Source organism: Peromyscus californicus, unplaced genomic scaffold, assembly GCF_007827085.1.
Source record: "Peromyscus californicus insignis strain IS unplaced genomic scaffold, ASM782708v3 Scaffold_17__1_contigs__length_78620276, whole genome shotgun sequence".
NCBI classification, from domain to species: Eukaryota; Metazoa; Chordata; class Mammalia; order Rodentia; family Cricetidae; genus Peromyscus; species Peromyscus californicus.
Window position 1 is genome coordinate 49,152,197 of NW_026294469.1, and position 137,872 is coordinate 49,290,068.

General features: G+C 50.4%; 2 protein-coding genes and 1 long non-coding RNA gene across 3 annotated transcripts; 2 read left to right on the forward strand and 1 right to left on the reverse strand.

The window, feature by feature from the left end:
* Positions 1 to 22,277: 22,277 nt before the first annotated feature.
* On the reverse strand, positions 22,278 to 86,842 carry Ndst1 (N-deacetylase and N-sulfotransferase 1). The gene is given in 16 exon segments (XM_052742246.1): positions 22,278 to 27,141; positions 27,795 to 27,897; positions 28,979 to 29,088; positions 29,561 to 29,731; positions 32,613 to 32,787; positions 34,724 to 34,847; positions 36,118 to 36,214; positions 37,458 to 37,640; positions 38,314 to 38,442; positions 40,483 to 40,668; positions 41,431 to 41,585; positions 42,503 to 42,590; positions 45,635 to 46,129; positions 52,298 to 52,621; positions 52,623 to 53,198; positions 86,748 to 86,842. Coding segments are annotated over 15 exon segments (2,649 nt in total). The 5' UTR covers positions 52,812 to 53,198; positions 86,748 to 86,842; the 3' UTR covers positions 22,278 to 27,021.
* A 13-nt stretch (positions 86,843 to 86,855) lies between these two features.
* On the forward strand, positions 86,856 to 90,271 carry LOC128112863 (uncharacterized). Its single transcript, XR_008219213.1, has 2 exons — positions 86,856 to 86,962; positions 88,190 to 90,271. It is a non-coding gene; the product is annotated as an uncharacterized LOC128112863 (long non-coding RNA).
* A 29,816-nt stretch (positions 90,272 to 120,087) lies between these two features.
* On the forward strand, positions 120,088 to 124,743 carry Rps14 (ribosomal protein S14). The gene is made up of 5 exons (XM_052742247.1): positions 120,088 to 120,217; positions 121,819 to 121,969; positions 122,505 to 122,666; positions 123,980 to 124,056; positions 124,626 to 124,743. The coding sequence occupies exons 2-5, from the start codon at positions 121,821 to 121,823 to the stop codon at positions 124,691 to 124,693; spliced, it is 456 nt and encodes a 151-aa protein (XP_052598207.1). The 5' UTR covers positions 120,088 to 120,217; positions 121,819 to 121,820; the 3' UTR covers positions 124,694 to 124,743.
* The last annotated feature ends 13,129 nt before the right edge of the window (positions 124,744 to 137,872 follow it).

Sequence of the window (137,872 nt, forward strand, 5' to 3'; positions counted from 1 at the left end):
CCTAGGCTAAGCTAGGTTGCACTTACCTTGGCCAAGGCTTCCTGGGTCTATGGCAGAAAGCTGGCCTGCCCCTGCATAAGCCTGGGCCTAGGGTAAGGTATTCGTGATATGAACATTTTTGCCTTGTGCCTGCCGCAATCCCTAAGTGCTTGCAGAGTCCCTGCAGACCAGGCCAGACTGTCAAGGAACCCCTGTCATTCAGGCTGTGTGAACAGAACAGTGACCCGGGCTCCCCAGCTCCCCAAAGGGAAAACATAAACCAAAATGACTCATAGTATCTCCAGTCCTCAGGACTTCCCCACCCTGTGGGCTCCTCTAGAACCGTGGGAGGCATGTGTTTCTGGGCCCCCAGGTGGGGTTTTGACACCTCAGCCACCAGCCACCCTCCTCCAGAGGTGGGGCTGGGACATGGTGGGCATTGAATGAAGCAGCCGCTGAGCCGAGGACGGAGGTCTGCACACATGAGCTCGGCTGGTTTGGTTTGGCAGCTTTGCTTTGTGGGATCTGTCATACGGAAGCAATGCAGGTATGTGCAAAGGCGCATGCTCAGGATCAGGGCCGCCCATCTACATCGGCATGGTTTCGAAGGCACCCACGCCCATGCACACAAGGAAAGCCCTGAACCAGGAGGTGCAGATTTGCATCTCTTTACACCAACAGACGTTCACAGCATACTGCGGAGTAGACAGGAAGTTCACAAGGATAGGCAGCAAAGATGAACCTATTTTTTATGCACACCTAAACATTTACATGTATAGGACTGAATATAAGAATTTGTGGCCCGGCGGTGGTGGCGCATGCCTTTAATCCCAGCACTCGGGAGGCAGAGCCAGGTGGATCTCTGTGAGTTCGAGGCCAGCCTGGTCTACAAAGTGAGATCCAGGACAGGCACCAAAACACAGAGAAATCCTGTCTCGAAAAAAAAAAAAAGAAAAAAAAGGAAAAGAATTTGTACTGGCCTGCTGGCAGTAAATTATGCTATGCCAGGGATTTTTGTTATTGTTTTGGTTTTGCTTTTGCTTTTGGTTTTTTTGTTTGTTTGTTTTGAGACAGAGTCTCCTATAGTGCAGTTGACCTTGAACTTACTAGGTAGCCAAGGATGACCTTGAACTCCTGATTTTCCTGTCTCTCAAATGCTGGGGTTACAGATATGAGGCATTACATCTGGCTTCTGTGGTGCTGAGGACTCTGAAAATTCTAGACCGTCACTCTATCTGCTAAGTCACAACCCCAGCCCTGAATTCTGCTCTTAGTTGGGTTTACTGGAAGTTGAACCTAAGCCCTCAAAAATGCTAGGCACATTACTATTGAGCTACCTCCTTAGTCATATGTGATAACTCCAGGTGATGCTTAGTTCTTTTGTTCTCTGTCTCTCTCTCTCTCTCTCTGTCTCTCTCTGTCTGTCTGTCTCTCTGTCTCTCTCCATGTCTATCTGTCTGTCTCTGTCTCTCTCTCCATGTCTACCTGTCTCTATGTCTATCCGTCAGTCTGTCTCTCTCTGTGTGTCTCTGTGTGTGTGTCTCTGTGTGTCTGTGTATATACACATATGCTTTCTTCTAGTTATTGTTTGTTCAACACTAAAACCACAGCAAAGACCAGAGATGGATCTTGGTGCTTAAGACGAGATTATGGAGCCATACACTCTGGTCTCCCATGGTACCGCTGAACATTCTGGAATCTGCCTTTAGATTTATACTCCAACTAACAAATCCAGGGGCCTCAGCTGGGTCAGCCCATTCCCAAAAGTCTCAGGCCCTGATCACAGTTTCCCTTGTGGCTCCGGCCAGAACAACTCAAGAATTTGGGGCAGTCAGATTCTCCCTGGTGCGGAGAGCTCTTTCCTGAGCAGCTATGCGCCTTGACCAGGACAGGGTGAGTAAGGACTACCCTCCCCAGGGTGACGCGGCCACTGACCGAAACCAGCCACAGAACCAAAGCTCCCTCAGCCCAGAAGAGACAGAGAAGCCCAACATCTGGGCAGCTGCCCTTCGGCTCACTGTTGGCCTGCCCTGCCCCCACCTTAGTTCCCCAAAGGCTGGGAACATCTGGCTGCTGGCCTTGCTCCAGGAGGGGTGAGCAAGGGGCTTCCTTCCACCAGGCCCGGAGGCTGCCGTGGTGTAAGACACATCAATCAAAGGCTACAGCGCTAGCTGGTGCTGGAAGAGAAGCCGACTCCTTTCCCACCCCCTCCCTAGACATTCCTGTGTAATGGACTCTCCTTTCCTGTTCATTTATTATCAGCCCACAGAGCTCTGCCAAGCCCAGTCTGCAGACTCAAACTCTATCAGGCCTGCCTTCCCCCTGGGGAGCTGGAAGAGCATCGCTAATGCTCACTTGTGTGTCCTGACCAGGCTTCCCTACCCTACCCACAGATCTGCCCCAGGGGCCAGCTCTGTTAAACTGTTTACATAGGCATCTTGCAGGTCGCTGCTCATGAACTGAGTGTCCTCTCACTGCCTGTGTGTTAACAGATGAGAAACTCAGCTTGGAGGCACTAGGTCACTGGTTTGGGAAGTACTGTCATTTTAACTGGGGTAATGTGTCTTCCAGCCCATGCACAGATGGTATTTTCCACCTACATATAGGTATTTCTTTCCAAAGCTTTATAGCTTTATAAGTTTTGAGCTTCTTCTGTTAAGTTATGTCTATGTATTTTGTTCTTCTTTAATTTCACTGTGACTAATTGTTTTCTTAATCTTGGATTGTTCTTTGTGACCATGCAGAAAATACAACTCATTTTCTATGTTCATCTTGTACCAGATTAAACTTATTCTTTTTTGTTTGTTTTTGGTTTTTCAAGGCAGAGTTACTCTGAGTAGCCCTGGCTGTCCTGGACCTCGATTTGTAGACCAGGCTGGCCTTAAACTCAGAGATCCACATGCCTCTGCCTCCCAAATGCTGGGATTAAAGGTGTGCGCCACTACTGTTCAGCTTAAAACTTATTCTTTATAAGATTTATTTGTTTATGAGAGGGACAGACAGACAGACTGGGTACATGGGTGCCATGACGTGTATACAGGGATCAGAGGACAACTTTTGAGGCGTGGGTTCTCTCTTCCCACCTTGTTTTTGACGTAGGGTCTTCGGCTTCCACCACCACACTGTGCATTTGCACTTTGGTCCATTTCCTGTATCTGTCACCCACTCACCATGGGAAGGCTGTGATTTCGGACTCAAGCCTCAGCATCCAGCCTTTTCATGTGGGTTCCAGGGATCCACCTCAGGTCATCGGGTTGGCTTGCTCATCTCTCACCGGCTGAGCCCTCTTGTTGAACTCAACTATTCCAGTCGCTGTTTAGCGGCTGCCTTGGGACTTTCTGCAGATAAGATCAGGTCAGACTAGGGATGCAGCTCAGTGGTTGAGCACTTGCTTAGCATGTACAAAATCTTGGGTTCAATCCTCAGCACTTCATAAAAAGTCTAAAGCACACACTTTTTATATAAAGGTAGAGCCTCGAGCCAGGCGATGGCGGCGCACGCCTTTAATCCCAGCACTCGGGAGGCAGAGCCAGGTGGATCTCTGTGAGTTTGAGGCCAGCCTGGTCTACAGAGCGAGATCCAGGACCAAAAAAAAAAAAAAATGTAGAACCTTTCCATCTGTGGAAAGGCTTTTTTTCCCCCTCCTTGCTTAGTTGCCCTGAGTAGAATCACCTCTGGAATGTGATGGGTAGAAGGGTTAAGAGTAGACATCTTTGTCCCCGCCCTTTGCTTCCTGTCCTACATCTTTCCACTCGCTTTCTTATGCTTCCGATCTTTCTCCCCTGACCCTGCCCACCCAGGACAGGGGAAGGTGTTAGAAGAGAGGAGTGAATTTTCACAGTGGGTGACAAAGAAAAGAAGAAATGCTGAATGCTGATGCATGCCTGTAATCCAAACACTTAGGAGGCAGAGGCAGGAGGATTCCCACATGTTTTAAGCCAGCCAGATCTCCACAGGGAATTCCAAGCCAACCGGGGCTACATAGTAAGACTTTCAAACAACCACCAGGACTAGCGAGATGTTCCAGTCAGGGAAGTGCTGGCCTTATAACCACAAAGACGTGAGTTGGATCCCCAGAGCCCATGGAAGAGCCAGGTGTGGTGGCATCTGGATCCCCAGAGCCCATGGAAGAGCCAGGTGTGGTGGCATCTGGATCCCCAGAGCCCATGGAAGAGCCAGGTGTGGTGGCATCTGGATCCCCAGAGCCCATGGAAGAGCCAGGTGTGGTGGCATCTGGATCCCCAGAGCCCATGGAAGAGCCAGGTGTGGTGGCATCTGGATCCCCAGAGCCCATGGAAGAGCCAGGTGTGGTGGCACCCACTTGTTATTCCAGCAGTGGAGAGATGGGAGGTGGAGACAGGCAGCTCCTCAGAGTCCACGGGTCAGATCCTTTCACTGGCTGCTCTTGGAGAGTTCCCAGCACCCACATGGTGGCTCACAGCCATCTGTAATTCCAGTTCCAGATGCCCTCTTCTGGCCCCTGGGAGCACCAGGCACGCATACACTACATATTTACACATGCAGGCAAACACTCACACATACAGAATAAAAACAAAGAATTTTTTTGAAACATTAAAAATTAGTTTTAAGACGCTCATAACATAGAAAGTGGAGGCCAAGGAAGAAAACCACAATGATTGATATCTGTCACGTACCTACTCCCATGTACTGAGAATACAAAGATGACCAGATATGCAATAGTCAAAGCTGTGGGCTGGAGAGATGGCTCAGCAGTTAAAAGTGCAGAGGACCCACGTTCAATTCAGTTCAGTTCCCAGCGCCTACATCAGGTGGCTCACGACTGTGACTCCTCCATCTCAGTTTTCTCTGGTCTGCTTGGCTGCTCACACTAATGGGCAGGTACCCAAACACAGATGGATCACATACATACATGTAATTAAAATAAAATAAAAACCAAGGGCTGGAAAGATGGCTCAGGGGTTAAGAGCACCAGAGGACCCAGGTTCAATTCCCAGCACCCACATGGTAGCTCACAACTATCTGTAATTCCAGTGCCAGGGGACGCAACACCCATGGCAAAACACCAATGTGCATAAAATAAAAATAGATTTTAAAAAAATAGAAAAAATAAAAATAAAAATAAAAAAATAAAAACCAAATCTTTCTAAAAGAGTCAAAGCTGGAATTCACACTGAGATCAAAGCTCAAGCAGACCCACATTCAATCTTTCCTTTTTTTATTACCACTACCAGGGCTTAAACCTAGGATCCTGTGCACACTGGTCAAGCGCTCTACCACTGAGTTACATCCCTCCATGGCCCAAACTTCATCTGGTAAAGAGGGAAAATCTAGACTGAACCCATCATGCCGCTCAAAACCCTCCTCCATTGTCTACAAGCAGCTGACCCACAGTTGTGCAACCTGGTTCCGATGGAGGTTGCAGCACTCCAATTCCTAGTTGTGGGCTTCTGAGTTTCCCTGCTAACTCTGTCCTTCTTTGAAATGAGGAAAAACGGTAGCAACCTCAGAGGGCTATTGTGAGGACCAAGTTAGTTCATTGGTAGAAGGCTTGCATGCAATGGAGCTTTGTGAGTGGTTCCTCTTCTGCACATGTGGTACCCAGAGAAAAAAGCCTACCTGCCAGAAGTACATCTGGTTGTAGCATCTCAGAGGGGGCTAGCTGCCTGGACCCTTTTGGAGTTGTGGAAAACTTGCCATGACTTATATTCCTTATAAGACAGGTCTCTTTGGTGTTTGTCAATGGTGGGCTGTGTGCAGACCCATGGCTGGAAATTCACAACGATAATAATCTAAGTGATGGTCAATCTGCCTACAGCTTACTATGTGCCAGTCAGAGCTCAGCCAGAGAAACCCAACCAAGAAGGGGCATCTTCTAGGCTACTTAATGCTAGGACGTGACCTTCACAGTTGTAGGGACTAGATGGGTGTCTTAGGGTCTCTATTGCTGTGATAAACCATCATGACCAAAAGCAACTCAGGGAGGGAAGGGTGTATTTTGCTTACACTTCCAAAGCACAGCCCATCATCAGAGGAAGTCAGGATAGGATCCTGGAGGCCATGGAGGAATGCTGCTTACTGGCTCGCTCACCCTTACTTTCTGATACCATCCAGGACCACCTGCCCAGGGACGGCACAGCCCGCAGTGGGTAAAGCTCGTCCACATCAATCATTAATAAAAAAAAAAATGACTTACACACTTGCCTATGGCCAATCTTATGGAGGCATTTTCTCAGTTATGACTTCCTCTTTCCAGGTATATCTAAGTTCACAACAAGTTGACAAAACCAACCATCACATAGGCAAATCCGAAATCCACAAGTGGGATGGTTAATGTCACCACACGTCAAAAGAGTGATGCATGGTGAACAGTGCCTTGGGGAACTGTGAGAGCGGCTCCAGGAAAAAAAAGGCAGAGGGCCTTTGACCTCAGGTGCGTTTAGTTTCCTGGGTTGCTCTTGGATGTGATTTTGTGACAAACATTTACATTCAATTTATAAGACGTTTATTCTTGTTGGATGTCAGAACATAGCTATAGAACCTAATCAGATCAGTATACCCTGAACCTGGGGTGTGATCTTCTGCCCTTGATTTCATGGCAGATATAATCTATATACATGTCAGGCAATGGTGTTTGTAAATTGGTCTGACCTGAGAAAGTTCTGGGAAAGGGCTGCTCTGTTAGTATTTATTATGTGCTTACTGACCTTTATTTACATGTTTTTCTGATCATATTTTTCCGACCATGTTCTTCTGAACTCAAACAACCTTCCTTGGATCATTGTTTTCTTTGTTACATTTATGTATAAAAGTACACCAAAAAGAAAGTAAGACCGTCTACAGCATTAGACTGTAGTCCGCCCTGTTCTTTCAGGTCCTCAGTTCCCAGGTCCAGCAGGCAAGATCCACACAGGTCAGCTAAAAAATCCAGAGTTATTTTATAGGCCAACTTGACCGGGCTAAGGAGCGCCTGGATGTTTTGGTAAATAATATTCTTCTACAGGAGGCTGTTGTTGGATGGGATTGAATTCGAATCAATGAGATGACTAAAGCCTCACCACCGGGGGTGGGGGGCTTCATCTAACCAGTCAGATACAGAAAGAGGAAAAAGACTCCCTCCCAGGAGTAAGGGAGCATTCTTCCTGCCCAGCTGCCTTGGAATTGTGTTATCTGCTTTTTCAGATTTGAGCCAAAATATTGTCTATCTAGGTCTCCAGCTTGCTGATCTGGGGGAATGGTCAGTCTCCATAAGCCCAAGAGGCGGTTTCTTGTAAGAAATCCTTTCCTATGTATACAAATACACAAACATACACACACAGACACACTCACATGTGCACACATGGACACACTCACATGTGTGCAGAAATGCTCATACATAGCCTGCTGGTTCTGTCTCTGGGAAAGTCCACCGAACAGAGGAACAGGCCCTGAGGAAGGGCAGACTGGGACTGCTGGGAACACCACAGGCTGAAGCTGGCACATACAAGTCAACTGTCTTCTTGAAGGAAACCTCAGCTTTGCAGATAGATGAAGACAGCCCTGTGCCTATCATCTGGAATCACCTCTCTTACCTAGCGCAAATACAACATTCTGGATTTTAATCACATCCATGAAGTATCCTCACAGATCATCTGTATCCCTGTCTGACCCAACACCTGGGTCCACAACCTGGCCAGAAACATACCATCATAACACATAACATATGTGTGAGCACGGTGCCAAGCCCAGAGCAACTGCTCTGTTTTTCCCAACAACCCCACAAGGAAGGTTTATCCGGCTCTTTGTTCTGGAAGACTCTGACTCATCCAGGGTCACACAGCTATTGTGGAGAAGAGCTAGATAAGAACCCAGGTCCTCCAGGGCACCCTCTTAAACCACAGCTGGCTCTGTGCCACTGACTCATTTTCCCATCACACCACCCTCTGTGGCAGGATGCTCTCGCTGGCTTTAGAGGATATGGAGTCTTGGAGAGGGTAGGTGGTCACCCCGGTTATTCAGCAGGGAGGAGTCCAGTCCACCCCTGTTCCTGCCTCCCCAGAGCCCTCTGCCTTCTACCTCACCTCAGCAGTTCATCACACCGGAAAACACCACACAAGCTCTCTCCCCTGCATGGCACAGCGCTGCCTTTCCTCCAGACTCAGCCTTGCCCTGTGTAAAGAAGGGCACCTCTCTGCTGGGTTTAACATTGAAGGGCCTGTCTGGCTTGGGAACACAGTATAGCATGAGAGATCCCTTGTCCCAGAGAGCTCCTGTTGTGGACCTAGTCCCACCCACAGAAGGTGCTGATCCTGCTTGGTCTGGATCCAAAATCACTGTGTGTGCCTAGCCTCAGGCTGCAAGATCACTTAGAACAGGATCTGCATGCCTGAGACACCAGGGCAATTTCTGGGGCTAAGCTCTCAACTGGAAGGGTCTAGGTGCGGCCAGGCCTGTGGTCAGGGCAGGCTGTGGTCTGGCTTAACCACCCACCCCTTCCGGTGGGAGCCTCAGCACCAGGGGAGGCCGCCCCGTGAACAAATGTCTCACTGTGTTCTTGGCTAATTCAGCTACACCTTACACCACTCCCTACTCACCCCCACAAATCACATGGGCTCCCAAGCAACCTCTGAGCTCCCTGCCACAACACAGAGGTCAGGACAGGGGTCCTGAGTCTGGAGATGAGGGCTGGCGTGTCAGCAGAGCTGGCTGCAAGCATCCATCTAACCTTCTCCTCATCCACCTTGGTTCAGCCACTTCGAACAGGTCCCAGTCATGGTGTGGGGAATGATGAGAGAGGGCTGGGAGAAGATGAGCAGCTTGCCTTTTGTCAAACAGCCTGGGAGCAACCCAAGCAGAAACAAGGCCAGGTCCGTGTGTACCCAAAGCCCACGGCATTATCCACTGCACCCGAACGCCGTTTAAAGTCCTGAAGAAATCATAAAGTCAAGGGCTCCTGGGGTGCTGTGTGGCGATCTCAACATACACATACACACCCATTCCTGGGAACCAGAGCTTGCCCACAGTCTGCCTTTTCCAGACAGCTTTGGAGAGGCCCCTGCAAGGTCCTGAGGTATTCTAAACCCAGGGCTCCACCTTCACCTGGAGAGCGCCCCTGTCTCCCACAACCCAGCCTGACCCCAAGAGCCCAGCTCAGGGTCCCATTGGTATGCATCAGGGGGTAGGAGTTCCAGTCCTGTACCAGTGCATTCTCAGCCTGATAGGACCGTGGGTCACCAGCCCCTTCCCCCAGCCCTCAGAGCCCCAGGCCCCAGGCCAGGCCTGGTTTCCGGAGCTGCCGCCAGCAGGGCCAGCCATACCACACATGGTTTCAATCAGTAGCCTGCCTGAATGAATAGTGCCTTGTGCAAACGCCACGGGGCTCACCTCCAGGGCAGGGCAGGCCAGGTAGGCAGCCTCGGGGAGGAGGGTGGAGTGCGAGGAGACCTCAGCTGAGGAAGGGAGGGAGGGTGGCATTGGAGGCAAAGTTACTGTGCGGCACAAGAGTTACGCGCCAGAGCCTGTGTTCAGACAGAGGGGTGAAGTTCCGGCCCTGCCACCCACAGTCTGGGTCTAGGCAGCTCAGGAAACCTCTGAGCCTCGGCCCCACCCTGGTACCCAGGACTGAAGAGAGCGCCTGGCAGGGCTGTAAGAACTGTGAGAAGTGACTCATGGCACAGAGCAAGCACTTCACACCTGGAGTCCAGGCCAACATGTTGGGGGACAGGGGTCGGGGACTCACAGGCTTGCTTTACTATGGGAAGTGCTGCTTAGAGCAAGGTCAGGGAGGTAGAGCAGCATTTGTGAGCAGAGGGGCTCCAGCTACCTCTACGGTTCCACTGCCCCCCCACCCCCCCCACCCCTCCACCCCCGTCCCTGAAGCTCCCTGCTCACTTCCAAAGCCTGGTGAAAAGTGACCTCAGTCAGTGACAGGCCAGCTACCCTTCTCTGCTGCAGCCAGAGCTTAAGTGACAGGAGCTAATGTCTGTGACTGCTTCCTGGGTGCAGTATTTTCACTCATGCTATCCTGCTGGTTAGTCTTTTGTCAGCTTGACGTGGCTGAAGTTACCTAAGAAGAGAAACTTCAATTAAGAAAACACTTCCGTCAGACTGGCCTATAAGCAAGCCTGTGCAGCATTTTCTTGATTAATGATTGATGTGCCAGGGCCCCGCCCACCATGGGCGGTGCCACCCCTAGGCAGGTGGTCCTAGGTTATATTAAAAAAAAAAAAAAAAAAAAAAGCAAACGGAGCAAACCATGGGGACTAAGGTGGTAATATTCCTTTGATCCTCCTATGTGGCATCTGTTTCGGTTCCTGCCTCCAGGTCCTTGCCTTGAGTTCCTGCCTTGGCATCCCTCAGTGGACTGCAACCTGGGATATCTAAATGAAATAAACCCTTTCTTCCCGGTGTCACATTTGGTCATGACATTTTATCGCACTAGAAAGTGAACTAAGACCCACGTTAGGCCCTTGTCTCGGGTCACCTTACATCTTTGACCATCGGCTCTTCTTGCATATGATAAAGCAGAAAAAGGTAAGCAACTTGGTCACAGCCTGGATGATAGCTCCAGAGCACCACCCACCCGTCAGGGAGCATCAAATCTGCACCTCCACCCCCACACACAGGGATAGTATAGAATGCCTTTTCTGTGGACCTCCAATGGCAGACTGTTTACTCACTGAGACCCCTGCCTAACCCCCTTTCTGTGCACAGGGCTTCCCATGGAAAGGCCAAGGGCCGTGGATTTGTACCTTTCTTCCCATCTCACCCTAGCACCCCACAGCCTGGTAGAGAAGGGAGTCCTGGGCATTTAAAAAGGGAGTAGGGGAGTGGGAAGGGAAAGGCTCTGGAAGATTCAAACCTCACGGCATCACTCCTTACTGGGCCAGGGTTGGAAGAGGACGTACAGGCTCTGTGCCCCCCACACCCCACAGGCTCAGCAAGTCCCCAGCTCCTCGTGTCCCTCTCTGCCTTCCCATAGTTACCACTGTGTGGCTAAGCCGTGATGCTGAGCTCACACCTCCAGCTTGGCTCAGTGGGCCCCACTAGCTCCCCCTCCGCCCTTGCTAACTGTCCTTTGAGGCCCAGCCAAGCACCTCATGCAATGTGATTCCTGATGGTCAAGGTTGTGGAATACTGCTGTAGGACATGCTACATTTGTTTACGTTGTGGAACATGTGCTTTAATGATGCAAAGATGTGTTGCGTTCTTTTATGTTGCAGTTGTTTAACTCTGTGAAGCTGTGTTACTTTGCCTGTCTAAAACACCTGATTGGTCTAATGAAGAGCTGAATGGCCAATAGCAAGGCAGGAGAAAGGATAGGCGGGGCTGGCAGGCGAAGAGAATAAATAGGAGAAAAAGGAGGTTTGAGGAGCAAGAGCGAGAGAAGGAAAGAGGGCATCAGGGGCCAGCCACCCAGCTACACAGCAAGCCATGGGGTAAGAAGTAAAGAAAAGATATACAGAAATAGAGAAAGTTAACAGCCCAGAGGTAAAAGGTAGATGGGATAATTTAAGAAAAGCTGGCTAGAAATAAGCCAAGCTAAGGCGGGGCATTCATAAGAATAAGCCTCCATGTGTTTATTTGAGAGCTGGGTGGCAGGCCCCCCAAAGAGTAAAGAGCAAAGAGTAAAATAAACAACCAACTACACTGTTCTGACCGGGTGAAGCCCCTCTGTGTTCCATAGGTTTCTCTTTCTGGTAGCAGAGCCTGAGGCTCCTCGGAGCTCCCCGAATTCAGAATCCATTTCTGCACAAGCAGGAACTGTTCTTCCATCCAGTAGTGAAGAGATGCCACCTTTACAGAGTGGCCGCTCTTGTACCTGTTCTGACCCAGCAGCAGCCAAGCTGGGGGTGACATGGCCATGTCCCTTGAGTGTCAGCTAGGTCTTAGGCTCTCAGGGGTCTCCAAGCTCAGTGAGAAACTAAAGAATAAAGTGTGGCACTCTCTTCTACATGATTTGGACATCCCTCTGGTCATAGTGGCCCTGTACGAAATGGGCACATACAGCTCTTCTGGGGCCCCAGAGTCACCCCCAAGTTGCCTGGCTCTTGATGCGATGGGTCAGTGAAAGCCAGGGAAGAAAGCATCTCTGGAAATAGCTGCAGACACACACACTCAAGGGCTTGACCACAAGAATGTTCAACATGCCTTTGTTTACAATCCAGAAAAATCTAAATTCACCCACACAGTCAATGGTTAAAGTCTGGTGCCTTCACAAAACCTAATCCCACAAAAAGGGTGTTACATGACACCAAGAGATGGTCGCAATGTGTCTCCAAGTGTGTGTGTGTGGGGGGGAGGGTTTAAGAATATAAAGTTCATGGGAAAAGCTGACTCCAGGCGATTCTGTAAAGGAAGCAAAGGGTGAAGAGAGGGGTGAGAGGGGGTTGGGGGGGCGGAATGGAGGCCACAGGCAGATCCCCCACCTCACGGCCAGGGACTCTGGGAGATCTACCAGAGGCAAAAGTCCAGGGACTGCCTGCACCATGGGGAGAGAGCAAATGCCTGGTTGGTGCGTGCACACCAGCCACAATGAGCAGTGTGGGAGGCATGAACTAACCCAATTTGCACACCAGTGTGAGCAGCTCTGATCCCACACGGTGGGTCATTTTTGTCTCCTTGTGTTTGTGTCCTTGGACTTCCAGAATTATCTGCAGTGAAGGTGGAGCACTTTTATATAAACTGTGTTTATGTATGTGCACCTTTTGTGACTACATGTGAACATGTGTGTACAGACTACAGGTTGACAACAGGTGTCCCCCTCAATCACTCTCCACCTTTTGTTTTTGTTTGATTTTTTTTTTTAAACATTGTCTCTAACTGATACTGGGATTCACCAGTTCCAGCAAGCCCCGGGGGGATCCGGGGGATCCGTCTGTTTTCTCTGGGATTCCGGGTGCATACAGCCATGCCTAGCTCTTACCTCAGCGGTCATGGGTGGTGGGGATCCAAGCGAGCCTTCATGCTATGCAGCAAGCGAGACATCTCTCCAGCCCTCTTATACTTGAGATTTAGAACTGACGTAGTTCTTTTACAAGCTTGTATTACAATGAGATGGGAATAATATCATTTGATGAGGTAGAAAAAAATATTTAATGCTATGTAAAGATTTAGACAAGTATTCTGATTAAAGGGAAGCTTGCAAAACACAATGGGTGGGCCAGTGAGAAGAAGGCTCGGCAGGTAAGTAAAGGCACCTGAGTTTCGTCCCTGGCACCAACATGATGGAAGGTAGAACCAGCTCCTGCAAGCTGTCCTGTTACCTCCACGTGCACACGACAGCACACTCATTCACACACATAACATAAACAAATGAATAAACGTGTTATCTTAAAAAAGCTTTATTTAGGAGCGAGAGAGACGGCTCAGTGGTTAAGAGCACATCCTGCTCTTGCAGAAGACCCGAGTTTAAGTTCCCAGTACCCATGTCAGATGGCTTACAACCAACCACCTGTAACTCCAGCTCCAGAGGATCCAATCCCCTTTTCTGGCCTCCTCAGGCACCAGCACACACGTGGGCATATGCACACACAGAGAAATAAATAATGATAAGCAATGTTTTTAAAAGTTTTATTTAAAAAAAAAATACAGTGTATGTTCTCTTACAGAAACAACTCTCTGCCCCCGAGCAAAAGGCAGAGAACAGCGGTCATCTCAGGGCAGGAGGATCTGGACATTAACGTGGTCTTATTTGTCTGTATGTTTTACGTTTTCTACAACGGATATTTATAACTTTGGGGATTAACATGTACATATGTGAGCATGTATATTCTTAAAAGGAAGGAGTTGGCTCAAGTTTTTGCCTGGGCTAAAAGCGCCTCAGTTATGGCAGACTGCATTTCCAGGTTCCTCCTTGCCTCCATGCTCTCGCTCACATATGTTCACACCTGCTTTCAATTTACGCCATCTTGCTGCCCTTCCCAAGTCCTTATAAAAGATCTGAAGTCCGTGTTGGAACCAGACAAACAGGCCTTGAGCCCAATCCACCGTTCCTATCCAGTGGGCGCCCACCACCCCACATGGCCTCCTGGGATACTGTTCCAATTACTGGAGACTCAAAGCAGATCCAAAGACAGAACTATAAACACACAGGCAGAGGCCCATAAACATCTGGGTAAGTAACTCCAGCTGTGCAGATGGGCCCTGGCCCTCATTCACACTGGGACCAGAGGGAATTGGCTGGTCATGACAAATGCCCTTTGCCTCCCTCTTAGACCATGAACTACCAAGAGTCACAGACTTGGAGGGCTAAACTAGGTGAAATCACATCCAAGAGAGAAGTATGGAGACCATAATTTGAGCTGCATTACCTATGTACTGGGGCCACAATTTACCTGTCTATAAAATGGGGAAGCAAGGACGTAACAGACTAGACGATCATGAGCTCTAGTACATTATGAATAATTCATAAGTCAATGACCTAGGCATAAATGCTCACAATTTCTTTGTCCATACTATACTAAGTATATATAAAAATTTGGCAACATAAACACATGCTATCTGTTTAAAATAAATTATTTAAAAAAATTTTTGAGACAGCATCTCTACCTCCCAAGTGCTGCAGTTATGGGCATGCAGCATCACAGCCCGGCTTACTCTTATTATTTTTCTATGTTGATATAATAAGCATCTCCACGTATGTGATGGAAGGGTATGTACAGACAAGCCAGGAGGACTTCCTGTAGGAAGGGAGATATAAGGCCTATGAGTGACAGGCAGATAAAACCTTCAAGAGCTCCTAGTGTCAGGTAACAGAGATCTAAGGGTTAGAGTTTTCCTAGGACTCTTTGGGAGAGATTCATCAAGCGCCCTGGACTAAAATGACCTTGACTCACCAGCCCTGGGAACTCCTAATCTTGCCTACACAACAGAACCCTTGGGGAGTGAGGTAAAAACCTAACTCACTGCATGCAACCTGGAACATCTGAGCCCAGCCAGCAGGACCTGAATTTCTGACTGTGTAGCAGTCGCCTGCTGGGTTCTGAGGAGAGATGTCTGGCATGGTGGGCATTTGGGAACCTCTGATCTGTGGATGGCTTGTGGAGTAGAGGGCTACCCATGATTCCTGCCCAAGTCAGATCCTCTGACCTCAGGGAACAGCGAATGCCAGGCAGCTGGAAACTGTCCCATGTTTGGGGCCTGAGGGAGCTGGGAGCCCCTGGGAAGCTCACTAGGTAACCAGGGTTCCAGGACAGCCTTCTGAGTTCAGTGCTAGAGGCTGGAAGTTTCTCAGCAGTGCAGCCCAAGAGTGGGTACAGAGCAATGAAATGGCAGCTGGGGGCCCAGGCAGAGCTCACAGATTCAGTGTTTGCCTAGAAGCACAAGGCCCTGCATTCCATCCTCAGCCGTAAAATCAAATAGCACCAGCCAGGCAGTGGTGGTGCACACCAGCACTCGGGAGGCAGAAGCAAAAGGATTTCTGTGAGTTTGAGGCCAGCCTCGTCTACAGAGTGAGTTCCAGGACAGGCTCTAGAGCTACACAGAGAAATTCTGTTTCGAAAAACCAAAAACAAACAAAACCAAAACAAACAAACAAACAAACAAAAAAAGAGGGGGGGTTTCTACTGTCTCTGGCTTCCAAGCACTGTGATTAAAGATATGTGCGACCATGTCTGGCAAAAAAACAAAACGAAACAAAACTTTATTTTAAAAACTATATTAAGGCCGGGCGGTGGTGGCGCACGTCTTTAATCCCAGCACTCGGGAGGCAGAGCCAGGCGGATCTCTGTGAGTTCGAGGCCAGCCTGGGCTACCAAGTGAGTCCCAGGAAAGGCGCAAAGCTACACAGAGAAACCCTGTCTCGAAAAACCAAAAAAAAAAAAAAAAAAAAAAAAAACTATATTAAAATGAGATTTTGGTAGATGCTACAAAATAAATGAACTTTAAAAACACCATGGGTGTTTGCCATGCAAGCCTGATGACTTCAGTTCGATCCGTGGAACCTAAGGAAGGAGAGGACCAACTTCACAAAGTTGTACCGTGATCGCCACATACATGTGGTGGCATGCCTGTGCCTGCACTTAAACATACATCATGCACACACAAAGTAAGTTTAAAAACTAAAAACTTAAAAAAAAAAAAAAAAAAAAAAAACTTAAAAAAAATATGCTAAGTGAAAGAAACCAGACAGGCACAAAAGCCACATCAGATAGAATTCCACTCAAGTGAAAGGTCCAGTGTCAACAACCCCCACACACACAGCAAGTGCTGGCCATGGTGGTACACTCCTGTCTCAGTTCTCTGGAGGCAGAAGAATCCCAAGTTCAAAGTCCACCTGGGCTCCATGGACAGACCCTGTCTCCAGAAGGAAGAAAACGAGGAAGGAAAGAGGAAGGAGGGGTGTGTGGGGGAGTGTGGAAGGGAGGGCGGAGGGAAGGAATAATTTCATGTTGGGAGGAGAGAACAGACATGGAATTAGAGATGATGGGACGCGCGTGCGCGCGGCTCTTAGCACATGCTGGAGAAGCACTCTAATAACTGCGCTCCATTCCCAGCCCCACGAGTTTCTGTCTGGCCTTACTATTAAACGGTGCTGACCTCGGGGCATGAGTCCGTTCCTGTTCCTACCGCTTCCATCTTTTTCTAAGTGTTTGGCAGGGATCGGTACTGCTGCCTCCTCGGACGCTGGGGAGAATCCGAGGTGACTGTCACCTTAGCATCAGTGTCTCTTTGCTGGGAGGCTTTAGGATGTTTTGATTTGCTGGGTTTGAGGGTGAACTGGGGATGGAACTCCGCTGGTAGAGCCCTCTGGAGCATGAAGCCCTGGGTTCAATTCCTTAGCACGGCAAAGTCCAAGTGAGATGGGGCACACCGGCAATCGCAGAACTTGAGAGGTGGAGGTAGGTAGATCAGAGGGACGAGGTCATCCTAAGATAGACGGCTTAAGGACAGCGAGAATCGTGAGACTCTATCTAAAAGAAACAATCTCTTCTCCGCCTTCTGGCCAAGACCAAGTGTTTGTCTGGTTGGTTGGTCAGCTGGCCAGCTGGATGGATAACAGATTTAGGGGGAGAGGGACAAGGTCTTGCTATCTAGCCCAAGTGGGCCTCAAACTCATGGGAATTTTCCTGCCTCTGTTTCCGGGGTATATGCCAGCGTGCCTGGCTCCGGCTGGGAGTATTTTGATCTCTGGTTCTCTTTCCTGGCTCCGTCTACTGGTTGACCCACTGCTTCTGGGCATCTCTAGGAATCTGTCCCCTTCACCTGAGTCCTCCAGTGCGTTGGTGAGCAGCTGTCGTGTTCGTGCAGACTCCCAAGTTCCTTTTCGATGTCTGTGCTGGTCAGCAGCTGCATCTGTATCTTAAGGATTATTCTCAGAGGCCCAGATCACCAAACCCTTCCATTCCAAGGGCCTTTGGGGAAAGCAGTCAAATGTGGTGTTCCTGTGCAGGATGGGCTCTCGGGACAAAAGTGGCAGTCTGCTTCAGGCTCAGACATGGGGCTGTGTGGACTGGACACCAAGAACTAGAAAAGGCTCGCTGGCACACTTCCTACACGGCAGGCTTCTACAATGAGTTCTTCAGGTTCAGAAGCCTCACCCCTCCCAGAAGGCTATTTCAGCTTCTCTTACCCAAGACACATTTTACAAATGGGGAGGACCAAGTCACCTGCCCTAAGCCACGTGGCCAACATCTGCCCAGATTTGAGATCAGATCTACCCTCCTGGAATGTTTTGATGGCTACGCTAGAAGCTTACCCTCCACAGGATTGAGTAGCATCCCCTAAACGGGGCAAAGGCTCGGGAGGGCAGGTTCCAGCTTCTCCATGCTCCTAAAGGTGGAGAGAGCAGGGCCTTCCTGGGTACCTTCAGTACAGGAGCCCCTCCACCTGCCTCCATGCCGGGCAGCAGACTGCCCTGCACTCGTGCCCAGGGGCTCCGTGAAAAAGAATGGAAAAATAGCACCAAGAACACAAACCAGTGGGGGATGTCTGTTTACTTCGCTCTTCCCACGTGCCAAATAATTCTGGAAAGATCTACAAAAGCCAGGAGTGGTGGGCTTGCACTGAAGCAGGGGTCTGGGGGTGAGGATTAGTACATCCTGCTAAGCTTTTGGTGGTTTTATTTTAGGCTCCAGAATGTATATACTTTTAAGGACCCGAGGTGGCCAGCCCATCCCAGGACTGTCTGGCCAGCCCTGGGAGGAACAGAGCCAAGCACAGGGAATTGTTCCACTCTGTCCCAAGGACACTGCACAGCACTGTTTCCCAGCCTCAGCCCCAGGAGGCAGGACCAGAGGGGACTCCGTCCTGTTAGCCATCCTCAGATTTTGGATCTGCCATAGAAAGGTGAGAACATCCTCCCCAAGGCCTCGTTACTGAGAGGATAGCTCCCAGGAGCAGAGTGCCTGGCCAGCAATCGGGAAGCATCTTTTCTTATTTTCCTACTTGCTTAATGTCATGTCGGCCTTAGTGTCATGCTGCTTCGACTCACCTTAACCACAAGCCCCGTCTGGTGAGGAGCGCAAAACAGTCTTCAAGAAACTGAGCTGAGAGTGCCCCCTGGTGGGTATATTATAGACTGCACCCTACATGTATCAAAATTCAGCCTGCTTTCTTCCTGTTACTCCTAAATGCGAAATATTTCAGTGTGTACTTACTATGTAGCCCAGGCCGGCCTCAAACTCACGACAATCCTCCTGCCTCAGCTCCCAGGTGCAGGTGTGACAGATACGAATCACCACGCCCAGCTTCAGTGTGTACTCTTAACAATGACCAACTCCTGAATACCAGTATAAGAGCCAAACTCAAGAGAGCTTAACTTAACTTTGAGAGACCACTGTTCCCTTGAGTGCACAGTCCAGACTCACAAATTCTCCTTCATAGCTAATTATCTAATGGTCCCGGTTCATTTCTGGGGTCGTCTGTGGCATCTGAACGCCAGGTCAGTTTCCCTGAGTCCCCGAGCCATTACTCAGCCTTGCCATGATTAGAGTTTCAGATAGTTACTTGGCAAAATGTCTTGATAAGGACCTATCTCTGGTTTCCTCTTGGAATCCACAACGCTGACTTCACAGGTGGATAGGCAGGTCCCCAGGGCAGCTCACCAGGAAACCACACAATGTCAGCCTTTTCAGTGTTGGTGACTCTAACGCCCCTGTGAGAGTGGGGCCAACGCCAAGGGGAGCTGGCTTGCCTGCACTCAGTCAGGCTCTTAGCCTAGGGGGTCTCGGCGAGTGTTCAGGACCAATGATTGAAGTCCTCCACCAGCACTCTGGGCCTGCTCAGAACCTTCCTAGAAGGAGCCTGAGGGCCAGCGCACCATCCCCAGTCAAGCTGTCTCAAGCCCCTTTTCCTGCTTCTGCTGGGGTTTTGATTCTGCAAGTGACATCTCGTCAGAAGCTAAAGTCCCCTTAGAAAATGCTCCTCTCCCAAGTTTACTCTCCCTCTTCCAGAAGCAGCCACTGTGGTTGTCTCGGTAGGGGACACATTTAATATTCCCAGGAAAAACACTCTTGACACTCGTGTCACATCAACGGTCACGAAGAAATTGCCCAAGACTTGGGGCTGAGGCAGCTCGTGTGCACGTGTGCCAATGCGTATGCAGATGCGTGTGTATGGTGACCAGACACACTACCGGTGTTCTCCAGCTGCGTGCCACCCTGTCTTTGGGGGAGTCTCTCATTAGTCTCATGGCCAAATAGGCGAGAACAGCTGGTCTGCAAGCCCCTGGGACCCGCCTGTCTGTGTCCCCATCACTGGGACCGCAAGCATATGCCACCATGAGCAGGTGGTCTTCTTGTTGTTTTGTTCGCTTTAAATCGTGGGTTCTGAGGATCAATCTCGGGTCCCAGCGCTTGCCTGTCACATCATACGGATCCTCTATCAAGGACTGTTCCTCATATGCTCTTATGAAACACACTACCTGTGCTGTTAGCTTTTTGTCAATTTGACACAAGCTAGAGTTATCTAAGGACAAGAACCTCTTTTTTTTTTTTTTTTTTTTTTTGAGAGAGACTTTGGGTCTTTTAAAGAGACTGAACTTTTTTTTTTTTTTTGGTTTTTCGAGACAGGGTTTCTCTGTGTAGCTTTGTGCCTTTCCTGGAACTCACTTGGTAGTCCAGGCTGGCCTCGAACTCACAGAGATCCGCCTGGCTCTGCCTCCCGAGTGCTGGGATTAAAGGCGTGCGCCACCACCGCCCGGCCGAGACTGAACTTTTAAAGACTCTGGGACTTTTAAACGTTGAAACGTTTTTATACTGTGGTATGAATATTAACATGACATCTTCGGGACAAGAAAGGAAAGGCTATGACTGAACAGGGATGTGTCTGTGTGTCAAGTTTTCAAGGGGTCAGCTGTGTTGGTTGGCTAGCTCTTTTGCCAACTTGACACAAACCAGAATCATCTGGGAAAAGGGAACCGCAACTGAGAAAGTGCCCCTCTGTGGGACGTTTTCTTCATTGACGTTCGATGTGGAAGGGCCTCGCCTGCTGTGGGTACTGCCCCTAGGCCAGTGGTCCTGGGCGTGTACGTAGATCGAGCAAGCCCAGAAGACCACTCCTCTATCATCTCCACTTTACTTCTTGCCCTGCTTCCCTCAGCCTTCGACTATAAGGTGTGCTGACACGAACCCTTCCCTTCAAAGTTGCTTTTGGTCACAGGGTTTATCAAAGCAAAGAAACCAAACTAGAAGGCTTTTCTTTTTTTGGTTTTTCAAGACAGGGTTTCTCTGTGTAGCTTCGCGCCTTTCCTGGAACTCGCTCTGGAGACCAGGCTGGCCTCGAACTCACAGAGATCCGCCTGCCTCTGCCTCCCGAGTGCTGGGATTAAAGGCGTGCGCCACCACCGCCTGGCCCCAAAGGCTTTTCTAAGGACTTGTGTCCTGTAGAAGCTTGGGGCACCTGGTTAACTGGTATCCCGAATGGATGCCTCACAGTCAAGGGTAGAGGATCTGAGGGACTTCCACTCACTGGGCTGTTGGTATTGTACAACTCTTGGTTACTCTGCCAACAGCTGGGCAAGGTTTTTCTATTTCAAGGGATCTTAGAATTCCAGAATAACATGAGGAGGAGCCGAGCTGCTCAGAATCAACCTCACCCTTGCTCCCAGCAGGGCACACCTGCCTTCAGCCGCCTCCATCTGCACCATCCCTTCTGGGTGTGCTCCTGGTAGCACAGACTCCAGCAGTTCCGGACCGTGGTGTCTCATGGCCCAGGCTACGCTTGCTGCTGGCCAACCCAAGGAGTTTCTACAGGTTGGAGCTTGATGTGCTCACCTGGGACCTGGGCTCCCTTCTCCCCACAAGTGTGCCCAGAACATCTGTCCTCTTTTCAAGGTGTGTGGGGGGGACAGGGAGGCCTCTGGCATACACTTGAGAGCTTGAATTAATGTTCCCAAAGCTTTCTGAGCATCAGAGAGTTTCTTTTTTTTTTTTTTTTTTTAATTTTCCGAGACAGGGTTTCTCTGTGTAGTTTTGGTGCCTTTCCTGGAACTCACTTTGTAGACCAGGCTGGCCTCGAACTCACAGAGATCCGCCTGCCTCTGCCTCCCAAGTGCTGGGATTAAAGGTGTGCGCCACCACCACCCCCCGGCCCCAGAGAGTTTCTTGAATACACACTGCTTGATCTTACTCCTGGAACTTCTGGGTGCGTGGTTTGGACAAGGTACCTGGAATGCCCACTTCCCAAAAGGATTCTGAGATTGGGTCTAGACTTCTGCCTTGCAGACATCAAGACAAAATCTCTCTGCTAGTTAGACTTTGGTCCTCACTAGGATGTTCTCAAGGCATGTTCTTAGTAAGCTGGTAGGGGTTACGTGGTGGTGGGGGGGGGGGGGCTTGACAGTTTGACAATAAGTCACTCATTTTACCTAGGGTTTTCTTGGATAGTGAGAAACTTATGAAACCTGTCTGAGCCTGAATCCCTAGAAGAGTTTGCTCAAAATGCCCTGTCCATACCTGTTGGAGGTCAATCTCTAAAGCCAGGGCCTGGGAATCTGCATTCCAAACACATTCTCTAGGTAAGGCCACTAAGTCCAACTCATTTCACATCCTAAAAGACAAGGGAACTGCCAATCAAAAAGTCAGAGTGGCGTGTCCCCAGTCATGAAAGCAATGAATGGCAGAAACATCTCTAGCCTCGGAGGGTCCTTTGGGGACAGTGCCACACCTAGCACTCTGACAACCCTGTGCCCAAAGGCTCTTGGTCATCTGAGACAGCCCAGGGCTGCCCTGGGGCAGGCCTCCACAGCACTGAAAAGACTTCACTCTAGAATGCCGGGGAAATGGTCTGTCTTGACCAGACCAGGATGCAAACTGAGCAAATCTGGGCCATGATGAAAGCCTCCCTATCTCCACCTTCCCTAGCAGGCAAAGGTGAGACACAAACACAGCACCAATACGTACAAACAGAACCCCATTTTATTAGCAGTTAGTTCGAGATTGTACATTAATGGAGGAAAGTTCCCACATTTAACACAACCCAAAACGGCTGGTTCAAGAGCCCTCTTCAGGTGGGCTGGGTAGCATGCCCTCTGCAACCCCTTCCCACCCCCGCAGGGAAGGAAACCTCTGCCTGCTTCCCAAACGTGCCCCCCACCCCACTCAGTCGGCCCTCTTCTCTCCCCGGGAAAGAACATGAATTTCATGCACAAATTATAAAAGAGCCCTCTCGCCCATAAGAAAAGCTAGCTCAGTCATAGAAAACCCCTTCCTCTGGTGGCCTCCTCCGGGCCAGGGAGAGAAGAGGGAGGAGAAGTGAACTTCTTACGCAGAAACACTGTGGGGAGTCTCCCCTGGCCTTCACACTGGCCCTCAGCAGAGTCGACACACACAGTCAGTACCCAGCCTGCTCAGCGCTGGCAAAGGGCAAGCCCAGAGCCAGACAACCTTGACCCCAGCACTGCATGGAAGGCCTGGGGGTGAGGGACAAACTCCTAACCTCATTTCGCACAGAGTACAGTTGATTCTTGCATGGACATGCGGAAACCCCTGCTGGAGCCTCCATCTCCCCGTGCTATGGAAGAGGAAGCTGAGGCCTGGGGAGGAAGACGGTCACATGACCACCCGCTGTACCCCGTGCTCCTCACCCCGCAGCCTAGAGGAGGCACTTCTCCGTCTTCCCGTCATAGCCTGAGGTCTTATTTCTGCTCCAGTGCACACGGACCATCTGAAAAGTGAAGACCCCAGAACCACAGAACAGAAGCAGGGAAGCCAGAACGAAGACAGAAGGAAAGAGGTGGAGAAACATGGATGCTGTGTTTGGCACGGGGCAGCCTAGCTCCTCGAAGCTGTATACACTCATTCTGACAACTCCATGGCCAGCCTGGCCTCCCTGGGGCAGTTCAACGGTCCACTCCACCCCGTAGTACCCTCAGATCCTCCCAATGGGATGCTGCCTCTTCAGGGAGCCCTCTCCCTTCCTCCAGGCTGGTCTGGCCCTTGCTTCAGGTGGTAGTGGAAGGAGCCACACCTTAGGCAGAGGGAAATGCCACATGAGCACAAAAAGCACAATCAGCCTTGAGGAAACAACTGGATCTGGAATGTGGGACTTCTATATGACAACAGACCCTCTGGCCTTAAAAATAATACCTTTTGGGGGCTGGGAGTGGTGGCGCACACCTCCAATCCCAGCACTTGGGAGGCAGAGCCAGGTGGATCTCTGAGTTCAAAGCCAGGCTGGTTCATACAGCAATTTCCAGAACAGCCAGAGTTACATGGTGAGACTCTGTCTCAATAAAACAAACAAAATACTATTTTGGACTGGACCTGGTAAGTGCACACATTTAATCTCAGCTCTTGAGAGTCAAGTGGATCTCTATGAGTTCCAGGGCTAGCCTGGTCTACACAGAAAATTCCAGGCTAGCCGAGACTACATAATGAGACCTTGTCTCAAACAAACAAAAACCAAACATTAAAAAAAAAAAAATCAAATGGGCAAAGGGAAACCTTTTTAGCATTCAAAGGAACTTTGTAATAAAATACAATGTTCTTGCCCTGACTGGGTCCAATACTAAAAGCAGGTATAATTGCCAGGAGGTTGGGGGTGGGGGGTGGGAACCTTTGGGTACAGACTAGACAGCAGCTGTTAGTGGCTGTGTCGGCTGTGGCACTGGCTGGTCTGGCAGAAGGCCTTTACCTTTCAGTGCAACAGTAGGGATCAACAGTCCCATGATACCTGCCACTTACAGGTTTTACAACACGTCCACGCACAGAGAACGAAGACAAGCTGGCAAATGCTGACCTCCTTCAGTCCTGATGGAGGGCGGCTGGCACTCACAGGCCAACGCTGGGTGAGACGGTTCTGAACCCGCTCTTCCCACTGACATATCCCTGGGGCTCCAGGGTGGGACAGGCCAGCAGTTTTCCTCCGCTGGCCATCAGCAGACTCAGAAGCATTCACTGCTCATCCATCAGGCTGTGAAAAGGTCCATTTTAACCTCATGCTCTTGGAGGTGCCTGCCCCATAGAAAGCTCTAGAACCAGGAATGACTGAGGCAGTTGTAGATGATCTGCACCCATAAGGCAAAGGCTTCTGGTAGAGACTGCAGAACGGACAGGGGAGTGGCCTAAACAATTGAAGCGAATTCCCTCAACCTTCTTTTGATTTTCCAAATGCTTCCAGTCATTCTAGTTGAGAGATCCTAGGACAAACAGCTACTTTCCAAGACCCAGGATCTGCAAGCTAGGCCAGAGTCTGGGTCCAGTAACAAGAAGGGACAGAGTAGCAGCAATAACCTACAGGCTTAGAACAGATGGCAGCCCCCAGGGTCTTAGAAGGAAACAGACCCCAGAGTATCTCCTGTCTGCTAGGGTCTCCAACCTGCCTGCTTCCACCGGAGGCCAGAGGCAGAGGCTAACGGAGTTGCATGCTGTACCACTCCAACCACCCTAACTCAGCTCTCACAGGGTCTCATATAGGAAGCAACTTTCAGAATACAAGAGCCACCCTCATGACAGGTGGGAAGTGAGGCTAAGGACACACACTCGGACCAACTCTGAGTCTGGTTACAGCTTGCTGGCAAGACGTTTGAGCATACCCAACCCTGTCCTCAGGTACTCCACAGGCTCCAAGACCCCAATGAGAAACATGACATGACATGGCTTTGCGCACCGAAACCACGCATGCAGGCTCCCCTGAGCACTCAACACTCTCCACAACAGTGGAGAACTCAAGGAGAGGCCAGCTCAGAATGAAGACAGCCCTAGCCACCAGGATGAATGAAGCAAGAGAACACAGCAGGAAAAGCGGCGTGCAGGTCTCGGAAGGGGGGGAAGGCTCAAAGGCACCTGGCTGGGAAAGAGTGGTTTGTCCCCATGTCCTGGAATGACCACAGCTGTGACTGAGGGAAAGACAGGAACCTGAGCCACTGGAGGGTCCTGAGGACGGGCTCCGAGGCAGTGTGGTATTGGAAGAGCACAGGGCTCGGAATCAGGGGCCTGAACTTAGCTCTCGGTACTGTTTCCAATGGCTCGGTGACATTGACCAAGGCCATCTCCCATTCCTGGACCCACTTTGTGCCCATCTTGGGACCCTTCCAAGCCCAGAATGCCAGAATGTCCTGGACGCCTGGTGGACACTGAATTGGCAGTTGGGGGGCGGGGCAGAGAAAGGCAACCCAACCTCAGTCACTTCACATTGTTAAAAGGGGGGCAGGAACAGAAACCAAGCAGAAAACAGCCAGAGACCCTGTGTCTGCAAGGACTGGAGACAATTCTGTGGGTCCCTGTGGGCGTCCCACTCCAAGGCAGCTCCCAACCTAGCACCATGTGACGGGGGGAGGGCAGCCCAGGGGTCTCCCACCCTAGCCCAGCTTTTCCCTGTGGCCCAAACACCCCAGGGCCACTAGGCTTGTAAACCCAGACTTCCTGGAGAGAGTCGCTCTTCCTTCTCATCTTACCGTCTCTGTTCCCTCTGTGGGACAAGCCATCTCCCTGAGGCCTAGACTCTTACCGGAAACACTTGCCTTCCCTCCCAACTCCTTCTCTAGCATTAAGATATGACACCCTTTGAGGTTAGGGCTTGCCACCATTGTGTATGACTGAATTAAAAACAAACCCAACCAAAAAAAATATAATATATATATACACATTATATATATATATATAAAACACAGTGCGACCCCAGCACCCAGGGTATAAACTCTGGCACCAAGAAAAAAAACACAAAATATTAAAATACTTTAGCTTCTTAGTATTTGGGAGGTTAAGGGGTCTCTGGGGACCCTCGGCCACAGGTTGCTGGGCAAAGCAGTGGACAGCAGTCTTGCTAACTCTGCCATGTCTGCTGGGCCGAGGCAGTGGCTGTAAAACGATGTATGTACATGGGAGCATGGACACTGGCAGACTCCTGACTCGCCTCAGCCGTTACCACAGGAAACACCACAGTCACATCCAGGTGAATAGGACAGGGCTAAGGCCCATATCTCTAGGCCCAGTGGCATGGCAGTGGCCCAGGGCCTACAAGAGACCATGAGCACTAGGTGGATACTATAGGGACCAGAGAGTCTCTCCCCCAAAGGAGAGATGAGATGTGATAATATTAACCCAAATACAGAGGTCATAAGTTCTCTCAAGATGGCCACCCTCACCTCCAACCCAATGAGTGCATCCGAGTGCCCAGCTAAACCCTGGCAGAGCCTGGCTCAAAACCCTCACGGACATGCCCAGTCTTTCTCCCTAGTTGGGCGAAAGGCCCAGCTGCACTCTTCTCCCTTACTGTCTGGAGGACAGGGAAATATGGCAGCTAATACTGAGGGGACGCCCTGTTGGAGCAGGGGGCAGCGGTGTGACAGAGGGAAGGGCAGGAGTGGGCAGAACACAGTGAGGGACAGGAGAGAGTCTCCAGGACTCCTCCCACCAGGGAATGACCTTCCACCAACAGGAAGTGGTCTCCCCAGGCAGGGAAGCTGCGAACGGAATGGACCTCCGGTATCAGAGAGGTCCCATAGGCCACACATCCAGCGGCGGATGCTCTGAGGCGCTTGCAGACCTGCCTGGGCTTCCGGCCCCACGGGCCTTCGCAGAGTATTGCTCGTTGCTTTTGGCTGGCCGGGCCCAGCACCCTTCTAGGCAGGTCAGTCTGGCTCAGTGTGAGGCAGGACATCCCTGCTAACACAAGCGTTCTGTCTGGCTGTGGTAGCCGCGGCTACCTGGTGTTCTGGAGGTCCTCCCGCAGCCAGGTGGGCAGTGTCTGGCCCATCTTATACAGCAGCTTAGAGAGCTCGATGTTGTGGTCCCGGTAGTAATCCTTTAGGAAGGCTCGGGACTGCAACAGCAAGAAAGCTCAGGTCAGGGGTGACGTGCCAGCATGAGCGTGACCCCCTCCATAACACCAGACTCTTTCTTATCCCAATGATCTTCTAAAAAGAAGCCTCCAGAGAAAATGCTCCCGGAGGAGGAGCACCAAAACACAGTACCCAAGGTCAAAATCCATGAGAGAGAAGAGAGCATTTGTCAAAACTAAAGGCAAAAAGGAAGAGGAGAACAAGGACATGGCAGCTGTGGCCGTCCCGAACGTGCGTTCGTACAGGGTTCTCCCTGCAGGGTGGTCTACTTCTCCCTTTCACAGGTTTGGATCCTGGGGCATGGCCCCCAACTCTACGCCCTCTATCCCACAACCACACCCCTTGTGTCAGCACCCCTACCTTGGACTCTGCTTCCTGTGTGTGGAGGCCATGCACAGCATCTGCTTTACCCATGGAACCCATAGTGCGCCCCTTGCGAAAAGGTGATAAACACTTACTTGACTAAAGCGATGCTGACCTCCAGGCCCAACCTCTATTTTCCTCTCTAGAGAACGACTACTGTGCAAGAGGTCCCAAAACCAGTGCCATCGTCAAGAGGAAAGGTTTGAAGGCCTCCCCTGAGAGGGACCCCTCCCACTTGGCCCACTGTCATGGGAATAGATGCCCCACTTACATCCAAGTCCATCTCTGGGTATTTCCGTCCCTTGCTTTTGCCCAGACACTTGGTTTTTCCGCCTTCAAGCAGTTGGCACCAAAATCCTTTCTTTGGGTCAAACCTGAAGAGGTTGGAAGGCCGCGGGTGAGTGGTCTGGCCTCCTTCCTCAAGGTCATGTCCTTGTCCTAGCGTGCAGGGAGTCTCCTCCACTCACACAGTGGGAATATGCAAGCTGACACTTGCCATCTGTAGCTCAAGTGTTGCCTTGAGTACACTGCCTTTCTCCCAGAAAAGGCACCTCCATGTTCTAAGTTCCTGGTCCAGGCTGAGCAGTTCCAGTTCCTCCCAAAATCCCTGTGGACTCTTTCCAGTCCCACATAATCCTGCAAGACATTTTCTGAGCAATCCCTAATGATGTAGAATAGGGTTTTCTGTTTTGTTTTGTGTTGAACCCAAGATTTCTTTAACCCCCAAATTTCAAGATGGTAGCAGCCACACAGAAAACACATGCTCCACCCCAAGAACGAAGCCCAGAGCATCACACAGTTTCTCGTTCAATCCATCAATCTTAGGAGGCAGGAGTAATCCTCTCTATCTCCACCCTAGAATTACAAGTGGAGGCTCCAAGACCCAGAGGACTTATCAAGTCACAGAACTCAGAGATGAAGAAAACAAAACAAGATGGTCCTACTTGGTCCTAAGCAAACACCAGTGATCAAGCAGCCTATGCTCAGGAGTGTTGTGTTCTCTGCTCCATCTCCAATATCCTTGACAGTAAGGAGGGAATACTCCCAAGAAAACAGCCAGTGAGGACACGTTTATTCCTCCTACTCTCGGGACGCTGGGACTGAACCCGCCACCTGTGTGTGTCCCAGCGCTGGAAGGCAGCCTCTGCAGTCCCAAGTCCCCGCAACCCAGGCTGGCGCTTACTGTGGGAGCTCCCTCATGTAGACAAGAGCCAAGACTGCACTGAGGAGACCCCTCCAAGGCGGGCTGCGCAGAGGAGATCCATCACTCCCTTTTCCTAAGGCCGAAGCGTCTGATAGGACTGAAACCTTTAACCTTAGCTTTCTGCCAGAGTCACCGTCAGGGAAGAGCTGCATGCTTTCTGACTGACTTGAATCAACCCTACGTCTGTCCGAGTCATTCAAGCCTTTGTTTCCCTGGCCCAGAATCTGGCCAAAAACCTAGACAACACTTACGCCAAGGTTTTGTGGTAGTCAACAGTGCTGGTCACCCCGAGGAATTTCTGCACCGTGTCCATCACTTTGGCAGGTTCTGTTCGCAGCAGTTTGCCATCCAAGACCAGGATCTGAAGACAAGAAAGGAAAACAAGGCTGTCTGGACTTGCTTTCATCCCAGTGGCGAACTGTCCATGCCCACTGCAGCAGGAATGGCCTGGCTGTAAGCACAGGGCCCTGAGCACCCAGAGTTCACCCCCTACTCCTCTACCAAAGGTATCCCTGCTCAATCCCTGCTCGCGGCCTGCTCCCCATCTTATGCTCTCCCAGAGTTTAAGCTATCAGAAAGATGACATCCCTGCTCCTCACATCCCTACAGCGTACCTACTGCAGCCTCCTGTAAAGCCTCCAGCCCACACTGTTGTGCTCCAGTCAAGGCTTCTCTAAAAGACACCCTGTGATCTAACCCTGCTGACCCTCCATGCAGGCTTCCTCTCCACCACCACACCCTGGCTCCCCCTCCTTCCTCGTCCCTCACATGACCTTCCAGGTCCCCTTAAACTACAGCCACTCCTTTCTCCGAGAGGCAGGGCGGATAGCTACCTGGTTGGCATGGAAGGCGCTGAGCCAGCGTTCAATGTGAGTGGCATACCAGCCAGGGACCAGGCAACGGTTCTGGAGGGCACGCAGCTTTGAGGACGCATCAGGGCCGGCTGTGATCACCTCATGGAAGGTGTACTTTAGGGCCACTGGGTCATCATGGGCTCGCTGGTGCTGTGGCGAGGGAAGAGGATGGGTACATCACGGGGGGAAGAGAAGCGAGTGGGGGGCCTAGGCTGATGTCCTGCTTCTGCCTCATCGCTTTAGCCTCAAAGAGGCATCAACTCCAGAGCCCTAGGTTCCACATCTCTGGAAGGTAGGGTACACTACACCAGCTTTTCAAATGCTCTTCATTGGCACAGTCTCTGAGACTCCTGACACTCCAGGGACCTGCTAGCCAGCAAGTGCCAACATCAATGTGGCTTTCTTCACACTGACTGCCATTTCCTGAGACACAGTCTCATATAATCCAGGCTGGCCTCAAATTCACTATGTACAGTGGAGGATGGCCTTGTGACCTTGAACTTGTGATTCTCCTATCTCTACATTCTAAGCACTAAGATTACAGGCATGTGTCACCACATCTAGATTTGTGCAGTGCAGAGATCAAACCCAGAGCCTTGTGCATGCTAGCCAAGCATTCTACAACTGAGCTCGACCCCAGCCCTCATTTTTCCCTTTTTACAACAATTTCCTAAAACTCAAACAACAAGAAAACCGATTATATCACCTTTATAAAATGGAAAACCTGAATCGGCTACTACATAGAGATAATGACTGTTGATAAATAAAATAAAAATGCCAGCTAGATGGAAATACCTGCTCTAAGCCCTGCATTCAAAGCCCTGTCCTTGCTGAAAGAGTGTTACCTACTAGAAAGGACATGAGCATCTCTTCTACCAAAAGCAACACTGTCCTTGATAGACACTGGATGGACTGACAGAAATCACAGAGGAGGAAATGTCAGGTTGACCAACCTGTAATGCCATAAGCCACCAGCAGATCTCAGAGGTCAGAGGCCAGGGACGTGCCCATGCTAACTGACCCTGCTCATCACTGAGGATCATGCATCGCTCAGGCCAGGGCAGGCAGGGCAGTAATGTATATAAATGTATAGGACAATCTCTGCTCCTCCTGACTTTTTGAAGACAGCCCAGCTCCCTTCTTCTCTTCCCAGTACCTTCTTAAATCCTCCTGAAATAAAGCAGCCTTTCTCCTTATGGCACCGACTCCCCTGACCATGGACAGGACAAAGAATAAGGCCTTGGGTTTGTAAGACCTGAATTCAAAATGCCACGTGTGATGGTGAGCCTTAGCTGTCAACTTGACTGTAATCTGTAATCAACTAACAGGCAAGGCGCAAGGAATACCCAAGAGGGATCTCCTTGATCAGGTTATCTGAAGTGGGGAGACCCACCCTAAATGTGGACAGCACCCCCCAGCGGCAGCCGTGATAAAGAGAGGTGGAAGAACCAAGCTTGGCTTTTGCCTGTTTTTCACTCTCATTGCCAAGTTCATCTACGCTGCTGCTGCTGCTGCTGCTGCTGCTGCTGCTGCTGCTGCTGCTGCTGCTGCTTTCCTTCCCTTAGATCAGAATTAACTTCTTCTGGCTTCCAAATGGGAACTGAAGACTAGCAGCTCTCCAGGAACCCGCAGGCCTTCAGGGACAGACTGGGACTGCAAGAGCTCTCAGCCTCTCCAGTGTGCAACCGTCATTATTAGACGACTCAGACTCTACTGTGTAGCCAATCCAATAAACCCTGTATATGCATATTCATTCTATAGGTTCTGTCCCTTTAGAGAACTCCATTACACCACATGAAACCTGTGTAAAGGAGACACACACAGACACACACACACCCTTGTCTGCTTTCTAGAAAACTGTTGTGCAGTTCAAGAGATGACTACCAGACAGGACTGACTCAACTCCCAAGAGCATCCTCAGCCCCTGCATGTCCCCACATGAGAGCAGTCCTCTGGCCATCCATGCTTTGCTGGAGCAGGTGTACCCAGAGGAGAGAGACACTGCCTGCTGCACTCTGGGCTTCCCATAAAGATGGAGCCCCTGGGACGGCAGGACAAGGTATAAACCAGCATCCTACAGAACAAGAGAAAGGGCTCCTTCCACTGCAGGCTCAAGGTGAGAGTCCTAAGGGAGCAGAGAAAGGAGGAACCCTGCACATTACACAAGACTCAGCGAGGCCCCAGGAAGCAGCCACAGCACCATTAGGTGAGGAGGTTCAGAAGGTGGCAAAGAGCCACGCAAAGTGGCTAGTCCTCCCAGGCTGGGACAGTATGTACTTCTCAGGTAACCTAAGGCTGAGGACTAGCTGTCCCACAGCATGAAGGTCAGACCCAGTCTGATGGCTTGATGCAGGCAGCCAGAAAAGTAGCCTCATGCACCAAGACCACTCAGACACAGTGCTTGCAGCATGGCATACTCCCAAGAAGGACCAGAAGACAGGAGAGGAAAGCCCTCCTAGCCCAGGCCAGGGTGAGAAGCACTCCCACGAGCACAGACACGCAGAAGTCAAGTCAGGCCCAGAAAACCAGGAAGCCCTGGAGCACTGCACAACTGCAACAGCAACAGGAAGGTCTCTATCTGCAGCTCATGCTGCAGTCGGGTGGGAGCTGCAACAGCAACAGGAAGGTCTCTACCTGCAGCTCTTGCTGCAGTCAGGTGGGAGCCGCCTTCTTAGATCCTTGCAGGAGGGTCTCCTCCTGCCTGAGTCCCTGCTGCCAGCTACCTCTCACGGGAAGGAGACCATAGCAAGATAACCCAGATGGCTGCTTTGGGAATCTAGGCTCTCTCTAAGTCCACTCCGAGTCTGCCTCTTATGGCTATCAGAGTCCAAGGCAGGACCCATGTGAAGCCTCGAGTGGGCAGGTACATAGAAGATGACATTCTGCCTGTCACCACCACCATGCCAGAAGTGCCACAGAGCCAAGACTACTCTCAGCCATCACACACCAGGCGACGAGCCCAGGGGCAAACACAGTGGTGCTTGGTCAGTGCTGGTTGAGTAAATGTCATACAGATCCACACCCTACTCACCTGGTACCAGGAGTAAGCTCGGTCGGCTGGATTGATGAGGATGGTGAGGATCTTGGCCTTGGGCAACAGGGTAGCTGCCCGCCTTGGTGCCACTTCTGAATCAAAGTAGTTGGCACTTTTCTCAAAGTAGAAGTCAGAGGTGGTGTTGGAGGGAATAGGGAAGAACTCCATGTACCTGTAGGAAGCCCAAAGGCAGGGCTCAAGGCCAAATCTCATAAGCCAGAGGCCCCAGGAATGCAGTGTGACAGGCTGGGGGTCCCTGGAGGTGTACTGCCCCAACCAGCAAGGACTCGCCTCCGATGGGGATTCGGGGAGGAACTGCCACCTGGCAGACTCCTACTCCAAAGTCCTCCTTCCTGGTGGGCATGATAGAATCAAAAACCTGGAGAGTCTTAGGAGTGTGCTGTGGGTTGTGGGGCCTGGGGAGGGGACTGTGTGGCTCCACAGATAACCTGCTGGCCCTGACCTCTGTCTCTGGGGACAAGCCAAGCTCAGAGTGACTCCCATTCAAAAAGGACAAGTCCAAGGAGATGGATGTCCACACCTCTGGACCTGGGGTAGTGTTCTCCAGTCACCTTCTGCCACTCAGACCCCCTCCCTAGACTGCTGTGGGTGAGCCCTGCCCCACCTCCCACCCAACAGAGCAGATCCCCTTAGAGACAGTGAAAGGAAACAAAGTACACCCTAACTCAAAGTTTCTTCAGTGGTCCCAATGACCTTTAAACAGAATCCCCTAGGACCTATCAAACCTTCACACCCCACCTCAGACCTACATAAAACCAAAGTCACGCCAGGCAGTGGTGGTGCACGCCTTTAATTCCAGCACTCGGGAGGCAGAGGCAGGCGGATCTCTGTGAGTTCGAGGCCAGCCTGGTCTACAAAGCGAGTTCCAGGAAAGGCGCAAAGCTACACAGAGAAACTCTATCTCAAAAAACCGAAAAAGGGCTGGAGAGATGGCTGAGAGGTTAAGAGCACTGGCTGTTCTTCCAGAGGACCTGAGTTCAATTCCCAGCACCCACATGGCAGCCCTCAACCACCTAATGAAATCTGGCTCCCTCTTCTGGTGTGTAGGCAGAACAAGGTATATATAATAAATGAATAAAAAATAAAATAAAAGAGTGTTTGTTACTTTAAAAAAAACCAAAAACCCAAAGTCTTGGGAATGGTGCCAAGAAATCAGCCTCTCTCACTTGAGACCGACTTTCTCCATCTGTAATACCTGAGCTGAGGAAGCTCAGAAAACTTGTTTCCTAAGCTTGGAGTGTCCAGCAACCAACTCCTTAACCTTCCTGGCAAAAGTATCCCCACAGCTGCCCGCTACCCACATGTGCAGCGGGGCACCCTGAAACCCTGGCAGAAGGGGGTGTACTGCTACAGGGACAGCTCATCCACATGTCCTTTCTAAAATCCCAAACACACTGGCTTGCACTAAGACATCTGGCCACAAGGGGTGTTAGGTAAGAGGATATAGACTGAACGATGGAGAGACATGGACAGATGATATACGGCAAGTGAAAGAAAACAATGTGAAGACACAGCAATCGGCAAACACAGAGGCCCATAACCTCTGTACCCGGGGAATCCACTAATGAATAATGCATAATGGTAGAACATGCTCACACAGGTTTATAAAGGTAGGAAAGATACAAATGGAAAAACTGAGGGTAACAGCAGCCCAGGCTAGCCCCCTATACGGTGCCCTCTTGGGAAAATTCTGGTGGGAAGTATGATTCTACCGCCCCCCAGAGAGCTCTCCCTGCAGATGGCCATGGACCGAGGAAAAGCCAGTCAGAGCATGCTGCTGTCACTGGCGATTGTCACGGGGTGCAACCCTCGCTCCTTGAGGACTCTATGAGTCTGTGGAGTCAGGGAGGGGCTGGATGCCCACTCCAGCTAGCTCTGACCCTGGGCAAAGGGCTTCCTCATCCAGTGTCCTGTTTGTCACAACACTGTTACGACATGACTCAACAGTCACTGCGCCTTGTCCCTGTTTACAGGAATTTCAGCTGCGGTTGAGCAAGCACCAGCTGCTTCCTGCTGCGGCCACAATGGCCACCCCAGCCGGCTCCACACTGGCCTTCCTGCCCTCCTGGAGACAGAAGGCTACTTACCAGTCGATGCCTTTGTGATAGTTGTGACCATTAAAAAACTGGATCTCCTCAAAAGTCTCGGAGCTGGGGTAGTTGCTGCTGAGGTCCGGGTGCATGCCCAGGAACAGGTAGAGGGCCGTGGTACCTACGAGAGTGGGAGCAGCTGAGACCTCAGCCCAGCCCCCAACAACAAGACAAGAATACATTCTGAGCCTGTCTTCCCTAGTCATTGGGAGGGGCTGGGAAAAATCTCTTCCCTTCTGGAGTCTTAGTTCCCTCACGAGTATATTAAAGATGCACTAAATGCAGACCATAAGGTCTACACACGACCATTGGTTCCTGTAACCCTTCCAGATACCATGTATCTTATCACAGCCTTCTTCGTGATTAGACAAGGACTGGACCTCAGAGGCTTTCTTGCCACCACACTACCAGCCCAGTTACCTGCTGTCTCCTCAGAGTCTCAGAACTAGGCGCTTCCTGCCCCTCTTTTCTAGCTCTGGGCCTCTGTCCAAATGGGAACCTGGGAACAGCCCAGGGATAAGGGAGCGCGGACCCTCCAGGTCCGTTCACGGGAAAGGGAAATTCTCGTTCTCTTCGCTTCTTTTTACTGCTGTCCTGTGTTGGATTGCTCTGCTTTTTGACAGTGTCCTGACATGTAGCGCAGGCTACTTCAAACTCTTCCTGAGTGCTGGGATTTACAGGCGTGTAACACGTGCAGCCCGTATGAAACTCTCCAGGAGCCAGGAAGCCCAGGCCCACCAGCTCTCCTTGCTGGTGCCTCCCTGTCGTGGTCCTTCCTCCTCTTTGAGGGGATCTTTTGCTCATTCTCGAGTGCTCTCTGTACAACAGCACACCCAGGGAGACTGTAACATTCGGTGACTGTGAGGCTTCAGGGTCGCAGGTCAGGTCTCCAGACCTGGAACTATCACTTCCCAACTATGTTGCCGAAAGTCACTTAACTTCCCTGACCCTCTGTTCTTGGCTATAAAAAGGAACACCTACCGATCCTTATAGAACTGAGTGGATGGCAAATGTTTAGCAATCCCGCCCGTGCATCTTCCTGACAGACATGACTAATTGATCACAGACCTCTTTGTGCTGATCCAGTTTTGCCTGGCTCTGCTCAAATTTGCCAAGTAAGTGATCTAGACATCCTTCCTGCCTTGTCTCGGAGACTCCCAGGAGGGTGTCGGGGTGTTCTCTGAGGCTATGGTTCAAAATAAATGCCACTTCTCCCTCTGCTTTCCACCCCCACAGTGACAGGCAATTCCTATTGGTTCCTATGTCGCTCCCACTTCTGGTAAAAGGAGATAGAATATTTAAGACTGAGACCTGATCAAGATGGTCCCCAGAATTCTGTGGCTGAGATAACAGGCAGTGGGGGAAGCTGGGTCAAGGGTCAAGAGACCTGCCTGTTTTCTGGGGGCCAATGATGAGAAGCTTTGGAAAGCGGTCACATGTCTTCTCCTTAGACCAGATGTCTTTGTGGCGTTTGTCCTCACAAGGATCCTAAAACAGCAATGGAAAGGATGTGAGGGAGGCCTAAGATGCATGAGTGAACTCCCTCCATATGTGGCTATGTCTGTTTGTTAGTTCGTTTGTTTTAAACCAGGGTCTCACTGGCTGGCCTGAAAGTCACTATGTAAACTGGGCTGGTGTCGAACTCACAGAGATCTACCTGACTCTGCTCCCAGGTGTTGAGCTAAAGGCACGCGCCACCACGCCCATCAGTTACCTGGCTCTTAACCACTGTGCTCTTGCTGCATCCTCACCTCCCAACACCACTCTGTGACAGATAGGGACCATTTCCGGTTAGTGTTATAATCCCATCGAGCCTGGCAAACGGCCAGCTCTGTGCTCATCACTAATAGGAACTCACAAGGACTTGTTGACTTTAACTGCACAAGCTACGCCTGAATCCAGAGTTCAGCAAACTTCCCCCGTGGCGCAAGAGAACCCTCTTGGGAAATGTTAGTAAACACTGGAGGCTTACAGTACTCTCTGGTCTCTGCTGCAGTCATACCAACGTGGCCCAGACAGATACACAAGAAGCGTGACTGGGTGCCAACAAAACTCTCTTTACAAAGACGGACCACATGCCAGACTTGGCCCAGGAGTAAGTGTGTGGATCTCTGGCCTGAGTCTAGCTTCTACCTCCGGTTTTTAGTAGTCCCGGTATAGATTTTCCCAAAGACTGCCCTAAACCTTCCCTCAGCCCCTTTACCAGTAGCTCAGAGCCTGCTGCAGGTGAAGGGAATGGCATGAGCAGCCACTAGGCAGGGCAGACACTCTCTATACTTTGCCTCCACTAGTCTTACCCCAAGTTTTTTGTTTGGTGTTTTTTTTTTTTTTAATTTGTATTGGTGTTTTGCCAGTATATATATATATCTGTATGAGGGTGCCAGGTTCTCTGGAACTGGAGTCACAGACAGTTGTGAGCTGCCATGTGGATACTGAGAATTGAACCTGGGTCCTCTGGAAGAGTAGCCAGTGCTCTTAACCACTGAGCCATCTCTCCAGCCTTACCCACAGTTTCTAAAGCTCTTTTCCAAGGCTGTGTATGAGTGTGCATGCACACAAGTTTATGGGTAGGGGTAGGGACATATACAGCGTATACATATACTGCACCTATGCATGCCCAGGAGTGTCCCCACACTGGCGAGGGAATGTGACGTGTAACGGCTGAGCCTGGAGCCCATGCCTGAGAAGAGAAAGCACATTGCTGTAGCAAGGCACATGCCACTCTGCCCACCTGCCAAAGTGGGTCCTTCTCCTCAGAGAAGATCTGGAAGTACTTCTGGGCCAGCTGCACAGGGGGCAGTGTCTGCAGCCTCAGGTTGGTCCAAGAGTGCAGAAAGCGCACCAGGTGCTTGAAGGTGTACAGCCCCAGGCGGTCATTTCCATAGTTGGACAAGTGCGTCATGAAGATGCTGATCTGTTCCAGGGAAGGGAGAGGGAGGTGAGGCTGGGTCAGCTTCTGGGTCACCTGATCCCCACCTGTTACTGGCCACTGACACCCAGGGCAAGGTACACTGGGACTATCAACAAACTGGGTGACCTTGGGCTGTGTTCAGCCAAGGAAAACCCAGGTCTAACTGACTGCTAACATTACAGGCCTAGAGTAGGAAGCTGGCCTGAGCAGAAGCTATTTGCATTGTTTATAAATTAGGGCAGGGAGTGTACACAGAATATGAGGAGTATGCAGTTCACAAGGCTGAGAATAACATGCATGCTGCTCATTTTATAATGTTAGAATAGCTGGTTCCACCTTACAAACAAGAAAAGAGAGACCCAGAAAGGTTCAAGTGAAATGTGTGTGGTGCACACGTGAATGTGCACGTATACACACACGAAGACTAGAAAGAGAACATAAACAAGAAGTGCTAACATGTCTATACAGAAGTGCACAATTAGAAAGAGAAAATACCACTGCTTTTGTCCGGGTCACACAGTCGAGGAGGCCAGTGCCACAAGTGGACAGTTGACCTCCCAGTTTCCAGGCCCCCATGCCAACCTGTCCACTCTTCCCCAGCTCAGGAAGCCTCCTCGGTTACGGACAGGCTGTCAGCACCCCTCCTCATACCAGCCCTGGGATGCAGAGCACTCACAGGATTGAGGAGCACGGTGAGGAAGAGCTCTCCCCCATTGATGATCTTGTCCAGCTCACTGGAGCCTCCAGGGTATTCGTTGTAGAAGATGGTGTGTGTGAAGAGGCCACAGGTCTGCCGAGGGAGGACCTGGGAGGGAGCAGGAGAGGGGCCATGGCATCTCCAGCCGTGGTCCAGAAAGGAAGGCCACTTCCTCAGGAGAAGGGCTGGGACCTCCTCGGAAAGACGCTCCCCTAGGAGGTCCCACAGCCCCCACTCCCGGGAGTCCTTCCCAAGGGCTCTGCAGCCACAGTGCTCCCCAGGGGAATCACTGCCCTCGTCCTGCACTTCACTGCTCTTCCCTACACAAAATAAACAGGTCCAAGAGTAGCACGGGAGTTTCTAGCCACGTGTGCCATTTGCAGTGAGCGTCCCTGACCCTCTAACACAGCACTGCAATGTCAGAGCCTCAGCTCGTCGTACCCGTAGTCATGAACTCATGGAACCGCGTGTTGTCTGTCTTCCTTCTGGAAACCAGGCTCTAGGAACGGGGAATGGGCATGTCTCATGACTACCTCATGCCCAGAGTTAACATGAATCCCAGGGCCAGCCTGGGCTATGAGACCCTGTCTCAAAATAAATAAATAAATAAAAGGAGGGAGAGAGGGGAAGGAGGGGAGGGAGGGAGGGAGGGAGGGAGGGAGGGAGGGAGGGAGGGAGGGAGGGAGGGAGGGAGGGAGAGGCAGCAAGAAGCCTCAGCAGGTAAGTTACTGGTCACCAACCTGACGACCTCAGTCAGTCCTCCTGGTGGAGGGAGAGAAGTGACTCTTACAAGTTGTCCTCTGATCTACACACACACACACACACACACACACACACACACACACACACACACACACACAAATAAAAATAAACAAATGTAAAAAAACATAATAAAAAAGAGTCCCAGGTACTAAAGAGGCGGGTAGGGAAGCGTGTGGGTAGGCAAATGGCTGGGCGGAAGGACAGACAGCAAAGTGCAAACCTTGCCTGTACCATCACAGCTGGTGACAATACATCCTTCTAGTGCCTCAAGCCATGAAGCCGCATCACCCCCAGCCTCTCTCCTCTCTCCTAGACACTGTATCTAGTTCAGCTCGACCTTCCAAGTCCAGCATGTGACCATGTGCTAACCTTGTGCTGTGCCCAAGGTGCCCCCACTCTCACGTGGAGACGTGCCATCCGTCCCTTGCTGGTCTGCCTGCTGCCACTTTTGGACCCTACACTCTGCTCCGCACCACAGGCAGATTGAACGGACCAGACCGTGCTCCACCCAACGCCTTTCCATCTCGGCTTAAAGCTCCAGTCCGTCACGGCCAGCCTCCCACCTGGCCGTGACCTCTCTGACAACCACTGCCATCTGCCCTGCTTGGTCCTCAGTCACACCCTACCCTCGGGCCTCCGCACCCACTGCTTTCCCAGCCTCAAGTCCTGCAAGTTCAACCTCGGAAGATTATTGCTAACTGCACCCCTTTCCTGCTGGGTTCTCTCCAGGGTGCTCTCACCAGTTTCCACTGTAAGCTTCACATACTCGTGACCACCTTGTCCGTCTCTCCTACAGAATGTCAGGTCCACAAGGTCAGGGACCTGTCTGGGTTTTTCACTTCTGTGTCTCCTAGCCCCCACAGCAGAGATTCAAACATGCAAACGAGTGGGATAGAGCCCTGTCCCGTATCTTCATCTAACTCTCTAAATAATACTCTCCATGGCTGGAAGGAGGATGGCTCAGTGGTGAGGAGCATTTACTGCTCTGCCAGAGGACCTGCACTTGATTCCCAGCACCCACATCAGATACCTCACAACAACCTGTAACTCCAGCACCAGGAGGATCTGATACCTTGGACCTCTGCAGGTACCTGCACCCTTGGGGGGAGGAGGGCGCACTCACTCACAAATGCGCGCGCACACACACACACACACACACACACATACACACACAGTGAAAATACATTTTAAAAAAGAAAGAAAGCTTTCCTGATCCTGTCACCAAAGCTAAGAAGGACGGCCAATCTGCCCTCCCTATGATGGAGTCTCAGAGGCAGAACAGCAGCAGAAAGTGGCCAACCCCTCAGTCGGCCGCCTGCAGTCACGCCTCCTAGCAGCGTGTGCAGCCCCATGACAACGCCCACCATGCCCCTCGCAGCCACTTGCCATGATGCCATTGTGGATGAAGCCACGGCGGTAGCGGGCAGGCTTCAGATGGGGGTACTCCTCTGTGCTGGTCACACGGATGTTCCACACCTGCTTCCAGGCCTCGTACAGCTGCACATGCACAGGGTACACACCGGAGTGGTGGGGCGCCACTGCGTACCCCATGTCTGTGGGAATGCCGTGCTCCTGGAGAGAGGATGACCCAGGCAGGATGAGAACGGGGTCTTTCCCTTTGGACCCTGTTTCTCTTTTTTAGAACACAAGACAAAAAACAAAGGCTAGAATGGTAGGGCATGTGGTCTAAGCCCATAGGTGCAGATGGGGAAACTGAGGCCTGGAACAGAAAGGGAGGAGGGACTCAGAATCTCAAAGCAAGTGACTAGTAGAAACGAGTAGAACTAGTCTCCCAACTCTCCTTCAGTCCACATGCCTGGCACCAAGCTCAGAGGACTCACATCCCTGCTCTCTCCTGCTTGGCTAGTGTGTCCACACTGGGCTTTTGTGTATCTCTCTCTTAAGTACCTCTGCCAGCTCTCCAGAGGTTCTACCCTGCCTGAAGGTAAGAGTTTGGGCCCAGGAAATGAACAGGCCTCAGCATGAGTCCTTAGGTGACCTCCTGAGTCTCAGTGTCTTTAATTTGGGGTTTTGGTTTTTGTCGTTTTGAGACAGGGTCTCATGTAGCCCAGGCTGGCTGCAACTTATCCTCCAGCCTTTGCCCCCCAAAGGCTGGAACTCCAGGCATGTACCACCAGGCCCAGTGAGCTTTCGTTTTTGTCTGTACAGAGGGACAGCCCTCTTGAGGAGACAGTGGCTATCAAGGCAGCTCACCCCAGGCCCTAGCCCAGAAACAGATCTATCAGATGAAGCCCATCTATCAGTGAAGCCCAGCCCAGCCCCTGACACCCCCCCAACCCCGCCCAGTTCTGTCCCATGGGGAATCTTACTCACGACAGCGAACTTCTTGTTCAGGGCCATCTGCTCAGCCAGCACAGACTGGTTGTGGAATAGGTGGGGCTGCATGTGGCTCCACATGTGGGGGAACCACCAGAACTCTTTCACGTAGGACAGCAACAGATCATCCCCAGCATCCTCAGCGTCGGTACCTACGGCAGCGGCAGAGAGTTCGGCACAGCTGGCTGGCCACGCAGCCCTCCTTCCAGCCTGGCCTGACTACAGATGGAATATTCAGCCACGGGCCACCTAGCTGCGTGGAAGAGTCAACCGAACTTTGGCCCAGAGAGACCCAAGTCTAGTCTGGACTGCCCTTGCCTCAATAAGTGGCTTGGCCACACCATCTCCTCTGCGGGCTCTTGGTGTTTGAAGTCAACAACCCCAAGTGTTCTGCCACCTCTCACATGCTTACTCTTGTCCAATTCCACTGATCCAAACTGGGTCATATGCCCTTTTGCCCACTAGCCTGCAGAAGTTCTGGGTGGATTCAGGGCACTCAAACCTCTGTCTCAGAGGTACGACTACAGCCACCTCCAGATCTGCTAAGGGCTAAGGACACAAAATGCAGACACCATCACCAGCACTCTCGGGTACCTTTGGGCCATCTTGCACATTCTCAACCTCAACCTATTGCTGACACGGTGGCCCTGCCTAGAACTCCAGAAGCCATCCTCACCAAGGACTGCGGCCCCCAATTCAGGGCTGGTTCCCTTTCACTTGCCCAGCATGTGAGGAACGTGGAAGAACCCTCAACCTCATCCCTGCTACTGCAGACAAAACACAGGACAGTGGTGGCCGTGGTGGGGAGGGACGGTCATTTGTGCTGTCACTTTCTATGCTGTGTGCTTCTATAACAGTCTTAAAACTCAGCCCATTTCTGAAATAGCTCAGCAACAAAATGGCCAAGCCTGAGAACCTGAGTTCAATCCCCGGGACCCACACAGGGGAAGCAGAAAACCACCCCCAAGTTGTCCTCTGGCCTCCACACACACATTATGGCATATGAACACAAGCATGTATACACACAGTAATAAAAACCTTTTTTTTTTTTGGTTTTACCACCACCTACCTGTGTGGAAGAATTTCCCTGAGTAGCCCAGGTTGAAGGTGAAGTTTGGGATGTGTGTGCGAAGCTCATTCTGTGTATCAAACAGGGCCTAGGGCAGGCAGAGGAGAGGCAGCAGTGAGGGGAGGTCAGGTCAGACTCCTCCCACTGAGCATCTGAGGGGGTGTCCTGCTATAACAAGACCAGCTACAAAACTCTCAGGGCCTGATACAAGGCTGGCAGTGTGGGTCTAGGATGAAGCATCTGCCGCACACCTGAGGCCCGGTTCCATCTCCAGCACAGCGCCCCAAGATGCAAATGTTGGGCCCTTACTCCAATGCTAGCAACATCAAGCAGATGCCAGCAGGGCTCGGCCACATAGAGACTATCTCAGCATAAGGTCTGGGAGGCAGCCCAGGCTGCACCTAAGAAGCCAGCCCCCTGCCACCTCCTACACCAGATTCTCTCTGGCTTGAAAAGCCCTGAGTTCCAGCTCAGCTCAGCAAGGCATGCCTGAGAAGCTTCCGAATTTCTCTAGGCCTTAACTGCAAAAGGGGACCAGAAGATCTCTGTCCTCGTGGAGCTCTTCAGACAAGTGAGACTCAGTCTAAAACTACCTGACTGTGGTAGAAGAGTGACGAAGAATGGGACCTATAGTCACGTCCGCAGTCACTGACACCACAAGCACCAATGTCTTCCCGTGGAGGATTTTTCCTCCTGGGGGAATGCAAGATTAGATCAAAGGATCCTGGCCCTGCCAAGGATGTCCTCTGTGCCCTGTGTGCCAGTGTTGCTGTGTGAACACATCTAGCACCCATGGAAGTCCAGGGAAGGGGCTAGCCCCTGGGTTAGGACTGCACTGCTCACAAGGCTTTGAGGAAAGATCCAGAAGGCCCCCTTTCAGGCAGTACGTCACCTCGGGCAGCTAAGCAAGTCTAATCAATGCCTGACAGACACATGATCCAGCCATGTGGCCTCAGGCAAGCTGTTCCATCTCTCCGGGCCACAGTGGCCTCCTCTGTAGAAGAGGACTCCTACCTCTTCACCAGCTGCTCTGAAGACCAGTGAGATAACACACAGAGACTGCTGAGCACAGAGCTAGCACTCACCAACCCAGATGTGCAGACTCTGTTGGACTACGGGAAGTGTACTGCATGGCCAGAATGACACATGCCAACGAGGTGACAGTCACGGCTCTGAAGGACAGTCAGTTGACAGCCATGCTTCGTACTAAAGCGGACACTGCTTCCCTTTTCCCCGGCTCAGGGCAAGGAAGGAGGACTGCCAAAGAAGCACCCGCACTCTGCCCCGAGCTGATGCATGGAAGACAGGGGGGGCCTTGATTTGTTTCCCACAGGCAGGGCTCTTTGCGGCTGCACTGCCTCTTCTTCAGAAACAGGGAAGAGGAGTCAGGCCTGGTAACACATGTCTATAACCCCAGCATTCAGGAAGGGATGGAGGATCAAGAGTTCAAGGCCAACCTGGGCTACATGAGACTATACCCAAAAGAAAACAAAAAGGGGGGATGGTAAAAGCTAGGCACAGTATTCAGGAGGCTGAGGATAATGAAGCTCGGACTAGCCTGGGCTACAGGATGCAACCCCAGATCAATGGCTCACAAAGGGTATGGTGAGCCTGGGTAGCTAGAGGCCTCGCCTTGGACCACAGTCTCTCAGGCATTCCCTTGCTCATGCAGTGAGGACCTAGACTACGAAGGACAGAAGCTTGGGCCACTGGAAGAGTGACCAAGCAAGCAACAGGGTCATCTGTTTTGCTGGGGTGGGTCACAGCACTGCATGAAGATGTTGGCGGGAAGGCTCAACTTGGAGTGGGCTTAAAATCTTCAACAGAGGGCCGGGCGGTGGTGGCGCACGCCTTTAATCCCAGCACTCGGGAGGCAGAGCCAGGCGGATCTCTGTGAGTTCGAGGCCAGCCTGGGCTACCAAGTGAGTTCCAGGAAAGGCGCAAAGCTACACAGAGAAACCCTGTCTCGAAAAACCAAAAAAAAAAAAAAAAAAAAAAATCTTCAACAGAGGAACGTTTGAAAACGCAAGTGTCAGGAGTAGCATTGTACATAAAAGCGGATCAACACTGCCTAGGTCTGCTATGGCAAGCAGGGAGGGAGGAGCCTGACCACGTGGACATGCGCTTCCCACCCCAGGCAGGCACCACTGTGTATGCCTAGCAAACAGCCGAGTCCCTCCCTGGCACTCCCCCTTCCTTCGGGCTCAGGGATGGGATGAGACTTCCCCAAATCACCTAGTCAGAGTCACCATTCCCTGTGCTCCTCTCTGCAGAGTTCACTTCTGAGCAGGACAAGGCCACAACCCCGTGGAGCCTTCCTTCTAGACCTTGGGCCAGTCCTGCCAGAGGTTTCAAGTTCAGGAAGACAACGCCAATGTGTCTGCACCGCTCAGGGAAGAGTGCCTGCCACAGTCTAAAGCCTCCTGCAGCATCAAAGAGGTCTGTGTCTGGTGCTAATACATCTCTAGCCCTGTTAATCTCCAGAGAGAGGATACCCAGTCAGCAGGCAGCAGCTCTGGGGACTTAATCCCCTGTTTTGTCTCCATCTGCCTTATTGTTGTGTTGGCCCTCTGTGGTGGCAACCCACACTGATGCCCTCGTTCCAGCACGCTGGCTCCTCTGCAGAGGCTCCAGTGACCGATGACTAATGGACAACTGCATCGTAAGGCTGTCCTCTGGCAGGCTTCTTTCTTGACAGCTCACGTGTGGATGCAACCCCGTGTTTGCAAGGAGCTTCCACAAACAATTCGGTAAATGGTTTCAGAATTCAACGTAAGCATCCTACTATCCATACACAGCTGTTAAAGCATGCTGTGTATGTGACTTGGGATCTTATTCTGAAGAATCTTTGGGAGCTCTGATAATGACAAACATTTTCAAAGAGTTAAAATCACATCTAGGTTAAGAGGCAGATTACAACCCTGGCCAGATCCTTTTTATTTCTGCCTGGGTCTCTTCCTTCTGAGCTCCAGAACACACATGCAAAATCTCTCCATATTTAACACTTCATAGATGCCTCTTGCACACAGCAAGACAGCAAATGGCTGAAGGGGGGTCAATGGGTCTGCAGATACCAGCGCAGGAGACACAGATGGGGTGTGGCCTGATGAGGAATTCCGAGACTCTCCTTACCTTCACATCCTCCACCTTCATGCGTGTGCCCTCCTTGCCCACAAAAATGTCATCGATATCCACCAGGATGTATCGGTCCAAAGGCAGTGAGAGGCGCTTCCCTGTGAGGAAGGACACAGCATCCACGAAGACCAGCTTATGCAGCCAAAAGTTGAGGTTGTTGCCAAACAGCACACGCTGGATGCCGTCGTGGAGGCCCAGGTCCTGCACCACAGTAGCATGCAGTGCGGCATGCAGGCCTGCATCCGCACCCAGGTGTGGGATGGACTCGGAGGAGCGTGTCTTGGCCAGCAGTACTGGTTCATAGGTAGAGTGGTTGGACTGGAAGACAGTCCAATCCTCGCCGGGCAGCACGCCCTTCTCCACCTCACTGGGCCGTGTCACATAGAGCAGTGGGGACTTGGGGTTGATGCTGCAGTCCTTCAGGCCCAGGTTCGAATGCAGGAAAAGAGGGAAGCCTTTGAGCTGAGCACTCAGCAGGCTGTTCTCATTGGCCTACAGCAGTGTGGGGTAGGAGAACAGCTGTCAGGTACAGTCGAGAACAGTAACGTCAACAACATTTACAGCTTCACAAGAGCTGCCGCATCCCTCACTGAATACACACACACACACACACACACACACACATACACACACACAACACGTGTGTACACATGCAACTATACACAGGCACAGATCCACATAGACACAAACACATGTTCACAAACATGCACATACAGACAGACATATACAGACAGTCGCACACATACAGACAGACACACGTACATACACACAGAGACAGACAGACACACACACACACACACACACATACACACACACCACCCTCCTACACAGAAAGGCAGCTCTCTTGCCCACTAGCCACCACTGACAGGGATACAATCTTTACCTCCCCCCCCCACTTGCTGCTGCCCCCATTCCCTGTACTCATCTCCTCCTCCCTGGTCTCCCCACTCTGCCATGCTCTCCCTCCTCCCTGGTCTCCCCACTCTGCCATGCTCCCTCCTCCCTGGTCTCCCCACTCTGCCATGCTCTCCCTCCTCCCTGGTCTCCCCACTCTGCCATGCTCTCCCTCCTCCCTGGTCTCCCCACTCTGTCATGCTCCCTCCTCCCTGGTCTCTCCACTCTGCCATGCTCTCCCTCCTCCCTGGTCTCTCCACTCTGCCATGCTCTCCCTCCTCCCTGGTCTCTCCACTCTGCCATGACCCCCTCCTCCCTGGTCTCCCCACTCTGCCATGCTCTCCCTCCTCCCTGGTCTCCCCACTCTGCCATGCTCTCCCTCCTCCCTGGTCTCCCCACTCTGCCATGCTCTCCCTCCTCCCTGGTCTCCCCACTCTGCCATGACCCCCTCCTCCCTGGTCTCCCCACTCTGCCATGCTCTCCCTCCTCCCTGGTCTCTCCACTCTGCCATGACCCCCTCCTCCCTGGTCTCCCCACTCTGCCATGCTCTCCCTCCTCCCTGGTCTCCCCACTCTGCCATGCTCTCCCTCCTCCCTGGTCTCCCCACTCTGCCATGCTCTCCCTCCTCCCTGGTCTCCCCACTCTGCCATGCTCTCCCTCCTCCCTGGTCTCCCCACTCTGCCATGCTCTCCCTCCTCCCTGGTCTCCCCACTCTGCCATGCTCTCCCTCCTCCCTGGTCTCTCCACTCTGCCATGACCCCCTCCTCCCTGGTCTCCCCACTCTGCCATGCTCTCCCTCCTCCCTGGTCTCTCCACTCTGCCATGCTCTCCCTCCTCCCTGGTCTCCCCACTCTGCCATGCTCTCCCTCCTCCCTGGTCTCTCCACTCTGCCATGCTCTCCCTCCTCCCTGGTCTCCCCACTCTGCCATGACCCCCTCCTCCCTGGTCTCCCCACTCTGTCATGTTCTCCCTCCTCCCTGGTCTCCCCACTCTGCCATGCTCTCCCTCCTCCCTGGTCTCCCCACTCTGCCATGCTCTCCCTCCTCCCTGGTCTCCCCACTCTGCCATGCTCTCCCTCCTCCCTGGTCTCCCCACTCTGTCATGCTCTCCCTCCTCCCTGGTCTCCCCACTCTGTCATGTTCTCCCTCCTCCCTGGTCTCCCCACTCTGCCATGCTCTCCCCTCACACTTCCAGACATCTGGCTCTAGATATAGTACATTTGTCCTTGTTCTTACACTGGTTCTATCATCTCTTCTGGGACTGGTAAACTCCTGTTCATCCTTCCAAACCAAACACATATACCAGCTTCTGGCAATGGCCTCCCTGGGATCCTGGCAAAGCCTCAGGGCTGCACTGGGTTCAGAGCCTCCCTCCTCCCAGCCTGGGCCTACTTGAAAACAAGGCTATATTTCTTACTTTGGATCCCTGACACCCAGCAGGGACACACATTCATTTGATGAGTAACTATTTTTAAGAATGAAAGAGGAACAGATAGCTGTTGGTACCTAGCACCTGATAGCTGTGGGTCCCAGGGCTAATTTATCAGTCTGCAGCGACTCACTGTACCAGACATTATAGTAAGTATTTAATGAGATATAGTGAGAAAAAGACAGACAGGGAACTGTGTAAAGTGAGAAAAGCAGATATGACCCTCCTCTTGAGTTAAGCAGGAAGGAGAGACAGCCATCAAAACCACATAAGAACAAAACATGGTACACCTACATGGGAAAGGTCACAGCTGTAGACCAGCACATGCTGGGCAGTCAGCTGCCTCAGGAGGCTCCTGGAGAAAGGGCCTTTGGAGCTTGTTACAGAATGAGTGATCAACTAGGAGAAGGCAGAGGTCAAGTCCTAAGAATAGCCAGTGAAAAGGCCCGGAGGCAGGAGAGAGCACAGCGTGACCGAGAAAGAGCAAGGAGCCAGAGAACGATCAAGAACGGACAAGAGGCAGAAAGGCCATTGGGGGCCAGACCCACAGGTCCCTGGAGCTGTCAAAGACTCTACCCAAGGATTCGGAATGAGGGCACAGGTTCCGGTTTGCATCTGGAAAAGCAAGGAGGGTCACCCACAGGATACCTGTGGGGCTGCCCTGGTGAGCACCATGCCTGGGCACGTGCTGAACAGAAAGCAGATGGTAGGTTTTAGTCCAAGCTCTGCCAGGTGCAGAGCTGAGCCTGCCCAGAGGAAGCTGTTTACTAATCTTAACAGTCGGGCCTTTTCTCCTTCCCACAAAGCCTCTGCAGGGGCCTGGCTTTGTAAACTGTGATAAGGAGCCACTCTGGATCTCCAAATGCAGGGAGTGCCTGCCAAGACCCTATCCTGAGCCAGCCTCAATGCTGAGGTGCAAGAGACTGAGACCCATCTTCAGAGACACCCTCCTTAGGCTCCCTGCTCCCCACCACCCTAAGTCAGCACTGACACAGAGTGTGACCTATGAAGGGACCCACAACACATCAGGCCCTGTCTACCACTGCTGAGGCCTGGAAACCCACTAGGCACTGGAGCTCAGGGATCCCATTTCAAAGTCCTGGCCCTGAGCTTGCTGTGAGGTGCTGGTAGCTTGTCCAGACACAGCACCGCTGAGGAAGAAGTCAGGCCAGGATAGCTGCTATCACAGGCAGCCATGGAAAGGTTTAGCCAGGGAAGGGAACAGAGGGCCTTGGCACTGGAGACGCTAGCCCTGTCACAGGGTCCTTCTTCCTACTCCTCAGCACCAAGGAGACAGGGGTCACCCTGACTTAAGGAAGAGCCTGAGCAAGGACTGGGATATGGAGGCCTAGCACAGACTTCCTTATGAACGGTCAAGCCGCCCTGAGAAACCCTACATCCCTTCTGTGGGGCTCTAGTCAGTTTGTTCCTATGCGGTCTTCAGAGGTCATCCAGTTAGAAGCAATACGCCAGGTTGTCAAATCTTGGCTGGGTGGCATACTATGTCACTCTGGTAAAGCCACTTGATTTTTGAGTCACGTTATCTGAAAACAAAGTGCCTACTCTATGTGTCAGAGCACGCAATGCAACATGCTGGGCCCTGGAAAGTCAGGTGGCCTTCGCCGGCCCTCCGAGTGTATTCAGACGCAGACTCTGCAAGGCTGAGGTGGGATAGTGTTAGGAATGGTACAGGTGAGGACCCGACCCCACCTCAAGGACTTCTCAGGGGCACAGCGTCAGAGCCACAGACCAAGTACAACTGCTGTGTTTGCTGAGCTTGGAGTGGACATGCCACCCCAGTTGCCACTGATGGAGTGACTCCAGGTGCTGGCCTGGTCCTTGTATGTCTCTCAACTGTCACACTTCTAGCATGGTCTAGAGGCAGGAACTGTAACTAGTCTCACTGGTTGAACATCCTGGCCAAGGTCACATTGCTTCTAAGTTTCATAAAGATTTGACCCAGGGTCTGGACTTTTCAGCTCGTGACCTCACCCTGCCTTGACAATCTGAAAGGGGCGGAACTTGAGCCCTGGCACGGGCACTTGAGTCGGCCAAGTCCAAGGCACGGCACAGAAAGGCAGCCTTTGCAGAAGAGCAGTGGCGTGCCTCAACCACCAGGAGGCGGCATTCTAACCGAACAGTCACAAGCCTCAGCTCAGATCCAGGAGGAGTCTTGACTTATGCAACAGTGTAGGGAGAGCTGAGTTCGCCACTGACCCCAGAGAGACCGTAAGCATGTCCCTGTTCTTAACGGGCTTCATGTTCACTGTACGCAAGGAGCTGAGGTTACACAGGACCCGAGCTCTGATGTTTTAACTAAGCTTAACGTCCATGCCCCAGGCCTAGAGGAGTCTAGTACACACACAGGACTTGACACTGACGTTCATTAAGTAAAGAACAGTCAGCTCGTAGACTCCTCAAACCTTAGAAAGACCATGCCTATGGCTCAGGGCTTTCTGGACTTGAATCCTGGATGATACTTGGTAGAGGTGTGAGCTTGGAAACATTTCTTTTTGTTGTTGTTGTCTTGTTTGTTTCTTGTTTTTTTTCAAGAAGGGGTTTCTGTGTATAGCCCTGGCTTGTCCTGGAACTCACTTTGTGATCAGCCTGCCCTTGAACTCAGAGATCCACCTGGTTCTGTCTCCCGAGTGCCGAGATTAAAGGCATGCGCCACTACTACCAGGCATTGGATACATTTCTTAACCTCTCTCTGCCTCAGTTTCCCCTCTCTTAAATCACCATACCCTCTGCCTGCCTTGGAAAATGACTTATTAGTGTGAAGTAAGTTAATTTGTGAAGCAGGCAGGCAGCACCCGCACTGAAGGAGCGCTCAATAAACGTCAGCCGTTCTGATGATTCTCAGGCCTGGGGCTCTGAATCTACCTTAATGAAGTTCATGCCAGGAAAGGGTAGAGAGTAGAGGAGAAAAGAAAAAAGCACAGAGACAATGGAGCCAGCCTAACTTTCTGCTTCTGTGAAGCCATAAACCAGGCCAGTGTTCCCCAGAGGGTGCTCTGTGAAAGAGATCAAGCTGGCTGAGAAACAAATCATACTGGGCCGCCCCGCCGCAGGATTTCTAAGGGCCTTTGGTTTTTTGACTCACTCTCCCTTCTCAGTGGCAGAGCCTCCTGCTGTATTAGTGCATGAAAGAGCAGGCTGTGGGAAGCCTGGGCTAAAGCAGCCCCGCGCAGCCCCTCCCAGCGCCGAACAAAGGAACAATGTGCGCAGAGGCTTGGGACACAGCACCTTCTTGTTCTATGCAGTAGCCCTGCGCCCTCCTCAGCCCCCTCAGGCCACTCACAGGCGAAAACTTTCCTGGCTGACCACAGAGTCCAGGACTGGCCCCACACCCACTCTCGAATACCCGTCTCTGCTCCCCTTCATTTTACATTTCTCACAGCCGCCACTGCCTCTGTTTCCAGTGGCCCACTCCATCCCCACTGTGCTAAAATGTCAGCTCTGTGAGAGCAGGGACTTGTCGGTTCCACTACTCTATGCACTGGTACTTAGCAAGGGCCCAGGACACTGGAAGCATCCAATAAACAAATATCCCCCAAGCCCCCAAGTCAAGTCCCCAGCTGGGGCCTGCATTCATCTTTCATGACCACATATCCATTGTCCCTGCCCCCTCCTCAAGGGCAGACCTTCCATAACAAGCTTTAAGCAACGACTCCCCACCCCCATCCCAGGGGTGGTTCTGGGAACTCCACAAAGCCCGGAGCAGCTCCCCACCTGCAAACTGGGATTTCTTTCTCCTTTCTTCTAGCGCAAAATGGCTCTGGTTTGGGAAGCCAAACTTCACCCCCCACTATCGATCTCCAGGAGGAAGACAATGGAAAGCCAACCTGCTTCAGATGAGTAACAACCCTCTTGGTTTTGTTTTGTTTGTTTTTTGGTTTTTTTGGTTTTTCGAGACAGGGTTTCTCTGTGTAGCTTTGTGCCTTTCCTGGAACTGACTCTGTAGCCCAGGCTGGCCTCGAACTCAGAGATCCGCCTGGCTCTGCCTCCCGAGTGCTGGGATTAAAGGCCTAACCCTCTTGCGCCTGCACTTGCTCATCTGAGATGACTGCCGTGGCAGGGTTCAGAGTCCCTAGCAGATGCCTTTTCCTACCCTGCACCCACCCCCAAGGCTCCTTCAGGCAAGTGCCTGCTGTGCACTGAGCCCCATGTGGAGTAGACAACACCTCCCAATAGTTATTAAGCATTCGCCAGCGAGAAGCAGGAACCCACTTAACCTTCACCGGAAGCCTGGGAGCTTAGGGCTACCACTGCACTCATTTTACAATGCCAACTGGTAGGTGCTTGGCTAACAAGTATAGAAACCTGCTCCCTGAATACCTTGAAGAAGCCAATGATGCCCACGCCGTAGGCCACGCAGTACTTGTCCAGCAGCTCCCGGTTCCAGGCATCCAGGTTGACATACTTGAGGATGTTCTCATAGATGATGAGGGCAAAGCGGCCACGGCCCTTGTCAGTGAGTGTGGGCATGTCCCCCTTTCCGGGTGCAATCTCTGTTCTGTACTTGAAGCGGCTAGATTCCAGGATTGCCACTACCTCCTGGCCCAGCTGCGAATAGAGGCTCTCCACAAAGACCAGCACCAGGGGGTCTGTTCGGGAAGGGGCAACTGCCTGCACAGGCTTGATCGGCAGGAGACGGCTGGGGGGCCACGGGTGGAGGGTCCCCACAGTCAGACTCCGAGGCATCTGCTGAGGGCTCAAGGCTCCGCTTCCAACCGTATAGGTAGTAGGCAGAGACAAAGACGCTGAACAGGCAGAAGGCGAACAGCAGGAAAAGGACAGCCTGGGGGGACATGTGCCGACACAGCCTCCGGAGGCACGCCAGGGCAGGCATCCTGGCCCCCAAGACCTCAACCCGCAGAGGCCCAGCCTGGCCTGGCCCCCGCAAGGCCTCACACAGGAGGCCCAAGAGCTGTCCACTGACTGAGAAATTCAGACACTTAGAAGTAAGACGTTCAAAGGGCAGCGGAGAGAAGGATCCGGGCCCCTGGCCCTCTCCCAGCCAGGGGCACAGTCTACAGGCTGGTCTTGCTCCTTCCTTCCTCTACACCCCTTTATGTCACCATGGCAAACCCCAGCGTGGTCCTGTGCAGAGCGGAAGTGCCCCAGGGCGTCAGGGCCTCCTGGGGGTGGTCAACAGCAGGTCAGAAGATGGTGGGCCAGCCAGGGGGTGCCGCATGCCGCTCTCTTGAGTTGCACCCGCAGGGTGAAGGCTGGGGAGCTGGGGAGAAAAGCAGAGAGTCAGAGGAGAGCTTTGAGAGCCAGCTGACCACAGAAACACGGGTCCTGACAAGGTGGGTTCATGTTGAAGAGCTGCCACCCAACCTGACACTCTTTTATCTCTGTGAGCCTCAGTCTCCCCGTGTGTGAAATGATGCAGACAGCAAAGGTAACCACACCGTAAGGAGCTGGAAAATGAGGGCCAACAATGTACAGAAATCACTAGGAGTGTACTTAAAGAAGCATCCACCAACGGTAGCTGCTAGTTTTCATTATTAGTAAGCCAAGCTAGGCCAAGAAAAATCCAGAAGCAGAGCTGGAGAGATGGCTCAGAATAACTTCAGTACTCAGGTTAAAAGTATTGGCTGTTCTTGCAGAGTACCTGGATTCAGTTCCCACCACCTACATGGAGGCTCACCATTACCTACAGCTCCAGTTCCAGGGAATTCAGTGACTTCCACAGGCACCAGGCATGTTCACGGTACACATACATACATGCAGGCAAAACACCCCATACACACACACACACACACACACACACACACACACACACACACACACACACACACACACACAAATACATTATCTTAAAAAAAAAAATCCAGAAACAAAATGTGACACGGAACAGTGGCGAGGCCTGGGAGGAAGAGAGAGTATCTGAATCAGGACCAAACAGCACATCCTCCTGTCCACTCCCCTCCTGCCTCCTACCTTCTGCTTTTCCTTCCCTCTGCCAGCCTTTCCTCTAAGTGACCCCAGCAATCCCAGTCACGAACAGAAGCAGCCAGAGCAGGACTCCAACCCAGAGCTGTGTACAGAAGCCTGCGGGAAGTCACTGCCGCTGAAGCATCAGTGAACTCACCCTGTGAGGTTCCTTCCACGCTGGGCTGTGGTGAGTGAGGATTGATGGAACAAATGTGTCTGAGGGGTATGATGCAGGGACACTCAGAAACAGGGATGGTGAGCATCTCCCCAGATGCAACCACGAATCTCACTTCCTCAGGTACCTGCTTGGCAACCTTGGGTACCAGGTGACCAAATGGGGCAGGTAAGGACTTCCTCTACACTGGGCCTTATCCACCCAGACTGACAGAACTCTAGATTCTAGCTCTTTCCCCAGCCTGAGCCCCACCAGGGGACCCAAGCCAGAATACCCGTCTCTGTCTGGAAAGGGTAAGCAGAGACCACACATACAGTACAAAGGCTCCAATTCCCATGTGCCCATAGCAGTCTACACACCACCCTCCAGCCCCCGTTACATGAGTGAAAACCACCAAACCAAGAAGCACCTTCCCACAGGGCACCCTGCAGACTAGAAAGCTCTCCATGTGGGTCAGCAGTCTCGGAAGTGAGACAGACTGGGCTGAGGCACCAGATGGAGAACTGGGAATCTGGGGGTTGGCCTTATGGGTAAAGATCGCTAATCTCCTCCTAGGCCCAAGACTCTCTGATGTGCTCAGCATGGGGACCATATGACAGACAGCAAGATGTGATCACTGCAGAAGCATTAAAGATGTCCCCATGGAAGAAGCAAGATGGAGTGGGAAGAAGCAAGATGGGGGAAGGAAAAGGAGGACAAATAAAATAAGTACAAGGGCTGGAGAGATGGCTGGGTGCCCTGGCTGCTCTCCCAGAGGACCGGTGTTCTAGTCCCAGCACCCACACGGCAGCTCACAACCATCTGTAACTTCAGTTCCAGGGGTCCAATGCCCTCCTCTTGCCTCTCTGTGGGCACCAGGTATGCATGTGGTACAAAGGCATACATACAGGCAAAATGCCCACATGCATAATAAATTTAAAAATTAAATAAATCATGTACAATTTTTTCAAGAATAGAATCTAATATACAGATATATGAAACCCATATTTTGTATACACACTTAAAAGTCCTATGAAAGGACTGGGGAAATGGCTCAGTGGGTCAAAGTGCTTGATAACCGAGCCTGATCCCAGCACTCCTACACTGAGGGAGGGGGCTGTGGCAGTAGGGGCCCCAAGAAGCTGTGTGCCTAGAGTGTGCTGCGAAACAACAGCAACAACCAGACACCTGCCTCAAGGAAAGAAAGCAAGATGGAAGATGAGAACCAACTCCAGAAAGTTCTCTGACCTCCACATACATGCTCTGGCATGCACAAGCCTGCTTTCCCACACACTAGCATCCACACACACCATTATACAAACACAGAATGGCTTTTTAAAATTTTGTTTTGTTTTTGTTTTTCGAGACAGGGTTCCTCTATGTATCCTTGGCTGTCCTGGATCTCGCTCTGTAGCCCAGGCTGGCCTTGAACTCACAGAGATCCGCCTGCCTCTGCCTCCCGAGTGCTGGGATTAAAGGTGTGAGCCACCACTGTCCGGCTAAATAAATATTTTTAAAAAAAGATTTCTCTATAGGAATCCAAATCCCAGTGCAGCTTATAAAGGCAAGTGCCCTACATGGGGGTATTCTCTATACATGGGAGTATTCTCTAGAAATCGCGATGCAAGCCAGGCATGGTGGCACATGCAGTCTTAGCACCCAAGAGAATGGGGCAGGATGACCACAAGTTTGAGACCAACCTTCTGTGTGCAGTGAGGTCAAGGCAGGCAGAGCTACACAGCTAGGCCCTGTCTCCAAACAAACCAGAACGCCTAATGTGATGATGGGATCTGAGACAAACATAACACATGAAGGATATTGACAGACATCTGCCTGTGTGTGTGTGTGTGTGTGTGTGTGTGTGTGTGTGTGTGTGTGTAAAAGCCAGCGGACCTCAGGTGTCATTCTCCAGATACTGTCTACCTTTTTCTGAGATAAAGATCTCTTACTGGGCTGGAACTCACCAAGCAGTCTGTGCTGTCTGGCCTGTGAACCCAAGGACGTACCTGTTTCCACCTCCCCAGTGCTGGGATTTAAAGCACACACACACACACACACACACACACACACACACACACACACACACACCCCTGTGTGGTATTTTACTTATACTGAAATGTGATTTTAATTGTATGTTAATAAATAAAGTTGTCTGGGGGTCAGAGCTATTAGAGTCATAGCAAGTGCGTGGCGGCGGTGGCGCACGCCTTTAAGGACATGGAGGGCGGTACATTCAGGCAGTGACGAGGCAGTCACATGTTTGGGTTTACAACCAATGAGAAGGCAGAACAGGAAGACTTTAAAGACAGACACACAGGAAGTAGGTCCTTTTCGGAGAGCTCTCTTGGCTGGAGAAGATCCCTGAATCAGGAAGGGTGAGGCTCTTAGCTCTGACCTCTTGGCTTTCTTTTCTGAATTGGCTCTGTGTTTCTTATTTTATAAGACCGTTGGTTACATCTACACACCCCCACCGCCCATGTATCATTAGGAGGGAACTCAGATACTCATGCTTACAAGGCTTACTTCACTGGCTGAGCTATCTCCCCAGCCCCTGACCACATATACTATTGAAACAATCTGTACGAATGTCTTTTTTTTTTTTTTTTCCAGAGCTGAGGACTGAACCCAGGGCCTTGCGCTTGCTAGGCAAGCGCTCTACCACTGAGCTAAATCCCCAACCCCATTTGTCTTTATTTTTGCTAAATATTTTTATGTACAGGATAGAAACTGATACTAAACACAAACACACAAACAATGTTAACACTGGTATCACTGGTGATTTTCATGTTCTGCTTTTCTGTCATGAGTAGAGGAGTTGGTCCCCTCTGTGCTATGATGCACCGTGATCCTGAGCTTATACCTTGTCCCTCTCTGGGTTTCCTGCCTGTTAGAGGAGGCTTGGGGGCTCTTCTATCTTTGATATTCTGTACTACATGCAGCTGGGAAAGAGGCTGCCCATCCAAAGCAGACCTCTGCAATGCCAGGGAGTAAGCAAGTGTAGGTGGTGGAGAAGGAACATGGTATCTGGAAGAGGTTAGAGGCATTTACTTTGTAGACAGACTGGGAGGATGGAGGAAGGCTTCCTGGGGCTAGTGGTACTTGAGCAGGCTAGAGCAAGAAGGACTAGCCAAGAATGGGAGAAAGAACAGCATGTGCAGCCACCTGGAGATAAGAAGTGTGATGCTTTCCAAGACTCCCTGAGTTCTAGAGAGCAGAACAAGAAAGGGCAGGTGTCCTGGCAGAGGCAGGAAGGCTAGAGTGACCAGCATCTCACTTACCAGCGATAGGCGCTATCTACAGCCCCAGCCATGGCCAGGCCTGACCCCACACCATGCCAACAGGAGCACAAAGCTGGGGGGTGGAGTCTGCCCTGATGGTCCCTGCCCACACCATCCATCTGGCCCCACAGAAGGGGAAGTGTCAAGCTCCGGTGTGTGGCACTATCTATCCCAGGAACAGCCTTTCTGCTTGTTAATAATGCAGTTCATGGTCTCAAGCATCTCAGGGTCAAGGGACCTGGAGAGAATCTGACAACATTTTTCAGATATAAAAACCACACACTTTAAATCAGGGCTCCACACAGGCTCCTCAGCTGAAACACCGCACTACTCTAGTAGGGGTCATCGATAATGGGGGAGACTGTGTGGACAGTAGGGAACACTATTTTCCTATCAGTTTTACTGTGAAAGCAAAAATGTCCTTTAAATAAAGGAGAGCCAGTTCAGCAGTTAAAAGCTCTTCCAGAGGACCTGAATTCAGTCCCCTCCACCCATGTTAGGTAGCTCACAACATCCTGTAACTCCAGCTCCTGGGAATCCAACACTCTCTTCTAGACCCCAGTGGCACTCCCACACACTCAAATACAAAATAAAAATCATTTTAACTTTGAAAAATACATACATGTACATATATTGTAAATTTAATAGTTCCAGAGAACTTAGACCAGGTGCCCAAGTCCAAGCAAGGACCCAGAGTCCTATATCAAGGAACTTTCTGATTGTACACACAACTGTCTGTGCCAGGTGGCATTATATACAATCGAGCCCCACCATCTAGGAGCTGGGAAGTCTTGGACAATTAACTACTCGGGGCCTCAGTTACCTCATCTGTAAGCCAAGCGAGCACTTCCACACCATGTCTCGGGTTTGCGGAAATGGAGGAGCTCAGAAGCACGCTTGGCACGCTGCGCTGAGCTGTCCGCTGCTGTTAGTACTCGCTCTTGCTGCCTCTTAACATGCTCACAACGATCCCTCACAGCATGGACAACAGCTTAGTTCACACGGCACTGCAGAGCTCATCTCTCTGGCAGCCCTGGAATCTAGCCGGGGCGAGCCCTGATTTCACAGAGGGAGAGCAAGTGCAGAAGTGGGGTGTCTGTTCCATGCAGTAGGGGGCCTGGCCTAGTCCAATGGCCTCCTCCTCTTCCTCCTCCTCCTCCTCCAAGAATTCCCATCTGTGGAGTCTGTGGCTTTTCCCAGGCCAGAGAGGGCAAAATAACTGACTCCCTTGTAAACAAAGCACTGACTTCCCAGCACCCTGGAAGGGAGCGTCTGCACAGACTATGCACAGTCACCGCACAGTCACCCGCCAGTACCTACTGAAAGCCCTTCTCACCTTCTGCATTAGAGGGCACCAGTGGCCCAAGGGACTAAGAACTGGGGAACATCTACTCTCTCTAGACTCACCAAGGCTTCAGGACAGCTGAGGCAATCTGGGCTCTTTCCCATAAACCACAGCCTTGCCCAGCCAGTCACCATATTAGTCAGGTAGCTCATGATGTTCCCATCCCCAGAAATGCCTCCCCCAACCTCTTGAGACACTTAATCATCCTTCACATGCCAATTCCAATGTCATGGCCTCTCTGAAGTCATTTCCAACCACCCCATTCTCACCCCAGGCCTATCCCTTAACATTCCCACCCCTTGCTAGAGGGTGGGAAATACAGCTCTGGAACCAGAGAGTAGATGTGTGTTCTCTGGTTTCTCTTTCATTTAGGAAATTCCCTCTAATGGTTGGAACCTTCATAACTTCTCTTTTAAAAGAGAAGGGACAGGAAGATGGATCAGTGGGTAAGGCACTTGTCACGTGAGCATGACATAAGTGCCTACACAAATGTCAGGTGGCCGTGGCAGCCCACCTGTAATCCCAGTGCTCGGGAGGCAAAGACGGTAGAATCCCCACAAGTCTTTCTAGGTTGACTAGCCAACTAGGGAGTTCTGGGTTCAGGTGAGAGACCTTGCTTCAGTATGGAAGGTAGAAAGTTAACTAGGAAAGAAACCAGACATCAGCCTCTGGCCTGCACACCCAACATGAGCACTCACCCGTATGTGCCCATCCACATGCCTACATATCTATACCCACACCACAACACGGGGGGCAGGGGGGAGAAGAGAGGAGAGAGCATGTTCTAGTAACAATTAGGTGCATATCCCTACATCTGCCATCCATCCGCTGAGACCCTGTCCACCTGGCTGACTTCTAAGAACCCTAGAAAATAAACTTTGCTTCCTTTCATCTCCCCAAGCCCTGGGTGTCACATAAAGGTGAGGACCAGGTACTAGCCATCATGGAAGCTCCCACTTCTTCTCAGATCCTGATGTTTCCAGATACGATAAATAGCTCCCAGGCAAGGTTCTTTAACAGTCACTCGAAAATCACTAAATCTTGATTCAAAACTGCTTCTTCCTGACTTTGAGTTTGTCTTTCATTCCTTCAGAAGCCCAGAGGTTCCCCTAATAAAATCATGACAGTTACAATTATAATCATCACCATAACTGGTACTGACACTACTCGTGAAGTGTTTACTATGAGCATCACACTGTGCTTAGCACCTTTTATACCTTATCTCATGTAATCCTTACATTATATGCCAATATCCTCATTTACAATTGAGAAAAATGAGGCTTAGAGACTGTCATTTTCCAAAAATCCACACAGCTAGTCCATTGCACAACTGAGATTTGAACTCAGATCCCAAGAAAAGGAGTGCTCCAGAGCCACAGGAGACACTTAGCTGTGGAGTTTGAGAAGGACCACAGCCACAGAAGCCTCTAGTCCTTAGCCTGACTTTCACTGCACTCTCCCAGTCCCAGCCTTAGCTTTCCCTGCCAAGGTGCTGGAGATAATGAATGAGATGCTCTGGTCGTCATAGAGACACCATGGCAACCCAGCACTTTCGGGAAATACCACGGTAACTGTGGCCACTGCTCTAGAGTTGAAAGTCACTCTCTACCCTACCTCAAAGTGCTTCTCCTCCACAACCCTGGGACCCAGAGGAAATGGAAGATTTCTTAGGGAGCAAGCTGTTCAGTGCATGGCAGCAGGAGAAGGGGCGAGCAACTTGGCTCGGATGAAAGGGTGGGCTCCAGGACTGAGACTGAGAGCTTCCAGAACAAACGAGGACCGGGTGAGCTGTACACTGGCGGGTGAAGTGTGTCACTGTGTGCCAGCAGGTCCTGAAAAGCACTGTGTGCTCATCTTCCTTTACCCAAACACCATCAGAAACAGAAGCGAGCCAAGTGGCTGCTAGCCGCAGTCAAGGCTCGGGCTGAAGGCAGTTTGCCAAGCTGGAGCCTTGGCTTCATTGTTTACCAGCCTGTGACCTTTATATAAATCTCTCAACTTCTCTGAACCTCAGTTTCCCTTCCTCTGCTGGGAAAACAAAATGTAGTTGTGTTATATTCTTCTCTATGATATGGATGGCTGGGTGGAGTGACTTTGATTTATACCTGTGATTTCAGCACACAAGAGACTGAAGCAGGAGGATTGCTGAGAGTTTGAGTCTAGCTTGAGCTACAGAGAGACTTTTGTTTTGTTCTGTTTTGTTTTTTCAAGACAGGGTTTACTCTGTGTAACGGTCCTTGGCTGTCCTGGAACTCACTCTGTAGACCAGACTGGCCTTGAACTCAGAGACCCACCTGCCTCTGCCTCTCAAGTGCTGGGATTAAACTCTTGAGTGCTGTTATTAAAGGGGTGCACCACCACCACCTGGCTCAAGACTTTTTTTTTTAAGTTGCACCAGCACACACACAGGTGTGTGTTTTGTATAGTTTATGGGTATGTGCACATGTCAATGCTCACAATCAAGATGTGAAAAGGACAGAAGATGCTGGTTATTCTCCTCTATAACTCTCCACCTTATTCCCTTGAGACGGTCCCTCACTGAACCGGAAATCTGCCGTTTTTCAACTAGGCTGACAGCCAGCAAGCCCCAGCTCTCCTCCTGTTTCTGCCCCACCCACTCTCCAACGGAGCTATGCCTGGCTACTGGCCACGCCTACCTTTCGACATGGGTGCTGGGGCTCCAAATTCCCTTACCCTGCTGAGCCATCTCTCCAGCCCCAGACCTTATCTTAAAAATAAAGAGCAAAATAAAGAAATAAATAAATGAAAAAAACTCTCACAAGCAAGATTATGAACCATATCACAGTCATCAAAACATACATCTTAACTTTCCTGTGAACTTTGCAAAGGATTCTTTTGATCCATCTTTTTTTTTTTTTTTTTTTTTTTTGGTTTTTTTTTTCGAGACAGGCTTTCTCTGTGTAGCTTTGCGCCTTTTCCTGGAACTCACTTGGTAGCCCAGGCTGGCCTCGAACTCACAGAGATCCGCCTGGCTCTGCCTCCCGAGTGCTGGGATTAAAGGCGTGAGCCACCACCGCCCGGCTTGATCCATCTTTTTAACCGATGTTTTTAATATTAGCCTATAAACCTACACAACACATTAAAAAAAAAAAAAGGGGCTGGAAAGATGGCTCAACAGTTAAAAGCACTGGCTGCTCTTCCAGAGGATTCGGGTTCAGGTCCCAGCAACCACCTGGCAGCTCACAGCTGTCTGTTACTTAGTTCCAGAGCCTCTGATGTCCTCTCTGGACTCCACAGACACCAGCCATGCACTTGGTGCACAGACATTCATGCAGCAGAACACTCATTCACATAAATTTAAAAATTAATAATAGAATTATCAAAAATTAATTGATTAATTAAATTTTAAAATAACTCCAAATTAGCTTTTAAAAAAAAAAAAAATGAAGCCAGGCACAGTAGCACACACCTTTAATCCAAGCATTCAGGAGGCAGAGGCAGAGGCAGGTGGATCTCTGCAAATTCCAGGCCAGACTGATCTATAATAAACTTCAAGCTAGCAAGGGCAACACACTGATACTTTGTCTCAAAATAAAACAAATCAGGATCTGTGGTCTAGAAGATGCCGGACAAGAGAATGAAGCCAGAAGGGAGAAGCAGGGACAGAGCTTTCAGGAAAGAGCAGCAGTTTGATATCACCCTCGGAGCTGGAAGCATGCAGACGACCTGTCTTCTCCCTCAGTCTGTCTGTCACATACCATGAGGTGCCAGGCACAGCACCAGGCACGGATGAGGCAGTGGTGACCCAGAGCTTCAGCGAAGGTTTCTGGGAGCTTCAGAAATCGTGGTTTTTAGTCTCCAGTGTAATGTCACTTCAGGGTGAGTGAGAGAGGGTCCCCACAGCCCAGCACCTATTTTATTTCCTATCTGAGACATTCCTGCTAACACTGGGGCACCCACCTTCCAATACACACATTCGAGCTCCCGTGTACCTGGATGTGTCGGCGCACTCACACACACAGGCATGCTAAAAGGAGCACTGTGGGCATCCAGGCCACACAGATGCTGAGAGCTGAGGAGGAGGTCTGCATGGTACGACTTAGCCAAGGACTGGGGAGGGCAGGGTGGTGGCAGCTGTAGGCCTAGACACTAGTCCCACATGCATCCAGGGCCATGCCCCACAGCTGGCCCAGCTCCTCCCAGCCATTACACCCTCAACCCAGTCACACTACCACCCACCACCCAGACACACCCTGCAGCTGCGACACACCCCACCGCCACCCAGCCTGGCCGGCCCCACCCTCCAGAGCCAAAGCAGAAAGAAAGTCCTCACATTTGCTCTCCAGCTGTGGGGAGCCTTGTTCCATATTCTAAGTCCTCCCCAAGACGGGAGCAATCCCTTCCTGGTGGAATCTGCAGCACTCCCATCCCCCAGGATCCCAGAGTGCTGATTGGCCTGTGGCCAAGCGGCTGCCTATCAGTCACCTCACCATTATCAGTCACTACTAGCCAGAGACTATGCGTGGTTTAGACTGGACTCACAGGGCCACGAGGGCAGAGTCCACCTGCAGTGAGTACACAGGGCACCGAGGACCAGAGAGGGGAAAGGAAGGGATTCTTTGAATTGTACCAACCAGGAGTGCCCTGTCCCCACCTACTCTGACCCCTTTTCTCATCCTGCCCACCCTCCTACAAAGCCAGGTCCTGCTAGGAGTCCGACTCGGCTGCTGCTGCGGGGTTTGCAAGCACTTGATGGGTGCTCCTCTACTTGGCTTCCTCTCCAGTCTGTGGCAGGCGTCTCAAGCCAGCTACATCAATTACAGCCACTTCCCTTTCCTGGACACCACATGGTGAGATTACCCCACGGCAACTGTACTGGTGGCCTCTCTTCCCGAGACGTCCAGATGAGGAGCTGAAGCCCCAGAGGCTCTCAGTCCGTGGAGCCGGCTGGGAATGTCAGCACCAAGCCTAGGCTCTTCTTCGGCAGCTTAATTCACCTGGGGCAGCTGCTGTTTGCCTAGTGCCCGACACAGTGTGCATCTCCACTCTTTCTGCTGCATTAACCACTGTGTTTCACATGCAGGGACCCCCCTCTCTAGAAGGAGCCCCACAAACCCTCCCTCCATCAGCAAGCACACCAAACAGCCCTGCTCACCCTGCTTCTTAGCCTGGAAACTTGTTCTAGGTCCCCTCCTGGCAGGCAAAGGCAGGCCCAAGACTGTGGGTGGCTAATGCCTTACTTCCAGCCGGGCCTGAGTTGAAAATTTATCTCTGTACCAGCTCTGAAAAAAGGTTTACCAAGCAAGCAAACAGCAGGTGGGGGATGGGCACTGTGGATAACAAGCCAAGGCAGGACCAGCTATGCAGGACTAGGGCTCCCTTCCCCAAAACAGGGCTCTCTGCTCACCCCAACATTCCTAAGACCATCAAAGCCATCGCAGTTATTTTCCTTAGGCTCTGATCACAGACACTCAAAGGAAAAGGACATTTCCGCACAAGAACAGGCTCCCCTGCTGACATCCACTAACTGAGGGAGCTCCTGGAAGCTCACTGGAGCTGTGCTGAATATCCCTGCTGTGTCCCCACACTGGGTAGGGTCACTGGGGTTCTCTTCACAGAAAGGAAGTGCAGATTCAGAGAAGGCAAGTGACTGAGTGGACATGGAGCTAGAATGACCCTTCCCAGCCCACTATGGTGTCCACTCATAAGCTCCTTAGAGTGCACTGCTCAGCATTCCATACCATTCCTCAGCCAGGTCCACAGCCAGAGGAACCTTATCTTTCCCCATCCCCGTAAGAGCCCTACTAAGAAACATGAAATTCGCAGGGCAGGCGTGGTGGCGCCCGCCTTTAATCCCAGCACTTGGGAGGCAGAGGCTGGAGAATCTCTGAGTTTGAGGCCAGTCTGGTCTACAAAGTGAGTTCCAGGACAGCCAGAGCTACACAGAGAAACCCTGTCTCGGAAAAAAAAAAAAAAAAGAAGGAGGAGGAGGAGGAGGAGGAGAAGAGGAGGAGGAGGAAGAAAGGAAGAAACAAGGAATCCATGCACACCCTAGTCAGAGGCCTCCTGCTAAAGAACAGAGGGAAGAAGGGTTCAGGTCAAAGCAGGGCCATCTGTCACTTGTTCCCAGTGGAAATCAGGCTGGGCCTTGAACTTCTCGGGTCTGCCTTCCTTTTGAGAAAGAAGGAAGTGCCACCCCTTCTACATTTCCACTCCAGGCTGCTAAACATTCCCCTGTAGTTTTGAGACAGAGGCTCACACACTGATGTGTGAGCCACATCAGCACCCAGCCCTCCCCAGGTGTTAAACTTGGGGGGTAAGAGGGCAGGGTCCCCTCCACCAACTAGAAGGTCAGGAACAACAACAGCAAGGCAGGAAGAGATCTGGACAGTCCCCCTGCTGAGCCCGCTGCCCCAGCTGCACACCATGACATGGTGTGTGCACCAGAGCAGACGCAGTCTGCTAACGACAGTCGCTAGCAGACTCTCACCAGATCCTCAACTTCACGGTGGTCACGACCAGGGCCCACCAAAAGCCAAGTTAAGAGCTGGGAGCTCCAGGGGCCTTGTCTTTGGCATGCCCCAGTGTGGTGGACTAGATAAGAATGTCCCCCATGCCGGCGGTGGTGGCGCACGCCTTTAATCCCAGCACTCAGGAGGCAGAGCCAGGCGGATCTCTTTGAGTTCAAGGCCAGCCTGGGCTACAGAGTGAGATCCAGGAAAGGCGCAAAGCTACACAGAGAAACCCTGTCTCGAAAACACAAAAAAAAAAAACAAGCAAACAAAAAAAGAATGTCCCCCATAGGCTCACATACTTGTTAGTTACCAGGCTGTGGAACTGTTTGAGAGGATTAGAAGTATTAGGAGGTGTGGCCTTGCTGGAGGAGGTGTGGCCTTGCTGAAGGAAGTGTCACTAGGTGTAGGCTTTGAGGATTCAAAAGCCCACACCAAGCCGGGCGGTGGTGGTGCACGCCTTTAATCCCAGCACTCGGGAGGCAGAGGCAGGTGGATCTCTGTGAGTTCGAGGCCAGCCTGGGCTACCAAGTGAGTCCCAGGAAAGGCGCAAAGCTACAGAGAAACCCTGTCTTGAAAAACCAAAAAAAAAAAAAAAAAAAAAAAAAAAAGCCCACACCAGGACCAGTGTGTCCCTGTCTGTCTGTCTGTCTGTCTGCTATCCATGGATCAGGATATAAAGTTCTCACCTACTTCTCCAGAGTCATGCGTGCCACCATGCTCCCCACCGTAATAATAATGGACTAAGCTCCGAAACTGTAAGCCAACCAATTAAATGTTTTCCTTTACTGATCACGGTGTTTCTTCCCAGCAACAGAGCAGTGACTAAGTCACCTAGCTCTTATGGTTTGACAGAACTAAAGCCACATATCTAACAACTGAGTGACCTTAGAGATCACCATTCCAGGGTCCCCACTGCCCTGAAGGAAACCTTCAGCTCCTCAGTCTGCCTGCCTCAGGTGTTGCCTCCCCTAGCTATTCCAGGAAGCTGCGGGAGAACTAAACCCTTCCCCCTCACACCCTCAACCACCATCTCCTCCCACTCCTCTATCTCCTCCACCTCAACAATCCACCAGGACAGTCTTGACCATGTTGCCAGGACACACATGGAACCTGCATCTCCTCCTGACTGTTGATAGTCAGAACCCCATGCCAGTCTCAGGAGCCTGCTGCACACCCAGGCCCCAGCTGTGTGGCTCTACACACAGACACACAGACACACACACACACACACACACACACACACACACACACACACTGCACATTAACACACATTCAGACTGGACAGGGCAGGGGACTGAGGACAATAGTCAAGAGGACCATGAAGGCCAGCACAGACAGGGGAACCAGGGAGGAAAAGACAGGACCCACCAGAGCTTCAGGAGTTCAGCCAGTGGCTGCTCTGAGGCTCTGCATCTGGCTGCACCTCTCGAGGGTGCCACACTCACTTCACACAGCTGCACCTAACCCCAGAGCCAGGACAAATGGCATTCCTGTCTGCCTAGTTCCCTTCTGGAAAGGAGGGAAGGAACGAAGGAGAGAGATGGCCCTAGGGCACCCAGGGCCAACAACCCTGTTCCAGGAAGGCTCCTGCTCTCACTACCTCCCTCACAAGGCAGCCAGCCTGGACTCCTGGACCTCCAGGAGCTACCTGGAAGTACCCTCCATACGAGAAAAAAAGCATGTCCCCAACTCTAGGAGAGTCTGGCTTCTCTGGTCGCTCTCAGAAGGGTGGCAGTGGGCAGTGGAAAGAGTCCTTGCAAGCAACAAGTATAAAACAGGTCCCAGCTGTCCTTGACTTCCCATGTGACCTCCCCAGCCAGCCTCAGTTTTCTTACCTGTCCTGAGAAAAGGAGGAAAGATTGATATTTCCTCTTGGTACCATCTGGAAGTCAAAGTATCCATGACGTTGGCTTTTCGCTCCTGACCCCGCCCTAGCTGAGCTGACAGGCCCTTCCCATTGTCCCGCCCCACAGAGGAGGAAGAAAGGTGACTGGGAGAAGTGTGGAGGGTGACAGTCCCTGTGAGTGTCCACATGCTGGAGCAGCAAAGCTTGCACACAGCCACGGCCCAGAGAGAAACAGCAACTTGGCTCTGGTCACACAGTAAGCTGGGAAAGGTCAGGCCAGCTGGGGATAGCTTCGTGGCAGCCAACACTCAGAAGTGTCCACTAGAAAAGGGACTTGGATGTGGCTTCTGAAAGGACACCAAAAAAGTACAAAGCACTTCACTAACGGCAGAAGCTCAGGCCCAAGACCATCAGTGGAACCAAAAAGATGGTGTGCTACACTTGTGGGGCCCCAGGATGGACACTGGGCTAAACTTCCGGCCCCAGGATGGACACAGCACAGAACAACAGGGGTCCTGCCAGCTACAGGTAAATCCTAGAAACCCCTACAAGCAATGAACAGAATTAGCCACCTCTTAAGAAGGGAGGATGAGGGAAGAGGATGGAGAGCTGGATTTCAGCGTGAGTTACAGACACACACCTGGGCAGCAATGACAGAATTGCCAGAGGAGTCTCCTAAAACCAGCCAGCCCAAAGGACGTCAAAGCCCTGGCTGGGGATGCTGAAAAGCCTGCAGGCCCTAAAACCAGCACAGAGGAAAGCCAGTGGCTAGAACGACTCTGGACAGATGAGAAAAGCTGGGAGACGGGGAGCCACAGAAGCCTCTAATCTCCCAAAGGCCTGGTGGGCACAACCCAGGCCTGCTGAGACAAAGGGTGTTTCCTGAAGGCCCACATGAAAGCAGTCTGTCCCTTCAGACTTGCTGGAGCTTGTCACCATGACAGGAGCCTGCTGCCAATACACCTGGGGCCTGAGGGGGCTCAGTGCAGTCACTGGGAGTCAAAGCTGGCGAGAGGGTGGGGAGGCGCTGGCGAAGGAGGACATGGCTTCTCTGGAGAGCAGAGACCAGAGCAAAGGGTACACCCAACCTACTTCAGACAGGATCCATTTGAAGGGGTTTAAGGGCACTCTAGACGGGGTCACCAGGTACCCCAAAAGGCTCCTGGTAAATACACCACACACTACTCCCAGGGCTCTGCTCAGGGAAGCAGGCAAGGTGTGGGGACAGTTGAAAGACGGCACAGGCGTGGGTGAGGGCGGCTCCTCAGTACCTCACTGGAGGCCCAGCTTCAGAATAACTAGCCTGGGACCTCAGGCAAGCACCTCCTCTTTCTAGGCTTTCTCTTCCATCTGTAAAGGAAATGTTACTAGATGGTCTCATGGACTCTCTTGACCCCTGACTGTGAGATTCAAGAGGCACAACTGACATCCACCTCATCTCCCTAAAGGTACAATGACCCGGCTCACCACAGCCCAGAATTCCCCTGCCTCCCCTATGCCAACAGCTGAGCCTCTGCATCTTCAGGGCCTGACTTCGCAAACGAGGAAACTTTGGTTCACGAAGGTTAAGCTAACTGCTCAAACTCCCAGTGGGGAAATACTTAGCTGACATTCAAACCAGCGCCTGTCTTGGCTCTTAATTCCTTCCTGGCTCTGAGGCATTGGCCCCAGGTAACCCCAACCCCACAAAGTCCTGGGAAACGCTGTGGGATCTTCGCGCCTCCCACGTTTCCTGGTACACAACGCTGAAACCAAAGTGCAAGGTGACTGAGAACAGGCAGGTGGAGAGGGGAACCCATGTGGGCACTGGAAACCCAGCAGACTGGCCAGCCTGCCACTCAGCCAGCTGCCTACCACTATAGTTAACGTCCTCCTTGCCACCAGCCAACACCTGCCATTTTTTGAACCATACACACAAAGGCAACCCTTCCTCACACCATTGCTTTAGTATCACATGACAGCTTTGGGAAAATATAATAAAGAGTTTTTCCTCCATCCTCAGAAGAAGGAAATTGGACTCTCAAGGACATACAACTTCCCCTAAAGGCACACAGGAGATGGCCAACTCAAAGCCCACTCCTCGTGCAGAGTTGAGTCCACCACACCCCCAACTTGCCCAGCCAACCAGCCAACCGGCCTGGCCTTCGTGATAGCCGCGAACACATGTGAGAGCTTAAGTCTTGCTGGCACGCCACCTGTTGTCTCAGCTGCCCATCCCCCAGCAACCCTGCACGCTAAGGCCGCTGCTGATCTTACTGCGTAGACAGAATGCCGAGGCTTCCAGGGGGCCATTTTGCCCACTATCCCGATGCTACATACAAAGAAAAGAGCTGCATGGCTCAAACCCAGGCTGCACGGCTCGAGAGCCTGAGGCCTGGAGCTCACAGCTCTGCACAGCTCTGTCTAGCAGGCTCCACCACAAGCAGACACGAGAAGGGAACAGGGGGTGAGACGTATCAAGCAGGGTGAGTGCCCGGCAGGACATGGCAAAATTATGATAACAGGACAAACAAAGCTGGTGGGGAGCTACACGAGGGAGGCTGAAATAAACGTCGGTCTGGGCACCAGGCCAGGAGTCTGAGCAAGGGACACAGGACAGAAGGAGGTGACAGACACGAGGGGAGGCCATGTGAGGTCTCGGTCAAGTGTCTTGCTTTCTCTGGACTCCAATTTACCCAGATGCTAAGGAAAGTTGCTGGAGTACCTCCAGACCCTTTCCTAAAGACCCTTGGACCCTGAGAAAACAAGCACTGCCCAGTGTCGCCCCAGGGACTTTGAAATGTCCTTGGCTGTCCTGGCGCAACCCAACTGCTGGAAAAGGCCTACAGAGCAAAGGGCTTGACTAGCATGCCTAGGCCAGTGAAGTGTGTGTGGGTCCTTGGGGGGCCGCATTCCATTCATTATCAACCTCTCCATGGCTCCACTGAAGCAGGCACCACCCTGCCTGGACCCAGACCAGGAGCTAAGGCCACATCCAAGTGCACAGAGGAATGCCACTCCAGCCCAGCCTGCCCCACAACCAGGCCTGTTTACAGCCCTAACTGGTTGGTTTGTTTTAGTCAAGGTCTTAGTATGTAGCCCAGGTGGGCCTCAAATGCTGTGGTGCCCACACTTGGACTCCTGGGATCAAGTGATCCTCCTGCCTCAACCTCTAGAGTACTTAGCACTGCAGGTATGCACCGCCACACCTAACTCGATGTCTGGAATGTCCCTTAAGTCCCTGCAATGTCACCTGCCCTTCAAGCCTCTCACTCACACTTCCCTAAGGTTGACCACTGAACGGTAGAGACAAGGAGTTCCCAGGAAAAGGAAAAGTACCACCCTCCGCCCTGAGACCTGTGCCGCCATGCCCAGCAACAAAGACCCTCAGCTAGGGAAGGAACAGAGCCAAGGACCTGTCACCGGGCCAGCCCTGTTCTCACTCTGCGGCAGATGTTAGCAGGGGCTTGCTAAGATTCTGAGCTTAGGAACTAAAGGAGGTGGCACATAGGGCCCCTTCCAAGACTCTGCTTAAGCATCTTGCCTCCCCATACCATAATTCACTCAGCTACAAAGGGAATCCCTGGAACAATCAGAGCCCCACTACTCCAAACCTCAACAACTACAGCTGCCCCCCACCAAACCACAAGTACATGTGTCCTTGCTCGAAAACCCGACACGGCTCTCATAACCTACTAGGCAAAATCTCTTTCTTACCCTGATGGATCACGCAGGTCACTCACTGGTACTAACAGCTTCTTCTAAATAGTGAATGTCAGATCCTGGCTTAGTGTTTTCTGCATATCTCTCATTAACTTTCAAAGAAACCCCATGAAGCAGGTGTTAGGATTGGCCTGTTTTACATGGAGGACAAAATAGAGGATCAGAGATGTTCTTTCATTTGCCCAAATCTCACAGCCAGGCAGCAGAGGGAAGACTCACCGTCCACCTGCCTGACTCTAAGCCCAAATTCTTAATCACTGTTCTGTGTGTGCTATCTCCTCCAATGCTCCTGCTGCTACCCTCGGAACTCAAACCAAAACAGAGAGCTGTGGAGCAGAGTCAGAGCCCGAGCCTCCTCCTAGCTCCCCTAGGCTCACCAAAACCAAAACTCCTTCCCGTGGGGCATGCCACACAAAGGGTCTGGGACCTCCCCAGGACCTACTGTCCTCTCAGTCAGGAGGAAGGGGAAGGCAGGTTTGCAGACAGAACTGAGGGAGCTAAGGCATTTGTCTCAGGCAGACTCTTGGAGCAGGGGAGGACAAGGCACACCTCACATCCCGACAGCACTCAGGCCCCCAGGTACTTTCCATCAGTGTGTGCCGCACTCCAACACAACTGACCAGAAATCACCATCTCTCTCTCTGAGCCTGCATGTCCTCAGCCTTCCCCCGTCTGTTAGTGTCAACAATGTCCTTCCGGTTCCTCCAGCCAGCAACACTCTCCTCTCACACCCACATCTAATCCCTCAGCAAATCTGTCAGCTCATCTATAAGATAAATCCCCGAGGCCACTCCTGGTGCCCCCACCCTCCCTGCCACTGAGCCATGACCGTTTTCATCTGGAGGCTGTGGTCACCTCCTGACATCATCTTGCATACCCCTGACCTTCCCGTTTCCTCCCCAGGAAGTAGCCACGTGATCCTTCTCAGGAAGGGTTAAACAGGCCAGTCCTCTGCCCCAAGCCTTCCAGCAGCTTCCCCTTTACTCAGACCTAAACAGTGAAGTCCTCCCTCCTAAGGGACAAGAAGCCCTTCCCCACCCACCCACCCCCCTTCTGCCTGCCCAGGCACCTTGCTGCTCCTCCTATGTGCCCAAGCCTAACCCCCAGACTTGGCGCTCCCTCTGCCAGGCATGCTCCTCTCCAAACTTGTACCAGCATCCTGCCTCCCTCCTGAGACACCCTCCTGCCATGGCATAGCCAGGCCCTTCAGTCACACCTGCTAGCCCCAGACCAGCTTGACTCCTCTCCTAGGGACTTCTTACCACTTGGCACAAACAACATTTGTATTGATTTGCTGGCTCTGCCCCACTGGTGGCGTGAGAGGAAAACAGAGTCCTGGCCTATTCTGGGCACTATTGTATCAGTTCCTAGAAAAGGGCCCAAATGAAGCAGGTGCTTTGTAAAAATGTGTTGACTGTGACTACTACCTCCCTCAGAGACCTGAAGGGTGGTACCACACCTGGGCCTTAACGAAACCTCTAGGGTTTCATGTGACCGGTTCTGGCCAAATTCCCGATGGTGACCACTGGATACAACATTCCCTTTCTCTCTGCCTATTGCCTTTTGGCCCCTGGGGAGAAGCTCTAGGTCCTGACACTTGGGCTACCAGAAGCAGCCTTGACACGGCTACCGCTGGCCTTCCCAACAGCCCACAAATGCTCCCAGCAGGTGGAGGGGGAAGCCAGGGCCTCGCCTGCCTGTCTCTGTCAGCAGGAAGACCGTCAGAAATTAGCTTTGTTCTCAGAAGAAAGAGCACAAAGCCAGTGCCAGGCAGAAGTGGGCACAGAGACAGCTGGCCCATCGAAGACAGTGCGAGGGAAAACCAAGCAACAGGATGCAGGATGTGTAAGGGGGCACTCACATACCCAGCCTATTTCATGCCTCCAGGGTGCTGTTGCTCTGCTCAGGCTTCAGGCCCCAACCTTCTTCCCCTCAGACAATCCCTTGATTGTCCCCACTGGGTTGTCTGCCACGGGCTGTACAGAGGGAGCTGAGGACAGAGAGGCAAAGCCTAGCTTAGAGTACTGCGAAGATCTGAGGCTGCAGCCCCACTCCTCATATACTCATGGCTAACATTGGAGAGCCTCCTCCCTTCAGAACCTCAGTTCACTCAGCTGGAAATGGCTTGTTCAGTCTTGTACTTAATGTCTCAGCCTATGTGCCACAGGCCCTCAGCAGACCAGTCATTTCTTATAAGGCCTGAGAGCAGAGGCCTAGCACCTACCTGCTAAGGGCCAGACTTCCAGCTTCTTTCGCTTCTGGATCAGACAGAACACACCTCTCTCAGCGTACCCTTCTCCTGAGCTGCCAGCCCGTGTGAAGTGAAACCCTCTGGGCCTGGCCAAGGCAGGAACAGGACTCTACCCCACCCCACAAAGCTGCCTAATGTGCTATCCTCGAAGACTTGCTCAAGAAGCATGAAAAGCCATGACGAGAGGGAGGAGCCCTGAGTGCTGGCCCAGAGGGTGAGAGAGAGGCCAGGGTGGGGCAGGGGAGGTGTTCCTGTTAAAGTCACTCTGGGGTCCTCTGCTAGCCCTGGACCCTAAGACACAGTGTAGTGCTCAAAGTGTGGCCTGAAGCCCTCCGTGTCTGGATATTCTAGAGAGGAAAAGCCTAGAACAGAGGCACGGGACAGAAACCTTTAGGCAATTTTTCTAAGTTTCCCAGAGTTTTCTTGCCTACAGGCTAATTGTGATCTATCGGCAAAGGTGCCAATATTCATTTTGAAGGTGCCATATTCATTGGCATGGAAGTCCACATCTTTAATCCCATTTCTCAGGAGCAGAGACAAGTGGATTTCTGTTGAGTTTAAGGTCAGCTTGATCTACATAGCAAGTCCCAGGCTATCCAGGGCTAAACAGTAAGAACTTTTCTCAAAAAACAAAAACAAAAACAAAAACAAAAAACAAGGGGCTGGAGAGATGGCTCAATGGTTAAGAGCACTGACTGCTCTTCTAGAAGACCTGGGTTCAGTTCCCAGCACCCACATGGCGGCTCACAACTGTCTGTAATTCCAAGATCTGACACCCTCACACAGACACACAGGCAGGCAAAACACCAATGCACATAAAATAAAAAGTATTAAAAAAATCAGCGGGGCGGTGGTGGCGCACGCCTTTAATCCCAGCACTCGGGAGGCAGAGCCAGGCGGATCTCTGTGAGTTCGAGGCCAGCCTGGTCTCCAAAGCGAGTTCCAGGAAAGGCGCAAAGCTATACAGAGAAACCCTGTCTCGAAAAACCCAAAAAAAAAAAAATCATAAAAACAAGTCCAATAAACCTTGAATGGACAGAGAGCTGGACAAGGGGCTGCAGGCTCAATAAAATAGCATACTCAGCCAGAGCACGGGGCGACCAGGAGAGCCTAGCATAACAGATACCAGAACTGTGTACACTGGCTTCCACCCTCCCCTCTGCCCCAGGATGCATACGGACAGACCTATACCTGGTACTGCTGAGAACTGCTGAGCCCCACGGGCTTCTGTGGGCATGTGATGGACCACTGTTAGGAAAAGGTACCCACTGTGGGCTGTGACCGGTGAAGTAGCACTCTCAGAGGCTGCTCCCTGCATCAGAGAGCCAGACACGATGGTTCATGCTTATAACCGGCACTGAGAAGGCCTGTCAAGAAGCTCACTCTGAGTTCCGGGACAGCCTGGTTATTGAAAACAAGCATCAGCTGCAGCCTGTCTGGAGGGAGGACCCCAGGGCCCAAGGCAGGCTGACTCACAGCTGGCAAAAGGATAGCGTCTACCACTCCTTCAGTCCCACAGGGCATATTTATTATGCTCCTGCTGTATGCACAGTCCTGAGCCTAAGCTCATTTCCAGGACACAGATAAGAACAGATAATACACCCTCACTGCCCATAAAGAGCCACAGGAGACAGGCCGGTAGCGCTCTGCTGAGCAGGAGAGAAAGCAGCCCCTGCCTTAAGGACAGGGTGGCAAGATTAGGAGGCACATGAAATGACAGGCAGGGTCAGTGAAGAGCACAGGCCTCCTCCCCAGCCTGAGCCACTGGAGAATGCAGGCCTGAGGTTTTCAATCTTCTAATGGGGACCAGGGGAAGCTGTGAGACAGTCTCATATAACCAAGGCTGGCTCAACTCCTGATCCTCCTACCTCTACCTCCCAAATTCCGGGATTAATAGCATATATCACCATGCCCAGCCTGCTGTTCCAGTTTTTGCAGTAAAGCAAGAAGTATGATTTTTTTTTTAATGTAAAATGTTCTATTGACTACTGGCTCAATATTTGGCATGGACCAAACAAAATCTGCCCATAGGGCATATGTGGCCTGCCAGCTTATAACCTCTGTTCTCTTAAAAAGGACAGAAAACACAATGTTGAGTTCACTGTAGAGTTCAGCAAAGGAGTTGTGACTAGCACTGTGGAGGCCAGTCAGAAAGGCCAATTCTCTGTACCAGGAAGGCTGCCTGGGAGAGGTGTTGGGCTGAAAAGTGAGGTGGGGGATGTTTAGAGAGGGAGTGAACACAGAACTGGGACCACAGGAAACATGAGCCTTTGGCCTTATGGGCTGGCAGGTCACACCTGGGGCCCATGCCACCTAGGAGCCAATGTTTCCTCCAAAATCCAAGGTGCCTGCCAGTCTCCAAAGCAAGCACAGGCCCTGGACAGTGAAAGGAGGGGCTGCCAGCCTCCCAAACCTGCAGACGAAATCAATCAGACTAAATCAATTGCTAGAAGAACAGCAGGGCTCCGATTTCAGACCTGCAGCTTGAGGAAGCCGGCTAACAACAGCTCCGTGGGGGAAGGGACAGGAAGAGACAATAGAGGGACAAAATGAGGTTGAGAATCCTGTCCTGCCAGGCCAGGCCAGGTTGTTACATAAGCCTGCCTCAGGACAAAGGGTGGGAGCGCCTGGGCTGGGAGTCCCAGAATGCGGAGAAGGCTACCCTCACTGCCTACCCCTGTAACTCTACAAGCCTGCCCTGTGGCCCGGGTGCCAGGTGAGCCCAGGGATAGGGAGGAGACCCAGACCTGGGGCAGGCATTTGGAAGGCCAAACCACAGAACTGCAGCAAGGACAGCCAGGTACCAAAGTCTTCTCAAATGACAGTTCTGTATCAGGCACTGGGGGAGTCCCCCCCAATGCACATTCTGATTAGACAGATAAGCATCCTTGCATTGTCATTTTATATAGGTGGAAGCTGAAACACCAAGTCACCAAGGTCATACAGATCCTAACTGGAGAAGCTGGCTTCAGACCTGACAGCGACCTCTGTGACCACAGTTGAAACATCAGGGTGACATGTCCCCTTCTCTTCAGCCTATAGTGCATGTGGCCCTTGCTCATCACCGAATACCTTAGCCCTCTGCCAATCTGCCAAAACCGACAGGACTCTTTCTTAAACACAGTACAGAGGGCTGGAGATGGCTCAGCACTTTAGAGCCCTTGGCCAGTCTTTCAGAAGTCTTGAGTTCAATTCCCAGCACTCACATGGTGGCTCAAAACCACTTGTAACTGTAGTATCATGGGATGAGATGACCTCTTCTGGTGTACAGATAGATGTATATGTAGACAAAATATCCATATAAAGTTTTTTAAGAACAGTACAGGGGCTAGAGAGAAGCTTAGATGTTAAAAGCACTTGCTTAAGGGGACCCAAATTCAGTTCCTAGCACCCACATGGTGGCTCACAACTATCCCTAACTTCAGTTCCAGGGAATCTGACACCCTCTTCTGCATTCCACAAATACCAGGCATGCATGTGGTGCTTAGACATACATTCAAGCAAAACACCCATACACATAAAATAGGTTTAAAAAATTTATGTTAAAAAAAAAAAGATAAAAACAGTATACAGAAATGCTTCAAAATGCCACATCAGATTTCAGGGACTCACAAACCCCTGTACTGGGGAGAACAGGTGGGTCATGCCCACAGAGTACCCTGCAGACAGGAGACCAGGAGCAGAAGGAAAGGATGCTCACAGCTCTTTGAGGTCTCTCATATCTGTAGGCACTGAGATAATAATAATCCCCTTCACCCACAGTTATTGGCACAATCAGGGCCAGGGAGGGCCTAGTCATTCCTGAAGAACTGGGAGATGAGAATAAATCAGGATACACAATGGCCTGTGACTCTGTACCCCACTGTGACTCAGAATCCCTAGCTGCTGGGTAGGCGGTGCACAGCTAGGCCCAGCATCTGGACAGGGTGGTCTCAGCCAGTACTCCATCCAGCCTTCTGCCCACCACCTCGCTGCAGACCAGCATGGCTTTCTCCAACCCCAGTAGCGATGAGTTTCCAAAGCCCACCCCCCATGTCCTTTGCCATCGCCAACACATCAGAGATCTGAGGGTGGCAAGGCCAAGAAGACCCCATTCTGGCCCGAGTTCTTTGCTGCCTCCCGCTGGGCGACTTCTGAGAGCCCCTCCCACTTCTCAATCTGCCAGTCAGATGGGAAGGCTCCCTAATGGAAGTCTTGCCCAGCTCCAAGGGCCTGAATCTATAAACAACAGGCCTGACAGCTTCACAGAGCTCTGGATCTTGCCTTTGGGAAATTACATAAACATCCTCCAGAGAAACAAAAGTCAAACCTACAGACTCAACTTTTTTTTTAAAGGATATCAAGAAACCTTTTTCCAGCCCAGCCTCCCCCATCCTACCGCCATTGTTCCAAATATCCTCTCAGGACCTAGAAAATACACTTGGTTTCCGCCTGGGGTTTGGGCTTCTTGGGGATCTTCCTCATGGAAACCGCCCCACCCCTTCTTGGCAGCTGCCTTCCAGGGCACCCCCATCTCTCTTCCCAGAATTGCCCCAGGCCACCCTGAGGATATGGCCACATAGCCTGCCAAGGACTAGGCGGTGGGACTGTTTAAAGGAGAAGCCTCCCTTCCCTGGTTAGGAAGGACAGCGGCAGTTCTGAGCTCCGGTCCCCACAGTGACTCTGACATCTTAGGCAGCCCGAGTGAGCCCCTGCTCCTGGTTGAGGCTTAGTCCTTCAACTGTGAGACCAAAGGTTCCTATGCCGTCAGGGAAAACCTGGGGCTCCTAGAAAGTGCATTGGGGACACAGGCAGGGAAAAACAGGTAGACGGACTTTTAAACTTTATTTTATATGTGTGTGTGTGTGTGCGCGTGCGTGCATGTGTACGTACGTGCATGTGTGCGTGTGTGTGTTCCCTTGCAGAGACCAGAAGCAGACTTCAGACCCTTTGGAGCTGAGTGTGTGTGTGTGTGTGTGTATGTGTGTGTGTGACCCTTTGGAGCTGAGTGTGTGTGTGTGTGTGTGTGTGTGTGTGTGTATGTGTGTGTGTGACCCTTTGGAGCTGAGTGTGTGTGTTCCCTTGTAGAGACCAGAAGCAGACTTCAGACCCTTTGGAGCTGAAGTTACAGGTGTTTGCAAGGGTGCTGAGATCTAGTCCTCTAAAAGAACAGTCTCTCCAGCCCCTAGTAGACTGATCTGACCCCTCCCACTTCTCCAATCAAAACCAAAGGAAACCCACTAAAGCCCTCAAATTTCACTTCTGGCCTACTCTGGGGCCTTGAGCTCAGGCAGTTAGCTCATGGACAGATCAGAGTAACAGTGTCTGTAGTAGAGGGCCCTGCTTGGAAGCAGAGGCAGGAGGATCTCTGTGAGTTCCAGGCCAGCCAGGGATACACAGTGAGACTCTGTTTCAATGAATAAACAAACAAACATTTCTAAATCTAGTCCTCCTGGCTATGCACGGCCTAGGTACTTCCATCTATAAAACACAAGTGACTACAGCACCTAATTTAGAGGGATATTCTGAAGATTCCTTCTGAGATGACATGGAAATATCTAGCAAGCATTGATAAACTGTCAATAGATGTGAGTAGCGATTATGATCATCAGAATTATTGAGATGCTGAAAACCACGGACTGGTGACAACTACGGCTTCTCAGACCCGTATCTGGCCACTGAATCACACACAGGATGTGCCCACACACCCCTAACACACACCGTTCTCTACAGCAGAACCCACACTTTCTGACCCCGGGCAGGGAACACAGCTGCCTTGTTCCTGACACCCATTTGTTTGTTTGTTTGTTTGTTTTCTGAGACAGTGTCTCTCTGTGTCATTCTAGTGGTCCTGGAACTCGCTCTGGAGACCAGGCTGGCCTCAAACTCACAGAGATCCTCCTGCCTCTGCCTCCCAAGTACTGGGATTAAAGGCATGCCACTCTGCCCAGCCTCTTGACACCCACTCCAGTCAACACAGTCTCCCTCACTCTTCCTACTCCCAACTCTGTCTTCCTCAAATTGTCCCAATATTCCTTCCTACACTCACAGGGTTCCGCTGAACCCCAAGGGTCTTACGAGATTGTTTCTTGGGGTAAGAGGCACTCGTCCAAAATGGTAGCTCCTTCAAAACATGGTAGACAGTGGGCACAGTAGTGCATGCCTTTAATCACAGCACTCAGGAGGCAAGAGGGGTGGATCTCTGTACATTCAAGGTCAGCCTGGTCTACAGAGTATCAGACTAGCCAGCGTTACACAGTGAGAGTGAGACACCCCCTCCCCCACCTCCCCAACCCCCCAACCCCCACTTGAAAGAAGAAAAGAAAGAGAAAGAGAGAAAGTGAGTAAGTGGAGAGAGACTAGGCTTTCCATGGATGCCCCCACAGTTGTTCCATGTCTGAATATGCTGAAAACAGAGTCCAAGGAAAGAAGCATCTGTTGTTGGTTTTTTTTTTTTTTTGGTTTTTTTTTTTTTTTGGTTTTTCGAGACAGGGTTTCTCTGTGCAGCTTTGTGACTTTCCTGGAACTCGCTTGGTAGCCCAGGCTGGCCTCGAACTCACAGAGATCCGCCTGGCTCTGCCTCCCGAGTGCTGGGATTAAAGGCGTGTGCCACCACTGCCCGGCGCATCTGTTGTTTTAAATGACCTAGCCCAGGGGTCATTGAAAACATAGAAAGGAAGTGGGCTTTCCTGGGTTCCTCTGGGTGCTGGGAAGCTGAGTAACTGAAAACAGAATAGAGGCACTGATCTTTGTGTGACCTAATCAGTGGTTCTTGAACATCAGAACCTGGAGAGCAACTGAACAGAGACTGCTGGGCCCCAACCACCCCAGCATCTGACTCAGTAGGTCTGGATAGGGAGCCATCACCTGTACATTTCACGAGTTCCCAAGGGACACAGATGCCAATGGTCCAACTTCGAGAGAACCGCTGACTGAAACCTGCAGGGGGAGGCAGGGAGAGCACCTCACGGCTTCCACTCCTGTAACAGCATGAGCAGGATGCCACAGGGTCAGGAGGAAGGGCATGCAGGCAGAGGGACACAACCTGAGTACAGGGCCTGCTACGACAACATTCACTTCTCACAGGCATCTGCCCGGGCAGGTAGCTATGTGCAAGCAAAGAAGAGGGTACAAACCAGAGGTGTCTGCCACTGAGCAGGGACTACAACAAAGCTCCACCCTCTGCCACCTGGAGACCTGTCTAGACAAGCCAGTCCTTGGCCAGCCTGAGGGTGCTGAGAACCCAGGCTTTTCCTCACGGAGCCAAACCTCAGGCCTGAAAGACCAGAATCCCCACCATATTTTAATCACATGAGCTCTGGGTTGTTTTTGTTTTGTTTTAAGATTTTACCAATTTTTATTTTATGTGCATGAGTGCTTGCCTGAATGTAGGTCTGTATACTACTTATGCACAACACCCATGAAGGCTAGGAGATGGCAACAGATTCCCCTGGGGCTGGAATTATAGTTGTGGGCCATCATGTGGATGCTGGAGATTGACCCTGGGTCCTCTGGAAGAGCAGCCAGTGCTCTTACCTGCTGAGCCATCTCTTCAGCCCTGAGCTGCACTCCCAGAAATATGGAGCTTTCTCCCTCCAGAAACAAATACTGCCATCTCGGCCTGCTGTGGTATGTTGCTTTCTTATTAGATAGTTGAGATCAGTCCCCTCTGGTATATCTACCATTCAGCCTATCAGTGCTTCACAAGGAGCTAGCCAGAGGAGCCCTTCAGAAATCAGCAAACACTGGCTGTGGTCCTGAGTCTAAGCTCCAGGTGGAGCCACTGGTCCCTCTAAACCTTGGCTGCCCTATCTGCTTAAAGAAGGTGATACTTGCCAGGTGGTGGTGGCGCACGCCTTTAATCCCAGCACTCGGGAGGCAGAGGCAGGTGGATCTCTGTGAGTTCAAGGCCAGCCTAGGCTACCGAGTGAGATCCAGGAAAGGCGCAAAGCTACACAGAGAAACCCTGTCTCGAAAAACCAAAAAAAAAAAAAAAAAAAAAAAAGAAGAAGGTGGTGATACTAGCCAGGTGGCAGTGGCACACAGGGCGCACAGCACTCGGGAGGCAGAGCCAGGTTGGGGTCCAGCAGTTCGAGGCCAGCCTGGTCTACAGGGCAAGATCCAGGACAGGCACCAAAACTATACGGAGAAACCCTGTCTCGAAAAACTCCCCCCCCCCAAAAAAAAAGGTGATACTGACTCCATTCCCCACTGCTGTCATAAGAATGAAGCAAGCATCTCAGTCAAGAATAAGCATCAAGCTAGGCTTAGTGGTGCACACCTTTAACCCAGCACGTGGGAGGCAGAGCAGGAAGCCAGCAGGGCCTATATAATGAGTTATAGGCCAGCCAGGCAACACAGTAAGACCCTGTCTCACCAACAACAATAACTATTACCAGGCAGCGGTGGCACACACCTTTAATCCCAGCACTCGAGGCAGAGGCAGGCAGATCTCTGAGTTGTAAGCCACCCTGGTCTACAGAGCGAGTTCCAGGACAGCCAGGGCTACACAGAGAAACCCTGTCTCAAAAAAGTAAAAAGTCAGTGATGGTGGTGGCGCAAGCTGGAGGCCAGCCTGGTCTAGAGAGTGAATTCCAGAACATCCAGGACTATTACACAAAGAAACAGTCTCAAAAAACCCAAAAAATAAATAAATGGATGAATGAATAAATAAATAACAATGCCAGTCTCAATAATCATAAGTAACCAAAACTGACCCCGCACTGAGTTAAAATGCTTCAAGGTAAAGACAACTGCAGTCCCTTTGCACAGATGAAGAACTAAACCTCTCGCCCAGGTTCCAAAAACAGAAGTGACAGCAGGGACCTCCTGTCTGCCACCCGGTCTTGCTTTTAGCCTTGACTTGATCTGGACCTCACGACTCCCTTAAGGTTAAGTCCCCTTAAGATGTGCCCATCACCTCTCCCTGGCACCATCCATTCCTCCTTCCCTCCTGGAAGCTCCAAGCCCACAGCCCAGGTCCTAAGAGATGGGTCATGAAAGTAGCCATCGGGCCACCTGCCCAAGCCACCTGGTGCAAGCTTTAGACACTACTCAGTATGGTCACCAGGGAGGAGACTGGGCCTGTGGGACTTGAGTCCCTTAACCTGGATGACAGGAAGGAAGGAAGGAAGGAAGGAAGGAAGGAAGGAAGGAAGGAAGGGAGGGAGGGAGGGAGGGAGGGAGGGAGGGAGGGAGGGAGGAAGGAAGGGAGGAAGGAAGGAGGGCAGAAAGCAGAGGTATCAACAACGGGAGGAAATCCTGTCCAGTTTTCAAGAAACAGCCACAGCTACCGCAGGCCATGAACTGTCCCACTGCCCTAGGACTCGGTCTCCTCAGCCTGCTACTCTGAACGGGCTCCTGCCTGCTGGGTTCTAGAAGCCTGCTGGGTGCTGTGTATCAACCATCTTTTCCAAAATAGGAGTCTGGGGTTTGTGTGTTTGTTTTTACATGTAGAATGTGTGAGATCTCAGTGTGAGAGTGAGTGTGTTTGTGGGCAAGTGTGCAGGTCAGCTGACAACCTGAAAGACTCAGTTTTGGAACTCACCATGAGTACCAGGGTGACCGTGAACTCACAGAGACACCCAGCTTCACCTACTGTGTGCTAGGAGAAGGAGAGAACCAACTCCTGCAGGCCAGGCTCTGGTTTGCTCCAGAGGTAACGGTCTGTAACTCTCATCCCAGAAGATCCAACACACACATGATGTACAGCCATACATGATGTACAGCCATACATGCAGGCAGAACACTCAGACACATGAAATAAAAACAGAGATCAGAAAACATTTTTTAAAAGAAAGGAAGAAAAGAAAATCAGTATTACTGGCAGGAGGCTGGGCTGGGAGGGGGTGTCCTCAGAGCTCAGGGACTCGAGGAGGAGCTGGGCAGGCCACCGGGTATGAGGACTTCCTGAGGCCCACAGGAAACGCCACTTCAAGAGCTATGAGAACAGTGGGGCTGGAAGTGGACTGAGCACTACCCCACTTCTGAGTTCTCAGGCAAAAAGGGAACTGAGAGCAGTCACCCAAACCTGACCCTGCGGTTACATTCTCCCACAACCTCACCAGACTCTCCGGCACTTAGCAAGGAGGTCTTCCCCTTGCTTCTTCCCAGGTTAAATGCCCCGGGTCTACTGCTGTCTTTGACCTCAAAAAACCCTACGGGACCAGCCTGTGGCATCTGCCCCTGGGGAGCTTTCCAAGGATTCAAAAGCAGCGATTTTGCTGAGGTCCTTCCCCAAACCTGGGCCAGTCCCCATGGCAGCTACAAGCTCCTGCAGCCCCTCTCCGGCCATCAGCCTCCGCCTGAGTCTGCCTGAGCTGACCAGGTCGGCTCCGCTGGATCATGATCAATGAGTTTTCTGGTCTCAACCCTGTCACTCCCGTCCATCTTTGGCCAAAACGACCCTGAGCACAACAACTTGGTGGTGGTACACAAACAGATCAAACCCTGGCACTGTTAAGTGACTCTACCCCTCTGGGCCGCCATTTCCCCCACCCAGAAATAGGGCAGGGTGGGGTGGCCAGCAGCAGCGTCTCTGCAGGGTATTGTGAGAAGTCAATGGGTGTCTGTGAGGAGGCTGGCACAAAGCACAGTCACAGGCACCGTCAACAAGCAGCTTACAGCCTTGTCTTCCCGGCTACTCCTCAGGAGCAGGATGCTGGGAGCCCCCACAATGCCGTCTGCTGCCCACCACCCCGTCGGACGGCCTGACCCCTCAGATACTTCCCGCGCTAGGAACCCTCGCTGACCTTACCAACCAGGGAGCTCTTCCTTCCGCTGTCCTTAGGGCATCCTCTACCGCTGGTCACCCTATCACACCCTGCTTCACCGCCATCCCTCCTCTGGTCCCGGTCTGCCCTCTCTAGTCAAAATCCAGCAGGCGCTTCGGCCCACTTCGTGTCCCCTGCCACCACCCCCTGGCCACAGAAATTTTCCATATGAATTTGAAAAATTACCCAACTTCACATCTCAAGCAAGGAATGTCCTCCAAATAGGCCTGTTATTTCAAGCCATACTCAAAACAAATTCCAACCTAGTAGAAGTCTGCGCAAGCCCTAGAGATTTCTAAGTCTGGCTCTGGTTCTGAAGTACAGACACATGGGCCCAGGACACAGGCAAAGCGGGTCCCTAAGGCCGGGGAAGAGAGAGCTCTGGGCTGCTGAGACCATCTCTCACATTCTCTGTTGGCTCCTGTCCTTTTTCTCCCTGGCCACATCTCTCAAGCTGAAGACTCTCCCTTGCATACCCCCTGTGACAGGAGGCTCTCCCTCTCCATCTCTCTCGCTGACTTTCTTCCTTTACCTGTTGACTTTCCCAGAGGCCTCTCTGCTCTGATCACAAGGGCAAACGAGGGAGTATGACCATACAACAAGAGACATCCCCCCCGCCAGCCCCCAGGACCCTTTCCAGGCCTTCCAACCCTCTACTTAATCCCTCGCTTTTCAGAGCTAAGTGCTGGAATTTCCACTCTTGTTCCTACAAGCTGACAGTGATGTCAGCCCGGGAGAGCTCTCTATTCCCAGGGCCCAAGGAAAGCCTACAAATCCTTGGGAATCCCACACTCTGTGCTAGAGGGCCTTGGAGCAGTTGGAGCTGTACGCACAAACCTCCCTCCCCCAAGAGCCCACCACACCCACCACACCAGCCCTCAGTCCAAGGTTTTTAAGATGTCATGAATTAGCAATTTGTATTCCATCTTTTAAGTAATTGCTCAAAACCCCCCATCAGAGCTTGATTGGTAATCACCTCTCTCCCCACCCTACCCACACACACACCCCCAAAAGATCGGGCCCACCGAGCACATGAAAACACCAGTGGGAATCTTCATAGTCACTGGTGGGGTCTTTCCTGAGGGACGACAAGGTGCCCTGTACTGGGCTTGCTGGACTCTAGAACACACCAAGACAGGCATCTCCTTGAGGATTCTGCAGTCCTGCTGGCTCAAAGTTCATCCTTCATACTAGCTCCAAGGACCTTTCAGGCTAGGGTGTCAAGGCCTGCCTCTTAGTTTGGCAATGACGACCCTGTGGCTAAGACACTTGGGACATAAATCCTTGGCCTTAGGTCCCTGACCTGCCCAAGGGTTCTACTCTTGAACCCAGCCTCCTACCCCGTGTTGACCTGAAAGTGACAGGTCTAAAGGGAGACACAAAGCTCTGCAGGTCTCCTGGGTGCTGGGGAAAAGTCTGTTGACAAAGCCACCAGCTGTCCCCAGTTGGAGCCAGGGAGACAGACTCCTCCCTGAACCACCCCACCCACACTGGGTGGGAGAGCGTTCCTAGCAGGACCCAGCCAGCCACGGAGGGAACTTGGACCACCATCACGAAGCTCCGATCACAGGCTCCAACTGACCTTCTCCCCCCTCCAGCACCAGCTGCCACCCTCACGAGGGCAAGGGCACAAGACCTCACCCAGGCAAGTGCCAGGTGGAAGGGTGTCTCACCTGGGGAAGGGTGACGGGGCAGGGAGGCAGCCCGTATGATTCAACTGAAAATGAAACTATAAACCCAGTCGCATCAAAAGGCCTAGCAGGGATATGTAGTTGATAATACAGGGCTGAGAGAGGGGGCAAATCCCAGCTCCCACTTCCTACCTTCATGTCCTTTTTCCATTCTGTGCCTCAGTTTCCCCCTCTGTAAAAATGCGCCTAACAGTCATGCGGGAGTATTTTTGTCCACGAAACCGTGGAAAGCAGGGAATTAGCCCAGTGCCCGGCACACAGCAACATGCACGGAACACTTGTTGAATATAAGCATGCCAACATTCTCCGAGGTCCCGCACCCTGGCTCCATACACCCATTTTACAGGTGAGGAAACAGAGGCTGGGAAAGGTGAAGAACCCGCTCAAGGTCACACAGCTGGGAAGTGACAAACACCCAGGTCTGTCTAACCCTCAGCCCAGAGGGTACTATTGCCCCAGAATGTCGCCCCCCCCACCCCAAGCCAGGAGGGAAGACCAACCGTGGGATGCAGGGTCTGTAGGGATCCTGGCACATACAAGCCAGGTGATGGATGAGTCCTCGGATTCCTGGCAGCTCCCAGACCCCCCCGCGTCCTACAGGCGTCCCCTCCTCAGGCTGGTCAAATGCTAGGAGTCCCAGCTCCCCGAGAACCTGAGGGAGGAGGGGAGTTAGGGACCAGGCCCTAACCAGGGCCCCCGGAGAAAACCGGTCCGGCCGCCTTCCCCCCCCCCCCCCCCCCCGTTCCCGAAGCTGGGACCCAGCCTCGAGCCCCCTCCCAGGCTAGACAAAAGTTTCCCCTGTTCGGGAGCCGGGGAGGGGGGAGGGGGGGCATTCCTCGTGGGTGACATTATCCGTGACCTACCAGCTGCCGCGCCGCCCGGCCCCGCACCCCGGCCCGCCCGCCGGGCCCCGCGAGGCCCCCCACCCCTTTGTCCTCCCACCGCCCGCCCGGCGCCCGCGCGCACCAAACTTGCGCCGGGGCCGCTCGGGCCCCCCGCGGCGGCCTGCACGCCGGGCCGGGCTTTCGGACGCTCGGCCCGGGACGCCGGCCGCCCCGGCCGCCCCGGCCGCCCCGCCACCCGGCCGCCCGGCCCTCCGGCCCTCCAGCCGGCCTCTTACCTGCCTCGGCCGGGGCGCCAGAGCGCGGGGGGCGGGGGGGGGGGAAGCGGCGCGGGTGGCCGCGCGGCCGCCGGCCCCGGGCGTGCGCGAGGCGGGCTGCGGGGCCGGCTTAACCCCTTGCTGGCCGCGCCGCGCCGCGCCCGCGCCCGCGCCCCCCGCCCGTGGGGAGCGCGCACAGGGCCGCCGGGCCGCCCGCCCGCCCGCCCGCTCCCTCCCTCGGCCCGCGCCTACCTCTCCAAGCCGTGGGCCGTGCGCGGGGCTCGATCCGGCGGCGCGGGGCGCGCACGCTGCGGGGGCCCGGCCGGCGCCGGGGCGGGACCGGGCGCCGCGAGCCGGGCTGGATTTTCTCGCTGCCACCCCCGATTCTCCCTCGGCTCTCCCGGCCGATTCGGTGCTGCTCGGCGACCACGTGACGCGGGCTGCCTTTGACCCCGGTCTCGGAGCGGGTAGGGGGCGGGGGCCCGAACCCGAGCCTGAGCGCGGGGGGGGGGGGGGGGGGGGGAGTGGGGGGGGGGGGGTGTCAAGACGCGGGACCCGCGAGGGCCATGCTCCCCGGCCAGGGGCCCGGAGGCGATGACCCCGAGCAGACAAAGCCCTGGGGGAAACCAACAAGTTATTTGGGGTCAGAGAGGGACTGGCGCTGGGGGTCGGTCGAGGCGGCGGAGGGAAGGAGGGGGACAAAGAGGCGCTCGCGCCGCGACTTCGGGGCCTGGAATCGCTGGCTGGGCCCCGGGGCTGCGGGTTCTGCCCCCCCCCCCCCCCCCCCCCCCGCGCGGGCCTGTGACAACCCTCCAGGGCCTCCTCAGACAGGTTCTCTCGACAACAGGTACCTGTCAGTATGACCCCTCCAGGGCAGGACTTCACACCTAAATCCACCCGCCATCTCTCTGACCGAAGCACGCTTGTAATTCCCCTTACTGGGAGGATCTGATTCATGGACTGATTTCATTGTTTACTAGGGTGTCATCTCCCTCAACAAGTTGTTCCCAGCTTCATCAGTCAGTCCTCTCTGTGGCTTGTAGCAGGCCCACTAAGAGGTATATGGCCACGCGCGCCAAAGTTTCTCCCACCTGGCCTGTTCTCCACCCTCAGCAGTTCCCACCCATCTCAAAGGTCCTGCAGGTTGGACGAGGTTCCTCCCGTTAAGCAGACGGAAACACTGAGTCTTCTATCCTCTACTCAGAGCCCTTAACAGCTGGTGCTAAAATTTATTCTCAGCCCAAAGAGATCAGCCATCCCTCAGCCAGCCAGTAAACCTGCAAGGGAGAGGAAGTGGGGTCAGGTGGAAGGATAGGTATTAACAACCCTTAAAAGGTCCTTGCAGATTACCAGGCAGACAGACTGAGACCACTGAGGCAAACACACGGGGCAACAGCCTGGACTCTCAAGCACCATCAGAGGTTCGGGACTGTTAACTGTAGGAACAAAACTGAAAAACAAAAACAATAAAAAACAAAAAACGTGAGAACAATTGGAGCAGAGTGGAAAGTTCAGAGAAGGCAGCTGGCACTGGGAGGCAGGACAGGCCCACAGGATTTCCCCAATGGGATCAGGTGTCCTCGCTGGTCAGCAGCCTACTTGGGTCTCCCCAGGGGGTGGGGATATTGAGGCCTAAACACAGAGAGATGCTGCTGGTCTGGAGCTGAGAACTACCAGGCTTCTGCTTCCTGTAGGTGCCCAGGTTACACCTTTGGAAGGAGTGTAGTCAAACAGGACCAGACCCGAAGACAGGGCCACAGCCCACAACTGCCGGCCACGTGTGGACAGGATGTGACTTCCAAGTACATACTACAGCCGCCACCAGTTGGACCGGGGAAAACAGCCTAGACCAGCAAATTCTTGGCAATCTGAGTTTCCACACTGGGCAGTGTAAAGTCCTTGAGAAATGGGCTGAGGCTTGAGCAGGTCAAGCCCCCGGTCGGCAGTTTAGAAGGTCCATTCCGTCAGCCCTGTGAACAGGATCTGTATTCTAGACACCGTGGGAGGGGCGGAGTTGAAAAGGACAGGCGTTCATGCTCAAGCTATGAGCCGAGGATGTTGCCCAATTGGTGGAGGGCTTGCCGAGCATGCAGGATGCCCTGGGTTCAATCCCCTGCACTGCATAGATGTGCATGCCTATAATTCCACAGCACAGCGCTCAGAAGGCAGTAGGAACAAGGTGTTTAAAGAGTTCAAGTGGGCATGAGTTCCCCCCCCCCATCCCTTTATTCTGGCCAAAGTGAGCCAGGAGAGAGGTAAGGGGGCAAGATGGCTCTCAAGATTGAAGGAGCAAGGGAAGGAGGGCTTCCAGGGTGTCAGCCGGTAAGCTGGATCAGATGAACAGTTAGGGTGGGTTTGGGAAAGGAAGATGGACGGACTTTCTGGCACAAGGAACAATCCACCAGGACCATGTGGAAGTGGTTCTGGAAAAGCTGCATGGAGCATGGCAGAGGAAGCAGGAAGGAAAGGCTGAGTCAGAAAAGACTGAAGGGTGTCGGGCGCTGAGGCTAGCCTCCAGAGCAGCTGAATCCCAGCCTGGACCGAACCTAATCCTGAGGGGCCTCCTGGAGAGAGAAGTCTTCTCGTGGGTAAAGAGATGGCAGGGAGCCAGTCAGGTCAAGGGCATGTCCAACGCAGCAGACTCAGAGGGTCAGCCTGGGAGTTAGGTAACCAACCCCATGTCTATGACAGCATTTCCTACCTCGGAGTCTTCAAAACCGGCTTCATAAGCTGGGCCTTCCGGCTTGTGAGGGTCTATGTGGCGGGCAGGGAAGCCCAGCCAGGGCGGAGATGGGCCGGAGGACCTATGTTCTACCCCTCCTCCCTCCCCTCATGACCACTCCCCAGGCCCCTTCTTAGGGCCCAGTGACCTCTTGAGACCATCGTGAGACTTCCTTGCTACCCCATCATCTCATCTGCTCCGTCTTAGCAAGGCAGAGGCTGAGCTCATCACTCCCCATCTTCCTCAAGCCCACATGGTCCAGTCTCTCTGTCCCATATGTCATCCATGAGCCCTCCCATTGCTCCTGCCTCCAAGCTGTTTTCTTTCTCTCTCAACTCCTTTTCTCCTTCATCAGTGCCGATGCGTAGCTTCTCAGCTTGCCTTTTTTGGGGTGGGGGGTGTTTTGAGACAGGGTCTCTCTGTGTAACAGCACTAGCTACCCTGGAACTCACCAGGCTGGCCTTGAACTCACAGAGATCCACCCTCCTCTGCCTCCCAGGTGCTGAGATTACCACCACCACCACCACCACCACCACCACCACCACCACCACTACCACCACCACCCAGCCTCTCTCATCTTTTAATGAAACTTCATCATGCCCATTTCCTGTTGAAAGTTACCAGCAACTTGGTTTCCCACCCTCCTAGGAGAAGTGTCTTGCCTGGGTGTCTGTCTGTTACCTACTTTTCCTCAGTGGACAGATCTTCACCTTCCACTTTGCCTGTCCATTTATTTATTTTCAGACTGAGTCTCACGATGGAGCCCTGGCTGGCCTGGAATGTGCTCTGTAGACCAGGCTGGCCTACGTCTCCAGAATGCTGGGATCAAAGGCCTGAGCCGTAAAGCCTAGCCCCAGGCTGCTGATTTTTGTTAAAGGAATGTACCAAAGCCTGTCTTTCTGGGCTCTGCCGTATCTAAACTATGTGGCCATGGTCATCATCTTCTCAACCTGTCTGTGCTCTTATCTCTGCGGTGTGGGCAATAATTGTGTGTGCTTCTGAGCGCTCCGTGGGAATTAAATATGTAAAGCCCTTCCTTCATGTGGGAGCTCAATGATGGCAATCCTTGTTTTGTGTTTGTGTTTTGGGTTTCTTTTTTTTTTTCCTCTCTGTATCCCTGGCTGTCCTGGAACTTGATCTGTAGATCAGGCTGGCCTTGAACTCACATAGCTCCACACCTGCCTCTGCCTCCTGAGTGTTGGGATTAGAGGCATGTGCCACCACTGCCCCACTATGAGAGTGATCCTTTAGGCCTCGAGGTTAAACTTTATGTTCTCTTGGGCTTTTCCTGAACTCCTGACACAGCCTAGGCCTTATGGTATACACTCCCCATCTCCCTCCTCACTACCCTCCCAGTGCCTGCCAGCTACCCAGCTCTGCTCTCTCGTCCAAGGTCATTGGAGGTCTTTGTCTGGAACCCTGCTGAGCCCCGTGCCCTGCATAGTACTTAGCACATGGCTGGTACTGTCTACTGACAAAGTGCCCACCCACTGGCACTCCTTTTTTTTTTTTTTTTTTTTTTTGAGACAGCTTTGGTTCCTGTCCGGCCTCGAACTCACAGAGATCCGCCTGGCTCTGCCTCCTGAGTCCTGGGATTAAAGGCGTGTGCCACCACCACGGCCCAGCATTGGCACTCCATTCTTTCGTTCATTTAGACATCTATCAGTGCTTCCTTTAAAGTCTTCCTCACACAGTACTGGCAGGCAAGGCGGGGTGAGCAGGAAAGGTAAGGCCTCGGTGCAGTATGCCGTGTTAGCTACTGCAGAGCGAGCGAGGCATGTAAGCACATAGGAAGAGACACTGCAATGCCTGCGTGTTTTAGTGGTCTGTGGGCTGGGCTAGGTCCTTGAAATGATGTCAATAAAACAAACTCACATAAGCAGGCAAACACCCGAGCCTTTTCGCCAGCCAGCTTCCCCAGTTCCTAAGCTGGGTATCTTTAAAGCAGCAAAGTAGGTCCTGTCCAGAGCAGACTCGGACCTCCCTCCTTTCTTTTTTTTTTTTTTTTTTTTTTGGTTTTTCGAGACAGGGTTTCTCTGTGTAGCTTTGCGCCTCTCCTGGAACTCACTTGGTAGCCCAGGCTGGCCTCGAACTCACAGAGATCCGCCTGGCTCTGCCTCCCGAGTGCTGGGATTAAAGGCATGCGCCACCACCGCCCGGCCCTCCCTCCTTTCTGCCTGCCAACCTCCTATTCAGCCTTCAAAACCTACCGTCCACAGCACCTCATCCAGGAGGCCTCGCTCTGCCTAGAGGTCTGTGCAGGCCCTGATCACAGTTTTAATGATTTTCTATGAAGACGGTGGGATAATCCAAATTCCATGTCATCTGCTTTTTGAAAGGAAGTTTCAGGTGATTTGATGAATGTATAACGACATATGATTTCATGTTTGGACTGCAGTGGAGGTAGAAAATAGCCCATGTCCGACCATGTGACCTGATCTGTGGTTTGGGGAACATGGTCATGGTAATTACAGCATTTGACCACATGGTGTAACAGTTCCCTCCCCCACCTCCACCCGAGAGTGGTGGGGGGGAGAAAGAGAGGGAAGGAGGGAGGGAGGGAAAGAGGGAGGCAGGCAGGTTGTTCCGTGACAAGGACTAGAAAACTTGGTACCTGCTAAGCACACGGAGACAACCTGTGAAGTGGGCAGTCTGTCCCGTGGCAAGTAGATATAAAACGGGATGTTTGGGAAACTGAAGTTTGTTTCGAGATGGAAGATGAGTAGGAGGGAGGGAAAACCGGAGCAGCATCAAGCCAGCAAGAAAGCGTGGCTTCCGCAAATCCGCTAATTCCCCCGTTAACAGTGCCATTGTTATGCTCCAATTACACTCTGACAAAGACAAAGGAAAACATTCTCAGGGGCCAGAGGTTTCTAAGTGAGTGTTATCAGCAAGTGGCTTGAGGTTCCCTGAGGACAGGGCCAGGTGGAGGAGCCCAGCCAATAGACCGCAGACCCTGGAGCAACCAGAGCAGACGACTTTTTTTTTTTTTTTTTTTTTTTAAGGCAGGGCCTCAAGTAGTCGAGGCTGGTCTCAAACCAGCTGTGTGGTCTAGAATAACTTTGGATTCTCCTTCTTCTACCTCTTAAGTGCTAACATAGAGGCCTGTGCCACCACATCTGTTTTTATGGAGTGCTGGGGGATCAAATCCCCGGGAACCCAGGGCTTTATGCTTCCAACTGAGTTAGCCTCCCAGCCAGCCCTCAGAGCTCATTTTCTCATTTCGTTGTACAGTGGGTGCTAGCCATGGAACACCAGGCCTCCTCACACATACCAGACAAGCTCGCTGTCACTAAGCCACACCCCCATCCCAGCACGTATCATTGATCTGCATTATTCCCCTTGATGCCATTGGCATCTGAGTTTCTGACTTCTGAACTACTCCAAGTCTCCTGAAAGAAATGGAGAGGGCTGGAGAGACAGCTCTGCTGTTAAGAGCACTTGCTGCTGTTACAGAGCTCTGGACTTCAGCTCTGCACCCATGGGTCGTCCACCCACCCTCTTCCGGTTGCCATGGGCACTAGGCATGCACATGGTGCACATAGATGCATGCAAGCAAAACATGCATAATGTAAAACAAACGTTTTGTTTGCTTGCTTTTTGAGACAGCGGTGTCACTGTGTGTGTAGTCCTGGTTGTCCTGGAACTCACTCTGTAGACCAGGCTGGCCTGGATCTCGCTCTGTAGACCAGACTGGCCTGGAACACAGAGATCCACCTGCCTCTGCCTCCTGAGTGCTGGGATTAAAGGCGTGAGCCACCACTACCTGACAACTTTTAAGAAAAAAGAAATAGAGAAACTAAGACCCAGGGAGGGTAGGAATCTGTCAGAGCACCATTGCATGGCAGAGCCGGGACCAGAGCAGGACCTCAGCTGGCAGATTTTCTGATTACCTGTTCTATGTGAATGGGACACTGGCACGCAGGGGCCGGGGCTGGGTGCGGGGTAACCTATTGAACATAGATCCCCCAGGAACAAGCCTAGACACTATTCCTGGGTCCTTGAAGAGGTACCATATAGGAAGAGAAGCACTCTGGACCCCGATGAGAAGTTGGCTCTGGAACCAGCAATATGGTTAGCCCTCTGTTTTAGCCTACCTGCTTCAAGGTGAACAATCTTATCATTCCAAGATCCTCTACAGGACCATGTCAGCATTCAGGCATCTGTACTGGCCTGCCCTTAGGGTCCTGACAGGATATATCCTCAGCTGCAGCCACTAAAAGCACCTCTTGTGCGCATGTGCTACATTTCCTTATAAAAGGTGGGCCTTGCCCACCTCTCCTCTGTTTCTCTTTCTCTTCCTTTGCTCTTGTCTTTAGGGACTAGTCTCTTCCCCCTTCTCTGCCCCTTCTCTCCCCTCCCCTAAATAAACCCCCCACGTGGGCCCTGTTGTATGGTGTGACTCCCGCCGTTTTTAAAATACAACAGTCCTCCTGTCTGGCTTGGATGTGAGATGGAGTAAGAGTTGGGAACCAGATACGGGAAAGTGAGGGACGTGCCAGGGGTGTCCACAGAGCCCTCAAGCACATGAAGTCACATTCAAGGTACATAGGACCGGCAGCTCTCAACCCTTTCCCTGCAAACTGCCTTCCAGCTAGTGCTTAGCTTTGCGGACCAAATGGTCCTCTTGGAATCTAGAGTCGGCCCTCACCTACGCGTCATTTGCCTTGGTTCCTACTGTTTATCCGTAAAGGAGCAAAGATGACTTCCTTCTTAGCATACTGTGACGATTAAGTGAGCTATTAGGAAACTGCTTAGCAACTTGTCCAGCATAGCTATCCTCATTACTATTATCTTTACCCAATATCACCTGTCTTCGCATGCCTTCCTGGAGCTGGCGGCCAGTAAGCTCTAGAGATTCCAAAGGGCCAACCGGCTATCCAGGTGAAAAAAAAAAAAAATGAGACCATCAGTGAAGAGGCCTGAAGGACCCCAACCCCTCCCTGGCATCCCAGGACCAGTTCAGCTGAGGAAAGAAAGGCAGAGAGGGTCATGAGAAGCAGAAGGTCCCAGGGGGAGCGCTGGGGGAGCGCTGAAGTCCACCATTGGGGACACGTGTTGAGAGATGCCCTGCAGCCTGGCTTCCGTAGGGAGGAACAGGCGGGACTCTGTCCTTCCTAGAGAGGAGGTCAACTGGGCTGGTGAGTGGCAGGCATGAAGTGCCTAAGCCTCAGTCTGATGTAAAGATTTGGAAACCTACCTCTAAAATTCTGTCATCTTAAGTTCCAGAATACATTGCTTCTCGGCCCTTTGGCCGTGGCCCCATGAGAAGTTCTGAAATGCCGTGTCTTTGTGAGTCTTGGGTTCCACCACGGGATCCTCAGGGTCTAAAACTGCCCTGTCATTAGAAACATAATGCAGCCTGGAATACAGCTCTGAGGTAGAGTGCTAGCCTAGCACTTGTGAGGCCCTGGATTCAATTCTCAGCCCTGGGTGGTGGGGGGAGTGGGCAGGGGAGAAATAGAAGAGAAAAGGGAGCTGGGGAGATGACCCAGTGGGTAAAGTCCTTGCTTTGCAAGCATGAGAACCTGAGTTCAGATCCCAGCACCCACGTAAAAAGCCTGTAATCCCAGTGCAGGTTGGGGTGGAGTTGAGGGGACAGACACAGGAGGTTCCCAGGAGTTTGCCTGACCAGCCATTCTAACCAATAGATAAACTACAGGTTTAATGAAAGACCTTATCTCAAAAAAAAAGTTTGACATATGTGTCACCCACACACAAATATACACACCTGCACACTTACAAACGAATAAATATAATGCAGGCGGACCACCTATAAACTCTTTTAATGATTTGTTTATTTTTAGTTCATGTGCTTTGATGTTTTGCTTGCATATATGTCTGTGTGGGGGTGTTAGATTCCTGGAGGTGGAATTATAGACAGTTGTGAGCTGCCATGTGGATGCTGGGAATTGAACCCAGGTCCTCTGGAAGAGAAGCCAGTGCTCTTAACTGCTGAACCATCTCTCCAGCCCCCACATACAAATTTTTACATTCTCAAAGTTGTCTGGTAATCACTTTATTTGTTTGTTTGTTTCTGAAACAAGGTCTCTCTTTTTAGGCTGTCCTGGAACTTGCTATGTAGACCAGGCTGACCTTCAGTTCAGAGAGATCCACCTGCCTCTACCTCCTGAGCCTTGAGATTAAAGATGTGTGCTACCACTGCCCAGTAACCACATTTTTAAGCATAAAGAGAAATGCGTAAAATTAATGTTGTAAACCCATTGTATTTTACCCAACATACTCAAAATAGCATCAGCTTGAAATGTAATTAATATAAAGAAATTATAAACTGACTGTGATGGCCCAGACCTGTGATCCTGTACCCCAGAGGTGGAAACCCCAGGAGGATCATAAATTCAAAGTCATCATTGGCTGATAGTTTAAGGCCTACAGGAGATACTTTTTGTTGTTGATTTTTGTTTGTTTTCAAGACAGGGTTTCTCTGTGTTGGCCCTGGCCACCCTGGAACTCTCTGTAGACCAGGCTGGCTTCCAGCTCAGAGATCTGCCTGCCTCTGCCTCCTGAGTGCTGGGAATAAAGAAGAGACAGACACCACCACCAGACAAGATCCTTTTTTAAAATCAGAGAGGAGGAAGGGAGGAGGGGGGAAGGGAGGGAGAGAGAGAGAGAACCAATGAGCTGTTTTAAAATCTTTCCTTTGTATAAAGCCTTCAAAATCCTGTGTGTTCTACACTTTATAACACATGGGCTAGTCACATTCCAAATGTTCTGGAGCCACATGTGCCTAGTGGCTACAGTGTTGGAGAGCATCCTTTCAAAACCTAAAATCCTGTGACTCACTTTTCTAACATTCCAAGATGCTGGGCCTCTGAGATTCTAGACTCTTGCAGCCTGCTAAAGGCTCCTTAATGCTACCACTGTGGTTCTATTGGAGTAAAACGTTTCCTGAGCCCCAGGACTGCTTGTGAAGAAGGCTTTCCTCCACATATCTCTCCCATGGAAATAAATCCCGTTCCCTACAGAGCCAGTAGGGAAGGTGGGAGCAAAGAGCCTCCCCTCAGCTGCCTGCACCATCTGGCCCAGCCTGTGGAAGAGGGAGTGAGTGTGCCTCTCCACGTGGGGGACCCTGCTCCTCTGCCAACCTTGGAGTTCTTCATCTCTCCATCCTTATTCAGAAGTCTGCAAGTGAGACCCTGGCCCCGAGTCTTTGTGGCGAACAGGCATCCCCTGCCCTCCCTCCTTTGGTTCCTCCCGAGTCAGGATAGCATCTGGGGGCTGTTAAGCCCAGATAGAATTCCCAACAGAGAGATAGGCTTCCATTTGCTCAAGGCTGGAGTCTGGGGGCCTGGGAGGACAGAAGTCAGGGGCCAGTGCCTTGGCGCTTGGAGAGTCAGAAGTCTCTGAGGGTCACAGGATCTGTGTCTTTCACTCGGCAGATGGGAAGCATACACCTAACTTTCTAAGTTAGGCTTGAGGTGAGTGTCGCACGGTGCCCAAAGGAACATCTGCTTAGCTGCTCTTCTGCCCCCCAGCTCCCAGTCCCAATCACCACCTTCCTGTGGGGGAGGACAAGGAGCGATCTGGGCAAGGCTGGATGTCAAGGATGCTGGGGGAGGCCACACACACTGCTGTCTGTTAGTGCTTCCTTGGCTTTGGGATGTTTCTTTGTCTGGGCTGCCAGAGCAAATCTCATGGATGGAGGGGCTTGTGAACTACAGAAGTCTGTCTACCAATTCTAGAGGCTGGGAAACCTAAGAGCAAGTCTGTAGCAGATTCTGAATCTCAGGCAAACCACCTCCAGTTCATAGATGACTCTCTGCCCTTCCACAAATGGCAGAAAAGACAAATGAGTTCCTTTGGCCTATTTTATAAGGGCGCTGACTCCTGTTGTGAGGACTCAGTCTTCAAGACCTACCCATCTCCCACTTCCTAAAACCATCGGCTTGGAGGTAGGATTCCAACATATGAATTTGGGGACCACACAGACATTCAATCACACACAGGATACTCAGGTCAGGTTCAGAAATGTCCTGATGAAAACTGGTTCCACAGGAAGAGAGGAAGTTCAAGGCCAACCTGAACTGCAGAACCACATTGAGGCCAAGTTGGGCAAGTTAGGGAAATTCTGCCTCAAAATAAAGTTTGTTTGTTTTTTTTTCTTTTAAATTTGTTTTAAGTGAGGGCAGTGGTGACGCATAGCTTGAATCCCAGCAGTTGGGAAGCAGAGGCAAGTGGATCTCTGAGTTTGAGGCCAGCCTGGTCTACAGAGTGAGTTTTAGGACAGAGAGGGCTACACAGAGAAACCATCTCACAAAAACAAACAAACAAACCAAGAACCAAAAGGATTGTTTTGCTTTCCTGTGTATGAGTGTTTTGTTTTAAGTGTATGTCTGTGCATGACTTGTGTGCCTGGTGCCCATGGAGGCCAGAAGAGGGCCTTGAATCACCCTGGAATTAGAGTTACAGATGGTTGTAAGCAGCCATGTAGGTGCTGGAAATCGAACCTGCTCTCTCTGAAAGAGTAGCCAGTGCCCTTCGCCACTGAGTCATCTCTCCAGCTCCTCAAAGTTTATAAAGGGTTGGGAATGTAGCTCGGTTGGCAGAGTGTTGGCCAAGTATGTGTGATGACCTGGATTCAGTTCCCAACATGGCATACATTGGGTATGGTGGCACATACTTGTAAACCTGGCTCTGGGGAAGTAGAGACAAGGAGATCATGAATTCAAGGTCATCTGTGCCTACACATCAAGTTTAAGGCTAGCCTGGGAGACATGAGACTGTTAAAAAGAAGGCGAAGGAGGAAAGAAAGTCCTTACCTAATGTTTTGAGGCCCTATGTCAAAAAAAAAAAAAAAAAAAAAAGATGAGGTGTGATAGTTTAGTACATAAAGGTACTTGCCTCTAAGCCCAATGACCTGAGTTCTATTCCCAGCACCCATGTAGTAAGAAATTACTGACTCCAAGAGTTGTCTGTCCTCTGATCTACATGTACATGCATACACACCCCCACACACTAAATGAATACATGTTTGTTTTTAAAGTCTTGATCTAGGCTCTTCTTGAGCTCAGAGCCCAGTTTCAACAGGCCTTGGGCACCAGCCTGGAGGAGGCACAAAGCTAGAGCTGGCTACTAACACAGGAGAGTCTCTGCCAACAGTGACCAGCTTCTCCATCTGCCCCCTTCTCCAGCTCTGGGGCCCAAGGCCTTTCCTAGCCACAGTCCCATTATATCCATATATGAGCCCAAGAGGAGAGGCAGGCAGGCCAACTTTCATCTGCAGATAAACTCCCAGCCTGAGGGCCAGCTCTAGAGGCAGGGGAAACTGAGCCCCACAAAGGGCGTGTTTCAGCTCCCAAAACCAGAGGGAGACTGTGGTCTAGGACCCTAGAAGACCTTGGCTTGGCACCCATCCCAAGAAATTCACCACTCTACCCCCAGGCACCCTGTGCTCTGCTGCTAAGGAGATAAATGCCCAGAGGGGCCCAAAGCTGCATTCTCCATGGACTGCCTCCAGGTTGGGCTTCCCCATGCAAGGAAAACCCCAGGATGGTTCTTTGTGGTCAAGAGAATCAGGGAGGAAATGACCAAGATCCTGTGGGGGGCACCGGAAAACAGCTCAGCTTGGGGCTTCAGAGGATCTGGTTCTGACCAAGCGGGGGTAAGAGAGAGCTGGGGGTCCAGCAGGAAGGCAGCCTCGAAATCTAGATTTGGAGCACAAACCTGCCGGAGGGGAGCCTGGCATGAAGGACTCAGAACGTGTGTGCAGAGCTGTGTGGCCTGGGGTGCGCACTCGCCTGGCTCCCTCCCCTAAGTGCAGTGTTTGTGCCGAGGGTAGCAAGAGTCTGGGCACCCAGAGCTAGGCCCACAGATAGCAAGTGTGAGTGACTTGTTCATGATTATATATCCACAATTAGAGACAGAAGCTAATGTTTGCCGAGGGCTGCAGAAACTGTAAGCTAACAATAGCTATTGTTCTAAGGTCTTACATAGCCCAAGCTGGCTTTAAACTCAGTTTGCAGTGAAGAATGACCCTGAGCTTCTGATGCCCTTCCAGGAGCCTTTCAGGGACCATCTGCCACACTATGCTGCTATATACTGCCTACATGCATATTAAATTTAAAAAATGCATACATGCATGCATGAGTGCTGCAAGACAGAACTGAAGGAAAAAAAAAATAGAAAGTCTTTGACCTAGTACATAAGATGTGGCAGACTCCATCCTAACTTGCTAGACAGCATCTTTTGCAAGAACATGATACTAAGTCACCTTCCTACAGCACTTATTGCGCACCAGGCCTTGCTGAGCCCCGAGAACACCCAGTTCTTCCTACAGCACTATGAGAAGGCATGACTATCGTCCCCATGCTTCAGATGGTGAAACTGAGGCGCAGAGAGTAACCCTGAGGTCTTACTGCAGCCTAAATCACACTTGAGTCAGCCTGATTCCAAAGCTAATGTTTCCCACTCTGGGCTGGCTCTGAAGAGCCTGTGAGCCCTGCCCAACAAGGCTCATGGTGGGCACTACTCAGCGTTCAAGAGTTTTCGAGGCTGCTGCAGATCCACCTCTGGGGAGCAGATGTGGGAGACAAAGTAGGCCCTTTGTCAGACTAATTCTCTGCAGCTTTCCAGCTTCCTGCCCCAAAGCGAGGCGGGAAGAGAGCCATGGGGATTTTTGGCTCCAGCTCTTTGTCTTCCCTTTTCATCCTCCCACTGCCCCAGCTTCGGGACCTTCCTCTCTCTTGCCCAGCTATGAACTTGGAGCTTGAGGCTCACTCCCAGGCACATTTTTCAGAGTGAGGGAGTGAGTTCTAGATGCTGACAGGAAATGCAATTTTCTTTCTGAGTGGGAAGACCTGGAAAAGGCCGGTCCCAAAACGGAGAGGTGGAGGTTGATCATATGAGAAACTTATGTATGTTCCCAATTTGTAGACGTTTCATAGTGAGGATGTTAGATCATCCGGCCACACAGACGTGGGTTAGATTGTGATAACCTTGATTTAATGGAAGAGGAAAGCAAGGTTTGAGGACTAAGGGACTTATTCATAATTACATAGACACTTAACAGGAAACATTAATGTTTTCCCAGGTCTCCAGAAACAATAACTGGGTTTTTTGTTTGTTTGTTTGGGGTTTTATTTTGTTTGTGTTGTTTTATTTTGACCCTGAACTCCTGCAGATCCTCCTGCTTCCTCTTTCCCAGCGCTGGGAGTATAGACCTGTGCCACCACACTAGGGTTGGTTGGTTGGTTGGTTTGTTTGGGGGGTCCTCTAATTCAGGGCTATTGCATGCTAGGGAAGCTCTCTGTCAACTGAGCTGCATTCTGGCAAGAATCTCATTACTGTCAAATCTTTGCCAGGCTCTCAATGCAAGCGCTTTCCTTTTGTTACTTCCCCATTTCACAGATGAGAAATAAAGGCTTAGAGAAGTAATTCACCTATACAGTGTCTACCTAGGCATCTAATCATCCACTCAGAGTGTCAAAGTCAGATTTTAAACTCCTGATTGCTTAGCTCCAAAGTCTCAGACCTCTTAGGCAAGATACGGCCACCACCATCATGGTGAGGGGTTACCCTGCTTCTCAGACAAGGCACTGCTTCAGGATGGGGCCACGGTCCTGGGAGCCCACAGCAGACCCTGAAAGATGTAACAAGTGTCGCAGACTTCAGGAGCCACTGAACAGGGGCAGTGTCTGTGGGGAAGGTCTCAACAGAGTAGCATCCTCTGGTCTATGTGGCTCGATCTGACAGCCTCATAGATAAGCCTCTCATGTAATCATACACCCACTTATTCACTCATTCATTCATCAAACACCAGCCAACTGGCCCACACACTTCCATGCATGGACACCCACGTCTTTTGCCAGCTTCTCTTACTATGGGCAGCTACATAATTTGCAGAGCCCAGTTCAAGCCAGGAACTGTAATCAGGTTTGTAATCCCAAGCATGACAAGGTAGGAGGATCACATCAAGCTCAAGGCTAGCCTGGGCTACCTGGAGAGACCCTGACTCAAAATCATCAGTCCTGAAAAATAAAGGGAAAGGGCTTTTTCTTAGTTTAAACAAACAAAAAAAAAAATTAAGTTTAGAACCAACACAACTGTCTATAACTCCAGCTCCAGGGAGATCCAATGTGTGTAGCTTCCACAGACACGTAATTTAAAAAGAAATCTTTAAAACATAAAAAGAAAGTTATTATTATTATTATTATTATTATTATTATTATTATTATGTGTGTGTGTGCATATGTTCAGGTACCTAATCAGCCAGAAGGGGGCACCACCACATCCCTGGAGCCAAAGTTACAGGCGATTTCGAAATGCCCAGTGTGGGTTCTTGGGAACCAGACTCTGTCCTCTGCAAGAACAGTGCTTGCTCTTAGCTACTGAGCCATCTCTCCCGCCCTTATCCTTCGTTTACACCAGTGGTTCTCACCCTGTGGGTCTCGACCCCTTTGTGGTTGAATGACTTTTCACAGGGGTCACTTAAGACCATCAGGAAACACAGATGTTTATATTACGATGCATAACAGTAGCAAAAGTTACAGTTACAAAGTAGCAACACGAATAATTTCCCGGTGGGGTCAGCACAACATGAGGAGCTGCACTGAAGGGATGCAGCCCGAGGAAGGTTGAGAACCCCCGTTTGACCCCTCATGCTGAGCGCATGCCTACCTCAGGACTTCTGCAAGGGCTAGTCTCCCTGACTGGAATGCTTTTTCCCAATTTTCCCCCATAACTGATCTTTCTTATCATTCAAGTCTCTGTCTAAATGTCACCGACATGGCTCCCTAATTTAAAGTCGCCGCCCACATCGCTCTCCTCAGAATTTCTATTTAGAGCCTGGAGTTTGGCTGGGTATTAGAGCACTTACCTAACGTTCACTCAAGACCTTGAGTTCAAGTCCCAGCACTGAAAAAAAAAAAAAAATCAAACCAAACCACAGAAGCGCGCACTCTCCACTCCTTTCACAGAGTGCATTGTGATCTAAGACACCATTTGTGTCTGCCACTTCCTGTTTATTGCCCCCCCCTCCCGACTAGAATGTTGTTGACTTGTGACAGCAGACTCCCCTGGTGCCCAACTGAGGACTTGGCATACTACGAGTTTAATGACTTTGTCAATGAGCCTGTTGTCACACGCCTGTGATCCCGGCACTGAGGAGGCAGAGGCAGGAAAATTGGGCAAGTTCGAGGCCAGCCTCGGTTTGCCTTGAGAGCCCTGGTCAGGATCACATAGCAAGGCTGTGTCTCACATAAGTTCTGTGTAACGGTGAGTGAAAGAACACAGATACCCAAAAACATGGTCCCTTCTGCCCCACGTCTCCTTATGCTGGTGTTGTCTCTACCAGCCAGACTAGCATAGGGATGCTCCCCATAGGTCCTAGCACACCCCAGCACTGATGAGACCAAGAGCCGGCGGCGCCCCAGGCCTTGAAACAGAAACAGAACAGAGCGAGTGAGGTGTTGCGGAAAACGAAAGGGACACGGGGGAGGGGCAACAGGAAGGAGAAGAGGCAAAGACAGGAGGTACTGAGCTTGGTGATAATCCCACTTCTTCGCTTTATTAGTGAAACTAATAATTATTATTAATGCCTGGCCTCTGCTTGGCCCTTTCATCCGGCCTGGTGGGGAGGTTTTGAAGATGAAACACACTGTGTGGGGACTTTCAGGTGCAGGTTCCAACACCTCACTACCACTAATTAAACTTGGCAGTCCCCTTCAATCACCCCCCCCCCCCCCCCCGCCTTGTCCCTAGGGATGCTGGGCCACCCGACTCAACGCCTTTCCAGGTGGGAGTCAGCAGGTGGCACCCACTGGGCCTGGCCCTCCTTGGAGAGAGAAAGAGAAGCTTGGGGGCAGGGGGGAAGGGGAGTCTCACAGCCCAGATAGTCACATGAGAGATGCTGGAAAGAACATGAAACAGAAGGCTGAAATGCAGGAGCCTTGCCTCCAGCTGAAATTACAGCCCCATCCCTGAGGCTGCCCCATCTCCCTCTCTTCCCCAGAATCTGTGAGCAGCTGGGACCTGCCATATGGCAATGGGGGAGGGTGCCATCGAAAAAGGAGGATCTAAGCAGACAAAGAGCTAGAGTTCAGTATGGCCAGCTCCTCCACTTTGGCCCAGAGTCACGGGGTTCCTGACATTCTTTGGGTGGCTTCCTTCCACTTCTAGTCTGGGAAGCTTCCTCCCTCCAGCAGCCTTGACCAACATCAGCCAGCCTCTCCCACTTACTTACAGTAATGGCCCTCACTGCTCTTACCCCTTGGCTATCTAGATTATAGGATGTTTGAAGAGGTCTCCTACACACACACACACACACACACACACACACACACACACACACACACACACACACACACCATATGGAGTGTCATCTAGAGGCTGCTGAAGTCATGTTGGCACCCTCAATCTTTCTGGTAACCTCTAACTGCTTGGCCATTGTCTTTCTACTAGGGTGTCGCAGAGGTGATTCCAAGCACGGCAGGGCCTCGCTTAATGCACCCCTTCACCCAAGGAACACCTCCCCCCGGCCTCCTCACCTTGGCACATGGTTTTAGCTTTACCCATCACTCAAGGCTGAATCATTCTCAGCCCTGGGCCCAAGGAATCTTAAAAGGTTAGAGTCTGCTTCCAAAATGAATCTCAAATGTGGATATTGCCCCGGGGGTGTAGCTTGTTGGTAGAACACTTGCCTGTGAGGCTCTGGGTGTGCGCCAAGCGCTGCCTCGCCTCTAACTCCCCCAAAAATCTGTGTGTTGTTCCTTTTCATAGCTGTCATGGTCTGAGCCACTGTGATCTCTCATTACACAACCATCTTCTTCTGTCTCCTTCAACTGATACTGATTCTCCGCTATCCATCTATCCATCTGTCTATCTATCTATCTATCTATCTATCTATCTATCTATCTATCTATCTGTTTTTGAGGTAGGATTTCATATAGCCCATGCTACCCTCAAATTTACTATGTAGCTAAGGATGGCCTTGAACTTTAGACCCTCCTGCCTCTACCACCCAAGTGCTGAGATACAGCCCTGCACCAACAAGGCTGGATTATGTGTCGCTTGAGATTGATCTCAAGGTTTTGTATGTTCTAGATAGGCACTCTACCGACTGAACTACATATCCAGCCTCCAGAGCGGACTTTATAAAGACACTGACTAGGGCTGGAGAGATGGCTCAGTTGTTAAGAGCACTTGTTTCTCTTGTGGAGGACCTGGGTTTGGTTCCCAGAATTCTCACTATCATCCATCGTAGCTATCCCTCCCCTGACTCACTCCTCCTCCTTGTCACGTTTTTGACAAGGCTTTCCTGGCCTTGACAGTCCTTGCCCACTTCTAGCATAGTGGTCCACTCCTGTCCGGTCACCTTCCTTCCCAGCACTTACCGCAATCCGTAAGGACAGGATCCTGGCTAGTCTCTGTGCACAATGCCCTATCATCACTCACATTAGCTAGCTCTTTCCACGGGAAAGAGACTTAGAGCTTCCTTATTCACTGCCTTGTCACTCATCACATGATGAGGGTTCCCTGAATGTACAGATTGAATACATGGCCTAGGCTATATACTCCAGTACAGACAACCCAGTGGGTGTGGTTCTTCCCACTGAGAGAGCACAGAAGGGTGGGTCCTCTGGGAGTTAGCCTGGGACTCGGCAGAGGACGCAAAGGTATGAACACAAAAGGTCTCCACTTGCTCAGCTCTGAAGCAGGTAAATAGCACTGGGTACTGCCCCGACTTTCTCCTGTTTCAGCTTCTCTATAGCCCTGGTGGCATCACAGCTATGTCAAGAGTGAGACGTCCTGGCTGGAGTGTGTACCATTCCCTGATGGATAAACTCCAGAGCTGAGACCAATATTGGGTCCATCATGGAGCCAGGCGCCATCTAGTGGGTTCTTGGGCAAGAACAGGCATTTCCTACCCTGGTGTCCAAACCCACACAACAGCAAGAGTCACTGCCAGAGTTTCCGTGCTCAATACTCAGAGCTGCAGCTAAGGGCCCTGCAAGAAGCCCTGCTCCTGTGTCTTCCAGGCCCAGCCTTCAGTCTTTGTTCTCACATCTTCAGACACTGAAAGATCTGATCCTGGTGCCCAAGTTACAGTTACTTGTATTTTGTTTTCCTTTGTTTTATTTATTTTATTTTATTTTATTTGTGTGTGTGTGTGTGTGCGCCTCTCATTTATTTAGCACATGGTTATTAAGTGCTAAGAGCTACAATTTACGTTTTAGTAGTGGGATGTTAGTCTCCCAAAAGTGACCTCTCAAAGTATCACAGGGCAAGACGCAGTAGGTGTCTCAGGTAGGTCGGGGTGGAGGCTGACCAAGAGTCTAAGAGGAAGGAGAGCAGGATCAGAGGACTTAGAGGTTGTTCTACAACCTGTGGGTCACTGCCCCCTTGACAAACCTCTTTCTCCAAAAAGTTTTACATTCCGATTCAGAACAGTAGCAAAATTGCAGTTATGAAGTAGCAACGGGAGTAATTTTATGGCGGGGGTCACCACAACACGAACTATTAAAGGGCTGCAGCATTAGAAAGGTTGAGAACCACTGGCCTAGAGATTTAAGAAAGGGCAAATACTTTACAAACAGAAGGGAGAGGGATCTTGGTTTGCATGGCCAGTCCATGGCTATACTGTATACAGCAAGGGAGGGCAAAAGGAATTTGAACCAAAAGGGACATTAAGAGCAACAGTGTTCTCATTCTCTGTGGAACCCTGGTAATTGACAACCTGGGCTAGCCTATCGTGGCATGAGTAAGGGTAGCTTGCACTCTTTCCCGTGGGGGTTTTCTGCCTAGCACACAGCAGCTGCTCACTCAGTAGGTTATATTCCCTTGTCCATCGGAGTTGCAGGGTAGGGAGGACGAGTTTACTCGGTCTGGATTGGAGGACGCTGATTCTGACGCTGCTCCTGGGCACAAACGCTAGGCGGGCTCCTCGGCGCTGGCAGCCTCACCGTTACCTAAAGCTGAGTTGCTTGCGCCCCCTGGTGTTTCCGACGCGAGCAACCTCTTTGGGAGGAGGTGTGGGGGTGCACCAACCTCAGCCACCCAGAGCAACGTGCCCTGTGGCCAGGAGGGGGCGCTACATCAGAGCCGCCCGCAGGCAGAGCCGTGCCATTCAGTTGACAGCCTCCTTGGGGACCAGTCCCTCGCTGGGTAGCAGTTTCTTTTCTCAGTTCTACCTTCACATCTTGCTTCCTCTGTGTCTGGCTGGCGACTCCTGTTTTGCTTTGTTTGTATGGTGGTTAAGTTTAATCATCAACCTGATACAACCCAGAGTCACCTGGGAGAAGGGCCTCTGGGAGTGGCTGTGGAGGAGTATCTTAACGATACTACATAACATACGAATACTCATCAGCTATGGGCGGCACCATTCCCTGGGCTTGGGGGGTTCTGGGTGTTGTGCCCAGAGTCCCCCAAAGACCACCAATGACTGAATCCGATGCAAAAGCAAAGAGTCTTTTTACTACGAGTTAACTCGGGACTCTCCGTCCATCTGACGCAGCAGCAGAGCAGGAGAGACCCCGAGTAGCCAGGGGGCGGGGTGTTTATAGGGAGTAGAGCAGCGGGGAGTGGGGGGTGGGGGTGGGGGGGTGAAGCAAGGGGAGTTTGGGGTCTATTGGCTACATAGGAGCAGACTCAGGTTTGATGTTTTCTCCCATTCAGAGGTGCTGCCCTTGATCAGTTTGCAGCTGCAAGAAAACTATTATCTCTCTTAGCAGTTGTTGTGGCGACTACATATTTCCTTTATCCTGACCTTGCTTGCTGTAACTTTTAATTGGCATCGTGACTCCGCTTCCTGTAACTTTTAATTGGCATCTTTTACCATATGAGGACATCTGGCGGGGTTTTCCTGTGACTAGAGCTAGGCTCAAGGTTGGGGCCTCAAGGGCATATCGTGCTGTACCAGGGGCCTACATTCTGTTGGGTATTTTCCACAGCCTGTCATGGCTGCAGAACTGTCAAGGCCAGGGTCCGGGCAGGAGCTTGGGTTCCTCACTGGGTTGTGTAGTGTAAAGAAGGGGCTGAGCACTAGCATGCACATATTCACTGTCCTCTGTTTCCTGCTGTAGATGCGATGTGATCAATTACTTCAGACTTCTGCTTTCCTAGTATCCCCACCACAAGGGACCACGCCTTGAACTGTGAGAAGAAATAAGTCCTTTCTCCCTTAAGGCGCTTTGGCTGGGGTATTTTAATTACGGCAACAAGAAAAGAAACTAAGACAGAAATTGGTACTAGCAGTGGGTGCTGGGATAAACCTGAGCATAGGGCTTTGAGGCCTTTGGAGCTGTTTTGGGGAGGAATGAGGAGCAGTTTGGAACACTGGACTAGAAAAGCAATTGATGCTAGAAGCAGAGATTAATTGGCCATTCTGGTGGGAGCCTGGAAGGTAAGAATGCTGACAGAGGCCGGGCGGTGGTAGTCACGACTTTAATCCCAGCACTCAGGAGGCAGAGGCAGGTGGATCTCTGTGAGTTCAAGCCCAGCCTGGTCTACAGAGGGAGATCCAGGACAGGCACCAAAATCTGCACAGAGAAACCTTGTCTTAAAAAACAAACAAACAAAAAGCACTGGCTGCTCTTCCAGAGGACCCAATCTCAACATCTACATGGCAGTTCACAACTCTCTGTAACGGCAGTTACACCCTCATACAGATATACATGCAGGCAAAACACCAATACACATTTAAAAAAAGGGGGGGGGGGCTGGAGAGATGGCTCAAAGGTTAAGAGCACTGCTTGTTCTTCCAGAGGTCCTGAGTTCAATTCCCAGCAACCGCATGGTGGCTCACAGCCATCTGTAATGAGATCTGGCGCCATCTTCTGACCCCGCAGGCATACATGTAGGCAGAACACTGTATGCATAATAAAATAAATCTTTAAAAAAAATGTTGACATACGCCGGGCGGTGGTAGCTCACACCTTTAATCCCAGCACTCGGGAGGCAGAGCCAGGTGGATCTCTGTGAGTTCGAGGCCAGCCTGGGCTACCAAGTGAGTTCCAGGAGAGGCGCAAAGCTACACAGAGAAACCCTGTCTCGAAAAAAAAAAAAAAAATGTTGACATAAATTTGGATGGTGGGTTCCTGGTTCACTTTCAGAGAAGAACAGGGATGGTATCAGGAACCAAGTAAGAGGCAATATTGTGTGATGTTTTAGCAAAGAATCTGACTTCCTTTTGCCCATGTCATGAGAAACTGAGTGAAACTGAATACAAAGATAATGAACTGCCGGGTAGTGGTGGCACACCCCTTTAATCCCAACGGGCAGGCAGATCTCTGAGTTCAAGGCCAGTCTGGTCTACAGATCAAGCTCCAGGACACCTAGGGCTACACAGACCTGTCTCAAAATCCTGTCTCAAAAATCCAAATACATAAATATAATGAACGAATTTGTTCAACCAAAGGAGGGTGTAGGCAAGTTCAAAGTTTCAGACAAGGAAAATGGAGACAACAAAACAGCTGTAACTATTAAATAGAAAATTAGCTGAGCATGGTGGCGCACGCCTTTAATTCCAGCACTTGAGAGGCAGAGACAGGTGGATTTCTGTGAGTTTGAGGCCAGCCTGGTCTACAGAGTGAGTTCCAGGACAGCCAGGGCTACATCGTAAGTGTCTGTCTCAAAGAGGGGTGAGGAAAGAGAGAGGGAGATTAGCAACATCAAAGAGAAATCTAGGGCTGGCGGGACAGCTCAGTGGGTAAGGCCAAAGCCAGACGATCTTAATTCAGTTCCTGAGACCCACATGGTGAAAAGAGAGAAGTAAACCAGCACCTCTGTCCTCTAATCACCACATATGTATGACAATATCTACATGCACATGCACACACGCGTGCACACACATATCAATGTAATGTCATTGTTTTTAGATAGGGTCTCTCTGTGTAGTACTGGCTGTCCTTGAGCTTGTTATCAAGACCAGGCTGGAGGAGAGAGATGGCTCAGTGGTTAAGAACACCGACTGATGTTCCTAGAGGAATCTGGTTCAATTCCCAGGCTGTTTGGTATCCAGTCATGCCAGGTTAATAAAAAGGAGCTAGGGGGGGAAGGGGGTTGGGGATTTAGCTCAGTGGTAGCGTGCTTGCCTAGCAAGCTGAAGGCCCTGGGTTCGAAAATCGGCTCAAAAAAAAAAAAAAGAAGGAAGAAGACCAGGCTGGCCTCAAACTCACAGAGATCCTTCTGCCCCTGCCTCTGCTTCCCGAGAATCGGGATTAAAGGTGTGTGTCACTATGCCCATCCTCTATGTAATTTTTTTTAAATACCTGGTACTCTGTACTGGGATAAGAAAGTGTTTCTGTGGGGTCAGCTATGGTCCAAGGGGACTGTGCTAGACCTGATGTCCAGGTGTTCCTGGTTTTGAAGGCAAGATTTGGGGGTGAGTATTGAGGCTCTGGTGAGAGGCCTTAAGAAGCTATTGGGGGAAACTGTCAAGGTGAAGGCTAAAGCCGCAGCAGCAACCCTACAATATTAGAGATGCCAGGACCACTGGACCACACACTGAGAGCTGCATGTGATGGCCCTAACCCGGGAGAGAATCTATGTGTAAAGTAGATGAAGGGCGAGACAATGCAAGTCTTTTTGGAGCCCAGATGATTATATTCCAAGCCCCAGATCCAGAAGACAGAGTTTCAGGACTTGGCATCTGCCTCATAGACTCTGGGTTTGCTCTGGTGTGATCATTCCCTCCTACATCCTGGTTCTTCTGCTGTGGAGCAGGAATTTGTACTCTGTGCCATTCCATGTTGGAAGGGTGAAACTTGTATTTTATTTTATAGGAACTCAAGAGACTTTGGACTTTTAAAGTGTTGATACTTTTAATGACTGTGGTATTGAACTTCAAAAGTTTGCCTAGTGTACTTTGGATTATAAGGTGACCATGAGCTTATGGGGGCAACAGGCTATATTTTAAAGTGATGTGTGTGTGTGTGTGTGTGTGTGTGTGTGTGTGTTTGATAAGGGGTGGAGTTAGGGTAGCTAATTTTAATCATCAATTTGACACCACCTAGAATCACCTGAGAAAGGCCTCTGAGTGTGTCTGTTAAGGATTTCTTTCCTTTTAAAGACAGGCTCTCACTATGTAGCTCTAGCTGACCTAAAACTCATCATGTAGACCAGGCTGGCCTTGAACTGTCAGAGATCTGTCTGCTGTAGATGTAACCAACGGTCTTATTAAATAAGAAACACAGAGCCAATTCAGAGAAGAAAGTCAAGAGGTCAGAGCTAAGAGCCTCACCCTTCCTGATTCAGGGATCCTCTTCAGCCAAGAGAGCTCTCCGAAAAAAGGGACCTACTTCCTGTGTGTATGACTTTATATACTCTAGCTGTTCTGCCTTCTCATTGGTTGTAAACCCAAACATGTGACTGCCTCATCACTGCCTGAATGTCCTTAAAGGCGTGCGCCACCGCCGCCACACACTTGCTATGGCTCTAATAGCTCTGACCCCCAGACAACTTTATTTATTAACATACAATTAAAATCACATTTCAGTACAAGTAAAATACCACCACATTTCCCCTTTTCTATTTTAATAAAAAGGAAAAAAAAGAAAAAGGTTATAACTAACAAAAGAAAAACTATATACAAAAGTACAATGACTATATACAATATATACAAGTAATAAATGTCTAAACAATGTCTAGTCCATTTGTATTTGACAAATTCAGAGAAAATAATTTCATTATCTATCCTATTTTGTTAAGTCCAAAATGTATCTAATTCACTTTCTATCCTAATTAATCTTCAACTATAACTAACTAACCTTCAACTATAACTAACTAATCTTCAACTCCCTCAGAGACCCAAGAAGGAAATAACATTAGCTAACAAAAATAAAAACAGAAAGTGCATACAAGCAACTTCCAAAAAAAATTTGTGAGTTGACAGAAACAGCCAGCTGTCTGGACAGTCACCTGAGGTTTCTCCGCAGTGCTGGGGCATATCTTCAGTCTATAGGCTTGGCATATCTGACAGACTCATTTGTGAAGTAGGATGTACACAAGGTCAACAGTTCAACCTCACATTGGGTGAGAGCAGTCCATGTACCAGAAACACCTGAATTCCACTAGTGTCATGTCATGATTCAGGATTTTAAATTCTGGAAATTGTTGATGGTTTTTTAATTCAACTGTCCATTCTTCTTGGCTGTGTATATATGGCTTCATCTCAGCATCCCGTTCTTCTCCACATCCCTCTGTCAAATGCCAGTTTACTATTGAGAGGCGTGAGCTTAGTTACTCTTCAAGAATAACTGTTTCAGCTGCTGTTCCATTGCACATCAGAAGCCATCAGCCCACTGCCTATTCAGCTGCCTTTGAAGAAAGGGGCACTGTACCTTTTCCGAATTGTGAAGGCCATTTCAGGGATGGTGCCATATTGTCCTGGCCTCCGAAGATGCCTTTTGATAAAGCCATAACCACACTTGTTTTGGCAAGAATCAGTAGTCCTTTGTTTCATGTCCTGTCTGTTCATTTTGTCAGCAGTTGATTCGAGGATACTTTGTTGTCCAGTGGCTAACTTTTGCCACAATGAAAGTTAACTCCATATGCAGTTTCTTCATTGCCCATATTTTCTCTGAAGTAGATTGGTACTGCCAGGAGCCGACATGTCTCATAATCATAACAAAAAAGAAAAATTTTCTAAGTTATTAAAACATTTTAAATGCCATATTCTGTAGATCTCTGAAGGGTTTGAAGATGACCTGTCTAAAATATATCTGCTCAATTTTTAAAACATACCTAATATGACTACAAGTTCTATTGTAATGTCTAACTACTAACTTTCATTTCTTTATATCCTAATAGTTGGTAATAATAACATTCAAGGATCAGAAAATTGCATTGTTAAATGAACGGTATAAGTACAATTAGGAATATACATATAGCATTTTCTAACAATATCAATTTCAATATATATATAATTTGTATACAATATAAAACAATCCAATCCAATGTAAAGTATTTAAAACTAGTAATTGTCTTTTTCTTCTTCTTTCTTTCTCTTTTTTTTTTAAACAAGAACCTTAAATCTAATCTCTTTTGCTTAGCCTTTTTCCTAACCCTTGACAACAACTTGTAACCAACCCCCTAAACAATGAAAATTATCCCAGACCCAAAACCCATTAAAAAGACCAAAAAACCACCCGCCCCACACCACCTCTTTGGGAATGTGGGCGTCGTATTCTTAAAATTGCTTCCTGCTGGGTATGGGCGAAGGTATCTTTATCCTGAAAGAAAAATTTTAGGTTAATTGTCAAATTCTAGGAAAGGTAACTATGTCCTTCATTATCCAGTCTGTGTATAATGCCAAAATTCAGGGTTTATCTCAAGTCTTTATTCAAGTAGTCTTTGAGATTGGATCATCTCAGCTAGTCATCTCAAAATTGCTCTGAGCACCTTGTAGTTCAAAGCTGATCTGTAGATGATGTTTGTCAGCTTAGTATTGGTGATATTATTATTGTCCACGTGGAATTGTTGTTGTTGTGGGGCCCCAACTTCTTCCTGGAGACTTCAGTTGATGTTAGGCCTGACCGTGATTTCCTGCAGAAAACTGTTAAGAGACTCGAACACAAAGACATATATATGCAGCTAATTGAAGCCTTTTTTTCTAGAATTAATTAGTACTCTATATGACCATTCATATCTTAACAAAGTTTAAAATGTATATATAACTATATATCTATATATATTAATCTTGTAAATTTTGATATGAAATTTATACTTTAAAAGTTTTAAAGAATCAGAATAGAATCAAAGAGTTGAGATTAGTAATAGAATAGTCCCTTACTTAATTTGGCTTTTCTCCTGTCCCATAGCAGAAGATGGCTCTTTTATTCTGGCATGATACAGGGAGTTTGCATTTTCCTTTTAACAACATGCTTGAGTTTAAAGAAGGAGAGAGCCATTCTCCAACTCTAAAGTCAGCTTTAAATTTTAATTGAACTGGGACTATTAGAAGACCAATAGTGTTAAATTTTTAGAGAAAAGCAGAAACAAACATTTAGGAAGACATAAAATTTTTTAGATAATATATACCCATACGCCGTTTCACTCTGTTTCCTGGGATAGATGATTTGTCCCTTTTCTTCAGTTGTCTCATTTGTCCAGTGTTCTTCAGATTCCTTAACCTTCATTCTCCTAAAAAACAAAAACAAAAACCTTTCCCCAAGACTAATTTTGGGGATGTTCCTTTTTGGCAAGTTATTATCTGATTAAATGAAAAGACATGTTTTACTGGTATAAGTTAGTTTTAATTGGATGTTCATGCTGGTTGAAGAACTATCACCTCCTCTAATTAAGAGGTTTCTCTTGTTCAAACCTTTTGAAATTGCTTCTCCTACCCACGTATCATCATGCTCATGAGCTTCAACATTAACTGTATCTCTAATCCAATCTTCCAAAGGTGCAGATCTTGCCTTTAACGGCCTGATTATTGTTTTGCATGCTGCATTCGCATTCTCAAAGGCCAAAGATTCAATTATTATCTTACTAGCTTCTGAATCCGGGACCATTCTCTTTACTGCTGAAGCCAGTCTTTGTAAAAAATCTGTGAAAGATTCTTTTGGGCCTTGTACAACCTTTGTAAATGACTCAGTTTTTTTTCCTGGTTCCTCAACTCTGTCCCATGCATTCAAGGCTGCTGTTCGACATAAAATTAGGGTTTGGACATCATATAAACATTGTGCTTGTGCTGAAGCATATTGACCTTCTCCAATAAGCTGATCCTGGCAGACTTGTATTCCTTTATCCCTCCACTGTTTTTCTATGTTTTTAGCTTCATCCTTGAACCAAGTTAGCCACTGAAGCCTTTGACTGGGTTCAAGAACAGCTTGTGCCAGCTCCCGCCAGTCCTGTGGTACAATCCTATTATATGTTGACCAAGAGTTTAACATTTGCTTTACATATGGGGAATGCATGCCATAAGATACTATTGCCTCCTTAAACCTTCGTAAATCTAACATTTCAATTGGAGCCCAAATATTTTGTGTAGTCATTTGATCAGGCAACTGCTGTAAGGTTACTGGACAAACTAAGGGTGACTGTGTGAAAACAGGCTTTCTTTCTGTAACCCTATGATCCAATCTTGAAGCAACTTCACTGTTAGTTTCTTCTGTCTGAGTTTTTACAGGTTTATCAAGTTTTTCTAAAGCTGTCATCCTGGCACTTAAATTGACTATCTTTTTAAATAATAAAATGAGAATAAGCATAGTAATAAAATGCATAATTCCGTCAACATTAATCTTCTCATATAACTGTTCCATTGTCAGACTGTCTAAAATTACAAACAAAGCCCAATTTTCTTCCAATGAACACAGAAAACCCATTTTTTTTAAATGTGGAAAAAAATTTCTCTTTTAAATAGTTTCCTTTAAAATATTTGATATGTTAAGTGACTTACCAAGTCCTCGTAGAACAGTACCAATCCGAGGGAATTTCAAAACAGCCTCCTAGTGTCCGAGGTGTGAATCCAGAGAGAAAGAGAAAAGAGAGAGAGAGAGAGAGAGAGAGAGAGAGAGAGAGAGAGAACACGCAAGAACCGTAGCCACAAGTTCTGCCTAAGAATTTGAATCCAGCCACGTGTTCCCGCTTGAGCCTAGTCAAGCCTTGGCTCTGGCTACCTTAAGCTCCAACCACGTGTGTTGGCTTTACAGGCAGGGGCCCTGTTTGGCAGGGCAGGCCTGAACTGTCTGTAGCACCGGCTTTAAGCAAGTAGTTCAAAGTTAGTCCGGCCTGAGGCCAAGCCGACCTGGGCCCGGGCTAGGGAGCCGGCCGCCCTGGCGGGAGACCGGACCTGCCGGCCGCCCTGGTGGGAAACCGGACCTGCCGCCAAGCCAAGTTAAGCGGTTTTTAATGGATTCTTGTCACGTTGGGCGCCAAATGTAGATGTAACCAACGGTCTTATTAAATAAGAAACACAGAGCCAATTCAGAGAAGAAAGTCAAGAGGTCAGAGCTAAGAGCCTCACCCTTCCTGATTCAGGGATCCTCTTCAGCCAAGAGAGCTCTCCGAAAAGGACCTATTTCCTGTGTGTATGTCTTTATATACTCTAGCTGTTCTGCCTTCTCATTGGTTGTAAACCCAAACATGTGACTGCCTCGTCACTGCCTGAATGTACCGCCCTCCAGGTCCTTAAAGGCGTGCGCCACCGCCGCCACGCACTTGCTATGGCTCTAATAGCTCTGACCCCCAGACAACTTTATTTATTAACATACAATTAAAATCACATTTCAGTATAAGTAAAATACCACCACAGTCTGCCTCTCCCAAGTGCTGGAATTAAAGGCCTGTATCACCAGACCTGGCTATGAAAGATTTCTTTTTTTGTTTGTTTGGTTTTTTTGTTTTGTTTTGTTTTGTTTTTGTTTTTCGAGACAGGGTTTACAGCCTGTCCTAGAACTCACTCTTTAGACCAGGCTGGCTTAGAACTCACAGAGATCCCCCAGCCTCTGCCTCCCGAGGGCTGGGACTAAATGTGTGAGCCACCGCCCGGCTATAAGAGATGTCTTAATCACATTAATTGTGAAGACCTTCTCACTGGGTGTCACTATTCTCTGGGCTTGGGGACCTTGGGCTGGATCAGTACAGAGGGCTGCTGAGCAGTAACATGCATTCATTTATTGCTCTCTGCTTCCTGATATAGATGTGATGTGGCCAGGGGCTTCAAGTTCCTGTGGCTGTGACTTCCACACCTCTGTGGACTAGACCTTGGACAGTAGACTAACATAAACCCTTCCTCCTCAAGTTGCTTCTGTCAGGGTATTTAATCACAGCAGCACACAGAGAAGCTAGGACACTTGTTTTTTTATTGTTCTGACAGGGTCTTGCTGTGTTGTTCTGACTAGCCTGGAGCTTACGATGTAGACTAGGCTGGCCTCAGACTTGAAGCGATTCTCTTCCTTCAGCCTTCCAAGTACTTGGACCAAAAGCCTGTGCCACAACAGCGTTGAAGCATTTTATTTGTTCCTTAGTTTGCGAAATGAGGGAAATAAAAACCCCTGCCTCATCTGGACACTGGGAAAGCTGAGTTAGATGAGTCACTGGGCATGATGAGGGTTCGACAGCCCCCACTGCTACCCACTGGACACACCCACTAGTCTCATGGCACCTTTACCTTCCCACATTAGTTCCGGGGGGTGGGGGAGTGGGTGCTGGAGGCCCCTCTGCAGTCTCTGCCCCCTCAGACCTCTCCTCAACTGCGGAGATGTTAGACGCTGTGATTTTTCTCAAGAGGAGACAAGGGAACAGAAAGCGAGAGTAAAGAATGGTGGTAGTGACTGAGCATGTCCTTGAAGCTGGACAGCTGGAGGAATGTCCACAGCATGAAGGACAGCATGGAGATGGTGGGAGCGATTAATTAAGCGTTCAGATGGAATATTCACCAAGGGATGGTTAAAGTCCACACGCCGCCTGTTGCTTTTGATCAGGGTCTAGGGCCTGAGACTGAGACGGTGGCTGGGGAGACTCACAGGTCCTGGTAACAACATGTGAGCAGGGCAGCCTCAGTAGGGAAGATGGGAAGATGGTTGGGTAAGAGGTTAAGGGCCAAGCATAGTGGTGCATGCATGTAATCCCAGCTCTCAGGAAGCTGAGGCATCAGGCCAGAGAGCAGGAGGCCAGCTTGGGTGACTGTGTAGGTTGCCTTCAGCCCTGCTCCCTCCACGGAGCCTTTCCTCCCAGAGGTTTACAGCATTGTTCATACAGTCTGGACTCGAAGCAGGAACTCACTTCATAGCTCTCATCTCTGGTAATATACTCCCTCTACTGAGCAACATACTACCCGAGAACAAGAAAGTCCTAATCTTTAAAGAATATAAGCAGTTCATGGAAAAGATGCAAACAGACAAACCCATCCTTAAAGAGAGGTCTCAGCTACACAAGGTAGCACATACCTGTAATTACAACACTTGGAGCCAGACGAAGGATGATGGGGAGTTCAGGACCAGCTCCCCCTACTTAAGACCTTGTCTCAAACAAACATACGAACAAGCAAAACCAAGGGCTGACTCCCGAGAAGCCACACACATACTGGCTGTGTTCTATTTTCCTTGTTTCTTGCTTTCTATTAACTTCATTTAAGTCTATGTTAAAATTCTCAGGCTTGGGGACTGGAGAGATGCTCAGTGGTTAAGAGCACTTACTGCAATTGCTCTTACTCTGGCTCCAGCAGAGGACCCGGTTCAGTTCCCAGTGCCCAGATGTTGGCTCACAGCCATTCATAACTCCAGTTCCACGGGCTCTGCCACCCCCTTCTGACTTTCACAGGCACCAGGCACACCACTAAGACCTTCAGTGCTTCTCATACATATGCAGACACACACATTTTAAAATTCCTCTTTAGGGGCTGGAGAGATGGCTCAGAGGTTAACAGCAATGGCTGCTCTTCCTGAGGTCCTGAGTTCAATTCCCAGCAACCACAGGGTGGCTCACAACCATCTGTAATGAGATCTGGTGCCCTCTTCTGGCCTGCAGGGATATGTGCAGGCAGAACACTATGTACATAATAAATAAATAAATAAATAAATAAATAAATAAATAAATAAATAAATAAATAAATAAGTTCTTTAGATTTTATTTACTTTTATTTTATGTGTATGAGTATTTATCTGCAAGTGTACCTGTGCACCACACGCATGCAGTGCCCGAGGAGGGCTAAAGAGGGCGTCAGATCTCTTGGGAATGGTGTTACAGATTGTTGTGAGTTGTCATGTGAGTGCTGGGAATCAAATCTGTGTCCTCTGGAAGAGAAGTTGGTACCCTTAACCACTGAGCCATCTCTCCAAGCCCCCTTATTTTTTATTTTTTTTTTTTTAGGCAGGATCTCACTATATAGCCCTGGTTGGCCTGGAACTCTGGAACTCACTGTAAACTAGGTTGATCTTGAATTCACAAACCTCCACCTGCCTCAGTCTCCAAATATTAGGGTAAAAGGTTTGCATCACCACTCCCAGCTTCTCTACCTATTTTTTGTTTAGTGTGAATTGTCTACCATAAACACGGCTTTTTTAAAGCACCCTGCTGGGTGTGGCAACATACACCTGTAATACCAGAAGTCTGAAAGTAGAAGCAGGAAGATCAGGAGTTCAAGGGCAGTCTGAGCTACACACCAAGTTCCATACCAGTCTAGACTACATGAGATCCTGTCTTAAAAAACAAACAAAAAACAAAAACAAGAAAGAAAGGAGAAAAAAAAGCCATGCATGATGGTATGTATCTATAATCCCAGCACTCAGGAGGCAGAAGCAAGAGTCAGGAGTTCAAGGTTACCCTCAGCAATACAGGCAGTTCAAGGCCAGCTTGGGGTACAAGAGATCTTGTCTACCTCCCCTAGGCCCTTTCCCATATGTATATCCCTAAGTAATACTGGGAAAGACAACATGCTAAATGTAAGAATGTAAGATTAGTGGGGAGGTCTGTTTCTTTCTTTCTTTTCTTTCTTACTTTTCTTTTTCTTTTTTTTTTTTTTTGAGGGGGAGGGCTTGTTTGTTTTTTGAGACAGGGATTTTCTGTGTAGCTTTCAGAGCCTATCCTGGAATTGGCTCTGTAGACCAGGCTGGCCTGGAACTCACAGAGATCCACCTGGCTCTGCCTCCCCAGTGCTGGGATTAAAGGGGTGCACCGCCACTACCCGGCGACACACACCTTTGATCCTAGTGGTCTGGAGCAGAGACAGGTGGATCTCTGTGAGTTCCAGGCCAGCCTGATCTACACAGCGAGTTCCAGGTGACACAGTGAGACCCTGTCTCAGAAGAATAAAAATTTCCCTAAATGTAGCTGAAGTCTTTCAGAATGGTATCAATTCCAGTACACAGAGAACTATATGCAATATATAAATTTTATTATTTAGCCAGGCGGTGGTGGCACATGCCTTTAATCCCAGCACTGGGGAGGCAGAGGCAGGCGGATCTCTGTGAGTTCGAGGCCAGCCTGGGCTACCAAGTGATAGTTCCAGGAAAGTCGCAAAGCTACACTGAGAAACCCTGTCTCGAAAAACAACAACAAAAAATTATTCTTTAGCTATATGTATCTGTGTCTCTGTATATGTAGCGCTACTGTTTGCCATGCTCTGTAATATGACTCTATGGATGTATGTACAGCCAGCGTATGTGTGTGTGTATATTGTATCCATGTTTTTCAAGTTGTTTTTTTTTTTAGATTTATTTATTTGTATGTATACAGTATTCTGCCTGCATGTGTCCCTGCAGGCCAGAAGAGGGCACCAGATCTCATTACAGATGGTTGTGAGCCACCATGTGGTTGCTAGGAATTGAACTCAGGACCTCTGGAAGAGCAGCCAGTGCTCTTAACCTCTGAGCCATCTCTCCAGCCCGTTTTTCAAGTTTTACAAGGAACATTTCTCCGCCCTTCTCCTCATTTCCATCGACAAATCTCCCAATTCGTCAAGATTCTGCAATACTCTTATTAGAGGGATATATGAAAATGACTATTAAACATGGGGCTTTTATGTCATAATCCCCAAATCAACCACATACGTGGTCTCAGTTCATACACCTATCTGTACAATGGAAATCAAAAGTATCTAGTTTGTGTCGAGAGAATTAACTGAAACACCGAATATAAGATGCTTTAGTGCAGGGTAGCATGTAAGTGCTCTCTGTACTGTGCAAAATGGGCCAAAGCGGCATTACAAGGCTGTTCTGTGGTTGCTGTTATTCTCCTCCGTACCACGAGGCGCGCTGTCGCTTCCAGGCCGCCTGGCCTGAGGTCCTGATGGCGGAAGTCCGTCTAGCTGCGGCCACCGCGACCTGGAGCCTAGCCCGCCTCTTCTCCCGCGCGTGTCCCGCTCCGCGCCGTCTCCTAGGCAGATCGGGTCGCAGCGACACGCAGCACCCGGCGTCCTTAATAAGCCATCTTCCTCGCTGGCAGCTTTAGCCTCCTTGGAAACAGTGATTACAGGCTTCTTCCGGGGAGCCGGCGTCGCTCCGTGACCCCAGCGGTACACTTCCGGAACACGGTAGTGACCCGTCTGCCCGCCCCTTCCGCCTCTCTCTTTCCGGTGGAGGAGTCGGGAGACGACGTTCAGGTAGGAGGCCCGGCCGCCGAGAATCGTGCGGCATCCTCCGGCCCGGGGCATCTGCGGGGTCGGGGCCGGGGTCTGTGCGCGGTAGCCGAGCCCGGTGCGTGGGAGAGACGGGCGGCCATCCCGCCGCCGCGACCCACGGGGCCCTGGGCTGCGCCGTGTCCCGGAGGCGGCCTTCTGGCCTGAGATCGGGAAGTCGGCAGTGGGTGCGGGTCCTGCCCTGGGCCTCCCGGGAAAAACACGAGTAGGAGTCGTACCGGGCCCCTCTGTAAATCGAAGAGTAAAAGGGAAAGTCAGAAAACCCCGTCCCTGTGCGGAGTGCTGCTAATCCACGGTGGTTAACCCCCCCTGAGTCGGGCACATTGCCTGTCGGGGTGCTCCCTAACCCCTGAGTCGGACACATTGCCTGTCGGGGTGCTCCCTAACCCCCCTGAGTCGGACACATTGCTTGTCGGGGTGCTCCCTAACCCCCCTGAGTCGGGCACATTGCCTGTCGGGGTGCTCCCTAACCCCCCTGAGTCGGGCACATTGCCTGTCGGGGTGCTCCCTAGTAGAGTAGGACCGATGCCATATGTTTACATTTTCCTGGATAATCATCCTCTAAAATCTCCACTGAGGACGGCAAAGCTACATTGAGTAGACATGAAGCTGGAGCGATTAGTACCCTACCGGATCGTGTTTGTTAGCCTAGTTTGGGGGTAAGGGCAGGTGACGGTACCTCCTAGACCTGCCCTTGTGCGTTTGATTAATAGGCCACAGATAGTCCATGAGGAAGGCGCTGGAGAGATCCCAGGAGTAGTTGAAACCGACTTTAAGGCCTGGGGGTGGGGCAGTTTGTGGAGTAGGGGCTTCTTGGTTCTAGGAAGAGAATAAAAGACAGGCTTTGACACTGCCTCGTCCTGGACAGACCCTCCTATTTGCTGGGATATGGCCTGATTTTCATGAGTGCTGCTCAGTACTAGTTTCTTCTGAAAGTGTTGGTTGGTTGTTCTGGTCCTTAGCCTCAGATTGGTCAAAGGCCTGCCTGCAACTTTTGGCAAAAAACCAACCTCCTTGTTTGTATCTTTTCCCTAAGTCCTGTGACTGCACTTACATTCTAGGCTAGAGCAGCGGTTGTCAACCTGCTAGGAACATGACTCTATACAGGGGTTGCGTGTCTGATGTATTTACAGTTCGTAAAAATAGCAAAAGCAAAATTAAGCGTGGCCTCTGCTATTCGGCTGCCTGGCAGTGACTTCAGTTGTGTCAACATGGACAAACAAACCTCCAAGCTTGAGGAAGGGGAGAGGGGAGTTGGGAGTGGAACTTGGGCCCCAGACCCGAGTTCTGTGTTGTCAATTTTAGATAGTTGCTTGTGAAAGAGATGCTTGTGGTCCGTTGCTGGAACCATAGACTGATCCTAAAAATGCTTTGAGCTTTTGTTGAGAAATTGTCTCTTCTCTTGGCACCTCCTTTTAGTTATAACTCAATAACCCTCCAGGTACAAAGAGGTAGGATATTAGGGAGCCAAAGGAGCAACGCTTGGGTTTTCCTTTAGTAGGTAAAGAAAAATGTTCTGGAACCCTTTTGTCTGTTGTTAACTTTGAGGTTCTCTTTCCACTTAGAAATGGCACCTCGCAAGGGGAAGGAAAAGAAGGAAGAACAGGTCATCAGCCTTGGGCCTCAAGTGGCTGAAGGAGAGAATGTATTTGGTGTCTGCCACATCTTCGCATCCTTCAATGACACCTTTGTCCATGTTACCGATCTTTCTGGCAAGTAAGTACTTGAGTAGGGAGGCATAAAACCAAGCTCAAAGGGGCTGAGGCGGGGGGAATGGGTATAGGAGTTTATGGGATTCACTCTAAAGAATTACCGTTTGACTTAATTTCCCATGAGTTATAAGAGAAAACACTTTCATATAGCTGAGGATAAACTTGACTTTCTGATCCTCCTGCCTCCACTACCTCTTTGCTGTAGTTTTATGTGGTTTTGGAGGTTGAATCTAGGGCTTTGCTTTGTGGGCATCCAGTACCAACTAAGCTACATTTCCAGCCATGTATGTTAAAGATTATACACACGTGTTACATTGTGGAAGTGATTATGAAGATAAAAATGCAAAACTATTATTATATTAATAAGGAGTTTGGCTACATAGGGTCTTTGGACCCCTATAAATACAACTATCAGGATGTATGCTCAAGTTAACCAGCCTGTCATACCTAAATTGTTAGGACTGTGCCCATTGGGGTTCAGTAAGTGTTCCATGTATCCTTGTTGGGAAATGAAGACATGGCTCTGCTTCTGTCCCCAGGGAAACCATCTGCCGGGTGACTGGTGGAATGAAGGTAAAGGCTGACAGAGATGAGTCCTCTCCTTACGCAGCCATGTTGGCTGCCCAGGATGTGGCCCAGAGGTGCAAGGAGCTGGGCATCACTGCCCTGCATATTAAACTCCGTGCCACAGGAGGAAACAGGTATGGAAGACTGGGGCTGGGCCGTTAAGTTCACTGGGCGTGGATTTGAGATTTGATTCTCCGTTACGTCTGAGAGCAAGCTGTTTTAGGCATGTGTGTTTATGTATGTTCCTAGTTAGGCATGGTGGCTGATACCTGTCATTCTAGCACTCAGGAACCAATGGAGGAGGATCTAGAGTTTGGGGTTAACCTGGGCTATCCAGTGAGCTTCTGCCTCAAAAAAAAAAAAGTGTTGTTCCTTTGTTTGTCCTTACTGTAGAGTGCTTTTTTAGTATACATGAGACTGACCCTTCGTTTCCCAGCACCAGTTAGACTGAGTGTGATCGTACACGCCTGTTGTCCCAGAAAGTGGAGGCAAGGGGGTCAAGAGTTTCCAGTTGGTTATTGGTTGCCTAATGAGTTTGAGGCCAGCTTGAGCTAAACACTGATGCTTAAATGATGAGCCAGGGGTGCGTAGTCCAGATAGACAACTACAAGAGAAATTTCTTGAGGTGGGAAAGAAGTTAGGCATTAAAGGAATGATTGGCATGAGGTGTGCTCCAAGAAGCAGGGATGGAGCCTCATGGGTCTTATGTCTTATGGAGCAGAGAGCAAGGACTTGGGCATGAAAACTAGAATAGGCAGCTGCTGAGTGGAAAGATGCTGCATAGGAAGCTGTTTGGGTAGTCCCATGAAGACATTGCATCTTGGATGCGGGAGCTGGAAAGTAGGAATGGCAGCAAGGGGGCGGGGGCAGCAGAGAGCTTAGCCAGGCTGAGTGCAGAGCAGGACAGCCGCAGGCCAAGTGGCTGTGTGCGGTGAGGGGCGTTTCTTGTGCCCCCCCCCCCTTAAGGATTTGCAGGCATGGTGGCATACACCTTTAATCCCAGCATATCTCTGTCCTGCCACACACACACAGCCAAAAAAGGTGGGAAAAAATGACATGAGTGTGTTGCCTGTGTGTGTGTACCACTAGTTTCCCTGTGGAGGCCAGAAGAGGACCGTGAATCTCTTGGAACTGGTGTTTTAGGTGGTTGTAAGCTGCCGTGTAGGTAATGGAGAACAGAACCAGGTCCTCTGCTAGAACGGTGGTGCTCTTCTGCTGAGCCATCTCCAGCCCTCATTTAGCACTTTTGAAAGGTTTAGTTTTGTTGTGAGATGATGTAATAGGAAAATCAGAGTGACCCACAAAGTAAAATTTTATATGCTTCCCTCACAGTGTGCAGATCTTTAACTGCCCCCCCCCCCCCCATTCAGAAGTATATTAGAACCATATGAGTTTTAGGAACATTCCCACTGACTTGGCCAACAATCCTTCATTTTCTATTTTCTAGGACCAAGACCCCTGGACCTGGAGCCCAGTCAGCCCTCAGAGCTCTCGCTCGCTCAGGGATGAAGATCGGGCGGATTGGTAAGTGCCCCCTCTAGCTAACATTTGCATTTGTTTGAAAGCATTGACCCCTTCCAAACCATGTGATGTGCATAATGGTTCAAAGCTGGTCTGGTGACTGGTGGCGGTTACTTTTGTTATAAGAGCCTGTAAAAGACACTGTGAGAGTTCATCTCCATAAATACCCCTGTATCTGTTATATCATGTGTTTTCCCATCTGTGTTGGGAACGCTTAGAAACACTTGTGGGTCTGATTTCGGCACCCTTTGTCTCCTTACTAAATGTTAGAGCCTGCCCCCTGGGACAGTCCAGATGAGGAAGAGTTGCACACAGAGTCTAAAGAGCAAACGGCCACAGTTGCTGGTGTAGGGCCACTTGGTATTAGAGTCGGTAGGCTCTAGGTAGGAACGAGAATGTGTCCTCCTCTGGTGTTTGTGTGCCTTCGCAGAGCCTGTGTCCCCCCCAACATGAGTTGGGATGAGGAAATGGCAGGTGAGGTGGGCCGTTGTAAAAAATCTGCTAGTCTCAGGGCTGGGGAGGCCTGTGTCTTCATGTAGCTACATGCAGTGACATTTTTTTTCTTCTCACAGAGGATGTCACCCCCATCCCCTCTGACAGCACCCGAAGGAAGGGTGGTCGTCGCGGTCGCCGTCTGTGAACAGGACTTCTCAAATTATTTTCTGTTAATAAATTGCTTTGTAAAAGCTATTTTGGTTCTAATTTTCTTTGTTTTCAGGCAGGGTGTCTCCATAGTCCTGGCTATCCTTAAACGCACTGTGTAGATGAGTCTGGCCTCAAACTCGAGATCTGCTTGCCTCGGCCTCCCGAGTGCTAGGATTAAAGGTGTGGACCATCACACCTCTGTCGCTTCAGGACCTTCCAGGGCCACACCAAGGCAGTGCATTGTTTGGTGTGAAGACTGCATACGGGAACTCACGCGGGAGCTTCAAGGTTGTAGGTTGGGCAAGCCTGGGTTTGCAGACTGGTTTTCTGAGAATGGGAAAGCGAGAGGAGATGCTGAGGCTGCCCTTCTGGCATTAATTTGTCAGCCAGTGCTGTTTTGAAAGTGGAACTATTTATATATAGCTCAGGCATTGGAGGGACTACCTCTAACCCCAGCAGGGGATCACAAGTTGGCATCCAGTACCTAGAGAGTTCCAGGCCAGCCAGGGTTACATAGCAAGATTTACAAGACAGCAAAGAAGTGGAGCTGTGTGGGTTGTCTAAACATGGACCGATTCTTGAGGTGGGTTTCACTGTAGTCCAGGCTGGCCTCAAATTTGTGTCAATTTTCTTGACTTGTCCTCCTTTGGTGCTGGGATTCCAAGTGGGAATGAACACAGCCAGTTCGGTTCTTTTTAGATTTTCAGCAGTCTCATCCTGAAACTAGCTCTGTAGACCAGGCTGGCCTCTGCCTCTTAGTGCTGGGATTGAAGACTCACCTTTAACCCCCCACCCCCTGGCTTCCAGTTTGGTTCTTCAAGGGCCAGAGCAGGGCGCAACTGTTGATCGATCAAGTGTAGCCCAACCAGAAGAGGAGCCGTCAAGACCTGAGCCATATATAAACGTGTGTGGGTGTGTTTCTCCCCTACCCCACACACCGGCTGTGCAAGACGGATAGCTTGCACTTGCCTTGCTTTCCTTGGCACTTGGAGGTTGTTCCACATTGGTACATAAAGTACCTAAGAATCAGTCACCCCACAAATAGACACCAAGTCCTATTTTCATCAGCAATAAAACAGATAACGGTTTCTGCTTTCCGGAAGCTGGCATCTAGCTCCAAGGACACAGTGGTGTTCAGATGGTACTAAGTGTTCTGGAAGGGTTTGCTTTTTTTCTTGCTTTGAGACAGGGTCTCTATGTAAGCCTGGCTGAACGGTATTCATAGCTTCCCAACTGCCTCTGCCTTCAGAGTTCTGGGATTAAAGGCATGTCCGCACACTGAGTCTTTTAGGTGCTCCTATTCCTGTAACAGCTAAGAAAGCCAGTGTGAAAAGTAACTTATCAGAACTGCTCTTGGTGGCACATCTGTAATCCTAGCAAAATTAGGGTACTGTGCAATTGGGGCTCTACTGGGTTACAATTTGAAACCCCTCAAAGAAAGCCAGGTATAGAAGCATCCTTTAACCCCAGCACTCTGGGAGGCAGAGGCAGACAGGGCTAGAGCTCTGTATTCAGGTCCACATGGTGAGACCTTGTTTCAAATAAAAGCCCCTAGAACATTGGCAAAGGTGTTGTGTTTGGTTGGTTGGTTTGCTTGTTTTTAGTTTGTGTGTGTGTGTGTGTGTGTGTGTGTGTGTGTGTGTGTGTGTGTGTGTGTCTATAAGCATCTGCTGTGTGTTGGGATGGGGAAGGTTGCTAGACTCTTGGAGCTGGAGCTTTGGTTGGTTGTGAGCCACCTGATCTGAAGGCTGGGGGCTTGACTCCGGTCCCCTGGAAGACAGTAAGCACTCTGAACTGCTGAGTTCTCTCAAGCACATTGCCACACGTTTGATTCCTGAGTTGTACTGTTTTGATTTGGGGGGACAGGACTCCCTATTAGCCCAGGCTGACCTGGATTCTCCTGCTAGGCCTCATGAGTGCTGGGATTACTGGAGTGCCCTGCCATATCCAGGATATAGGGGTTTTTGTTTTGTTTTTCCAAAAAGATTTTAATTTTTTTAAAAAACGGTTTATTTATTTTCATTTTATATGCATTGGTGCTTTGCCTGCATGTGTGTGTGAGGGTATCAGATCCCCTGAAACTGGAACTACAGACAGTAGTGAGCTGCCATGTAGGTGCTGAGATGGCTCAGCAGTTAAGAGCACTGGCTGCTCTTCCAGGGGATGCGATGCCTCTTCTGGCCTCAGAGGACACTGCACAGACATAAACTAAGGCAAAACACCTGAACTTTTACCTACACATAACATTTTTAAAAATAAAGGTTGAGCCGGGCAGTGGTGGCACGCACCTTTAATCCCGACACTTGGGAGGCAGAGCCAGCTGGATCTCAGTAAGTTCAAGGCCAGCCTGGTCTACAGAGCAAGATCCAGGACAGGCACCAAAACAACACAGAGAAACCCCGTCTGGAAAAACCAAAAAATAAATAAAAAATAAAGGTTGGTTAGGGTGCATGATGTGAAATTCCCAAAGAATCAATAATTTTTTTTTTTTTTTTTTAAAGAAAAAGGTTGAGAAAATAAGCAGTATAGAGATAGATGGTTCAGGTTAAGAACACTTGCTGTTTCTGCAGAGGACCAGCGTTCACAGTACCCATAGGGTGTTGGGGACTCAGCTGCCTTTCTGCCTTTTACTCCAGCTCTAGAGTCTGATGCCTTCATATACATGTGCATACAGACACAAAAAGGAAAATATTTGAAATTGGGGGATGTTTTGGGGAGCTGGGTTTTGGGGTGTTTGGCGCTTGCTCTTGCAAAGGGCCCAGCCAGGTATAATTCTCAGCACCCACATGGCAGGTCACAATGTTCCTAACTGCAGTTTCAGGGAGTCTTGAACCCTCTTCTGGTGTCCATGGATGGTGTACTCATGTGGTATACATACCTATAAGCAGGCACATACATGAAAATAAAAATGAATCATTAAAAGTTTAAAAATGTTAAATGTGTATTGGCAAGATGGCTCAGCAACTAAAAGCATTTGCTTCCAAGCCTGATGACTTGAATCCAGTCCCTGGGACTCACATGGTGGAAAGAGAGCGCAACTCCTACAAGTTGTCCTCTGGCCTCCAAAAAAGCCCTGTGGAACATGTGCACTCCCACACATACATGAATAAATGTAATAGCACACTTAAAAATAATGTGTGGCTAAACCCCGGTCATAAATCCATGCTGAACTTAATTTTTAAAAGTAGGGGTGGGTGGCCACAGATCTTCCTTAATTAAAGAATTGTAAGTAATTTAAGATCAGTTCACTGAGCTGACCTCCCTCCCTCTAATAGTAGGCTCTGCTGGGTGACTCACTTCCCAGTGAATAGAATATGGCCGAGGGAAAAGAGAAGTAACCAAGAAAGCCCATAGCACCTCTGAAATCATGTCATGCACAGGCCCTCTGGTCATGGCAAGAGCACCTCACCACAGAATTCTTCCAGAAGACTCATAGCCTCAACCTAAACAAGAGAAACCTGGGACTGAATTAGATCTACAAAAAACAAAACTCCTTAAATTGTCATATTCATGAATGTCAAAGACAAGACCGGAGGAGACTGAGGATATGTACCAGTGTCATTTCTTTTGACAAATATATCACAGCAGCGGCAGATAGCAAGGGACACCGGGTATGTAGTAGATGAGAACATGTACGTTATCTTTAACTTACTATCAGATGAAATTGCTGCAGGGGTGTGATTTCCTCCCGTGGGTCTGGTTTCTAGGTGAGTGTGGCACACAGGAGGAGGCCATTCCACAGCTTCCGTCTGCCATGTTGGGACTGCAGCGCAGCCTTTTAGTGCGGACCGCTGTGGTGCTGTGCCTCGGAGGGGATCACAGGATGAAGTGTTTAGCCAGACAAGCTGCTGCTATTCTTAAGCCTGTTCAGCTCTTGTGCCAAGTGTATAAAGGACAGCTGGCTGGAACCCTGATGCAAGCATGCTGGCAGGGGCTTGGAGCAGTCCCCTCGTTTCCTGTGAAGGAACATTGCAACTTGTCCTGTTCCCTGGTAACCGGGGATGCAGTCAGCTGGGTCACTCGAAGTCCTTTCAGGGTTGATTGGTTTTTGGATTGGTGGTTTTTTCTTTTTTTGGTTTTTTTCAAGACAGGGTTTCTCTGTGTAGCTTTGGAGCCTGTCCTGGATCTCACTTTGTAGACCAGGCAGGACTCGAACTCAGAGATTCGCCTGACTCTGCCTCCTGAGTGCTGGGATTAAAGGCGTGCACCACCACCACCCGGCTTTTTTTTTTTTTTTTTTTTTTTTTTTTAAGGACGGCTAAGTTGTGGTCATCTTGGACTCTAGCAGTCTATGGGCCTCTGAGGCAGACAGTGCAAGACATACACTGTTACCTACCTGACCTCTACAGAGCTTGGGAACCCAGCCTCAGCAGGTAAGCAGGAAGCTGGCAACCCTATCGTCCCTCTGGAGATGGCTGCCACCCAACACTGCCCTGCTCCTGGCTACCCACTCACTGGACTTCGTGGAATGGTTTTTCTCCCACTTAGTCACCCCATTTTTCCTGTAGCCCGTGGACACTAAATTGAGGGACTGGGGGTGCTCAGTGGAGGTTTTAATATCTCAGGCCCGGGGTCATCTCCCAGCTCTGCATAGTAAACCGTTCTGTCCCATTTAGTTACACCTTTCTCCTTTTCTCCAGCACAGAACCTAGTCTCTTCATGGAATCTCCTCAGCCTTTGGGCTAGCATGCTCACACCCTGGGCCCTCTCCCTCTGCCCAAGCCAAGCCTAACACCTTTCGTTTCTCTTTTTCCACTCCAGCCTTCCCCCACGCTCCCTGCTCTTCCCCTCTGGGCCTCAACTACTTTCTACTCATCTGTTAGAGAGTGTTTTTTCTTACAAAGCTAGCTTCTAGAGAACTGGTTCTCAACCTGTGGGTCACAGCCCTTTGGGGAGGGTTGAATGATCCTTTCACAGAAGTCACCTATCAGATATCGTGTATATCAGATGTTTGCATCACGATCCATAACAGTAGCAAAATAACAGGTATGAAATAGCAACAAAAATAATTTTTGGTTGGGGGTCACTACAACATTATTAAACTGTATTGAAGGGTCACAGCATTAGGAAGGCTGAGAACCACTGGTCTAGAGGCTTCTTCTCACGGTGTTCCTCCCTTGAATTCTCATAGCACCTTTTTGTTCCTGAGGGGTACCACTGGCCAGCTATTTATTGCAATATCCCATTCCTCCACTCCTGTGTTGTCTCTGACAGGGAACAGTCCCTGCTCTGCACCTGCTACTGCTGCTCCCAGCCCGGCCTGCAAAAGTAGGGATTCGACAGAGACTGATAAACCACGGAAAGAAGAGATGAAGGGACTCCCTCCTGCCTCTGTACTCATCCAAGTCAGTACTTTGAAGCACTTACCTAGATCCTGAGTAAATCGAAAAACAAAACAACAAATAAACAAACAACATACATTCCACAGCTCCAGAGAAGTAAAGTGAATCTTGGGCAAGCGCTTACAAGAAATCTAAGAAAAAGAACATCCAAACACACCTTTAATCCCAGCACTCAGGAGGCAGAGGCAGATGGATCATTGAGTTTGAAGCCAGCCTGGTCTACAGAGTGAGTTCCAGGACAGCCAGGACTGCACAGAGAAACCCTGTCTCGAAAAACCAGAGAGAGAGACAGAGACAGAGACCAAATGGATTAGGGGAGAGAAAGCTGCCAGCCTACAGCTGTCGGACAGCAAATACTGGAGCTAATTCATGGTCAGGGGAGTAAGGCTGGCCATGTCTTCTTGTCTTTTCCCAATTAAACCTGAGGGAGCTAAACCTGACATTCACATCAAGTAAGAAATAGATTTCTTAGCTAATGCGGCCCAGCTCCTGGCAGAAGAAAAAGCGAACTTTCACCGTTGAAGGCTTTCCTCAACTGGGGCCCCCAGTTCCCCACAGACAACATAAAACCAAATATAAGTTCATATGAAATCAGTATACCTGGAAACCAGTCACCAGAAGGGCTAGCACAAAGATGGAACAGATTGTAGATACCCCTAAAGACTTCAGATACTAGAGTCTGAAATGACTATATATGAAGTGCTTAACAAATACACCATGTAAGCCGGGCGGTGGTGGCGCACGCCTTTAATCCCAGCACTCAGGAGGCAGAGCCAGGCGGATCTCTGTGAGTTCGAGGCCAGCCTGGGCTACCAAGTGAGTTCCAGGAAAGGCACAAAGCTACACAGAGAAACCCTGTCTCGGAAAAAAAAAAAAAAAAAAAAGTCGTGCGCCACCACTGCCCGGCTGAGACAATCTCTTTAATCGTTCTCTCTCCCTCTCTCCCTCCTTCCTTCCTTCCTTCCTCCCTTCCTTCCCCTTTAGTTTTTTGCAGCCCTGTCTGTCCCAGAACTCACTATAGAGACCAGACTGGCTTTGATGCATAGAGATCCACCTACCTCTGTCTCCATCTCTGGGATTAAAGGAGCAAGCCACCATGCCTGGCAGGATTTTAAATCTCGATTTTAAACTGGTCTATGACTAATCCAAAAAGGCTGTAGGTTGGGGTGGAACTCAGTGATACGGCACAGGGTTTGATCACATGCTTCTCTCCTCTGAAAGCCAAAGTCTAAAGACCACAGTCCTCAACCTCTCCAAGCAGCTGGGTCAAGCAGCTAGGTATTGCTCGTATGCTATAAGTCATTGTTGGACTAGGGAGATGGATACAGTGCTTATTGCACAAGCATGAAGACTTAAGTTCAAATCTCCAGCACCCATGTAAAAAGTTGGGCGTGGCTATGAACAGCTATAAACCCAGCATGCATAGGACAGAGAGAGAAGACTGAGATTTGCTCGCCACCAGCCTAGCTCTGGGTTCAGTGAGAGATCCTGTTTCAAGAGACTAAGGCAGAGAGTGGCAGCGCAGGACACCTGATGTCCTCCACCTACACATGCCCACCCGGTCGGTGCATGCGTGCACACACACCTTGCTTTTCAGATCTCTTCTGGAACTAGTAATTTTATCAGACATCTCCCTGACCATCACACCAGGCCATCATTAATGTCCTATGGCATCATTCCTAAGCCATTTACCCATTATCTTGCCTGTGGATAGTGTTTAACTCCATCCAATACATGTGTCTCTCTCACCAAGCCCAGAGTTTCTGAGACAGGAGCATATCTGCAATCCAGATCTCAGGGCCTCTGCTTCCAGGGTGCTGTGGGATATTCTGTATGTTAAATGTGTTGCTCTGATGGGTTAATAAATAAAACACTGATTGGCCAGCGGCCCGGCAGGAAGTATAGGCGGGACAAGCAGAGAGGAGAATGCTGGGAGGTGGAAGGCTGAGGCAGAGAGATGCTGCCAGCCGCCGCCATGACAAGTGAGATGTAAGGTACCAGTAAGCCACGAACTATGTGGCAACTTACAGACTAATAGTAATGGGTTAATTTAAGATATAAGAACTAGATAACAAGAAGCCTGCTGCGGCCATACAGTTTGTAAGCAATATCAGTCTCTGTGTGTTTACTTGGTTGGGGACTGGCGGGTGAGAGAGATTTGTTCTGACTGTGGGCCAGGCAGGACTGGAGAAAACTTCAGCTACACCAGGGCTCTGGGGAAAAGGCTTGATGATTTGCCTTTTTGTTTGTTTGTTTGTTTGTTTGTTTGTTTGTTTTTCAAGACAGGGTTTCTCTGTGTAGCCCTGGCCATCCTGGAACTTGCTCTATAAACTAGGCTGGCCTCGAACTCACCAAGATCATCCTGCCTCTACCTCCAGAGTGCTGGGATTAAAGGCGTGCGTCACCATCACCCGGTTCAAAGATCTGCCTTTCTAGTAAGTTCCCTGGCGACGCTGGGTTGATGATCCAGAGACCTCACTTGGAGACCACTGGCCTTGGTGACTCTGGGACTCCTGTGTTTAGGTCACTGCTGTATCCTAGCACCTAGAACATCACATACCTGGTGTGCTATAAATGCTTGTCCACTCAGTGTCTCATTCAACTACCTTGAGAAAAGCACTGTTACTACCCAACTACCCATGCCTTACAGGAGGGTAAACAGTGTTAGAGAGGTTAAGCAGCTTGCCTCAGTGTACACAACTATGGAAAGTAATATGATCAATCCAGGCGGTGGTGGTGGCGGTGGTGGTGGTGGTGGTGGTGGTGGTGGTGGTGGTACACGCCTTTAATCCCAGCACTTGGGAGGCAGAGGCCAGCCTGGGCTACAGAGTGAGTTCCAGGAAAGGCTCCAAAGCTACACAGATAAGCCCTGTCTCAAAAAACAAAACAAAACAAAACAAAAAGAAAGAAAGTAATATCATCAATAGAAATGGGCTGAACCAGGGCTGGAGAGATGGCTCAGAGGTTAAGAGCACTGGCTGTTCTCTCTTCCAGAGGTCCTAAGTTCAATTCCCAGCAACCACATGGTGGCTCACAACCATCTGTATGGGGTCTGATGCCCTCTTCTGTAATGCAGGCATACGTGCAGACAGAGCACTCATACATAAAAATAAATGAATGAATAAGTAAGTAGATATTTAAAAAAGAAAAAAAAAAATGGGCTGAACCACGGCTCAAACCTCTGTGTCCATAGCCATGAATTACACCCTTCATCACGTCACACCAGCTCATCTCTAGCAGGCTGGGGTTCAGTGAAGACAGGCTGCCGTGGAATTAATGGGAGAGGAAGGCTTTTGGTGACCCAGCATCTGCAGGGGGTGCGGAAGTAGATGGTAGTGAAGGGGTCTGAAGGCACCCCAGTTGCTATGAGCGTGTCCCGTCTGCTATGGATGACCACCAGGTGGCAGCATTGTCATAACACGAAGCAGCCTGCGTGCGGGTTCTGGAGTTCTGATTCTGCAGCTCACGGCCATTTCTCCAGACATCCAGTTTCTCCTCTTTTCAGAGAGGAGGTTGGAGTTGTGTAATACCCAAAGAGCCCTTTCAGCTCAGCTGTAGAAGCATCAAGAAGGGTTTGGAGAGATGCGTCAGGGGTTAGGAGCACTTGCTGCTCTTGCACAGGACTGGTTCTGCGCCTAGAACCATGTGGCAATTCACAGCTGTCCATAACCCAGTGCTAGAGAATCCAACGTCCCCTTCTGACTTCCACAGGCACCAGGGACGCCGTGTGGTGCCCACACAGACAAAACACTCATACACATAATGTAAAGATGAGATCTTGCCTGGCGGTGGTGGCACACGTCTTTTTTTTTTTTTTTTTTTTTTTTCCACTCTCTGCTTCATTCTCTACTGGGCAGCTGCTGAGATTTATAGATTGTGGCACACGTCTTTACTCCTGGCATTTGGGAGGTGTGTGTGTGTGTATGTATGTGTGTGTGTGTGTGTGTATATATATATATATATATATATATATATATATATATATATATATATATAACAAAACAAAATATACATATATATACATATAAAGTATATTTATTTATTTTAAGGGGGGCCGGAGAGACGATGACTCAGTGGTCAAGAGCACTTGTTCTTGCAGAAGACCTGGGTTTGGTTCCCAGCACCCACATGGTGGCTCACAGTCATTTGGAATCCAACCCCATCTCTTGACCTCCGAGGGCATCGGGCACACATGTGGTGCACAGACATACATGCAGGCAAGACATTCATACACATACAATAAAATAAATAAATCTTTTTAAAAATCTAAGAGAGGGCTACAAGAAACAGAGGAAGTCAGTGGAATTCAAACCTTTCTTCTCTCGGACTGAAAAAACAGCAAACCCCACTAGAATTAGTACCGAAAGAAACATAACGCATGGGTAGCAAGATGGCTTAGTGGATAAAAGCTCTTGCCTCACACTTGACAGTCTGGGTTTGATCTCCAGAACCCGCAGCAGAAGGGAAGAACTGACTCCCAAGAGTTACCGTCTGGCCTCTTTCAACACACGCACAGGGCACATGTGAGCCTTGAACTCATACAATGCAATAAAATAAAAATAAATAAAAACACTCAAAACTGCAAGTATGAAAGTAAAGAAGTATGTGCCTGTAATCCCGGCTCAGTAAGCAGAGGCTGGAGGACAGAAGTCGAGGCTAATCCCAGCTGCACAGTATACCCAAGGATAGACCCTGTTTTACAAAGGCCTAAGGGCTGCAGGGATAGCTCAGCGGCCAAGGGTGTTTCCCACCATGTCCACAACCTGAGTTCAATCCCTGGGAACCACGTGGTGGAAAGAAAGAACCAACTCCCGCAAGCTGTCCCCTGACTTTCACAAGTGCACTGTGGCATCCACACCCCTACATCCACAATAAATAAATTAAATAAATAAATACGTTATAAAACAATTTTAAATCCGAAACAAAACACAAAAGTGACATTAATTTTAAATATATATTTATGCCAACATATAAGCAATATAATTTATCGTTTTGTTTAAAATTGTGTGTTTTTGAGATGGGGCTCTATTATAATCCCGGCTGTCCTACAACTTTCTATGTAGAACAGACTGGACTCAAACTCACAGCTACCTTCCTGCCTCCGCCTCCCAAGTGCTGGGATTAAATGCGTGCGCCACCACCGCCCAGCTGGGTTTTAAAATTTTCACTTCATTTTATTTATTATCTTTCTAGCATCGTCTTGCCCTGACAGTAGGAGCTTAGGATATGCAGTCAGCAGGGCCCGCTGGCAGGGATTCCAAGCAGGGACTGCAGGAGCCGGGAACAGACAGGCGGGCTTGTGGGGGCAGGAAGGAGGCCCTGAAGTTGCCCTTCTCCTCCTCATCTATCTGGCAAAGTTGAGCTTGCCTGGCAGAGAACCAGAGACTCTGTAAGGAAGAAATCATGATCTTAGGGAAATCATGTTTGTGTAATAAATAACAGCTTAAGGGCTGGGGAGATAGCTCGGTGTGGAAACTGTTTGCCTTGTAAGCTTGAAGACGGTTTTCATCAGAACCCACACAGAGAAGCTGTGTGTTTCACTTGGGCAGCCTCTGTCTCCACCATGTTCCTCAGAAGCCGGGTGTCCTCTGCGGTGGGGGTCTCCGTCTCCGTGGAGCATGCAGTGGCGGAGGAGCTCGGGACATAGAGACTGAGAGGGGAAGGAATGGCCAAATGATGAGAGCCATTTCAAAGACTCGGGGGCCTACTTGCTTCATTCTCCCTCCCAAGTATCTCCCCGACTCTAAATGGGTCTCAGAGAGGGCTGGCTGGAGAGGTGGCTCCATGGCTGCTTGCTGGCTGATCTCCCAGAGGTCGCAGGTACATGGAGGCTCACAACCATCTGTAACTTTGAATTCCTACACTTCCTATCTTCCATGACAGCCCTCCCCCAGACCTCTCCATCTCCACCTGAATCCAGCACTCATCTCTAAACCCTGGCTCCCTCTCTAGCCCTCCTGGGACCTAAATGTCACCATACATCTACTCCAACAGGAAGTGGACCCAGTCAGTACCTTCCCGACCAGTACCTCCTCTAGCTAGTATTGTTTTTTGAAATAATCCGGCAGGGACTCAAGGCTCTCCCTTCCAAAACCTCTCCCTTCTTCCCCTTGGGTGGCTTGCTGCACTCAGACACACGGAACTTCTTTCTGTTCCTCAAATGTGACAAGGACATCATACTTTTATAAACAACATCACCTTCTTCATTACCCAAGCAAGAAAACTCAGCGGGGCGTAGATCCCACTTTCTAGCTGTTGTCAGACAAGGTGGCACCCACTTGACCTGGCCCTCTCCCTCGCCCCTTCCTTACTCCATCAGAGCCTTTCACCTTCAAAGCCCTTCTAGTAGTTTCCTAGCTTCGACAAGCCACAGACTGACTTCTGATCTCCAGGTCCGTTTCCAGCCCCTGGAACCTGGGCCAGAGCCAGTACCCGATGCCTGCACAGACTCAACTGTCACCCCACCAGAACCCCTATAACTCCAAGGGCCTCTGGGGCCTCCTGGCCCTGCTTCTGCTCCATTTCAGTGTAGAACTGCTGCTTCACCAGGACTATCGGATGAATGAATCCCAGAGCAGAGATTCAGGAATTGTCCAGAGGATTAAACCCTCTTCCTACCTGCCAGATGGCACCTCCCACTGGGAAAAAAAAGTTGGGGAGCCCCAGGTTGTAAATTGCTTGTGGAGAATATAGCTCTGAGAAAATCCTAACTGTGGCCTGGACTCAGCAGCCCCTTCAGCTGGACGGGAATGAACAGCTTTTGCTGCAGGACCTCCCTCGCCATCCTTTCAAGAGTCTAAGGGCCCAGCCTAGGAGAAGGCAGGCATCTCAGGAAGTCACTCAAACTATCTCACGAGTGACAGACAGCACAGGACCAGACTCCAGGAAGGTCCAGAGAAGAAGAGGACGGTCCCCTCTTTCTCTGTTGAACAGTGCCAAATAGTATGTCAGGTCCCACGGTCAGACTGAACAAATTTCCTGGAAAAAAATTACGCTGGACGGTGGTGGCGCACGCCTTTAATCCCAGCACTCAAGAAGCAGAGCCAGGCGGATCTACAGAGCGAGATCCAGGACAAGCACCAAAAACTACATAGAGAAACCCTGTCTTGAAACCAAAAAAAAACTGTATCACTGAGCAGACTAAGACTTAGGGCATGCTTTCTCCAACTCAGTGAGACAGGTCTGACCATGCCCATCTTACAGGTGGGGAAACCAAGGCACGGAGGGGTTGGCTAACCTGTTCCAAATCCCACACCTATCAGTGGTAGAGTTGAGGCTGTTTCTTGCCAAAAGAAAAACTGATAGTCACTGAGAATTTCTGAGAGGATTAAAATGGGAAGAGTCCCCATCTCACATCTCAATACAACAATGATGTGGGTGTGGTAACACATCTTAAATTCCAGCACTGAGGAGAGAGAGGCAGGCAGATTTCCATGAGTCTAAGGCCAGTCTGGTCCACATAGCGCTCCAGGCCAGCCAGAGTTATGTAGGAAGACTTTGCTAATAAATTAAAATTGCTATTTAGCTGAGGATGGTTTTGAACTTCTGAGCCTCCTGTCTCTACCCCCGGAATGCTGGGATTTCAGGCATGTGCCAGCACGTCGATCTTATGGAGTGCTGGGGTCAAACGTTGCAGAGCTTCATGCACACTAGATACATACTTCGCTAGCTGAGCTCCATTCCCAGGCCCTCACATTCCACCTTTTCCTCTGCTTCCTTGTCTCCAGAAAGAGCTTTCCCTGGTCAGCTGGAATGGCGCCATAACTGTCTACAGAGGCAGGCAAATTATTCTACTGGGGTATGGCTTTGTTCTGTATGTGGCTGGTCCTGCG

Bases quoted from the DNA above. Each gene is read 5' to 3' on its own strand.
- Rps14 (XM_052742247.1), top strand. From the start codon at position 121,821: ATGGCACCTCGCAAGGGGAAGGAAAAGAAGGAAGAACAGGTCATCAGC. The intron at 122,667-123,979 runs GTATGGAAGACT...TCTATTTTCTAG, and splicing joins CGTGCCACAGGAGGAAACAG to GACCAAGACCCCTGGACCTG. The intron at 124,057-124,625 runs GTAAGTGCCCCC...TTCTTCTCACAG, and splicing joins GATGAAGATCGGGCGGATTG to AGGATGTCACCCCCATCCCC.